Source organism: Saccopteryx bilineata, chromosome 1 (assembly GCF_036850765.1).
Source record: "Saccopteryx bilineata isolate mSacBil1 chromosome 1, mSacBil1_pri_phased_curated, whole genome shotgun sequence".
Classification (NCBI taxonomy): Eukaryota; Metazoa; Chordata; class Mammalia; order Chiroptera; family Emballonuridae; genus Saccopteryx; species Saccopteryx bilineata.
The window spans coordinates 74330008-74451903 of NC_089490.1; the positions used below are offsets into that span (position 1 = coordinate 74330008).

General features: G+C 40.4%; 1 protein-coding gene and 1 non-coding gene across 4 annotated transcripts; both read right to left on the minus strand.

Annotated features, from left to right (window-relative positions):
• Nucleotides 1-1136: 1136 nt before the first annotated feature.
• TRNAP-GGG (transfer RNA proline (anticodon GGG)) lies at nt 1137-1212 on the minus strand. The gene has a single exon. It is a non-coding gene; the product is annotated as a tRNA-Pro (tRNA).
• Nucleotides 1213-45540: 44328 nt separating this feature from the next.
• On the minus strand, nt 45541-118536 carry SIM1 (SIM bHLH transcription factor 1). Of its 3 annotated transcripts, XM_066254461.1 has the most exons (12): nt 118245-118536; nt 116976-117587; nt 107800-107882; nt 104385-104478; nt 103788-103892; nt 103563-103648; nt 102658-102857; nt 102336-102442; nt 101472-101619; nt 78215-78383; nt 53374-53776; nt 45541-51350 (listed from the first exon to the last, which is right to left on the minus strand). In XM_066254461.1, exons 2-12 carry the CDS (start codon nt 117148-117150, stop codon nt 50620-50622), a joined length of 2301 nt encoding a protein of 766 aa, XP_066110558.1. In that variant the 5' UTR covers nt 117151-117587; nt 118245-118536; the 3' UTR covers nt 45541-50619. The 3 variants fall into 3 exon arrangements, with proteins under 3 accessions (XP_066110558.1, XP_066110559.1, XP_066110560.1); XM_066254462.1 differs by lacking the exon at nt 107800-107882 and having other exon boundaries at nt 104389-104478; XM_066254463.1 differs by lacking the exons at nt 107800-107882; nt 118245-118536 and having other exon boundaries at nt 116976-117106.
• Nucleotides 118537-121896: the final 3360 nt, after the last annotated feature.

Genomic DNA, 121896 nt, shown 5'->3' on the forward strand with positions numbered 1-121896 from the left:
ATATAACATTAAATTTTATATGTGCCCAATAACAGAGCATCAAGACATGTAAAGCGAAAACTAACATTAAATAAAAAAGGCCCTGGCGGATTAAGTCAGTCAGTTAAAGCATCATCCCAAGATAACATGTTCGATCCCCAGTCAGGGCATGCATAGGAAGCAATCAATAAATACACAACTAAGTGAGACAACAAATGGATCCTTCCTTCTTCTCTTTCCTTTCTCTCCCTTCCTCTTTCTGTCTCTCTAAATTAAGCCCTGGCTGGTTAGCTCGTTTGCTTGGAACATTGTCAGGAACCACGAGGTTGTCCATTCGATCCCTGGTCAAGGCACATAAAGGAACAGCTCAATTCTTCTGTCTCTCTGTGTCTCTTTCCCTGATTATCTCAAAAAATAAAAGGGAAAAATAAATCCATATTATTATAAGGTCGTTTATGTTTCTCAGTGATTTATAGAAAGAAATACTAAAGTTATAGAAGATTTGAACATGGTTAGCCAAATAGACCTCGTTGACTTGTAAAATGCACAAGAAATATTTACTGGAATAAGCCATATATTAAGCCATAAAACAAGTACAATGACTTTTAAAGTATTAAACTATATAAGTCATACTATCAGACTAGAGTATAATTAAGCAAGAAACTAATAACATGTTTAGAATTTAAACCATATTCTTCTATATAACAATAGCCAAAGGAAAAATCACAATGAAATTAGAAAATATTTTAACTTGAATATAATAAAAAATGTAGCATATTTTAAAAGAACTTAAAAAGAAGCAGTTAAAGCTGTGCCCACATCAGTGATTTTTTTTTTTTTTGTATTTTTTGTATTTTTCTGAAGCTAGAAACGGGGAGAGACAGTCAGACAGACTCCTGCATGCGCCCCACCGGGATCCACCCGGCACGCCCACCAGGGGCGACGCTCTGCCCACCAGGGGGCGATGCTCTGCCCCTCCGGGGCGTCACTCTGTCGCGACCAGAGCCACTCTAGCGCCTGGGGCAGAGGCCAAGGAGCCATCCCCAGCGCCCGGGCCATCTTTGCTCCAGTGGAGCCTCGGCTGCGGGAGGGGAAGAGAGAGACAGAGAGGAAGGAGAGGGGGAGGGGTGGAGAAGCAGATGGGCGCTTCTCCTGTGTGCCCTGGCCGGGAATCAAACCCGGGACTTCTGCACCCCAGGCCGACGCTCTACCACTGAGCCAACCGGCCAGGGCCTACACATCAGTGATTCTTAATTAGAGACTAGAATTCAAGACATTTATGAAACTGGAAGGGAAAAGGTACAACTTTACTTCTACCAATCTCAAACTGAAAAGAGCAGCTATTTCCATTATGAATAGGCAACAAGCTATATTAGTGATAACAGCTTCGGGAAAACATACAAGATGATTACAAAATTAATATGGAAATGCATATCCAGAGAAAATGACTAAAAGGAAAAAATTTTGGAGGACATACATAATTAGACATCATAAATCTACAATGATAAAATAATGAAATATTGGAACAAAGATACAGAAATAGATTAGTGAAACAAAATAGTCAAGAAACAGATCTATACATGTATGGTTATTTGATTATGATAAAGGTGACGCAGCTGTGTGATAAGGAAAAGATAGTATATTCAATAAATGCTGCTGAGTCTACTAGATATACACGTGTGAGAAAAAAAAAATGAAACTTGACCCCCACCTTACAATACAGAGAAAAATTTTCTAGAATATTTTAGATTAAGTTTATAGAAGAAAAGATAGGAAAATGTCTTCTAACTTGAGATAGGCAAATCTTTTTTAAACAGACACAAGCATTAACTACAAAGGAAAAGTTTAATAAAGAAGTTCTGTTATTCAAAAGACATTAAGAGAATGAAAGGCAAGACACATATCAGAATATATTCCCAAACATAGTTCCAATAAAGTATTTTTCAATAAGAGACTTGAATCTAGAACATAAAATCAATTCTAGAAATCAATGAGCAAAAGACAGACAACACGATTTAAAAAAAAATAGACAAGAGATTGAACAGGATACAAAAGAGGATATCCAAATGGCCAACAAACATATAAAAAGGTAGTCAGCATCATTAGTCATCACTAAAATGCAAAATAAAACTACAAAATACCACAACACAACCATCAGACTGGCTAAAATTAAAGACTGATATGTCAGCTATTGGTGTGAATATGGAGAACCTGAATCTATTGATCAGTGTGGATAGGACTAAACTGATGTAACCACTTTGGAAAACTATTTGAGGTAACTACTAATGCTGAACACACTTATAACCCATGGGCCAACATTTCTAATGAAATGCATATATATACACATAAAAAATATATGAGAATATTTATGCACCTTTAATTAAATTAACACAAAAATAAAGACAACCCAAAGGTCAATCAATAATAGATGGACTAAATAGTGATATATATACAATACACAAGGGAATGCAATTTTTGCAATGAATAAAGAACAGCTTACTGCTCTATGTAATTATATACATATTGAGTAAAAAAAGACAGAACAAAATAAATAGTTATATAATTTAATATAAAATTTAAAACAAACCAAAATTAACCTATAGTAACAGAAATCAGAAGAGGGTTGCCTTTGGGAGATACCTAACTGTTCATTTAGTCATCTCCTAAGTAGCTTTAAACCTATCTATCCTCTCTTCTCCGTTTCCACTTCCATTGCTATAATTCAAGTTCTAATTATATCTCACCAGGATTATCACAATCATACAACGATCTCCTAACTCCAGTCTTGCCTTATTGCATTAAAACTTTCATAATATGGCTGAAACAATCTTTCTAAAACACAAATCTAATTATGTTTTTCTCCTGCTTAAAATCTCTAAATGATTCTCCATAACCTTCGAGATAAAATCTTAGGTCTTTAGAATAGTACAATACATACAAGGCAGTTTTTTTACCAGGCTCTGATTATTTCTACAGCTCTATTTCCTATTCTTGTTTTCTCCCCTACTCTAGCCGTGATGTTTCCAAATCACACTCTGCTATTCGTCTCTTGTATCTTTGAATGTGGTGTTCCTTTGCCTGCAAGGTCTTCCTCTTCACCCCATCTCTGCCTGGAAAACTTTTACACACCCTTCAAAATGTACGCGGCTCAAGGTTCACCTCCTTTAAGAAGACTTTCCACTCTCCCTCAATAAGGAAGGTAGGTGGGTGATCCTTTTCTGTAAAACTTAGATTTGCCTCTGATCTAGTCCTGCTCATACTGCATTTAATTATCTATAATATTTACTCAACAGATTCCCCAACCAAATTGTAAGGAACTAAGAGCAAAAGCTATGCCCTTTACTTCTAGAGATCACAGACAAAGCCAGCAATAAATAAACAACAAAAAAACCTGACCTCTGTTTGCTCACTGTGCCCCATTTAGCTACCTGCAGCTTCTTTCCTGAATATAAAGAAGCCACACAATTTATTTTTTTCTGAAAATTTAAAGCCTGTCTATAGATAGAGAAATATTTTAACTAAAATTGTTTCTTAGGATTTTATATCATTTTCTCTCACAAGTGTTTATATTCTGTTACTATATAAACCAAACATAAAATGGAACTTCAAATTCTCAAATAGATTTGAATCCCATGTCTATGGAAGTGGAGGCATGGGCTCTGGTGTGGACTGCCTGGGTTCCCAACTGCAACACCATTATTAGCTAGTTATGAAACAGAGAGTGAGTTTCTTCTCTGTACCTCAGTTCCTTCATCTGTAAAATAGGGTATCTCTGTCTCATACAGTTGTAAAGATGAAATAAGATAATGCAGGTAATGCATTAAGCAATAGGTTTTAGAAAAATTTGGTGTTTGATAGTGTCTACCGGTAATAATAATAGTAACAGTGGTAGTAATAACTTAGAATGTCTGTTTACAAAATGGAACTAAAATTTTTATGAGAAAAATTTGAGGCTATAAGGCAAAAAAAATGATTCTATTGCTGCACTACCTAGGAAAAATATTTGTGTAAAAAGTGTAGAATCACTGTCATAATATTATGCAAAACAAGCTAGTGATAACTCAGAAATACTAATTTATGTTTAAAAAAGAAAAATATGAAGGAAGGCCCTGGCCAGTTGGCTCAGTGGTAGAGTATCAGCCCAGTGGGTGGAAGTCCTGGGTTCAATTCCCAGTCAGGGCACACAAGAGAAGCTACTATCTGTTTCTCCATGCTTCCCCTCCTCCCAACCCCCCTTTCTCTCTCTCTTCCCTTCCCCCAGTCATGGCTTGAATGGTTCAAGCAAGTTGGCCCTGGGTGTTGAGGATGGCTCTATGACCTTGCCTTAGGCACTAATTTGACTCTGTTGCCGAGCAATGGAGCAGCGACCTCAAATGGGCAGAGCATCGTCCCCTAGTGGGCTTGCTGGGTGAATCCCCATCAGGGAATATGCAAGAGTCTGTCTCTCTGCCTCTCTGCCTCTCACTTAATATTAAAAGAAAAAGAAAAAGGTAAATTGATCCCATAATTTTTTACTATTGCTATCATGTTTTCAAACAATAAGTCAGTAAATTGCTTTCTCAGTATAATATCAAAGTGGAAAATATAAAACCTATTTGTGATTTAAAATTAAGAGAATACTGAAGATACTGCTTCAAGAGTTTGACTTTGTTTTTAGTAATAAAAACCATTATTATACTTTAATTAATTAACTAGTTTATTTATTTTGAGGTGGGAGGAGGGTAGATAGTGAAGCAGACTCCCGCATGCACCCTGACTGACATCCACCCAGAAACCCTATCTAGGGTCAATGTTCCAGTGCCAAGCTATTTTTAGTGCCTGAGGCTGATATGCTCCAACAGAGCTATCCTCAGCACCCACGGCCACACTCGAACCAACTGAACCACTGGCTGTGGGAAAGAAAGAGGGAGAGAAGAGGAGGAGAAGCAGATGGTCTCTTCTCCTGAGTGCTCTGACCAGAAATCTAAACTGGGACATCTACATGCCAGGCAGTCACTCTATCCACTGAACAACCAGCCAGGGCTTAATTGATTTTTTAATTTATTGTGCTGACGTGATTTCAAGTGCCCCACTAAATATAACACCATCGACACACCTCATCATGACCCCCCCATGCACTATACAAAGTCTCTTTCCACTCCTATTTCCCCCTTTTGCCCTCCCTCCACATCCACCCCCATTTTTCCTCAGGTTATTGCTACACTATTGTCTATACATATATATATGTGTGTTATGTATATATGTTTTTTGGCTAACACTTTAAAAATTAATTCACATAGCACTTGATTAAAATGATGTGCAAATAAAATAACTTTCTAAACCTTGAATTATAAATACCTTCTCCCACCCCTGCATTTAATACTAATCTTTGTGTCTCTGGGTCGAATAAAATTTTCAAAGACCAATAATCTGATTATATTTTTTATCAATTGAGGAACTAGACTTCATTTAGGATTATGAATGCATAATAGTAAAAAACAATCTTGGCAACATAGTGCCTTCTTAGTGGTAAATGACCTTCATTTTTTTTCACTTTTGAAGATAAGATTTTTGAATCTGTTACAATATTATCTGTTAGATGTATAAGGAACACAGTGACATATTGTTCTGAAGGAAGCAGAAAGACTTCATATAATTTTTAACAAGAATACATAGCAAAATAAACCTGAACTTAAATATGATGTTTATTATTTCCCCACAGAGCTTTTTATGACAATATAAAAAGTTGAGTGTAAGATATATATTTAATCTTGGAAGTGTGCATGATATCTATAAATTTAAAAATAAAACTTCTGCCTTAAAATCCAAGTAACAATTTTATGACACCCTCATTATCTATATTGTGTGGAATTCTTCCACCAATTATTTTCTACATTTTGATTGAAACAGAAATAAACTCAATAATAATTTTATTTTTGTTTTATTTATTTATTATATTTAATATTAAAACTTATTTATTTATTTTATTATTGATTCAATATAATATAGAAAAACATCTTTAAAATTGCAATATTCAACTGGTCAATGCTTTGCTAAAAATTTTCTGACAGTTGTTTCAAATGATTTTGTAACTACGTTTATTACTTTGGCATCTTTTAGAGACAAGCTTGAACTGCATAATTCTGTCTTCTTTTTCAGAAGCAGAATATATCTTGCAAGTAACTAAATTATTACCATATATATACATTATATATATATAGCTATAGTTGTATATAGAAGTTGATGAGGATTATTTTTGTAAGTTGACATTGCTTTTAATTTTCAAAAGTCCTATTTCAATGTTTGGCAAAATTAAACAATATTTCTTCCAGATACTAAAAGTGAAACTGTGAAATGGAGAAGATAGAAAATCATAGTAGACAATATTTAATTGAACTATTCACAAAAATTAAGGGATATTTCAAAATGAATATGAAGTGATAAAATGTCCCCTAATTTTTGTGGGCAGTATACATCCAAATGAATGTTTAGAATCAAAAGAAGGTTGATTATCTACCGCAGACCTATCACTTTACTTCAGTAAAGTCAGAGCAAAATGATATTCCAACCAAACATAAAATTCCGAAAGAAACAAGGTTAATGGAGAAAACCCTATCTCTTTAAAGAGCACTGAATACACAGACCATTCCTACAGACTCACACGTGACAGTCCACTTTCCTCCTAGCAGCGTGCTCCAAATCCCGTGAGTGGCAACCAGGCAATGTCACAGACAGATCTCAGTATAAATTACGTATTTTCCATAGAAAGTCGACAGAAAAGCAACTATCTCTCAGTCATGTAAAGCTCTGATCATCAAAACATCTAGCTAGGAAACTTGAACGCAAAGTAGCACTAAAGCAAAAACACAATAACTTAAACAACATTTTTGATCGTGTGTAACTGCTCTTCAGCCTGTTTCTAAAGCCAAGGAATAAGGTTGCTTACTTTCAAGCTTTTTAAAAATGTATTTAAATCTTTTATTTTAAAAATATTACTCACAAAACTTTAAAACAGAACGTGAAGAAAAAGGAAATAGCACATAATTCTCTCTAATGTATTTATTTTAATCATTATATTTTCAAAAAGTAGAAGCAGAACACATGTAGTTAGAAAATTCTAACTGTTCAGAAGGGCATAAAGTGAAAAGCAAAAAATTTCCTCCTCCCTATACCACCAGCTACCCCAGTTTTTATCGAAAATTGTTTACAACTTTTAAATACATCTATCCACAAATGCATGTTTATATTTGTACCCACATTTACATATATTTACCTATCATTGCACAACAGTTTTCTAATGTCCGTCCATTTCAAAACACAAAGGCAAAAACTGTTCTACTCTAACCATTTGAATACTAGTGGAGAGTAATAGAAGTATTATCTTTATGATTACTGTGCTACATTTTGTAAGAAGTATATTTTTGAAAGAATTTATCAATTGTATATAGTTTGCTTCATGTTTTTGTGAGTCTCTGTAACTAATTCTAATGACTCATAATATGCAATACACCCAAATCACCCCTAAAAGTGATAGGGAGAATTATTCACAGGACCCTACATAAGCCCAAAGGAAAATGGAACCAAAGAAAACTTCAAATACTTATATTTTTAAAAAAGAAAAACCTTAAAAGAGAAGCCAGAAAGAAACCTATGTTGATTGTAAGATTTAAATTTTCCTTTATAAATATTATGTAAAGCAATTCCAAAAAACCTGACTTCATCTATCACTATTCAAAGAGAACATAAAAAGATACATAAATTAGATGAGAGATGCAAATATTTTTAAAATTTATATTCTAGCATTTACATTTATTTTATATTGTAAATACATAAAAAGAAATAACCTTTTCCAAAAAGTTTTATTTCGATTTTTAAAAAGCAACTGTAATTAGAAAAATGTTTCAATTTTATAACTTGTTTTGAAATTTCATCAAATTGAAACTTTAACATCTGCCTACTATAACTGAAATATTTTTAAATATTTTTATTCAATTTAATTTTATTTGATTCAATCTGTTATTTAGTTTTCAGTCCTTAGAAATCCCAATTCTGTTCATTTACATGAATTAGAAAGTACTCCTTTCTCTCCACATATTCTGGCCTGAAATAACAGTTTTATCTATCAAACGTCTCATTTTTATTAGATATAAATCATAAAATACCAATTTTAATGTTTCTTCAACACAATTCATCTCATAGGAGAAAAAAATGCTTTCCAGGTAAATCTGTAATTTTTTTTTAATTCAGATTTATTAATCAAGGTATCTCATAACCTTGTCACAAATCTTGTCAATATCAGCAACATGACTTAACAATGGAGTGAAAAATCAAACCTCTCAATTGGCACTTATATATATTAAGAAACACTTGGGGAGGAAATTACAATTCAAACTGATCATCAAACAGATGAGGCAACTTCTGTCAGAGGGGGATGCAACTCTTCAGTTGGAAGAGATCCTCAGAAATTTATAATAAACAGACAATTAAAAGTGAAAACACTGCGTGGCTGAGTAGTTTTTAAAAGCAGTTTATGTGCATTTGGTCTGCAGAGTTCAGAAAGAGATTCTGAAATCTCTTTCATGGTTAGTAACGACTGCCTTCTGTCAAAATGCCCTCGCTGTCTGAATACAGTGCATTTGAAAGTAGAACACTTGCTTTTAACAGAGCTAACTTTTTCTCTCCTTGCTTTGTCTCTGGTAGCCAGATCCAGCAGCCCCCTCTCATCTTTCCCACTGCTGCCAGGGAAGACCACGACGATGAAGGGAACTACAATAAGCAAATTATTCTACCAACTCGACTCCTCTACACACATTCACCGTTATGATTCCTGACAACCTCTTATGATTAATATTGCCATTTGCAGTCAATGAAATCGATTCTTTCACCACTTTCAAAGCTCCACAAAATAAGAAGACCAAGGGATGTCAGGACAGCAGGAGGTGATTTGTCTTTTACGATTTATGAAATGATTTTAAAAATTTAGTGGAAGTAAGGAAATATTTAACAGTAAATCAGGGAGCGTCTGTCATAGAATAAATTGAATCGCTGGGTTTACAACAAGTCCACACTAATTCTGCCTAATTACATGACAAAAATGTTTCCCGTTTGGACCCAAGCTCATACAGAATCCCTGCTGCACCTTAACTGGTCACATTCCTGAGCAACTTAGAGACTATTTGCTCAGTATTTGCCGTGAACCATATGTTGTGGGCAATTTGTCATCATAGTTTAAAACACCAATCTCCTTGGTATCTCCCCAGTAGAATTGTGAGTTGATAGAAAATCTCTAACACCATAAACCAACATTGTTTACTGATAACCTGAATGTCTTTGTTAATTTAAATAATAGCAATAAGCACAGTGACCCCAAAAATGAATACTTTTACATTTATTTCCCCTTTCACCTCTTGTTTTTTATTCACACATAAAAATCTCTGATTTAGAGTTGTTTTCAAAAATCAGCCTTTAGCTCCATTCCTTTGCCTTTTCTTCTTTTTTTTTTATCCGGAGTGAAAAATTCCTCTGGAAAATGACATTTTCTGTCAGAATTGATAGGTCAATCTTTTAATTCTAACATTTCAATACAAGGACTAAGGGAGATTATATATGTGTCTTGTGTTTCATGGACTTAGGGTTGTGATAATTTAGATCTAGTTTGTTGATAATATTGGGGCATTATACAATATATAGTTTGACAGTAGCCATAAAACGGACATTTGTTACTGCACTATGCTTCGTGTTGCTTAATGGTGTCCACAAATATTTGCAAAACATAAAGAATACTGATATTTTAATGATGCAGTAGGATTACATCAAATAAAAAGTACTTTAGACATAGCTGTGTGAAATAAAATTTACTGCACAGAAATGGCAACAGAATTTAAATGAAAACTTCTATGGAAAAAAATTGTCTCCTTTTTCAAGGTTTATACGTGTGCGTATTTTTATTGGTGTGCTAAATTGATTCTATACAGTAAATGGCATCATTGCCTTTACATAGCATTTTAATAATTTCCAGATGGTCCGTGTTTTCATTTTACATTGGAAATTATGAACATAAAAATCATTTTCCAAAGTTTTAAAATGTGACATTCTTGCAAATCTCAAACCTAGGTAAACACCATGACTGTGTGAAACCATTTTTTCCATATAAATGTAGCATTAACTGACATATTCTAGATTAACAGTGCAAAACCACTTTGAGCCTAAACCTAACATTCCTGTCGGTGATGACCATACTGAAGACCGTCATTGCTAGGCAGACTATTTTATACCTTATCCATTGACTAATAATATTCCTTTAGTTAAAGCTAAAACTTCAAAATATTTTCCCTCTCATTTATTATTCTCTTCCTTTTCCCCACAGTGAGACTCGGCCTGAAAGGAATTTCTCCATTGCATCTGATTTCCCAGAAGTCCACCTCCTCAGCCTATCATTTGATATTAAATCGCAGTGTTTCTTCTGCCCACCCTGCTCGTGGCGATCCCGTTTCAGCTTGGTGCACCGCCTGCATCGCCATCCATTCTCCACACACGTCCTCCCCAAAGAGCTTGTGTTGCAGACAGCTTGGTCACACACCCGGTAGACAGCCTGGCTGAGGTCCAGGAGCACGTTGTGGGAGATCCTGCTCCGCGTTTCATGTTAAGGACGGCTGGTGGATGATGCTGTAGGAATGGCTCAGGAAGCCATGTGCGGCATCTAGTGAAGGTTGGACACTGCCTTCAGGCCGGAGAATTTCCATTTGGCACGGAGCTGGATGCCACGTCGGTTTCTCGCCGGCCTCTGTTTCGCAAACCACTTGCAGCTAGTGCTCTTGATGTGATTATCTTTGCTGGGGAAATGGAATTAATCCAGGTAGTGAAATTCATACTGTTTCTAATATGCTAAGTAATATCATTTGTTCCATTTTAAATCTCAAAAGGTATATGCTTCCAACAAACCAAAAACATTCAACTAATATTTAAAGAACACCTGCTTTATGGGGGGGGGGGGCTTTGCTAAGCATGAAAAGTAGGGTAGAGAGTGCGACAGCCTGAAGAGTATATCACTTAACACTAGATTATGTTTGTATACATGTCCTTCTTCAATTAATTGTTTTGACATTATAGAGCTGATTCCAAAACAGTCTTCATTTTTGTTCTCTGTGGAAATGTTACAGATTTGGGTATATACCAGTACCATATTATATATACCCTTGAGCTAGCTAAAGATGCATCGAATTTAAAAAAATTTTTTTTCTTGTTTGGGGTAATTGTCATTTACTTAAATATAATCTTGTAAAATATTCAAACAAAAAAGAATCATATAGAACAAAACATGTTCATTTCTGGTTTACCGCCTCTCATGCCACCTGCAAAACACACATGCACATTCATACACACAAATGAGCCCACACAGACTTGTTTACTCCCCTCCTCGAAGTGATCTCTATCGATAGTTCGGTATTCATGTCGGGCATTCACATACAGATATGTTCATATCACAATTATACTTTGCCTTTTTTGTACGAACAAGATTATACAATATTATTGTTCCATGCATTTTTCACTCTAAAATACATCTCACAGATCTTGCCAAGTCAATATGTGTAAGACTACCTCTTTCTTTTCAACAGCTGAATGGTATTCTTTACTAAGGATGGCCCATATTGGATTTCACCCAGGTCCCTATTGATGCTTCATGGCGCCATTTCTCAGCTTGAAGGAATAGCACTTCATTGCCAATTTTTTTTCTATTTTAAGGAATTTCTGAAGAAAAGCTACACCATACATATGATCCCCATTTTCAATATGCCATTCTTTTTCATTTGTAGTGTTTGAAATGTATCAAAGCTCCATAAGAGAATTCTGGGTCTAATTCTCTCTGGAGTCTTCTCTGAAGTACTCATTGCTTGGAGGCATAAGTTTCAAGTTATATATTTGGTGGCAACAATAACTTCACAATAACTTCACACTTTCAATAATTTTTAAGACTATTATTTAGTTTATAGTATCACCAGCCCAGCACTGAAATTTAAAAATGATACTTTGAGCAAAAAAAAAAAAAAATTAAAGTGAACTTTAAGTCTTTGTTTAGATGACTTGAAAAAGACATATCTCAAAAAACTGAGAATAATAGTACAATGCATTATTCATTTGACTGAATTTTGAAAATGTGGTCTCAATAGGAACAGAGGCTAAATCAGAATTAAATCTGTGTGCTTTATTTATAACCACCACATAGACCAAGACACATAATTTGTCCCTTCAAATTTTTTTTCAGTAAAGATATAAACAAATGTATATAAATGAAAAAATATACTAGTGTATAGTAATAATGATGTAGTTCCAAATAATGATGAGCAACAATTTCATCCACCATGGCTGTTACTGGTTGACCTTTGTCCCCCATCACAGATGACAAGTTGCTCAGATCAGTGTTCTGTTAGAATCTCTTTCAGGCTGTGAACTTTATGATACTGCATTAGGACAAAAATCTCAGAACATACATCAGCACTGGCGATGTTTCAGAGAAAGGAAGTATAACTGGTTTTGTGACAATTTCTAAATTAAATACTGTCATTTTTATCATTTTTTTGGTTCATCTTTAAAAGATCACCTGATTAAAATTATGTCTACCACATGTCTCTACATATTTTACCAAGTTTTACATAAAGCAATAAATTTAATTTCCATGGTAGGGGACTTGCTTCACAAAGGTTTTTGAATAGGCAATAAGCTCCCGACCCTCTATGAAACACATTAGGGACTGAGACCTTTGGGCATGATTATTGCTGACTCAGTGAAAAAAATCACTCTATTTTTTTTCCCCCTTAACTTCGGCTCAGGTTAGCCAATAGACTGGAGTTGTCCTTTCTACTTCCACAGACCTAATCCAAATGTTATCCCAGTACACCAAAGCCTGAGTAGAAATTGAAAGGGAGATCATTGTCCAACAATGGTAAATATTCAATTCTCTCCCCTTTGTTCCTGGGTTTAGGAGGTGAAAGAGTGAATCAATCTGAGAAGCAGCATTTTATATTTATTAGCGCAACCTCTATCAGCACGATGAGAAAAGCAATCATTCAGCTACAGTGCACTTTCTCAGGAACGTCTGCCTACTCTGCCTGTCTCAAGCTTTCTCAAGCAGCTCACAGTGCTGATGCTGCCATCATGGCCCCATCTGATGATGTCTGGAGGGTGAGGGAGGTCTGTTTATTTCAAACAAATCAAAATATTTATACTTTGTGAAATTATCTTATGTAATAAAGTCTATTTTAATTTCTTTTCATTTTTTCTGCAAAATGTGGTTTCTTTTCAGCTTCTTTAATTCCCCTTATTTTCATTACAATAATAGAAATTAAATTTCTTCTGTGTGATTATTCCATTTATCCTTATTTTTGATATAATAATAGAAATTATATTTTGTGACTTGGTTTTTACCCCACAACTCTATGTAATGATTACATTGAAATTAAATGACCAACCACAATGAGATACCAACTCACATCCACTAGAATCATTAAAATTAAAAGGCTTAACCATACCAAGTGTTGACAAAGATATGGAGCAGTCGGGACTCCCATTCATGGCTAATGGCAATGGAAATTGGTAAAATCACTTTGGAAAATAGTTTGGCAATTTTCTACAAAGTTCCATATGTGGCTTTTTTTTTTTTTTTTTTCATATGTGCCTTTCATTTGATTCAAAAATCCTGGCCCTGGCCGGTTGGCTCAGCGGTAGAGCGTCGGCCTGGCGTGCGGGGGACCCGGGTTTGATTCCCGGCCAGGGCACATAGGAGAAGCGCCCATTTGCTTCTCCACCCCCACCTCCTTCCTCTCTGTCTCTCTTCCCCTCCCGCAGCCGAGGCTCCATTGGAGCAAAGATGGCCCGGGCGCTGGGGATGGCTCCTTGGCCTCTGCCCCAGGCGCTAGAGTGGCTCTGGTCGCGGCAGAGCGACGCCCCGGAGGGGCAGAGCATCGCCCCCTGGTGGGCAGAGCATCGCCCCTGGTGGGCGTGCCAGGTGGATCCCGGTCGGGCACATGCGGGAGTCTGTCTGTCTTTCCCCGTTTCCAGCTTCAGAAAAATACAAAAAAAAAAATCCTACTTTTAGATATTTACTCGAGAGAAGTGAAAATCTATCCTGTATACAAATGTTTAGATCAGCTTTATTATAATATCCCAAAACTAGACAACTCCATGTTGAAAACAAGTAAGTCAATTAATAAACATATTGTGGCATATCCATGCTATGGAATTCTATTCAATGATAAAAAGAACCAAACTACTGATACAACCACATGGGCACATCTGAACTCCACTAAGCATATTAATACATGAGGAGCATGGAGTTCTTATGATGGTTTTAAGACATGTAAAAGGTACTCTGAATCATCTAGCAATACCTTCTAACTTGTTCTAAGAACAGCATAGTAACATTAACAGAAATAAGTAAATAGCCCCTAATGATATTGCTGTCTCTACAAAGACAACAACAGTGGGCTCTGCATATTTGGTGGTTCCACACCCATATGTGTACTATGGTAAGCCTACAGTGGTTGCTTCTGCATTGAACAAGTATAAACATTTTTTTCTTGTTATTATTCTCTAAACAACACAGTATGACTATTTACATAGCAATTACACTGTATTAGGTCTTATAAATAATCTAGAGGAGTTAAAGTACACAGGAGGATGTTCATTTTACATAAGGACTTGAGCATCTGCGGATTTTGATATCCATGGAGGGTTCTGGAACCAATCCCTGTGAATACTGAAGAATGATTGTATTTACTTTCCATGTTTCCCTTTGATTCATGTCCACATATAAACAAAATATTTTAAATGTGTATTGCATAGTCAAAATATATTTTTGTATTTTTATATTATATTTATAAAACTCAGTAAAAAAATGATTCTTAGAGAGATTAAACCTAACCTAATTTAGAATCCCTCTTAGCACAAATCTTCAGGAATATACAGCAGTCAGTAGAAGGCGGTGTATGAGATTAAACCTATTTACCACCACTGGAATAAAGTAATGTTTTCAGAAAGTGCCAAATAAAATTTAAAACATGAAAACAAAGAACAAAACCAAAACAAACTCATAGAAATCAAGAAAAAAACTGATGATTGCCAAAGGGGAGGTGGGTGAGGTTAGGTGTAAAAAAAAGGTGACCAGGAAATAAGAGGTACAGACTTCCAATTATAAATAAATAAGCCACAAAGATGTGGTATACAGCATGTGGAAAGAGTGATAGTAATAATTTAGTACAATGAAAGATAGTTACTAGCTTACTGTGGCAATCACATCATAAGGTATATAAATGTCAAATCACTATGTTGTACACCTTAAACTACTATACTACTGTATGACAACTATAGTTTAATTTAAACTTTTAATTAATTAACTTAAAAATCAAAAAACAAATTTGGGTCTTAGACGTGGTTGAGTCACTTTAAAGAGCTTACACTCTAGTTCAGGAAAAATAAAAATATTTATAATCCATGTGGCTTTTGTTTTCATTTAAATGAACATTTATTGAGTCTCTTGAAGAAAAATACATATTCCCTACCACTGAGATCACAAACTTAATTTGACAGAAGAATATATATGGCAAAAGTGACATTTTCTTGTTAGCTACTAAAAGTATAGTTTAGTAGAAGTAGCAAAGGGAAGATAGTATTCTTATTTCTCATTTTGTACTTCTTTTCTGCTTCAGAATTTCCAAAATGAGTTTATGACTATGCTCATTAAATTCTTGAAATAATGCTGCAATATAGACATGTAATCTTCCCTTTAAGTCCCATCTCTTTCTTAGGAGGAGAGTATTATTAGCAAATATAAGTCAGTTTCTTCTAGTTAAAACCACATATACTGTCAACCAAGAAAGATATGAGACAAAGACTCAAACAAGAGTATTTAAGAGACTAATTCTGACTGCTAGTAACAGCCAACTCTAACAACCTTTGAATAATAAAGTACTTCACATAGAAGTCCAGGATGTTATGTCAGTTATGTTATCAAGAACTCATCTTCTTCCATCCATCTGTTCTGTCCACAGTGACAGCTTCCATCTAAAATGAGTTTTTCGGCTCTGGCCGGTTGGCTTAGTGGTAGAGCATCGGCCTGGCATGCAGGAGTCCAGGGTTTGATTCCCAGCCAGGGCACACAGAAGAAGCGCCCATCTGCTTCTCCACCCCTCCCCCTCTCCTTCCTCTCTGTCTCTCTCTTCCCCTCCCGCAGCCAAGGCTCCATTGGAGCAAAGTTGGCCTGGGCACTGAGGATGGCTCTATGACCTCTGCCTCAGGCGCTAGAATGGCTCTGGTCGCAACAGAGCAATGCCCCAGATGGGCAGAGCATCGCCCCCTGGTGGGCATGCCGGGTGGATCCCGGTCGGGCACATGTGGGAGTCTGACTGCCTCCCCATTTCCAACTTCAGAAAAAATTTTAAAAATATAATAATAAATAAATAAAATAAAATGAGTTTTTCTTTGTGATGAAAAGATGGTTTCCAATAATAGGGCTGTGCTTTCTTGTTCACAAAAGAGAGTAAAGCTCTTCTCTATGTGTAGAACAGACCCTTTGATTCATTCCTTCTGGGCTTCTAGGGTCATGTGTCTGTCCTTGAACTAATGGTAGTCATCAGGAAATGTCATGTGCTAAATGGCTTTGTCATCAGTACTCACTGGAATACAGTAGGTGCTCAATAAATGTTTTTTATTGTGAGAATAATAGTCTTGAAGGTACAATTCAATAATATGTGTGGTCCTAGGGCCCATCTTCTGGTGTGTTAATTTTTTTTAAGTATAATTTGAAATTAAGGTTTTCAGAAAATACATGTGGCAGGTAGGGGAGGAAGAAGAGACAATGTTGTGCAAGAAAACATCTTAAAAATCTTCTTCTCCTTATTTCTTCTACTCTCTATGGACTACACACAGGAAACCACATGCTCCCCTCACACCCTCTATGATTCTTTCTCAACCACCATCCATGCTCCTGCCTGAAATATGCCATTCTCCTTTTTCCTCCTCACCATCTTGCACACAACTCACTCTTTCCATTGGAAACAAGATCAGTCCCTTTCTGCTGCTGCTTGAATGAAGTTGAATTTAAAGGAACCAACGCACTATCTACTCTGAGCTCTTGAGATAAACAACACATTGATATATTGAATGCATTGAGATAGTGGAGCTATTTATACTGTCCAGCTACCTGCAGAATACAAATTTTCCAGAACTTAAGTACAAGTTTTCGAAAAGCGGGTACAAATTTTCCAGAGCCTAATTTTTTTCTCTTTAACAAATTCCCTAGATTTGGCTTTGAACACATATCTAATAATAATTTGGATGTATATAGAACTAGTTCATACTTTCTAAACTATTATTATGTAGAATAATGATTTGAGCCTTATAGCAGTTCTACAGGGCTGTATTATTACCACAGTTACATATGGGTTAGCCTTGGCTCTTACAGAGTTATAAGCATAAAAAGCAGAGTGTCATTGACTGCCCTGTAAATTATAGCTGTGTGCATTGAAAGCTTGTATGCGCCAGGCACAATTGACTGATTATATTCAAGAATGTATGCTATATATTAATATGAGATTCAATTTAATGAGATGCATATGATATATTATATATAACAAATGGGTATATTGTACATAGCACATCTAAAGAGATTTATGCTTTAAGACACACCTTTACATCTATGCTTCCATGGGGAAGGCTCCATGTTTGCTTTATCACCTATGACCCTGACACCTGGCCAGCCCTGGTTGAATCCAGAGCCCTGGACCCCATCCAATGCTATGGTAAGAGGGACAATGCTCACAGCTGTCCACCACACTGGATGGAACCTCACTAACTAAGAGCCTAAGAGATAAATCATAAGAGGAGTTATTGGTGAAGAAGAAAGTAAACATATAGAAAACTAAAGGAGGAAGGTCAAGTTACAGGAAAGTTGAACTGCTAGAGTTGCCATTTTATTCTGAAAAATGTCCCAGTCCTGTTTGAGGTTCCGCTCCTCAATCCAGCCTCCTAGCCTCCTTACTTTCTCTGGACCCTTGGGACAAACCCCACCTTCTGAGCTTCCAGAACATGTTATTGTTCCTTGCAAACTGAAAAAGCCAACACACTGATTTTATAAAGAGTGAAATGGTATTAAACTGTCTCTGGATTAATCAGAAATATTCCATTTTTTATAGCTGAGAAGGAGACTATAAAATAATAAACATCAAATGCTTTAATATTGGGAGAAAATGGTTTTACTTCCCTAAACAGAATTCTGTTTCCAATTATTGGAGAAGAGGAAAATCCTTCAAACTAGGAAAAGAAAGTGCTTTCAACTTCCCCTCCCTCCCCACCCTAATTCCATCAAATGTGTGCTCAGCGAAGAGAGCAACCCGGTGTTTGCCATGCATGAACCAAGCACACGAGTCTGTGCATTTTAATAGAGTGTTCAGATCCACTTAGGTCACTTCAGATTTTTATTTAAAACATACTACCTTCTATTTATTATTTATAATTATACTCAAGGCTGCTAAATTTACTGAGTCTACAGGTTGCCTGTAGTGAGCAAGGATCTGGGGCCAGACACTTGTTTCAAGTAGACCGGGAAGTGTGCCTTGAAACCCAGTGGCTTACAGGGTGTTTCTTTTCCAACATGACCCATTGTCTGAAATTTTGTTAAGAAAATAGTGTCAGGTCCTGTTTTGTGAAACCAGGTTTCATGGGAATTGTATATATGTAAAATATATAAATATTTTAAAACAAATAAGGAATAGACTCATTCTTGTAGCTAAAAAGTGTATGACATGTACATGTTTTTCTTCTGCTCCAACTGGTTGCTTGTGTATTTGGAGTGTGTGAATAACCAATCAGGAAGCAATGGTTCTTCCCTTAAAGGAAGCAAAACATCACTCCTTATAGGTGCCAGTTTCTAACAGGTTATGAATGCATAAATGTTGCTACCACTTAATAGTCTGATCCAGCTGCTTCCTCTCGCCCACCTGCACTCATACCTGCTCACACCTGCGTATAGGAAGATTATAAGTGCCATTAGAAGCAAACACAGTCTCTGTTTAAAAGATGATAACTCAGTTATTACAAGATAAGAAGCTCTCTCTTCCCCTCACCACTTGCATGAAAGTGTCAGAGATATTTAAAACAAGTGGTCTGGTATTTATTTCCAAATACCAACAGTATTACTGCTATAGCTAGCTAAATATCATGTGTCATGAGAAATAACAAACATTCTGGCATGGCCTTCGATAGACCTGAGTTTACAGAGATTAAGGCAGACAACAGTGAAAACCTCAGGCAAGCAAGGAACCTAACAATAAGACTTCTTCCCAACAGTGTGAAAAGCAGTGGGAAATTAAAAAAAAAAATACGAATCTCAATAGCTTTGTCAAAATAACTTGAAGAAAATACTAATATGATTATTGGTATTTAAATTAAATATCTTTTGAGGTGGATTTTGACTTAGACAATAAGAAGTGGATTTTGAAACTGAACCATTGAGACCAGTCTTTAAGAGGATATGAGTCTGTCGGTAACAGGTACGGGGCTGGTGAGATTTCAAGGACATCACTGGTTCAAAGGGCCTCCCTTATTTGAGGATAAGTATACTGCTCACAAAAAAATTAGGGGATATTTCAAAATGAGTATGAAGCTATTAAAAAATAAATATTTGATTTTGATTTTTTTATTAAATAAGAACATCAGAAAAACAAACAAGTCAAAGAAAGTTGTTCAATTATGCAAATGAGATGCAAAACCAACTATTATTTCATTGGTGAAAATGCACTATTTAAAAGGCTGAAAGTACTGGAGTATTTGCATATTCCCTGATCCCCTAATTTTTGTGAACAGTGTAGAATCCTCTATCACAGCTTTATTTCTGTGGCTTATAATTTGTCACTTATCAAAAGACCTATATCCATGAGGAAAGCATTATTTACATTCTGTTGAAAATTATATTGTTATTTCTTCAGAATAACTTCTGATTGGAATATGAGGAAAAAAATAAAAGAATTTGAGAGCTATTGTTTAAGTAAGAAAAAAATATATGCCTATTTTTATGTTGGAATTCCCAAAATCACCATCAAAGTATGACTATGGTAATCCATTTTCACCAAAATTTCCATTCTTACTGTATACATCCACAATTTCTGTTGACCCCCCCCCAGAATATATTCCAGTTAATGGAGTATAAGTACATAATAAAATGAGGAAAAGAGAAGAATACATTTGCTAGAGTTCTGAGATTGTCAGAGTATGGCACCATAAATTAAGAGACAAAAATCCAAGATTAGGAGTCAGGGCCCCAGAGTTCCAGTTTCAGCTTTGCCTCAAAATGACTGTGAGACCACAAGCAAGTTTTCTGATTACTTTGAAGCAGAACTCTCTCTCCTGTTTAAAAGAGAGAAAGAGAGAATTGTATGTCATATCTGCTCTACCTCCTTCACAGTTTGCTGTGAGAATGAAATTTAATACAGGGCCTCAAACTTTGAAAAGTTAAAAATACTATCCTCATGCAAAGTGATTTTTGCTAACGTCCAAAAAGTACAACTTGCACTCCCCCCTACACACACTATTCCAGTGTGTAAGGTGCTTTTTTTTTTTTTTTTTTGCTTTCCTTGTTGTCGCAAAGATGACATAGCTTCTGTGCCAATGAGTTGTCATCTACTTGCATTAAAAAACACACACACACACACAACTGATACAGAACAACATTTTTAGAACACTTAGAAGTGGTTCTGTTTTCAGTCTATATGATCAAGAACGCTAAAATATTAACTTGACTCTAAATCTTGTAATGTTTGAGTTTATATCTAAAAGCTACATAAAACATAGCTTTCAGTCTTTCAACAAATGTTTTCTGAATTCCCGTCATGTACCAGGCTCAATGCTGGGCACTGGAAACCGAAGACAATAGAGGATGCATTCAGTAAGTATTTGTTTCCAATTATTGGAACCAAAGGGGAATGAAGTGCGGGCAGGAGATGTGAATTAGTAAAAGCCTTCACTGCAAACTATTTAGGAAAAATATTTTTATTATTTTCAAATATGATAGTAACTCAGACTGAGCTAAAAAAAAAAAAACTTAACTATCAGCAGAACTAAACAGATATTGCACATAATTAGGGATTCTACTTTTACATGTATGTAAATGCTTATAAAATATTTAAAAAACATTTTTCTCAACTACATTACTCCTCTACCATTTTTTCACACCCTTATTAACTTTTACTGTCTTATAACTGAGTAAAGAAAATGTTCAACTGTTTCTATCTAAATAATCGAAATTTCTACATAGGTGGAGAACAAACCCATGTGTCTGGTGGGACTTCTGTGCCCTGCCACATTCTGCTCTACAGTCGTGCTCACGCCACATACAGAACCTTCTCAGGTGCCTCTTGGTGATTAACTCTGAAGCTCGCTGGACACACTGGAAGTGGGAGGAGATTCAGTGCTCCCACTGGAAGATGTCTTCACTGCTCCAAATATAAACATCAACGTTCTCACTTTGAAACACAGAAGAGGATAAGTGGGAATGAATTAAAAATAATGTAAAGCCTTCAGAACTTTTTTAATGTTCAGTACTTTTAATCATTATATGAACAGAGAAAATCCTGCCCTAAAACATCATCATCTTATTATTAATAAACTTTTTTTTAATAGGATTGTTGGAACTGCTTTGTGTAAAAGTAATTGAGACACAGCAGGCTATTGGTGATTTTAACAGATATTATTCTATGGTGGAAGATGTTATCCACACAGAAACCATAAATGCATTTTTTGTTACTAGAGGAAGTAGAACAACAGAGTATTAGGATTTATCTTCTCGCTGAGCCTAAATAAAGAGAAAAGATTTCTGTTGCCTTAGCAGTTTGAAAGCAAGCGAAACAAGCTTTCCACTTCCCAGAGCAGTCTTCTTGTTTAGAACAACTATGCAATTCAAATGTACTTCCCAGAATATAAAACCAGATCATTTAAGAGGACAGGGGAAACAATACAAGGAAAAAGAACTGAGGAAGCCATGTGTCGTTAATTCAGTTATAAATTATTAGCCGAAAGCAGCCTCTCAGCATTTGTATTTGATGAACAAAAATTGATTGCTTCAAGGGCATTTCAGTCCTTTTGATGTTCCCATCTTTTAGCCTACCACAAATCTGAATCCTTAACAGAATGATTATAACATTACAGTAATCCTAAGAGCCAATACCAAAGGATTTGCCAGAGAAACGGAGATCAATAGTTTGAAAAAAGAATGTCTTTTTTGAATTGACAGTGCTGTCTCGCCTGATCGTGAACCTGAACAAAATAAGTGGAGCTTAAGTACACAAGCAACCGCCCGGGCCTGGCGGAAGGCTGCCAGGGGCCGAGGCTCCGGCGTTTGAACAGGCCTGAGCGCTGAATATTTCTAAAGGATTAAACCTCAACTAATGGCAACCCAAAGATATTTTGCAAACAATCAGCCTCTCCCCCAAATAGATAAGATAATACATTATGGGTCCTGGTTTGTTACTCAAAAGACTGGGTTCAGCTACAGGTTCAGCGTTTGCTTTTGCATAGTGTTTGAGATTATGGGAAATTGGATTAGAAGTAACGTTGTTTTAATGGCTATCTCCTTTGGGCAACTTTGAAATGGAGAATCCCCTCTCAGTGTTTCAGGATGGACTGCAGAGAACCATGTCCCTAACACACAACATAGTAGAAAACCAAATGGGCCAGAATTGTTTAAAGACACAATTGCCCGCATCTATGGGATTTCCAAGTTGTAACATCATTTGATACCTCAAAAGACAGCAAAAGGCAGCTGACTGTTTGAGGCTCTTTGAACAATTCGAGGATTAGCATAAAATTATACATAAAGAAGGGTAAGTACAGCCTTGGCACTTGCTCACCACAGTAGAGGCTTTGTTAGGAAACGCAAATGGACTTGGTGAAAGTGTGAAGGCATCTGAACATTGTCTGAGGACCTGCATGTTTTAACATTGATGTATATATTTTCTAGTTCTTTGTTTCCTCAACAAGAGGCCAGCTTAGTCCACCGGAGAGAGGCGTCAGGAGACTTCAGATGGCACACATCTGGAGAACATCCCATGGAAATTGTGAATGGCTAAGTAATCTCTTTCAGTACCAAGACAAGGAGTGGTAATTTATGGTTTAACCCAAATGGCAGACTACAAAACCTGCCATTAACTCTAACTTTACCAACTTTAAACCAAATGATTTGGAAGAGTAAAATACGCAATAGCAATTCACAGAGGGACAGCCGCTACTCCGAAAGACACAAGTTTCAGATTGTCTTTCAAAGATGAAAACAGCCTTTCCCTGACAGAGCGCATGCTTTCGGCCACTCCGTGGAACAGCCTTGCTGGCATTGCACGGCTTCCATGGCGTCGATTCTCACGTTTCTGGCATGCTAAAGAGTGGCTCAAATTAAAAGCACATTAAAGTCACAATCCCTGAGAGTTGTGCTGGAGCAAATTAAACATTTTATTTGGAGGCTATGCATGATAATACTTGATCCTTAAAGTTAACCTTTTTCTCGAGCTGTTTAAAATGTTTTGTAGCTGTTCTTGTCGAAACGAATCAAAAGAAGGTTAAGCAGGAACTGGCATAAATAATAGCTGCCTTAAAAGGGGCAGCAAAATTGATAGCTCTACAAATGGCAGCCACCTGCACCAGGAAAACTCAAAGAAAGAAAGTAAGTATTTGAAGAGAAAGAATAATTGGAGATGTGACAGCAAAGAATAGAAATCACTCCCCAGAAGGTGTTTAAAAAGCTCTTCTATCTCCTACTTAATCACTGTTCCTTTAAGCCCATAAATTAAAATGAAATGCATATGTTATATGCATTATAAGTATGAATACTCATGTAATCTAAAGCATCTTAACTCTGCCCAGCTTGTTTTCATACTGCCAGAGTCAGTGCCATTACTGATATAAGAACAACAAAATCTTAAAGTGAACTGTTCTTTATCACATCCTCTTACAATTTTATTAAATTATCAAATTAATGGTCTGTTACTTAAGGCCCTCTTTTAGTATCTAAACAAAATCTTGATTTCTGTAACCAATAAAGATTTATTGTTCTTTCCTTTAGCAAATGTATAATAGATATTTCATCAAATTTGAAGGAAACTTGTAAAAGAGTAAAGCACTTGCTGACAATGTACCCCCGAGAATTAAAATGGTGCCACTTAATGGAGCCAGTTCAGTTATAGCTTTGTGACATAGAAAGCCATGTTTCAAAGGATTCTACTGTTGGGGGTAGGGGGGAGGAGAAACAGTTTCTTACTTATTTAAAGAATAAAAGATATTTAATTCTAACTCTTCAGCAAATTAATAATTCAATTCAACTAATATGATTGCCATCAATGGGCCCTGTCATAGAGATCTGGAGACGAATGAGATACTTCAAAAATTCTGTGATGTAGTAGGAATAATCTCTGTGCCCCCAAGTGTGTTATTATAAATATTAAATTGGTTTGTTTCATTATTGCCAATGTCAATTAAAAGCTTGTATTGATTTAAAAAATAAAGCCTATAATTCTGAAGAGATTTGGGCATCATTTATAAATGAAAGCCATAGGTGAGCAACAAGAGAGCTGGGGACACTTGTACCTACCCTTCTTCTCTAAAGAAAAAAAGGATCCATGGTCAATTAGTTTATAAATTACCTTAGGTACCATACCATTTGAGGAATCACAGTGTGCATCATTAACTATATAACATCTTCAAAAACCATTCAATAAATAAAAGAATTTACTATGTTTAAATTCAGTATTTCACAGCATATTTGAACATGAAACCCTTTATTCATTACATTACATCATACTGACCAGAACCGAGAATCTTTAAGGTATTTGGTTGCTACTCAGCTATCTTAAGTAAAACAGAGAATTAATTATGTAGACAGAGAATGCTTCATGAAGCTGAAGGGCAAAAGTGCAGCTGGAACTGCTGAGCCACCAGGAATCCTATCCATCCTCTGTCTTCAAATCTTCCCCAACTGCATCTCGCTTCTCTCGCATCTCCATTCCTCTGTCTACCTGCAGACAGCCTTTCTCTACATCTCTGCAACAATGGCCCAAAATGACAGCCCCATGGTTTCCAGGTTTACATGTTAATAACAGCCACGTGCAGTGCCTAGAAGTGTCAGTTCCAAAGCCAAATGACACTTCAAGATATCCATTAAGATAAAGAATTTGATTAGCCCATTTTAGGTCAGGTGTCCTGACAGTCTTGGCTAAAGAGACAGGGAACAGTACACAAATATGACTGGCAAGGGCCCACCCTGTGGAGCACAGAGGTGTCCCCCCAAAAGCCATGGGCAGCACAGGGGTTAAGGCAAGTCTCAAAGTGTACACTGGTGGCATTGTGACTGTGGTTTCCCAATTTTTGTCTTGAGAAAGCAACAGGCTTTACAGTCCCACAGAGGTAGGAACACTGATAGATGTTCTATCGTACTAACGCTAAGGCCTGAGGAATAAATTAATGGTCAGAGCAGAATTGCAGTTGATTGTAAAAATATTATAATCTCACTTCAGGGAACGAGGTTCAGTGAGACTTTTTCCCTCTCATCTGACCGCATAAGCTATTTTATTTTTAATAAGGAAAAAAACACTTTTAAGAATATCTTTTAGATATGGGCCCTCTTAATTAATTGCTAACATTTTCTGTTGTTCTAGATATTTTTTAGGTACATTAATTTAATTAGTAATCTTAACAATCCTTCAGTCAGGCACTAGTTTCATCCCCCCTTTATAAACCGTGAGACTGAGGCTTAGAAAAGTTAAGGAAATTGTCAAAGATCGCACAGCTAGTAAATAGCAGAGCCAGGTTTTCAACCAGAGAAGTCACAGTGGAACCCTCTGACTGATCAGTCTGTCTAAGCTGCACAGTCACGGGACGGAATGCCTCCTCAGCTTGGTCTAGATATCACCCACCTTCTTTGTGAGATAAAATCAATATATTCAAACTTAAAAATGTAGTTTAGATCAGTAAACAAAGGCTGGGAAACATATAAAATTCACTAGCAACACAAGATAAAAAATTTAAAAAAATCGTGCCTCCGAGGGCAGTCAGACACACATCCTGTTCACCATATGTAGAGAGACACTCAGTCCACAGGCCCTGGGAATTCAACTTTTTTCTGGGTTCATAAGAATTGAAGAAGAATTAAAAGACTTTCTGTTGGGGTGAAATGCTTTCTAACCAGGTTTGTTCACTGAAGTTAAAGGACAGTTAATTTTAAAATATGTGCACTTAAGAAGAGCGTTTGATCTGCCAACAAGTAAACCAAAATTTTTCAATAAAACAAAAAAAAAAGTTTTCAAGTCTGGAAGTGATATAAAATTGTCATGAAAAATAAAATGTTTCAGTTGTGTGATAGCAGCTTGGTGCCAGGTCTGAGCGACACTGCAGGATCCAGAGATTTCCCAAACCAGAGGCATATGGTGAAGGATGTTATGTATGCCAGTCAGGCCTGGGACTGTACCTGACAGAGTATTCTGCAGTCAGTAGGTACTTGAGTATCAGTTTTTATCTAGCATTATTTGGAAGAGAGAGAAGTTCAAGCAGTCCCAGAGTGGTACCAGTGGGTCCCTCATGTTGTTCATAGTCATTGTTGCAACCTCTGCTCCCATGGCCAGGTGACTCGGGACTGCCCTCCCGTGGATGGCTTCACGTGGCTCTCCTCACGTGGCTCACCAACAGCACAGCGCTGTCAGTTCACACACTTTTGCAAAGAGGGTCGTCTGCTTATCACTATTCAGTTCTGTTTATGAAACTTCAAAAGCAAGAAAAGCTTCGGCAGCTGGGATGGGAAAACAGAAGTTGAAAGATTGGGAGAAACTAGCACGGGAAACAAATTCAAGGAGAGGTCTGTAAGATTGAGCAGAAGCATCCGGGGTGAGCAGAAACCTGAGCACGATTATCCCAGGCTTCCTGGGGGAAGTGTGGACTGAGAGGTGGGGGCGGAGGAAGCACCTTGGGAAGCCCGAGAACGCGCTTGTCCTCTCTGGGCCTCAGCAAAGGAGCCTCAACATCAGCCCCAGAGACACAGCCACGTATCCTGAAAAGCTGCACTTCAAAACGGGAAGGAGCATGAGGTAGGGAAACTCGGTATTCATTGAATAAAAACTCTTCACAGCTTTATTGGAAATGAAATGTCCTGGTTAATAAAATTCTCCAGTTATCATACATGCTACATATGGATTATCAGATTTTGAAGGAATGAACCCAAAACATGAGGCATGCTGCATTCAATGGGGTGAGCTTTTCCCTTCACGCTGTGGGAGGCCCTGGAGGTGCTCCTTCTGCTTCAGGCGCACCACCATTTAACACCACGTATCAGTCTGCTGAAGATGTGTAAACTTACTAGTTAACACAATTCCCTTTGACGGTCTGTCAGATTAAGAATTAGATTTCACTGTTTGCAATATGTGTTCCATATATAAATTAATATATTATCACTGGAGTCAAAACCACAGCTAATACTGACATTGCCGTGTTCTCAGGCGAAGGTCCGTTCCGCATTCAGCAGCTCCATGCTTCAGCCTCACGCAGCTAACATTCCCGCTAACTAGCTCCACGTTTCCCACCCTCTCCAGCTCCTCTCTCCCCTCTCTCTCCCTTCCTCTTCTCTAGTAACCCTTCCAGGGCTTTTCATTTTACCTCTCTTTAACTAGGCCTGCTTTCCTTAGACTGCTTTTCTTATGTCCCTATGGATTGGCACATACACGCTCCAAATTTGAATGTAAAATACTGTAGTCCAGAAAGGGTCGTCTAATAGAATTTGATAGAACTACTACTGGAAAGACCTAGGGGGGTGGGGACGGGAATGATTTAATGCTTTGCAGAAAAATCATCCTTCTCTGCAAGCAGAAAGCATAACCCATTAGCATTCCAAACAGGCTGTTCAAAGCTTTCAAATGGTGAGCTGGCCTTGCCCTCTCCTCATGCACACACATCCCAGGGGTGCCTCCAACCTGGGGCCTCTGCACATGCGGCTGGCACAGCATCTGGGATTTTATCACCACTGTGGACAGGGAGTCCGCATGGACCCACTGCTGCTTACTCCAAATTTTTTTCGTGACTGAATGGCTTGATATGCATTAGCTCGCATGGTATTCTTTATAGTTGATTTTTGCAGATATTTGCTCTTTCGACACATTTGTATTACAAAGAGGAACATATGGCCCCCAAAAAACTATTTCTATATGTATAGGTTCCAGAGTTTTCAGATCTTTTTGTTTCTAATTTAACTTTTAAAAAAGAAAACTTTTTTCCTTTTTACACTTTAAAGGTGGTTTTTCTACAAGGTCTACATACAATCATATTTAAAATTCTTAAGGTCAGTGGAGTTTGAATGTGTACATTTTACTTAGGAGATAAATAATGATCTTCAGGAGGCTTAACAAGCAAGAAATACAAAGAATGGATTCCCACAGAACAAAAATGTAGAGGGTAGTGTAGACCCATCCTGCCCCTCCCGGGCATCTCTCCTAGTCCCCACCCACTCAGACTCACACAGACCACTGCCACAATCACAACTAAGAGCTTGGTCACTAGGATTCAAAGATCATACTTATTTGGCCTGGCCTGTGTTGGCGCAGTGGATAAAGCCTTCACCTGAAATGCTGAGGTCACCAGTTCGAAACCCTGGGCTTACCTGGTCAAGGCACATATGGGAGTTGATGCTTCCTGCTCCACCCTCCTTTCTCTGTCTCTCTCTCTCTCTCTTTCTTTCTCTCTCCCTCCTCTCTAAAATGGATAAATAAAATCTTAACAACAAAAAATAAATAAATAAAAACACAAAGACCATACTCCTTTGACAGTTGTAGTACCGAGAATAATGTGGAAGATGTAGAGTTAATAAGAATAAAAAAATAATCCTGCCAAATCAAAAACAGAAAAGTGGGCAGACTTGTTGTATTATATCTAAGCTGAGCTATATGGCCCAGCTGAAAAATAAAACTATAAAGATGATGCATATCTATTTATATTGTTATAAATGCTGACATAGTACCCAATGACCTAAGAATTCAAATTTCCAGCTACGAAAATTATAGTTACTTATAGCTACTTATTACAAGATTTTTATAATGATTAAGGCAAAAGGTTAGTTGAAGCTCACTTTATCCCATGGTTTACATCTATAATGCAAAAATAATTTTAGTAAATGCTGTATTTCATAGACAAATATCCAAACATAATAGTTAAGCATGTAAGCTTCAAAGTCATTCTGCCCAGCTTCAGTCCTGGTCCTATCACTCATTAACTTGTGTCCTTGGTGTCCTTGGTCTAGTAACTTACCTGCTCTGAGCTCCAGTCCTTGAATTTAATTAATATTCAATAGATGTTCACTACTCTTATTGTATTATTTTGAGTCATTTCTACATTAGTAAAGAAACATTATTACTAACTGTTTTAGCCTGACCAGGTGGTGGCGCAATAGATAAAGCACTAACCTTTGGGAGCTGAGGAACCAGGTTCAAAACCCTAAGATCTCCAGCTTGAGTGCGGGCTCATCTGGCTTAAGCATGGGTTCACCAGATGAGCATGAGATCATAGATATGACCCCACGGTCACTGGCTTGAAGCCCAAGGTTACTGGCTTAAAGCCCAAGGTTGCTGGCTTGAGCCCAAGGTCCCTGGCCTGAGCAAGGGGTCACTGGCTCAGCTAGAGCCCCCGAGTCAAGGCACATATGAGAAAGTAGTCAATGAACAACTAAAGTGCCACAACTATGAATTGACGTTTCTCATTTGTCTGTCTCTCTCTCTCTCTGAAAAAAATAATAATAACTGTTTTCATCACACTAAGCAATGTTAGCTGGCCTGATGAACAATTCCAAAATTTCAGTGAGCTTAACATAACAAAAGTGTTTTTATTCATGTCACAGGACAAGGTGTAGAAGTAGTTCTGCTCACCAGTATGGAACCCAGACTCCTCCTATCTGTAGCTTTTCCATATTCTTTGGTCTTGAAGCCTGTCACTGGATCCTCTCCATCCAGCCTGCAGAAAGCTCAGAAGATTTCAGGAGGTTTAAAGCCCAAGCCTAGAAGGAGCCTATGTCATTTCCATTACTTTTTATTGACCAGCTTTTGAACATATGGCTTCACCTATATGCAAAGAGGCTAGAAGATACAGTCTAAGCAGCATGCTTGGAGGAGAGGAGAATATAGTTCTGTAGCAACAAAATATTCTCATTTTTACTGGCTGTCCTTGACAGAAAGGGCATTGGTAGGAGTGCTACTTGAGAGGTAAAGATGAAAAGAGAAAGCAATGTCTTTAGAGTCTATCCAAGCAATGGTAAATATATGATGTAACATTCTGTGAGCACTAGATGAAAGTGTATATATAAATGGCTTGGCCCATAATAAGTGCTCAATAATTCTTAGCTGTTTCATTAATTTTGTATATGATTTTACAGACTAAGCATTTAATACACTAAATGCCTTTTGTGAGGCTATAAAACATATTTATCAAATATCTGTGTGTATATTTCATACTCTTCCTTTTCTCTCTGAGAGAAAAACATATTATCTTTTGCAGTAAGAAGATAAAATTAAAGCCCCAAAGCAAAATCAAGTTTTATATTTTCTAATAATACTACTATTTATTTCTTCTGGACCTTATCTCAGCTTCTGTTATTATTCTGAGAGTCCTGATAATGAAAAAAAGGAATAGTGTGAGAGCATTTTATGTAACCTGATAATGCTATTGTATTATCAATTAAGAACATGTTCTTCCTCACAATTTTTTAACTTCATAGTTTACATTTTAAAATAATCTAGATTTATACATATTTTACAGAAGCTCCTGAAAACCAATTAAAATTAAATTTTAAAAAGTAATGAACTTTATATACCAACCAACCTTCTTAAAATACAGACTTACTAAATAGGGAGAAAATATTTTGTGATTTAAATCTAAAGGTGATGTGTATCCCTTAAGCCATTGAAATACACCAGCAAATTATTTTTTCCATGGTGGTACCCAGTAAGAATTAACTCAGAAATATATCAGGAATTATGTTTATTTTATAGATGCTATAGTTATCAATGGGGAAAAATTCCTTCCAATAGAGATCACAAATTAGGTTTTATAGAAAAATTTACTTTTTGATTTTAAAAGAATTTATTTCAATCTCTTTCCAGCAAGAATAAGTTATCCATAGAATGTTGACAGAATAGAATCATAAAACAAAATTGAATTACACTTCCTAATATCTATGATTAAAAAAATACCAATAACACATTCTGAGGATTTACTGCATACCAGATGATGTTCTAGATTTGTTGAGATAGGTTCTATTATTCATTCCATTTTATGGATGGGAAAATAGAGAACCAGAGAAGTTACTTAACCAGACTAAGATCATGTTCCTAGTTTGGAGCAAAGCTAGAATTTGAAAAGGGAACCCGGCTCCAGGGTCCAAGTTCTGGACCACTACCAGTCCCTAACAACTAAGGGGTGACTAACTCTCTGAAACTGATAACCAATGCAATATGTCAAATTTTTCTCATACCATTTCTGTGTATAAAAATACCTACTTGGTATTCCAAACCAATAGTTCGTCCCTAGTTCTGAACATAAAAAAAGGGGGTAATGAAACTAAGGAAACTGTTTACTACTTATTTCCTGCCTCCTCTCCTCACCAAACAGGCCTCCTTCTGAAAGTGACTGTGTGCTCCTAGCATGAATGGTATGGAAAGCTGATAAGAGCAAGGAGAAACGTGATGGTATAATAACCCAAGTGGGCCCCAGCTGGTTGGCTCAGTGGTAGAGCATCGGTCTGATGTGTGGATATCCTGGGGTCAATTCCCATTCAGGGCACACAGGAGAAGTGACCATCTCATTCTCTACCCTTCCCCTTCTCCTTTCTCCCTTCTCCTTTCTCCCTCTCTCTTCCCCTCTCACAGCCAAGGCTCCACTAGAACAAGTTGGCCTGAGCGCTGAGGATGACTCCATGGCCTCGCCTCAGGTGCTAGAATGGCTCTGGTTGCAGTGGAGCAATGCCCCAGATGGGCAGAGCATCAACCCCTGGTGGGCTTGCCAGGTGGATCCCCATCGAGGAACATGCGGGAGTCTCTCTACCTCCCTGCTTCTTCCTTAAGAAAAATACAAATAAACCTGACCAGGTGGTGGCGCAGTGGATAGAGCGTCGGACTGGGATGCGGAAGGACCCAGGTTCGAGACCCCGAGGTCACCAGCTTGAGCGTGGACTTATCTGGTTTGAGCAAAGCTCACCAGCTTGGACCTAAGGTTGCTGGCTCCAGCAAGGGGTTACTTGGTCTGCTGAAGGCCCGCGGTCAAGGCACATATGAGAAAGCAATCAATGAACAACTAAGAAGTCGCAACGCGCAACGAAAAACTAATAATTGATGCTTCTCATCTCTCTCCGTTCCTGTCTGTCTGTCCCTGTCTATCTCTGCCTCTGTAAAAAAAAGAAAGAAAAATACAAATAATAATAATAATAATAATAACCCAAGTGGGATTTGTCAGGGTAGAATGACAGTGCTGCAGGCTCTTCAGAAGTTCATTTTCATGTACATCTTGAAAACAGCATCTCCTCTCCCAGATCCCTGATCTGAATTCTGAATTCCAGTTGGGGGGTAGGGGGGTGGGTTTGATGTGAAGTTGCAGAGCAAACACCCAGAAGCAGGAGCTCCCGTGGCCAGCCTCTTGCGGAGGGCCAGGGTGCTGCTCCAGGAAGGATTCCGTCCCTTCTTCCCCCCTCCCAAGTGCAAGCAAAGCTCAAGCTGACAGGCAAGCCGCAGAAAGGATGAGCATACTTTCTCCAACTCTCACAATGTGGGATAAATGGCTAATGAACAGCTTGCAAAGGAGTATATTCAAATGTTTTTGGTCCTTTTTGCTTTTTCAGTTGGTGTTTGCCATGCAAAGAGTGAAAGCTTCTTTTTTTTGTACATTGAAGGGTATTAACGTTTTATGGAGAGGAGATGGATTGGTCTTTTTGAAGTGCTTGCTCTGCTATTACTGCTCAAAGAAAGAAATCAGTTCCACATTAAGCGGAGGCTCTCATACCAGCCTGGGAGGCCAGAGGGACATCATGTTTCCCTTTCTGAAATCACAACACACAGCTAAGAGAAAGTCATAAGATATCTCAGGTCCGCTTAGAGCCGCTTGCAAATTAGTAGCTATAATTGGATCAAAACTACCCAGCTGTTGTTTGTCACTAAATGGGCGCAGCCGGGAGAAGCCCCTCTTGTCCCCAGTGGGAAAAATGTCTCAGTCTGACTGCAGATTAGAGAAGGGTGAGGCCATCTCTTAGGCCTTAGAGAGCGTGCAGCTTTTGCTCAAACTTTCCGAATTGTTGTGTAATGAGAAAACTTGGAAAACCACTTCAAAAATGCACCAGCCACTCAGAGTAAATGAGGCAAGTGCCGCCCTCGACTAGGCTTCTCCCCATCGCTTTCAGCGCTGCAGCTGCGCTAATGAACTTCCGCGATGAGACACGAGCTCTTCCTAGGCTCTCCCGCCCCGTCCTCTCCCACCCAGCCCACTCCCCCGGGGTTGGTCTTCTCACCATCGCAGTGTTACAGCGCACATTCGCTCCTGGGCTCACAGCTGCTTGGCAGTCTAGGTTTTCCCAGGGCATTCAAGAGGCAGAAGCCCACTGCCCTGATATGCGTTCACAGTTTACCCTTAACCAAATTACGGTATTTCATCTTTATTACAAAATGAAGTCTGACTCGTGACCCAAGTGACCTAGAGTACGTCATTTAAAAATCTTCGAGTCCCAGGTTCCTCATCTGTCAAATGAGAATAATGATAATAAGGTTTAGGGGAAGAGCAAACATGAGAATCTATGATAAGGTTCCAGGCTGGTGATAGACCCTCCTCCCTTCATCTGTCACCATGGTGATTAACTTCATGCTTGGAGCACAGTGGTGTTCTTTGTATATGCTGAGAAATTTATCCACCCAGAAACGCTTAGAGCTATGAAGGACACCCTAACAGACTGCACATACTTACATAAATTTAATTTTTCAATCGCTGTTACACTTATTAAAGTTGATAATTTCAGAAATAAAAGAACAACAACAACAAAAAAACCATGAGGATGGAAAATGGCTTGAAGACATCATTACCCTCAAACTCTACCCCCTCAAAGAGTTTTATTCATTGATGACATCTTTCTTCAGAGCACTAAAGAGCAGAGGAAACAATGGCAAGCAAGTCCCACTTTTTCTTTATTTCCCTCACTTTTCTTTCAGGATGGCTTCCTGTCCACCACTGGTGGGAGGCTACCTCGGGACTTCATGCCAAATGATATCAGGACAGTTAGAAAATAGGAAATTTCTGTTTCCACTCTAGGCATCAGAACAGCCTATTTTATAGGGGGCTACAGATGCTAAATTATTTGAATCTTCTTTCAGATGTTCCTAATTTACATTGTCTGTGGCAAATAAAAAGATAAGTACAATCCATATTGCAAATGCATCTTACTATAATAAATCTATAGCCTTCTTTCCCTGGGTCTTCTCCATCTCATGGAATTTATATTGCCATCATAATAATGTCAGAACCACACTATGAATATCTTCCTGCTAATTATGCCTAGTTTTTAAAACAGTGCCCATTTATGAAGACAGTATTATGGTATTCTTGATTATACCCTAAATAATTCTGTAAACATAAAACATGCTGAATAATATTGGAATTCCACTAAAGAACTGCAATAAAAATAAAACTACCACATACATTCCAACATTTTTTCTTTTTACAAAGAATGCCTTTGATGAGACACAATGTCCTTTAAAACCCTCTGAACTAGAAAATCCATAAATATTAATTCTGATTGTCAGTTTAATACTAGAAACAGAAATTATAGAATGTAGCTCAAAGAATAATACCAAAATAATAATGATGATGATAATCATAGTACTAATCATAACAATATTTAATGAGTACTAATTATTGAGTACTAATTATGTCCTAGGTACTATGCTTCCATGCTTTGAAGACTTGAAAAAATTGACATGTCAGGTGTAAAGCCAGAAGCCACGGCCAGGGCCACCATCACAGCAGCCTGGACCATGCAGGTTCGCATTGGATTCGGACAGTCGGTAAAGAAACAATGGAGCCAAAAGCTGATGGGCCATAGTCTTTAATCCTAGCTTGCACCCGGCGGGCAAGCAAAAAACACACACTGGGCTCCAAAACCCACTCACATTCAGTGCTCACAAAGCCACTGACTTATCCGAGTTTCCTAGAATCAAAGGTTTCTAGCTCACCAGCCTTATTCTCCTCAGTTCCCCATCTCCTTCCTTCTCCAACATCAAACTGCACAAACTGGCCTCTCACTCAATACTCCGCCATCTTGGCTGCTTCTCCTGGCCACATGGCCTCTTCTCTGCTCTCTGCTCTGCTCCCTCTGCTCTCTCATGCTAATCATCCCAGGAACCAAGAGTGCAAGCTCTCATTCTGCCCCCATTTTATAGTGTAGATTCCAAACCTTTAATCCAATATACAAAATAGGGAAATCTCTAATACAAAGACACTTCTCTGAGGCATGATTGGATTGTACCGCCCCACATCAAAACAGGTGGGAAAGGCTTAATCCCAAAACCAAGCACCAGGCTACAAGGATTCTACCTGCCCCCAGAGACACACATTAATATCACCTGGGCAACGGCCTCCTCATGGGCAGTGTCATATTTAACAAAGTGAGCATAATATACTCTATCTGCCCAACATCAGGGTCACCACTTGTAGCACTCCAGCCTGCTGGGAATTACCATTGTCCTGTGGAAAAAACCTACTCAACACACAAACTTGTGTCAAGAGGAACAGGGGGAGGCCTGCCAAGGGAGGCTAAGAAGACTCCTGAATTTCATTCTTCCTTAGCTTTTACTGATCAGAAGCAGAACAGAGGTAACAAGATTACAAGGGAGGGAGACCAGGTGATAAGGGGAAAGAATGACTAATGGCCATTTTGCTGACATGGAGAAAGGGCTGATTTGGATCAGTGCGTTCTTTTTCTTTTGCTAATTAACAAAAGAGACAATCTAAAACCTCTAGGCTAATTTTCTAAAGCCCTTTCACATGCATTCCTTTGTATCTGCACAAAGGTCACTCACTCACACAGCTTCTTGGGTGTTTATATCCAAGAGACATTCACTCAGGTCTTTTAACTAAAGTTCCCCAATCCAAGTCATAGAACGTTCAAAGTTAGATGGGTGATTACTTACAGAAGACATGACTTTTTTCATACTTATGCCAATTCTTTAAAACAGGAATCCTTCTTTTCCTCCATTTCATGGTTGAGGACACTGAGACTTGGACAGATCAAGTACTTTGGTCAAGGTTGCATTGCTAGTGTGATAGAGTATGGATTAGCAAGACTGACTTTGAGGTCACATTTAAATTGTTTTATTTATTTTTAGATTTTAAAAAAGAAGAAAAAAGCAAAAACAGAAGTAGAAATAGCAGAAAATTTCTTTAATTAGGCTTCCAGCCTATCTTATCAACTCTTCTTTTGTTGTTGTATTGGTTTGGTTTGATTTGATTTTTTGGCATACATGAAAAGACAAAGAAGGCAAACTTAACGTTGGTGGTAAGCAGAATCTCTATAGCTAGAATACATAATCACGTGATGTAAAGGTCCAAGAAATGGGCTCTGATTCAAGGTCAGATGTGTCAGCACACGGGAGAAGCATAAAACTCTGCTGATTGTCTTCCTCATAATGCTCCTAATAATCCAGCCCCATCTTACTTCACACCCTGTCACTGTGTTCACAGCTTCCCCAGCGGAAGAGTTTCTCAGAAAAGTGGCAGCACCTTCGAAATATAATTTTACAGACCAAAGCAACTGATTGGGCTGTGTGGCATTCTACACTGTTCTTCTGACATTTGAAAACTTTGATTCAGTTTCCAAAGCTTAATATGCATTCAGTTTGGGCAAGTTTATGGTTATGAAGGGTATATCCACACCTGCAGCATGTCTGGGCTGGAGGTGGAGACTGTTACTTCTGTATCTGTGATGGTCAGCTATACCTGTGACATATCTGTGGATCTGGGACAGTCCCACGGTGACGGGAAAGTAGAGGGCTAGATTTAGGATACTGAACCTAAAAAAGTATTCAATTTCATTTAAATGAACAATCTTAAACATAGTGAACAAAATTAATGATTCAGATACACACATGCTAAGGACACAGAAACATGAATTTACTCACTTTGACATACAAAAAGACAAATCAAATTTGCCTATAATTTAAGTTTTAAAATCAAATGCTATAAAAAACTGAAAGCCTAATACATTCATTAAAAACTACATTTTCCCCTACACAATTACCTCAAATGATGATTATACATATATCATATTATATGTTTATAAATAAGTGATCTGGCAACTTCTATATAAAGCAATTTGAAATTGCATGAATAGTCTCTGTGTTACCTCACCCCTCCCCAGACATTAACGCAGACAAAATCTTACACCTGACAAAAAGAAAATGACTGCATGTGCCTCAAAGACAATGGGAGACACTAGCAGAGATCTGTACAAAATCATTTTCTGATCAATTATAACTTATTAAATAAGACTTGGTCTGAAATGAATACAATTGGGGTACACTATTTTTTTTTAACATTGAAAATGTTTGTATTTTCCCATTCTTCACAGATTCTTTTCTCCAGGGAATAAATAAAAAAGGAAATCCAGTTCAATTTATTTCCTCCAATATAGCACACTAGGACTTCCTCATTTAAACTGCAGATGATGTCCCCTCTAGTCTCCTCCTCCCCTGAGCCTGCGTCGAGGAAGACTCTCAATGTATGCTCAGCCACCAGCTACCACAAGTCACTTAAGTAAACACAGAGGCACCTTGGTGAAAGCAATTGCATGGTCTGAATACCATCAACTGACACTTCTATTCAGTGACCCTCTCAGGTCTCAGAAATGGTCTTTTCAAATTCCGGGTCTTGAGGTATTGATTTCAATCAGCAGCTTTTCCTAAGAGCATCATTTCAAAAATAGCCCTGTCACAATTTCTACTATCTCATCTTAGTTTCATCTGGGCTTTGTATTCCTATTTGAAACCATCCAGTGAGATGACACCAGAGGGTTTTACTGAGACATCGATTCAACTTCATGCATAGGCAATAGAATATATTTTCCTGTATATGAGAAAACATTAATATTTAAGTTGATGGTGGAAGGTTTCAGGTTTAAATGGTCCAGTTACTTTTTTTCCTTTTCCAGTAGAAAGAAAAATCCCAAATTAGACCACTCTTATCATTAAAATTCTCAAGCTTATTGCTAAACTGAACTGGCAACTCAACTGATTAGCATCAAGTCTACCCTTTCAGGACACCTTTGGAATAAGTTTAAAAGAAAAAAAAGTCCAAAAAGATGTGTGGCATGTGTGCCTCTGACAATCTAGATGATGCTAAGTTTTTCTCAAGTTGTCATAAGGTATCTAACAAATGTTTATTTAATGACAGTGATCTAAAGAAGGATGACATCCATCATGTAACTTTACAGTAAGAATGTGGAGGTTCTGAATCACCCATAATCTTACCTGTTAAAAATTTCTTGGACTGCTCTGATAACCTTCCCATAGCATAAGATAAAGTGAGGTTATTTTTCTATTTCAAAGGAAATAGCAAAGAACCTAATCTTAATTACTTTCTATGCTCTAGTCACTGTAATAAATATGTCCTTTCATTTCATCTTTACATAGGCCCTTTGAGAAAGTAATATCACATTGCACAAACAAAGGAACAACTGATACGAGGGACCTATCCACATCATCAGGGATTTGAATCAAATTGGGATTTGAATCCAGGTCTTCGGAGCACAAATACAGGCATTCAGATATGGTTTTAGAATTTACTATGTACCAGGTGCTATGTGAGGTAAGGGGTACTTACAACTGAACAGTATATGTATGGGTCCTGCTCTCAAAGAACCCCTATTCAAATAGAAACCAACCAGACAAAAAGATCACAACTGAAAATATGGAAGAAAAAGTCCAAAGTTAAACACTAGCACACTGAACACAGAGTATATTAAACAATATTTGATTGAATAGGTTTTGGCCAGGAATATAAGGATGCTTTAACCGTAAGAAAGAATGTTTCAAATTAGGAAATCAGGAAAGAAATGTATTATCATCTTGAATGCCAAAAGGCATTTAATAAAAATGAATATCTGTTATTGATATTTAGAAACTTACTAATATAGAAAAAATAAAAGGAATAATTACAAATACTGGAATATAAATATTATCATCTACCCAGAAAACCCAAAGGAATCAACTAAAAACTATTAGAAATAGCAAAAGTTAAATCAAAGATAATTAAAATGATATAAGTGTACAAAAAGTTAGCATTTTCCTAAACACTATAAATTCCAAATTAGAAAAAAAGTTTTTTTTTAAAGATCCACATGTTGGCAGTTCATAAAATTATTGAGTACCTAGGAATAAAGTCAAGAAATACAAAAGACCCATATATAAAACTTTATTAAAAAACAAGAATATAATCTTATAATCTTATATACTATTGGGGGAGAGTCCACTTTTACAATGTCTTTGGAGGGCAATTTGATAGTATTTATAAAAATTGAAGATACCCTTTGAGGCCCTGGCCTGTTGGCTCAGTGGTAGAGTGTCGGCCTGGTGTGCAGAAGTCCCGGGTTCGATTCCTGGGCAGGGCACACAGGAGAAGCGCCCATCTGCTTCTCCACCCCTCCCCCTCTCCTTCCTCTCTGTCTCTTCCCGCCCTGCAGCCAAGGCTCCACTGGAGCAGAGATGGCCCAGGCACTATGGATGGCTCCATGGCTTCTGCCTCAGGCGCTAGAATGGGTCTGGTTGCAACAAAGCAACACCCCGGATGGGCAGAGCATTGCCCCCTGGTGGGCGTGCCGGGTGGAATCCGGTCGGGCGCATGTGGGAATCTGTCTGACTGCCTCCCCGTTTCCAGCTTCAGAAAAATACAAAAATAAAAAATAAAAAAAGAAGATACTCTTTGACCCAGCAATTTTACTTCCAGGAAACTGCTCTGCTGAAATTCAGTCACAGATTCAAAATTATTTACTTGTGAAGATGTTTATTTTATGTATATATGTATATAAAACATATACATGTATTTAATGTAAAATAATAAGAATTGGAAAATAATAGGTGGCTATCAAAACAGGGAATAGATAAGTAAGCCAAAGCACATTTATACTATAAAACATCATATATCCTGTAAGTAGAATAAAAGAAATATATAGAAACTAACTTAGAAAGATGTCTATCACACATTGTTGAATAAAAAAAAGTTGAAAAATTATAAATATTCTCTTTATTGCTGTACACGTTTCTATTATGTGCCAATTTTTATCCAGCCTATTGTTTCTATAGTTTAATAAAGATCCTACAACTCACAGTACACTCCCTAAATTTTATAACAGAAATATACACCAAGTACTGTGAGAGCCCAGAAAGGAGGTGCAAAACTTTCCCAAATGGAATCCGTCTTAGGCATCACGGGAGAGCTCTGTGCGTTGGAGGGTGAAGAAGAATTTTTTCAATAAAATGGCTGTGAAAGCATTTCAAAGAGAGAATAGCCCCTAGTGCCAAGCCCCAGGATAGCGAAAAGTCATGGCACATTCCAGGGAGACTGAAAAAACCCACGCAGCAGAAACCTGGGAGGTAGTTTGGGGCTCAGTTGGGAAGCACCTGATGTGACAAGCTAAGGGATTACAATTTCATTCAACCTCACTAGGGATACAGAAGGGCTTTTAAAGTAGATAAATGGCATAAATTCTTCAGGAAAAGAAAATACCCTGTCGACAGTGTGGGAGATGTATAGCATAGAAATTTGAGGGGAAGAGAGGGATTTGGGAAAGAAAATAAGCAAGTTGAATTTGTGGTGGCATCTCACACAATGACAAGATAAGGTTTAGAGAAAACGCTGTTCTTAATGGGTCTGTGTCATATAAGACAACTTGGAAATATGGAATATGCACCAAAAATGCAAAAGAAGCATTGGGGCAAGTGAGAGGAAAAGGTGGGTTTGAGAGGGGAGAAGAGACAGGACAGGGGGGCTCACACTCACCATCAGTCAGAACTGCCCCAGGGTGTCACATAGATATCACCCTTTCAGGGTACAAGTAATAGGGGGAAATCGTTAAGATGAATGAACCTGGTCAAGTCTCAAAATCAGAATGTGGAAAGCAAGTTGCTCGCCAGGAAAACAAACAAACAAACAAACAAACAAACAGAAACAAAAACATGTTTATTGAATCCAGAATATTATTTTGGGTAACAGAAGCCCCAGGAAGTTTTTTGATACTGACTATAGACCAAGATAAAATAGTCTGAAATCATCATCATTTGTGAGGGAGCACTTCTTCACTCATTGGAAACATATCTGCCATGTTTGCATCATCTGTCAGGCAGTGTTCTGGGGGCCAGAGCTAGAGGGAACAGAAGGAGAGGGAACAATCCCAGCATTGAGGGTCTTTGCTGCTGATGAAAGAACCCAAACACATGAGAGAACCTGAGGGAGAATCTGCCAAGTTAGCTAAGAACATCAATATGGAGAGTCAAAGAAAGGGGAGTTCCCAGCCATTGGGACAGCAGCAAGGAAAGTGGCAAAGGCGCGGAAGGGCCTCTGGTTCTCCCTCTCCTCCTTCCCCCAGCTGTGAGCCTCTTGAGTGTGGGGCGGCACTTCCCTTCGGTTTGCCAACGACTGGCTGCATGTCAGCACATGCCGGCACTCGGTGAGTTTCAGTGAATTAATTGAGCTCTGACCGGATGATGAATGAGAGGGAAGTGGGAAACAGCCCGACTCTATTCTCTGAGGCTCTTTTCTCTGACACCAACGCCAACATCTAGTGAGCATTTTGCTGTCCGCTGAGGGCTCCCCAGGCGTGGCTCCGCTGCATGCTCACAACTGCTTTCTGAGATGCAAAGCCTTAGCATCCTCATTGGAAAGAGGAAGTCACTGGTTCATAAGAGAAGCAGGCAGAAATAAAAGGGCAAAGAGACAGATATATATTGAGATGCTGGGAAGAGGTAACTAGGTAAAGCAGCGCACTCTGGCTTCAACTCAGTGGGATTCAGGTTGCTCTCAGCGTTTACAACAGCAGCCATGCTGACTGAGTGGAGAATATCTGAGCAGGGAGTGTTTGTGTGCCTGTGTGTGTGTGTGTGTGTGTTTACCTGTGTGTGTGTGTCAAATGAACACCAGTGTATGTAAAAAATCAGAGAGGAGCTGAGTCAAGTCAAAAAGAGAGAGAGAGAGAGAGAGAGAGAGAGAGAAGGGAGGAGGGTAAGCAGGTGAACAGAGCTGTGAAAGGTTTTAAGACAGGGAATGGCCAGAGGCATCAGGACTTGGACACATAAAGACAAAATTTGACACCTAATCTCAATCTCTTCCTTATAAAAAAAAAATGCCATAGATTTGATGGCAAGAGTTGTTAATTCTTGTAACTGTGAGGGTGGCACAATGGTTATATTGTATATATTTCTTTGTTAAAGTCCTCATTTAGGGATGGTTACTGAAGTAACATGACATGATGTCTGCAGGATGGTATGAGCTTGAAAAAACAAGTAAAAATTTGCAGCAAGGCATTATGTCATAAAATCTCTAAAGGAGACCTGGAGACCTGGCCATAGACCAACCCAGGGGTTATGAAAGAGTGGTAGAATTCTCTAGCCATCTTATTTCCTTCTGGGGACATTAAATGGACCAATAGCAGTATTCATGAAAGAAAAATGAATTTCAAGTATAAAATATACTGTCTTAAATTAAAAGATATCTCCTATATATGTTAATTTTATTCAGAAAAAAAATCAGTCAATTATATAGCAGATGTAGTATTTAAGCAAAGTACACTGGTGATTGCAAGATGTATTTAAGTTGTGCCAAAATTTGCTAGCCTTTCCACCTCTTCTCCTCCTCAACCTGAAAAAAATTTTCTTACCTATTGATGACCTTCAATTATGACCTTGCAAATTCTGATTAAAAATGTGTCTCTAACCTTATAAATTAAAAAAAAATAGGTTTAGCATGGCACCAAGATAAACTCTGTCTAGCCCGACTAATGGGGCATGTGACTAACACAAGGGCTAATATTAGAAATCAGAAATGTGGAAAGCCCTGAATAATGAACCACAATTATTGTCTGGATGATTCTTTTCACATTAGATCCCAATTACCTATTTCCAAGTGAACTCTGGAGATCTCACCCATAAAAAGACTTTTTGGGTTGCATTCAGTTTATTTTAAATACACACACACACACACACAAAGACACAAAACAAAGCTATCAGAAAATCCTCCCCAGAAACTGAGAATGACTTCCTTATGTCTCGGGAGATACTGCCAAGATTCCCTTTAAGGTTTACTTCGATGGCACTCGAGTAAGATTCCCATATGGAATTACTCCCCACACAGGAGCCTGACCTGGGGGAAGCTGAACAAAGCAGAGATTATTTACAAACTCTCAAAGCAGGGGCTGTCTTACATTTCCCCCATCCTGGATCTGATTCCATCAGTAAATGCAGTACATATTAAGTTATAAGGCATAATTATAGAAAAGCCGAGAAGTGCTACAGAAGATCAACCCTCCTTACACCATGAGGCAGAGGCCAAGGCAGCCGAATGCTGGATGGGCTGCCTGGATGGCTGGCACCCATGAGTTACCACCACCACTGAGGCAGCCAGAGATGATTGATCCCAGCAGGCTCATGCCAATTCCTAAAGACATCTTATAGGAATCAGCTGTGTTCTGAGGGCGGGCAGCCTTCCTGTCAAATAACGTTCAGGCAGTTGCAATAGCCCCAGAAGCTCAACCCACAAAGTACCCTCAAACCCAGGGCCTTAACTAATGCAAGCAATACCAACATACCAGTTATTGGTGGAGTGGGATTTGGTTGGTTTTTATCCAAAGAGGGGAAAAAAAAAAAAAGATTTCCATGACACAAAAGAGTATTTAAGGACTATCATGAAAAAGGTAATACTTTGTTTTGGCCATCCTAAAAATGGTAGGTAAAAACATTGTATAGTTGTATTTTGTTAATTGAGAAAGCCTCAAAAATTTTTTCAAATATGATGGGAATTGTTTTAGGTTAATTTGCCTATAGCTTTTCATGCCTTAGACTTTTCTTGGTTTCATGGGCATACAAAAGAGACATCAGACCGCTCATTCAGTAGGAGGGCGAAATACTGTGTAAGGGAGCAGCAGGCTTGGCCTCAGCATCCTGGGGCTGGTCATCCATGTCTGTGTGATGGGGAGAAATAGCAACCCAGCCCTGAAACCACTCATGGGGCTCCTGGAGCCTCCATCAATTGGATTAAGTGATCTCTTGCTACAGCCACTATTTAGACAATGTTAATTTTTAAATTATTATTATAGAAAGAAGGCAGAATGAAGTAAAGTAAAGCTTTGGAGTAAATCTGCCTGGATTCAAACTTCATCTTCACCACTTACTAGCTGTGCCACTAAGTCCCTTAACCACTGACCTCACTTTTCCTCATTATTGAGATGGAGCATATTGGTATGTCCTCCGTGATGCCCTCTACTGAGACTTCAGTGACAGCCTGAGCTTGGTTTAGTGCCTGGCACAGTCTGACTCAATAAGGGCTTGTCATTTTTATGACTATCTAAAGAATTTACACTTTCAAAGCATATAAAGAAAATCAAAGACCCTTTGTTTGTGCTTTCCTATAACATCCTACAATAAGAGTCTTGGTATCTTTCCCATTGGGGGCATGTAAAAGATATTCCATAAAGTTTATGGATTAAACTGAAAGTACAGTTATTCTGGAGTATAAAGTAGGTGAAAATTTTATTTTTAGAAGCAAAAGCACTAATATAAATATTTAAAGAATCATGTTAGAAAAAATCTGAAAAATGCTGTGATATTAATGGCAATGATATTTTTATGCAGCTTTGTCAAAAACATTATGAAACATAAACAATATTTCTGATGAACAAAAAATATATCGTGTTGGTTGAATTGACCATATTGACCATTTCTAGAGTATATCAAGGTAAGTCAGAAGTTTCTGGAGAAAAAAAAGGTGGGTGCTATGAAAATGCTTAAGAGAAAACCATCTGATAATCTATTTTTGTTTGACCCTAATTCATCATTTTAAATGTAAAAAAATACTTTAAGTTATAAAATAAAAATTATTCAAGATGTGTTTTTAATTTGCTTTTGAATGACAGCAAAGTAAATAACCTCAATATTATGTTTTTGTTTCCCTTGGGCATTAAAAATTTCTTGCTTTATTTTAGCAAAGTGCCGACCAAAAAAGTACTGCTTAAGATGTTCCAATGAAAAACTGAGAAAATCTCCAGTGTCTAGTAAAAATTAGACTCATCATTTAATTGTTACTGTGCATATATGTGACATTCGATTGTTAGGTCTCTTAACGCGCGCGGGTGTGTTTGTGTGTGTGTGTGTGTGTGTTAACCATTCCAACAGAATCTGGCAGAAAAACAGTCCTATTTCTTTGCTGTTCTAAATCTGCTGGTTGACATTGTGTTTTGTCTTACAAAGATTTTTTTCTCAATGAATAATTCAGACTCAAAGTGCATATCGGTAACTATATTTAAAACCAAAAAATTCGTCACATAATAAATACATTTTATGCACATGTTAACTTCGAATTTACTTCAGAAAGCTATTTACAATATAAATAATTATAAATGGAAACACTTTGCAAGATATCATTGACATAGCTAATATTTTCTACTTTACATTCCAAAGTAAAAGTTCAAATTACAGATTTATACTACGATGTCACTAAAAACTTTACATTGCAAGATGGTATTTGAAATATTGGCAATCAGTATCTTCTTTCACAAATATAATCCTTTTTATACCATGTCAGTCAAAAAACAAACATAAAATATTTTATCTTTTTTGAAGTGCCTACTCATATGTTTCATTTTTTTTGAAATATGTCCCCTTTGGAAAATAAAGAAAAAAGTTACAGTACTTCTAAAATCTTCACGCCATTTCATTTCTTTTGAAATGTAAACACTCCAGGGTTGTTGGGTATAAATTCAATTGTGATTAAATGTGTTCCAGATCAGCAAATTAGGACAAATTTTCTACTATATAGGTTTATGAAAGCAAAGCCCCATGCAGCAAAATTATAATAATTAAAACTATAAATGTTTGGTTTAAAATTATTCATTAGGATTTCTTATATGAACCATCAGTTTTTAAGGAGCACAGCAGAATACAGTCTTGTTTCTCGCTTTACCATTGCATGTGTGTGTTTGTGTGTTAATACATATATGTAAATATATGTAATACACACATACAGCCTTTCTGCACACAACTTAGAGAAGGAACTCTGAACAGACCCCTATTTGGATGTGAGCACAATCTCACTTTTTGAGTTAAGGACTACCCGTACAATTCTTGTGCATAAGAAATGCGTACCCCACATGGATATTCCCCCCAAGAACGTTTTTTATGTAAGATATCCTTTCCATATGTTCATAGCTATTCTGTCATTCATTTAAAGTTTAGAATGATAATGAATGTTTTATCCACAATGCATTTCCCAGTAAGAACTAACCAATAAATTTAACTGTATTAGAGTCAAATTCCTATTTGAAAATACTGACATTTACATAAAATTTGAACCACTTACTTAGAAACCATAGGATTTACATTCTTCATTAAGTCATTTAGAAAACAGAATGTATGTCTATGTGATTTGCGTGAACTGGGGAGTCAGATCTGGGCATTCAAAATCCTTAAATTAAAGAAAGTGTATTTACAGGGTAAGCTATCCACTGGGCCAGGTAAGTGACCCGAAAATGGTGAAGTTCTCAGTTTTTCAAATATCACTCCGTCACTTCCAAATTCTACTAGTACCAAGAGAATTTCATTGAACACCTTAATAATGTCCTTCTCTTGAAAAAGAGAGAGAGCTATAAAATATTATACCTGTATACAGAATGTCTCTTTAGCTGTAGTGTCTTCTATCAAACTTAGTTGGTCTAGGTCTTGGATGGGTGGGTAGGTGGGTGGGGAAACCTTTATTTTTATTTTAAAGTATCTATGCATATTTTCCAAATGATTTTTTATTGAATCAATCTCCACCACCACCCCCCATTTGAAAAGAAAAGAAAAAAATACGAGAATATTATCCTTTTCAGGAAGATCCCATTAAAGCTTATTTTAAGTGGATTCTCTGCCCAGAAGCATCATGTGGCAGCTGGGTATAGAGAAAAATTAAGAATACTACACAATAGAAATAGTCTAACTCCCATAAAATAAAATCAGAAAAGAATGAGTGGGTTTACTGAAGGCAAATCATTTATTGCATCCTGTTCTTTTCTGAATGTCCCATCAGCACTGTTTCCTCTTATCCTATTGAATATATAAGGCAGTTACAGTTGAGAAAAGCTGGTCTGTTATATTCAACATAGGATGTCAAAAGATGGAGCTGAAGCACACCTATGTGTCTGACCTGTGGTGACTGTGACAAGAATATTTTGCATCCAAAAATAAAATGTCAAATCTGTATGTTCTCAATAGCAGTGTTCACAAAATTTTCCAGAGAAAGACAGGGTATATATTGATTTCTTTGGTCACTTTTTAAAGTTAGGTAGGGCAGGCAAGTAAAATGGGCAGTAAAGATACTCTTACTATTACTAGAAAGCTTGAGCTTAGTTTCACCTAATGAATTGCCTCATACTGTAAGAGCAATTGGATAGAGCACATTGCTATGACTCCCTAAGGTGATATAAAAATCATACCTCTCTCTCCATTTTAATCAAGTATTATGATTCTCAGCATTTAACAAAGTTATGGAAATCAAGGATCAAAACTAAAGCCAATATAAGTTTAATTTTAACTGATTAAGTTATTGGAAACATACATATTTTATATCCCATATTTTAAAAAGACACAGATGACATCTTCATTATGAGGCAATATGTTCCTGCACAGAACAAAAGAGTGTAGGTTGTAAATATATTTAAACATGTCTGCATGTACAGTATATTAAAAAGATACCTTGCCTTAAACTGTCTCAACTTATCTTGGAACATTTTGTAATAATCATGCCACATTGCAAAAAATATAAGCTATATAATACTGTGAGCCTGTAAGGCAGTGTAAGTAATACAATAAATATGCTACTATAAAATTATTGACTTATAAAATAAATAGTTTGTATTTAAAACTGGGTCAATCTATCAAAAATTTTAATTAAAATGTAATTTAGTTAATTCTGTCCTCACTTAAAAGATATTGGTCATACCATTTAAAAGATCATTATTCCTTCTAATTACCCCCTATTTGTAAAATTTATAATTTATTTCTTTCCTCAATTAACTATCTTCTATATTAATTTTCCACTGAAACTTCTTTATTGACATTCTTTTCTTTCCTATCAGTTCATTTTCCTTGATTCTTAAGATGCTATTTCCTTTATAGTCTGTCTCTGACCTTTTCGTAGAATGTATATCCATCAGTAAACCACATCTATATAGATTTCCTTTCCAAAACAGACCATATTCTTCAGATATTTGTGTCTGTAAACCATTTATCCATTTACAGAAGTCTGCAAAACCTTAAGCATTCCTAAAAACTTACTTCATGTTGCAAAATGATCAAAAATTTATTTTAAGTATTCCAGGAGCTTCTCATAAATATTTTTTCCCAAAATTACTGAATACTTTTGCTAGTATAGTTCAAAATTTAGTTTTCATTGTTTGAACTTTTTTGAAAATATATATAACCACTAACTTTCTCACTTACTTGCCCTTTTTTCCATTTACAGCACATTGTTTCATACCCAAGATATAATTATTTAACTTTATGTAGCCATTTCCTCATGTGCAAACAACCCAGTATTCCCCTCTCAGATTAGCATCATTCAGATTGTCACCTACCTATGGATTGCCAAATAACTGTGTCATATGATGAAAATATAGTAGTAATCCCTGAGTGTTCAATATCACGGTATCTTTAAAATTATAAGTCAATTTCTTCCAATACATTCCCTCTGAATATGGCAAGAGTTTCAGGTGTAGGACTCCTAGAAAACATTAGCTATGAAACTTCTTTAATCACCTATGTCACTTTGCTTTGATTACTAGGGAATAGTACCTTAAATAAATCTTATTTTTCTCCTCCCTTATCAGTTTCTACCATCTACATACTGGCTGAACTAGAAAGTTGTCTGTCTGTAACTATACACGCTTAAAAGAGTCCATGCACCTGCTTAAATTATAAAGTGTCTAGACCTCTATATGAGTACAGAAAAGCCAGAATGATCAGTTTCAACAACTTTATCACTTAATGATTAACAAGTTCAGTTCTGCTGCATCACCAAACTACGGAGCCATGGAACTTCAGAACTGCCATACAGACGAAGAAACTAGGGCCCAGGAAATGAGAGTGGTACATCTCTGTTCCCAAAATAAGTTATAGGCAGGGTCAGAACCAGAACCGAGAGATCTTGGCATCTAGTCTGCTGGTCTTTCTACTGTTTCACATGAACTTAAGACCAAGGTTTGTTTTTGTTGTTTACAAACAATAAAAATATGAATACTTTGCCTGTTCCTTCAGTCAAAGTACTACTCTTGCCTTTTTAATCCCTTTTCCATCAGCTTCAGCTTTTATCTTAAGACTCTCTCCTGAGGCTTTCCACATGTTGTCACATTTGCACATCTGTGCTTTGAAATGTTTTCAAACACATAACTGCTATCATGTAGCACTTCACTGGTTTCCCTTAGCTTTTGTCCTTATTAGCCTTTTTTCTTGAATTGGTTTGAAATTTTTATTTGGTTGGTTTTATGAGCCCCAAATATGTTGATTCTATATTTTGAACCTTAAATTATTTGTTTTGAGATATTATTTCATTTCTCTCTGCCTCTGACCTATCTTCACTAACTATTTCCAATTGGGCACTCCAAGTTTTTGATGTATGTCTCAACATCTCTGTACTTTCACTTAGAAAAACCCTTACTGATATGTCAATGTGATCCTGTTCCCTAACTCAAAAGTAAGGTAAAAAATCACCACTTCCTGATTGCTTATAATGGATACCAGGTGAAAACTCATTCTTATACCATATCCATAACCATTTCCCTAATTTATACCTGAACGAAATGAGCTAGCTGCTTAGAAACACAGAAAGGAAAACAGTTTACAAGACGCATCTCTCTCTTTCTTAGTTAACTTGGGAATGAAAATTTCTTTAAGAATCCTAACGTTCTAAGGTTAAGGAAAGTTACTCATTTGGGGTATATTTATGGTACATAATCTATATGTCTGCACATAAAGTATAGATAGCGGTCTGTGTTGTGTGAGGTTCACTGTTCATCACAGCACAATGTTGTCATCCATCAGTCCTTTCATGTGGTGTATATGCTCACTTAATCCACACAAGTATTTTCTATTCAAAATGTATCTATTCGGTTCCCATATAATTAGAGGGGAAATTTGTGTATTCACTTCAGCTCCATTATCTGTGAAAAACCTTGAATGCTAGTGCTGTTTTCTTTGATTTCAAAGGAACACATGTGAAACACCAAGTAACTTAAAAATTATCCTCTCTAACAATCTGTAGCATAGTAAATCCTGGTCATGGGGCACTAAACTATAAATATGTTTCAGAGATCCTTAAAGAACAAAATATTTTAGAAAAACATCAGCTTCCATTGGTTATTATAACAGATGTTCCCTTGTGTCCTTGTGCTGGGTCTGACTGCATCCTTAGATGGGAAGTTACATCAAAGTGTGAGCCATTACAGCCCAAGGAATAGTTTCTAATGGTTTCGCTGTCATATAAGTGCTCCAAGGCATATCCAGTTAATGTGTAAGCATGCTTATCAAAATACTGCCGGTGAGAGCCAAAGCAGTTTGGAGAGACGGCGGGATGGTCTCCTGCTGTCTGGTGAGGAGACATATCCGAATGGAGATAGTCTTTAGCTAGGATCAAACTGGATTTTGAAATGCGATCCGAACTGGGACTGCTTATCCGAGACAGTGCAGTGGGACTGTTGTCATAGTCATTTTCATGGGGGCTCAGCATCTTTCCCTCTCTCTGCTGGATGTGGTCACACGGTGAAGTGTTAGCAAGAGTGGAGCCAGGACAGACTTCGTTTGTCGGTGGGGGCTGTTGGTAGTTTGCAAAACAGAGGGAGTGCTTTTTCCCGGCTCCATTAATGGAAGCCAGTTGGTCTGGGGGTGCTTTCCTTAGCTGCAATCTGTTCTCTTCTTCTTTAATCATTTGCTGGGTAGCTCTTATCAGAGTTTCAATTTTGCTAGGTTCATGCGGACTATTTTGATACTGCTCAGTGCGATAGCGGTCACCTGATTCGCTGGCAGAGCCGGGGTCTGGAGAACTGACCACGCTATCTTCATCCCAATGGCCTCGCCCTGGAAAAAATAAAAAGTAAAAGGTAAGTCTTCTCAAAATTCATCCCCCAAAATGTAAGTGTATTTCTTTTTAAAACAAACATTATATTCTTCATCTTTAATACATGCAGCAATATTTGAAACAGACAGGCTCACATGATAGAGGGTCAAAGTATTGTTCTGGAATTCATCGTTCTGTGGCTTTTAAGTGTAGATGAAGTTTGTAACATGTTTTTTATAAGGTAAACCTTGTTCATAGGTTGTGAATGCCAATTAGCAAACAGGTGAAGTGTGTTTGTACTTCACATATGCATATCATTGGACCTGTCTGGCTGTAAATTATAAAAGAAAAATACATAGCTTTAGTTTATGTTATTTTCTAGAAAAGCGTCATGTTAAATTAATGCTTAGAAAATGCTTTCAATGGGTTTTGGGAAGACAATGATATAAGCTGGGTTATTTCCTCAATTCCAAATAAATCACTTGAAATGTCAATATTGCTAAATGTATCTTAAGCAGAGTTACAAAAAAACTTTAATGTAATTTTTAAAGTGAGTGTTAATACATACACATTGATATAGATGTATATGTGTAGATGTGTGCATGGATATGTGTATGTCTTGTCCCAATCAAAAATATAAATATAGCCTTCTCAAATCTAGTGGTAAAAATCTCAGTTTTACACATAATCATATAATAACTTGTATCTGAAATAAGATAAAGATAAATAAAAATTTTAAATGGTAATAAAACTCAATCTGAACCAAAGAGAGAGCTCTAATATGCAGGAATAGTGCATCCAAAATACATTTCATGAATTAAATAATTCTCAAAGAAGTCTGAAGTCAGTATAAAAGAAAAAAGAGAAACAGGAAGGGACGCATGACCATTGTGAACTGCTGAACGCAGCAGAGAAGCCCTGGATCATGTGATCCATTGCTTTCCTTTTCCCTTCTCTCCTTATTTTATTTTCAATATTTTCTTCCAAACCGTGTACGGTAAGCCAGGATTTTCACTTCGCTCCATTCTTTGGCAAGCCATTGCCCTTTGCCCTGGGCTTCTATTACCAGTCTACCAAAGTAGAGAAACTCAAAGTAAAAAGAGAAAAGTAAAAAGCAAAACCAGAAAATTAAAATCATAGAAGGCAGGCAGTGCTGGGTGGCATCTGACAAAAGCTGTTATGGGTGAGTACAACACCATCTAGAACATTGCTCACCCTAAAGACGCAGCAAGGAGAGTAATATCAGGGCCACTGGATCAATTTTAATGTCATTGACATTTAGAGAAATAAGAAGGGTTTCAAAGACCTGTCGGGACCCAAGTTTGAAATGGACAGAATGGGTTCCTTGACCAGTTTTCTTTCAAATGAATGAAGGATAGCATTAGTAGCACTGACAGCTTGCCCTTCAGTGCCCATTTCTGTGTGTTCAAACAGCCCTGTAATAGCCTCAGGTGAAAATCTCTGGGTACTCCACATCTCTCTCGGTCCTTTACTCACAGGGGTCCTTGTGGGTTGCCACAATAAGGATGAAAGGTGGCAATTAATGGCATTTAATGTCTGGAGGGCCATAAAGGTTAAATTCCTGTGATGTGAGTGATAGTCCATAAAACAAAGGCTGCCCTAGAATGCCAACAGAACCCTCGGGGAAAAACGCAGCGAGATGTGCCCCCAAACCAATTAAGCCCACATCTGAAGCATGAGAATACCAAGAAAACAATACACACAAAAATTAAATATGTACAAAACTACAAGTTGAACAGACTTAGCAATTCACTTTAACTTAATTTCTATACTTTTTTGATGTGTAAAATGGGAATAATTTTTACTCTCCTGTCCAAAAATAAATGTATTTGGCAAACTATTAGCAAAATGAATACCGTTAAAGAAAGTGGAATTGATTTTTTTAAGTCTTGGTGTGAGTTTCTGTTTTGTAAATTCAAAGGAGAAGACCTCTGGGTCAGTCACTGCAGTGTCCAACCTCGAGAACTATCAACCTGCCCAGGGACCCGCTGCTGTGAGCTCCAGCCATTTCAGCGGCCTTACCGTGGATCCTGTGGACTGAAGCGATGTGAGGCATACTGTTCTCATAGGTCTCTCGGCTCTCCGGGGACGCCTTGGTCAGGGGCAGGGCTGCCCGGGAGCCCCACCAGGGCTCCCTCCCCGCCTGCTGCGTCCCCAGGAAGTACCTGCCGGCCTCGCAGCGGCCCCCCTCACAGGCCTGGGTATGGAAGTGCCTTTCCTCCACCAGCCTGGAGTGGTCCAGCGCGAAGCCATAGCAGAGCGCGCCGCGGTCCGAGAACTGTCTGTAGGCACAGGACGCGTCGTGCTGAGAACCTGGCCTGTCAGCCGGGTCCAGGAGCTGCGGGGATGCTGTGTCTGTCAGGGGACTTCCGCCCCACTGACTGTCGTGATCAGATTCCGATCTTTCCGTGTGAAATCCCGAATACTGAAACCGAGAAGGTGAAAAACGTACACTTTTAAAAAAATAGCCTTTTTACTGAGCAAGCACCCCTACGGACGTAATGGGCTGAAGACACCAAAAGAAGACTCACTCTAGCACCAGCTGGGCACCCCCAACTCACCCAGGAAGCAATCATGCAAAACAAAATCCTTTTGGCTGCTGAAAAGAGGAGATAAAATAATAACAAACACGGGTGAAACTAAATGCCAGGCACTCTTGAAAGTGCTTAGTGTGAATTACATCCTCCTCCCCACATAGTTCTTATCTTAACCCTTTAATGGAAACATTAGTAACCCATTGTATGGATAGTGAGGCCCAAAGAGGGAACACGATTTGCCCGACACCACAGGGTTAGCAGGGGGCAATGCCAACAATCTAACTCAAATTCTCTATCACTACCCAAATGGTATTGCCAAAGGGAGAGTCCAAGAAAGCTTCAGATTTTATTTCTACAGTATTTCCTTTTCACGGGTTTTGGGGTATTTTTTTCTGAATTAGAAAACAAAAATAAGAATTAAGGAAGGCATCAATGTGCAGCACCCAAACTCCTTACTTTGGACTGTAAACTCTCTGAGGGCTGGGCTGGCTACAGGGTAAGCTAGTTAATAAATGCTTACCTAATTCAATTGCAATACAACTTTTAAAAAGTCTTGCCCGTATGAGCTGGCCCTACTCACTGGGGTTGGTTTCTTGCTTTCTAAAGTAAACTTCAAATATGCATATGCGTAGGATCATCAGGAAAACACAGCTGCAGGCCATGCTGTGCCTTGTTGGAATTAAACTGCTTACTTGTTGCCAGGGTATTTGGTCTGGTGTTGAAAGAAACGTAAAAGGCTCAGCAGACCTCCCTAGGAGATACGCTCCATTTGAAGGTCCTCATGAGCCACTAATATCAGTAACATAATTTCTGTCCATTTTTGGTTATCTAATGCCAAATACAAAGCTAGGTGCTAGAGATTTCCTGCTATGAAATTAATAAATGCCATTTATTGAGAATTTACTGTATGCCTATCAATGTGCTAATCACTGCATATATATATTATATCATTAAATCCTCATAACCACCTGGACAGTAACGTTATCTCCATTCTATCCATGAGGAAACTGCACCACTGAGAGTGTTAATAAGAGGGTATGGCCACCCCATAGTCTATCTGGTCTCAAAGCCTGAATTCCAAACCATGATTTTACACTTGAGAGAAAACACTGTTAAGGAAGAGAAGAGAGAGAAAAATAATCCGGTGTTAGAGAGATTTCCAGAAAAGTGGCATGAACTGCTTTATAGTCTCAGGAACCAAAATATAAGTCCATTTTACATTTTATTCTTAGCCAGGAGAAAAAGAGGAATGGATGTCTATGGTGGGAGGGGGAAGGAAGAGGAAAGATAAATTCCTTGGCTCCATTGTTCTTTTCTTGTCATGTGCTACTTGAGCAAATTTTACCCATGATAAGACCTACACAGCACAGGCAAACTCTCTGCTTCCCTCACCAGGCCCACCCTCAGCAGAAGGAAGAAGACTGCCTTCCACACTCAGTGCTAACAGGCAGCTCAGCCCGGGGCTCTTGGAACCAGAGCAATGAGGTACAGAAGTTCCTATGGGGTAGCTCCAAAAGATGCTAATAAATACATTGTGCTCAGGACAGAGTTCTGTACAAGGTCCAGGTTCAAGGTTTTTCCATTACCATTTCTAATTATTACTTTAATTATTTTCCAAATGTACATATGGACTATCAGCATTTTCCATCAAGGAAAAAATAAAAGTCAATCCAACTTCTTTCCCTGCAGGACTATGAGTTGGGCACATCAAGGCATCCTAAGTTCCGTGTGCCTACATCCCACACACATGGCATCAGTGTTTTCTCCCCATGAGCACCAGCCTTTCTTGTCACAAGAAACCACCTTCCCTTTCACCAAGCAAGCGGTGGCACCCCCTCTCCTTACCGAGTGAGGATCAGAGTGCTATATGCATTTGCCCTTTGCTAACACCATCCATGTGCTTGCCTAGGGAAAATTCAGATCATCGTGCTATTCCATGCCAGGAATTGCCCAGACTCTGCTTGTTTCAATAGAAGTATAAACCAGGCCTATTTCTGAAGTACTACAGTCAAGACTTTTGAGCCCTGCTGAGAAGGGTAAAAGCTTCCCCTGAGTGTATATGGGAAAGTGGTGTTGGCACAGCAAAGAAGAACATTCAGTCCTTCGCTCACAAAGAAAATTCAACACAAAGTAACCTGGGCATACATGAGATACACATTTCAAGAGCACCCAAAGCACCCAAAAAAGTTGAGAGATAAACCTCTTGTCAACAGTCAGGAAACTACAACAGCGGGTACATTGCCCTTCAAACAGGCGAAAATTGGTAGACTGAGTTAGACCAAGACCTCACCTTGCTTTAGAGGCACAGAGGAACAGCCCAATCAGAAACCTTTGTTTCTCGTGCCCTGTAAATTTGCACCTGTGTGCATCATCAAAACTCTGAGCCACATTCGTTCCTTGAAAAGGAACTGCACTAGAAGTGAACTCTGTTGAGAACAGTACAACCCCATAATTTGACCTGAACTCTTTCAGGTGTTCCGGAAGTGTTAGAGGAAAGAGAGCGAGTGAGCAGAGAGGAAAGAGGTCAGACAGCAGAAATTCGCAGCATGAGTGGCACAGTGAATGAATGCTGCTTAGCAAGGCTCCCGGTTTTCCCCACACCTACTTTTGCTCCTTACTACATGCACCATCTTGGACAAGTGATTTAATTTCTTTTGTCCCAACAGAAAAAGGGTCATGCTGATAGTTAACCTACTAATGATTGATCCAGAAAAGGGCCCATTTAATGAAACAGGCAATAGGGACAAGAAGCCAAGAGAAATTGGTTTCAGGTCAATCCCTGCTTGTAACTTTCAGGGTAACCTTGGACAAACTACTTTCTCTTTCTTAGCCTCATCTGTAGGATGATGCATTGGTTAGATTAAACTTTCTCTAACTGTTCCTTCAGCTCTCATATCCTATATGATACCATCAGTATTTGGTATACTATCCAGTGTTGAGACATATGATTCCTATGCCTTTCCTTATATTTTATTTTTTAAGGGAGAGAATTATTTAAAATTATAATTCATGTCCAAGAATTCTTATTATTATGGTTATAAGAAGAAAGTTATATAAGTTATAATTTTACTATAATGTTGATTTTCCCCCAAGTATCCAATTATAGCCCAAGTTTTAGAAGGATTTACATGATATTTTTCGGTCAATACATTATTATATTTTAGAAGCTTCTGAGTATGAAGGATAATGTTTGCCATTTGAATCTATATGTCTCTGCACATTCTACTCCAGAACCTATAAGGTCATCAAGGAGCGCAAGTTAAATCACATGTGGCCCATGCTATCGGCAGTACTAACAGGCAGAAAATATGCCAAAGTTCAGATTATTTACATGTTTTTAAAAAGTCAAACGGCAGCTTCTGTGAGCCTGTAGGTACAGAGAGAAGGATAAAAAGAAGGTCTTAGGGACTCAGAGAGAGAGAGAGAGAGAGTTGGGACATCACCATAATAGAGCACACGGTGATCCACAGCACTGGCCACAGTAAAAGGGCTCAAAATAAAGCAGAATCCAAAGTGGCAATTTCAGACAAGTGTCATTTCCATAAGAGAAGAAAGTAAGTTGAGAATGGATCAAGTCCCTTACACACAGCAGTGAAAGGAAAGAAGGAACAGGGGGAATTAAGAATCCAGCAAACAGGAAAGAAAAACAAGACAGACAAATCCTCTTTCCTCCTTCCCCTCCCTTCCACCATCATTATACACTTACGAACTATATTTCACCAAACTGACAGGAAAGAGTGCTCTTGAAATAGTAAGCCAGCCCATGAAATGCCAAAGAATAGGGGAAAAAAATTAAACTCCCTATTAAATTTCTATAGAAAAAAAATAATAAAACATGAAAATGGAAATACAAATATCCCAGCTGGATAAAAGTTCTCATCAAGTAACTAACCATGAAACAAAGGAAAATTATAAGACAACAAACTCTCTGAAATGTAATGAGTACCCTCAACAAGGATTTGAAGAAACAGACACACACACACACACACACACACACGGCACGCACACATGGGCACACAACACCTGGAATTAGAAATTTAACAGTGAGAAACTGACAAAGAAAAAAACAGCCAACAACCACAAAACAAGAAAAAAAATGCAATAAAAACTGACCAAAGTCAAAGAACTTGAATAAATCTTCAATTAAATTACAAATTATAAAATTATAAATTACAAATTGTGAAAAGGAGAATAGATATAAAAAGATAAAACAAAGAAAAGCTGGAAGATGTGTAAGAAAACAAATATTGGATAGAAAAAATAAAAGGATCAGAGAAAATAGCTAAAAGAAGGTGGAAAGTTTTCAATATATACACATTTATACAGAAGGCAAAGGAACTAAAATTGTTAAAATAATTTGAAAAAGAATAATAAAGTGAGAGACCCTGTCCACCCAACTTCAAAACGTACCATATGGCTATAGTAATCATAATTGTGTGGTACTGGTGGAGAAATAGATATGCAGAGATCAATAGAACAAAATAGGGAACCCAGAAATAGACCCATACAAATATGCCAAACTGATTTTTTTTTTTCATTTTTCTGAAGCTGGAAACGGGGAGGCAGACAGACAGACTCCCACATGGACCAGACCGGGATCCACTCGGCATGCCCACCAGGGGGTGATGCTCTGCCCCTCTGGGGTGTCGCTCTGTTGCATCCAGAGCCATTCTAGCGCCTGAGGCAGAGGCCACAGAGCCATCCTCGGCGCCTGGGCCATCTTTGCTCCAGTGGAGCCTCGGCTGTGGGAGGGGAAGAGAAAGACAGAGAGGAAGGAGAGGGGGAGAAGCAGATGGGTGCCTCTCCTGTGTGCCCTGGCCGGGAATCGAACCCAGGACTCCTGCATGCCAGGTCGACGCTCTACCGCTGAGCCAACTGGCCAGGGCCGCCAAACTGATTTTTAACACAGGTACAAAAGCAATGCAATAGAAGAAAAACAGACCTAACAAAGGATGCTGGAGTGATTGGACATAGGCAAAAATAAAATGAACCACAACCTAAGTGTCATAACTTAAATACAAATTAAATGTAAACGGTAAAATTGTAAAGCTTTTATAAAATAACATGAAAGAAAACCTTCAAGACCTGGAGCTAGATAAAAAGTTCTTAGACTTGATACCAAAAGTACAATGCATAAAAGAAAACTGATAAATTAGACTTGATTGAAATTAAAAATGTTTGCTCTGCAAATGACATTATTAGAGGGCTAAAAGGATAAGCTACAGACAGGGAGGAAATATTTACGAGCCACATTTCAAACACATTGTTGGTGGGAATGTAAAATGGTCCAGCCTCTCTAGAAACCAGTTTGGTAGTTTCTAAAAAACTAAATGTGCAAGTACCATATGCAATCTTGGACATTTTTTCCAGATAAGTGAAAATTATACAAAACCCTATACATGTGTCTACAGCAGCATTGTTACCCACTTCCTGACTCTCTTTAATTGTTCCTTTTCTTTTTGAAAATTATTTTAATTGCGGTAATGTATACATAGCATAAAACTTTCAAACTTATCCATTTTGAAGTGTGAATTTTAATGGCAGAAGCATTCACATTTCTGTGTAACCATTACCACTATCCATCTCCAGAGCCTTTTATCTTGCAAAACAAAAATTCTGTACCCCTTAAATAATAACTCCCATTACTCTCCAACCCCTGGAAACCACCATTCTACTTTCTGTCTTTCTGACAGAGGAAAATTAAAAGAAGCTCCTGGAAACCCCAACCTAGCCTTGGGTTGGGGTTCCCAGAACCCAGCCACCTCAAAGATCTTTCTGAAAGTCTTATGTAATCATGTCACTCTCTTGCTTACAAATATTTTTTCTCTCTCTTTTTTTCTACTTATCAAACAACAAAGCAATACCATGTTTATAAAGCAGAAACTATGAGTTACAAGGAGACAAACATTCAAATAATAGGAAACTAAGACACCACTGTCAGTATACAAAAAAAATAGATTTAAAAAAACAACTACAGAAGACTTAACAAAAACAATCAGTTAAAAGTTATGGCTATGTATCAAAGTCTACTCACTGATAACACAGACTGAATCTTTCTTAGTGTACATAACTAATCATCAAAATTGATTGAAATGTATTAGGCTATGAAGAAAACCAGTATATTTTATGAAGTACAAATATTATAAACAATACTCTCTAATGAAAAAATGAAGGCCCTGGCCGGTTGGCTCAGTGGTAGAGCATCGGCCTGGCGTGCGGGAGTCCTGAGTTCGATTCCCAGCCAGGGCACACAGGAGAAGCGCCCATCTGCTTCTCCACCCCTCCCCCTCTCCTTCCTCTCTGTCTCTCTCTTCTGCTCCCACAGCCGAGGCTCCATTGGAGCAAAGTTGGCCCGGGCGCTGAGGATGACTCCATGGCCTCTGCCTCAGGCACTAGAATGGCTCTGGTCGCAACAGAGCAATGCCCCAGATGGGCGGAGCATTGCCCCCTGGTGGGCGTGCCAGGTGGATCCCGGTCAGGCGCATGCCAGAGTCTGTCTGACTGCCTTCCCGTTTCCAACTTCAGAAAAATACAAAAAAAAAAAAAAAGAAAAAGAAAATTAAAATTTTAAAAACCCTTCCACTTGGGAAAAATGCTGTTAAATAACTTTGGAAGAAATAGGCAAATACAAACATAAGCTACAGAAGTTCTGGGGAAAAGTTAATAAAAGTACTACATATCTGGATCTACAGGATACACAGCTTGGACACCTAAATTAAAAAAAAAAATACAAATAAATTCAGTTCTCAATTCAAAAGCTAACAAAAGAAGCCAAAAGAAAGCACAATAAAAAATGGTCAAAAGACAAGTGGATTATTCACAAAAAATAAAGTAGCCCTTAAACATATGAAAAGGTGATTAATTTTTTAATAAGATAAATGCAAATTAAAGTAATACTGAGATACCACTTCTCAGTAATCAGATTAGCAAAAATTCCAAAGCCTGACAATATATCATCTGGCAGGGTATGGGGACGCAGTGCTTCTGCCTAGTGCTGGTGGAAATGCCAACTTTTATGCAACTTCTAAGGAGGGAAATTTGGCAACACCTCACAAAAACTGCAAGTTTGCCTTTTTAAGGAGTTAGAATTACACCAAGCAATATACACTGAAGTAGTAAGCTTTAGGTAAAGAGTCATCATATATGAAATCCACTCTAAAATGGTTGAGAAAAAATAAATAACGAGGGAAGATGGAGAGGGGAAAGAGAGAGAAAATGGCAATGCAAATATGACAAAATGTTAAGCTCTAGTAAACCTAGGTTTAATATACAGGAATACTTTACTATTCTTGCAACTTTTCTTTATGTATGAGATCATTTCAAAATAAATATTTTAAATATTTTAAAAATCCTGTATAGTAAACCTATGTTTTATTTTCATAGACTGATTAGTGACAAAGACATTTCTAAAAAAATATTTGTTTTCTAAAGAAATGGAAACTTGGCCCTGGCCGGTTGGCTCAGCGGTAGAGCGTCGGCCTAGCGTGCGGAGGACCCGGGTTCGATTCCTGGCCAGGGCACACAGGAGAAGCGCCCATTTGCTTCTCCACCCATCCGCCGCGCTTTCCTCTCTGTCTCTCTCTTCCCCTCCCGCAGCCAAGGCTCCATTGGAGCAAAGATGGCCCGGGCGCTGGGGATGGCTCTGTGGCCTCTGCCCCAGGCGCTAGAGTGGCTCTGGTCACAACATGGCGAGGCCCAGGATGGGCAGAGCATCACCCCCAGGTGGGCAGAGCGCCCCCCATGGTGGGCGTGCCGGGTGGATCCCGGTCGGGCGCATGCGGGAGTCTGTCTGACTGTCTCTCCCTGTTTCCAGCTTCAAAAAAATGAAAAAATAAAAAAATAAAAATAAATAAATAAATAAATAAAAAGAAATGGAAACTTGCTTTATAAGTGAATTATTTAAGTATCTTTGTTTTTATTACTGATTCTTAATATTTTGTTCATAAAAATGTAACTTAAAGTACCAACAAGAGATTCTAGTAAAAACAGCATTGGAATCAAATATGGAAGGACCCGACCTACTATGACCCAATATGACTTGTACAACAAAAGATCACTTTCCTTGGACCTTGATTTTCCATCTGCAGAACAGAACAGACTATGTCCATTATAGGACTGTAGAAGGTCAAATAATGTGCATCAAAGCACTCTTAAAAATGCAAACATGAGCCTTGGCCAATTGGCTCAGCAGCAGATCATCTGCCTGGCATTGGGAAGTCCAGGGTTTGATTCCCGGTCAGGGCACACAGGAAAAGAGACCATATTCTCCATCCCTCCCTATTCTCTCTTTCTCTCCTCTTTCTCTTTCTTCTCCTCCTGCACCCATGGCTCCAACCCATCTCAGGCATTGAGGATGGCTCCATGGCCTCACCTCAGGTGCTGAAATAGCTTAGTTGTTGAGCAATGGAGCAACGACTTCAGACGGACAGAGCATTGTCCAGTAGGGCACATGCCGGGTGGATCCCAGTCAGGGCACATGTGAAAGCCTGTCTCTGCCTCCTGACCTCTCACTTAATAAAAAAAAAATGCAAACATGTTACAGGTATGTATGTCGCATATACAAGTTCTTGATTAGTGACTTTCATGTGCATAAACAAGAATGGTTATCATATCGCCATCTTGTGAAAATCAGTTTTTCCCTAGACTGTATTTTCTAAAGACCATATTTTCAGTCCCTCATCCTCCAAGCCTGTTAGAGATAAAACATATGTGCAAGGATAAGATATCAACATCCCAACTGCAAAAAGAAATCAGCCCACTGTCCAATTACCTAAACACTAGGCCTTTCTTTGAAATACTTTGATTTTCAGAGCTGAAATTCTCTTTGGTAGCAATGATTCTTATTACTTAAACTTTGATTAAAAGCCCAAAGATCTTCTTTAAAGAGTAGAGAGATAGTGAGAATCATGACTAATTGGAATGTATGCAAGGCCTGCAGATGGTACTCCTAGTGCTTGTCAGTATGTATTCTCTCTTCACGTGAAACAAAATTACATTTTAGCAGCTATAGAATACCTGCTCTTCTTCCTTTGAAAAGGTACCAACACTTCTTTTTATATTTAAGGCTAAGAAACTAAATGATTTAATTTCCTATTTTGATTGGGCACAAAAAGTTCACTGAAAATTAATTTTGGGTTAATTTTGCTAAAAACCTCTGTTTTTCTTTTTTTTTTTTTAATTGTTAACTTGGAATACTCTGCACCTTAATTTACCCATATTTCTTATTTAAAACTTAATTTTCAAAGCAGGCATTAATTTTAGAAAATTAAAAAATGAAACAGATGAAGGCTGCCTTGGTTCTCATAAACATGAAACCAAATGTCATTCTCCAAAGGTGGGCTAACACTGACAGGCAAAAGTCTTGGATGACTGCCAGAAATAGATGTCAGATGACATCCAGATCCCCCGGCTCTTCTTTAGGATTTAGCTCATGAAAGAATCATTCCTTCTGGAAGAGACTCATATCTCATCCAGTTAAAGGTCTGGGCCATCATTTGAGGCTTTATATGTATCCAGTGCAAACTATTTACAATAATTCCTTCTGCAATTCATCCTAATGTTTGTGTGCCTACCATTTGCAAGGCATTGTGCCAGGTGAAATGAAAACTACAACCCCACCTTCCAGGTGCTCACATTAGCAGAAGTATAAATAACTTTATAAATAAAAGTTATGTTCACAAAACATAACTTTAATACAGGTAAGAAAATGGCAAAGACCCAAATAGAAAAACAAAACAATATAGTTTAGGAGTTCACAAAAGGAAGCTGATACTCTCCCTTCCAACACTAGTGGCTCAGGAAGAGAAAATGAACAATGACTGATTAAAAGGCAATTTGTTGTATGATCTGCATATGCTAACTACTACCTGTAATGACAATAACAATAACTACCATTATCAGATATTTGCTATGTGTCTGTCACTATGCTGAGATCCCATAGACATTACCTTGTTAAATGCTAACTGCATCTTGAAAGGACTTTTAATCCCTTTACAGATGCAACAAATGAAGCTCAAAAGAATGTTTTGCTCATGGTCACATGGTTATGAAGTTTAAGAGGAGAGATGCGATTCCAGAGCCCTGTTCCTTCCAGCACTTTATGCTCATCTAGACTTAGGTACTCAGATCACAGCAATGGCAGTGTCCTACACTCTAAGCAGGAATGGATCCTACATCCCCAAGCATGTTTTTACCAAGGTGACTTTCCCCAACCTCTACACTCCAGTAAACCACCCTCACACACCTTTGGGGACGTCCCCTCCCCACTGACATGCTCTTTAACACAGTTACACCCACAGTTATTCCTCCTCTGATACAAGTCGTGAGATTCATTCCTGCCTCAGCAGCATGGTCCAGACAGGTGCTCGGCATTCATCTGGAGGTGGCGGCAACAACCCAACTCGGGAAAGATGCCAGATGTTACAACAATAGACGTTACAGTTATCTATTTTTATTCTGGCAGATCATGGAGGTTTTTATCATTTTTAGCTGTAACATAAAGAGAGAGACCCTCTTATGGTAAAGTCCTGTTTTCCATGAAAAACTTTCACTCTCTCAAGCGTGAGCAGGTTTCTTCTTGATTTGTGTCTGAACCATGAGAAAAAAACATCACAGATGCAGACTGCATTGTACTAAGAACATATGCACGCTTTTAAATCACTTTTATCTTACTTTTTACTAATGTAACCCTGAAACATAAAATATGTTCCCTTTTTTTCATTCACTGTTATGGGAAGAACAGATGGTAAAAGGGTTAGATTAAAGTAATACAGCATGTCCATTAAAAAAAATAACCCCCACTTCTGGGCTGCTCCCTCAAACAGGAGTTGTGTTTACTATAAAGAATGGCTTTGGCTTCCACACATTGGGAATTACTGGGGGTTTTCCCAAGGATAAACATCAGTGTAAGAGAGAAACTAATGTCAGAATCAAATGCTTTTTTAAATGACAATTATGCAAGATAGTTTGCTAATCTGAAAGGCTGACTGAAAACACGTGTCTGTGATCATGTAACTAAACAGCAGTCAAATAATGCCGTCCGTTTTTAACCTGAACGAACTAGAACAGCTAGAAATCTTAACTAACCGAAACTACGAAGAGGAGATCAAATAGACATTATTTTCAACATTCCTGCCCTCCCACTAGTAGTAGGTAGAAGATTTTTGCTGCCACTTTATTTCTAATTTATTGTATTATTAATCAACAGCAAGAATAATTCTTATAGACTACACATTAAGAACGGTTAAGTATAACATGATTTCTACCTAAGTCTCAAAAATATTTCGCTTTGAACAAGAACCCTCATGAATATTTTAATGAAAGTCAGTTTAATGACATATAGCTCCAAAACATTGAAGCCTTAAAACAACTTCAAGAAAAATTGGACAATGCATTTGAAAGAAAAAAAAAAAATCAATCTTGAGTCATACTCCAGAGTTGAGGATGGTTTCACTAGAAGAACTAAGCAATAAATATTTCCACTTATACTATAAATAATTAGAAAGCAAATACTCAAAATTCAACTTTTAGGAACTTTAAATGTTTTGGTCATATCTTGCTTCATTTTAAAAAAATGGGATAGGCCCTGGCCGGTTGGCTCAGCGGTAGAGCGTCGGCCTGGCGTGGGGGGGACCCAGGTTCGATTCCCGGCCAGGGCACATAGGAGAAGCGCCCATTTGCTTCTCTACCCCTCCTCCTTCCTCTCTGTCTCTCTCTTCCCCTCCCGCAGCCAAGACTCCATTAGAGCAAAGATGGCCCGGGCGCTGGGGATGGCTCCTTGGCCTCTGCCCCAGGCGCTAGAGTGGCTCTGGTCTCGGCAGAGCGACGCCCCGGAGAGGTAGAGCATCGCCCCCTGGTGGGCAGAGCTTTGCCCCTGGTGGGCGTGCCGGGTGGATCCCGGTCGGGCGCATGCGGGAGTCTGTCTGTCTCTCCCCGTTTCCAGCTTCAGAAAAATACAAAAAAAAGGGGGGGGGATAAATTGTCAGCTTCTAAAAATCCATTTTTAAGAATGTGTTTACAAGATTTTTCACTTGTTTTCCATTTGCTCCACTTAAAGTTCAACCTACTTATTACGACATTGTTTTTAACTTTAATCCACGCTTTAGTTATTTTTAGCTCAAAGAATATTCTGGTGAGAAATCTTATATACCTGTAAAATCCCTGACATATTTCACAAAGTAGAAACATGGGAAGTTTTTTAACATGCTTTAAATGTGGTTTGAAATGTCATAAGCCTTCTCTTAATCCACCCCCCACAGCTACAAAAATGTTCCTGGGATTTGGTTCACTCATTTTTCTCACAGAAAAGTAACCATAGTCGACATCTCATTAGCTGTCAGGGTGATGTACAGCTGGAAGAGAATCAGCACTCGGACCAGAGGCCGGGTTTCCTCCAGTGAAATTCTATAAGGAATCTCCTATAGAGGTCCATATGGAGAGAGCTGTTCCCAAACCATGAAATCCACAATTCATATCCTTTTGTAAATCTAAAGGTAAAGTCCTAACAGCTTGCTGGGATTTTCATTGCACTGAAGATTTTAAACAGGTAAGAAACATAGAATAAATATTTAAAGAAGTTTTCTTAATGTCCTGGCATATACAGCTGTAAACGATCAAGAATATCCCAACTTGCATAGGTAATACAGAAATAGCTCTAGCCCTTCATTGGGTAAATCCTGGGTTTCCAGGACCAGTAGCTAGTTTGTATGGTAATCTTCTTCTATTATGAGCTTCTGGCATAAGCCAGATCCACTTCCATCCTTTACTGATATTTTCACTCCCTGATTTTTCACATAGAAGTGGCAGATTAGATGGGCTTGAATTAGATGGGTACAGGTGGTACCACCTGCTCCAATGCCTTCACTGCAGCTTTGTTTGGTCATCCACTGGTTTATTCTGAGTCTGGACAAAGGACAGGCTTCCCAAGCTGCTCTTGGCAGTGTTCTTGGAAGGAACCAACAGATTGAGTATTACTGGCCTTCTGCACACTGAAAGCGATCAATTGGATTTGTAATTTTGTGAAAAGAAATTGAAGCTCAAAGGCTCTCTACTGAGTTAATCAATTTCAAACTGTTGTCTGTAAATGGAAGAATGGATCTACCTTTCCTTCTTCTAAGCCAAACTCAGTAAAATATGAGGAAGACTATTGAAACTATCATAACTAACTATTAAACAATACACACCAGAACCTTAACTTTCAAATGCAGCAAACTGATGCATACTAATATGCTACAGGGGTTTCTGAAAAATCTGTGAAAGGTAGAAGAGTTAAAGAAATCTAGCTTTCTTAAACTATTACTGGGGGTTTTCCCAAGGATAAACATCAGTGTAAGAGAGAAACTAATGTCAGAATCAAATGCTTTTTTAAATGACAATTATGCAAGATAGTTTGCTAATCTGAAAGGCTGACTGAAAACACGTGTCTGTGATCATGTAACTGAACAGCAGTCAAATAATGCCGTCTGTTTTTAACCTGAATATGTTTCTTAAACGTATTCAAATCCATTGCTCTTAATTCTAGAAGGTTCCCATTACGAGTGGGTCAAGTCCTACCAAGAACTATCAATAAGACACTGTTCCCTTTAATTCCACTGTTTAGTTTTAACTAAGTTTGCTGTTATATATTTTGTTAAAGTAAATTTCCCTGGATACGTTTTGATGGTGGGTTCAGCCCGTCCCCTCTTTGTTCAGCTGGACAGCAGGATCGCAGCTTCCAGCCCTCACTTCCACTGAGCCGGAGCAGAGGCTTTGCATTTGTCTTAGCCCAGCTGCTTCCCCCACTGCCCAGTTTCTTTCTGACACTACATCTCCCCCAGATTCACACCATCTTATGTTATGGAATAGCATTGTGTTTAACATGAATTCTGCCATATAGCCAAGGGTCTGTGAGGACGAGGGGTGACGCTGCAGCTGAGCTTTGGGGGTGGTAGGATTTAAGCTCAACATGAAATGTGTCCTCAGGGACAGGACACAGCAGACCCTAGCTAGAGTAGAGAGCTGATGTAGGGGTCCCTAAGCGGGTAGACAGAGTTGAAGAAGTTGCCTGGGTCGGACTGAAGAGATTGGACCTCCTTCTATAACCAATAAGGAGCTTCAGTGGGTTTTTAAATAGGGGCAGGGATGAGGCATGATGAGGGGGTACATGACAAAAATGATATTTCAGAAAAGTTACCCTGGCAGGAAAGATCAGAGACCAAAAGAACAATAAGGAGAACACTAAAGATGTCTAAAGTGATGGACTCACCTGTTGAATCAGGGACCCAATACAGACAGTGGGGGTGGGGCAGAGAGGAGCCAAGGCCCAGAGGGGAGCATGACCTCATAGCTCTTTTATGCCAATAGGATCAAAAATCAAAACCAAAAAAAAAATTTAAGAGACTTTTGCCTTTCATATAGACATCTATCCCTCATAGAGCATACTACTACTAAAGGTACAGTACCCCGAAAACATACATAGCTTATTAAAAGAAGATAAGACAGTGACCTAGAAAGCATCTACTAATTATGGGAACTGAGCTCTAGAACTAAGGGATGTGCCCATAACAAAGATGTGTTCTTGAGATGGCAGAAAGAGCTTAACAGCATTTCTTGCACAGACACTTGGGTCAGTGCAATCATTTTGTAATTAAAACACACAGAACAAATATCAGCTATCATATTTTTGCATTGTTGCACTGGAGATGACAGAGGGAACACGAAGGCTAGAAAGCCCACTTCAGGACCCGATGTGGATGGCTCTCTGCCCCTAGAGTATGATCCAGAGTGTGCTTGTTCATAGTTTTACTCTTGAAAGAGCCTGGAGCTCCCACTACATCTAATTCCTCCTCAGTACCTAGGTGTTTGATCTGTACTGAAGGAGTTGGCATTTGTGAAACCATTTCTAGGTTGTTTGCATGCAGACCGTTTGCCTCTTTATATAGGCTATAGATTCCTTAATAGCAGAATATTTTCCCTCCTATGGTTTTTACACTTCTACAGACAACTAACAAAGTATTCCCACTCCTTTTGTGTGTGTGTGTGTGACGGAGACAGAGAGAGACAGAGAGAGGGACAGAGAGGGACAAGACAGGAAGGGAGAGAGATGAAAAGCATCAATTCTTTGTTGTGACACCTTAGTTGTTCATTGATTGCTTTCTCATATGTGCCTTCACCAGGAGGCTACAGAAGAGCGAGTGACCCTTTGTTCAAGCCAGCAACCTTGAGCTCAAGCCAACACCATAAGGTCATGTCTATGATTTCACACTTAAGCCAGTGACCCTGCACTCAAGCTGGTGAGCCTTGCTCAAACCAGATGAGCCTGAGCTCAAGCCAGCGACCTCGACATTTCGAACCTGGGTCCTCTACGTCCTAGTCCAACACTCTATCCACTGTGCCACCGCCTGATCAGGCTATTCCCACTCTTTTTAATGTATTTATTTACTCAATCATTCCATTACCATTTAGTGAGTAACTATGTGGAAGATACTATACTGGAAGCTGGGGCAGATGGGGAATGGAAATCAAATAAACATAATTACTACTTCCAAAGAGATTATAGCCCGACAGAGGAGACATATCAAGAAGGTGATAGAATATACATTATTCTAAATAGAGGTCAAAAGAAGAAATATAACTCAGTTATAGATCATGAAAAAAATAGCACTCAGTCTGGACCTTTCAAAATAGGCAATTTTGAAAAATTCATGAGTTCAACACGGAAGTAGGAAAGCACAAGGCATTCACCAAATAGTGAGCAGAGGAGTCTCTCTGGATCACAGGATTCAGGTAATTTAGGACTCGGTTATAGGTGACCTAGAGTGACAGCTACGGCTGTGGAAGGTCTGGAAGCACTGACACAATCAGCAGTCTTTTAAGGTCAATCTGAGAAGCAGGGCAAACTGGAAAGGGAAATTTCCAAAGAAGAAAATTAAGATATGTTGCAGTCCTCCACTGAGGACTCTGAGGACACAGGCAATAGGGAAAGAAGGGTAAACGAGTGAAGAGAGAGAAAACCACAACTGGGATATTGAGCAGGAATGAGTCTGGTCCTTAAGGGGAGACCCAGGGGTGCAGGGCTTTATTAGCTGTCCCCCCATAGCCCCACTGGTAACTCCCCATGACATGCAGGTCTCTACACCTAGAGTGCATTCACTGTCAGCCTCCAACTCCCACCTCCACAGCCTGAAAGGGCCAGCCAACCCCCAGCACACACCACCACTGCCACCACCACAGGCCTTTAGTACAGACAAACCCACTGTTTGTATTCTTCATTTACATTTTTATCTCCCCACTGAATCTGTAAGCCCTCTGAGGCAAGAACTATATCCCCAGAACTATGTCCTCTGTTTCTTTCTCTACCTACCCTATCACCTCCATGGGCTCATCCATTGCTTCATTCATGCACTCATTCAGTATCCACTAAAAGCTTTGGGGTGCCCAGGGCAATCTGGTTATCAAGAGCAACATCTCCTGTCCTAATGAACCTTAGAATCCCCATTAACTGTCCCCTCAAATTTTATTTCTTTCATCTTCTCATTTTTGCTAAGTTTCATTCCACCTTTCTCATTTAAAGCACTGTTTCTCTTTTTTCTTTTCGGTGGTCTTTTCTTAATAACATCCTGCTGCCTTACTTATAAATCTAATGTGACTAAATCTAGCCATCTTTTTATTTAAATTTTTGTGACATGTGTTGTCATTGCATTCTCACTCTTAGGAATACATTTTATGTGACATAATGTCACTATATATTGTAACAACATAGTAAAAATCAATGAAACAGTATAGTTAAGATACCTGCCCACTTGGGTAAACTAACAAAAAATCATATGGTCCTATTTCTAACCCACATACCTAGTTTGTCTACCATAAATATGGACCTTACCTTTACCAATATCTTATACTATCACGTTCCAAAGCAAGGTGAAAGACAAAGAAACTTCCTATAGTGGTTTAGGGAGACTCCACCAGAAACGATCACTTTTGCCTCTCCCCAATAGTGCCTCTCTCCTCTTCCTTCCTTCTCATTACCCATTCTATTCATTATACTTTCTAAAATGTCACCTTTGTCTGCAGACTCTCTTTATCAGACTGTTCCTTGAACCTGCACATTTCTTCAGCAAGTTTGTGTGTCCTTTATAGCAGACTTTAGTAGCCTAATTCAAATAAGGCATCGGGACCTCCTAAAACCCATGTTCTGAACGGGAGAGAGAAGCAGGGCTAGCAACAGGTAAAGTTGGGAGTCTCAGAAAGCTGAGTAAAGGAAAAGTGTGTGACCAGGGAGTGACTGTGGAGAAAACCTCTTTGTAATTAGAGAAGGATGGGCACCAGCCAACAGCCCTTGGACGCCTCTGTCGGCCCATCTATATACTATTAAACTAAATGCAACAGTTAATAAAAAGCAAAGCACAGATCTGTAACACAGAGGTCTCGCCTTATGAGCAAAACATTTTAATTTATAAAGATGATCTAGAAAGGCCATAAAGGTCCACTTTAATAATCTGATATTTCTAGAGGAAAACGGAACTAATTTCAAATTCATACATGTTCAGAAAATATAAACAAGCCTATATTTTTAGAATACTATATATTTTGTACAGTGTAGGAATTTTTGAAAAATATAATGTCACTTTTTTGCAGTATGTATTTTTTTGTTTTTAATGGCTAAGGATTACACTTTTTTATGTTACATAAAAAATATGTTTCATACAAAATATGAAATGAAGGGATATTTATCCTGGTAGTGGTGAAAGTAGTTTGTACAAGGAAAAACTCTACTTGAGAAATTCTTGGTCCTTCTTTTCTCTGTAATTTAAAAAGTCAGCACTGCAGCCAATGTATCTTTGAGGTCAGATGAACCTCTGCAGAAAGGCAGATTCTACCTTCACCAAAAGGAAGCCAGAGAGCTGGCAGTGAAAATTAAGAGGATTCTGTGAGATTATTTAAAGAAACAGATGCAGAGTAAAACCTACAAATGTTACAGTGTATCTCTGGCAAGTGATTAAATACTTTCAGATTTCAGAAGCAGACACTGTCTCAGGTGTGCACTACTGTCACAAAATTATATAGTGGATTGGTTATTAGTAACTAGGGGAAAAACAAAAGGAGGGCAGGATGAGGCAGTAAGCAGGAGGCTACATACTGTCTGTAAAAAACGTAACAACTATAACCATGTCAACTTGAGAAGTTGAAAGGGAAAATGGAATCAGGAGGCAATTGATTCATGATTGATATGGCTAAATTATGGCAAGATAACTTCAACTGTATTAGAGTAGCTATAACTAGTTCCATAAAGGTAGGTGAAAAATATTTTAGCAATTACTACTAACAATTGCTACAGATAAGGTCTGAGAAATAAGTTCTATACTCAATATTTAAAATTCAACAGAACTATAAAAAAAAAGAAGTTGCTACTTTCCTGAATATAAACCCAATAACAACGAAATACAACTGACATAATGGTAAGAGGGTCACTACACTGCAGCATCACAGTTATTTTCAGAGTCTTTGAAAATTAACTATAATATTTCTTACAACCATTTCTCCAAAATCATTTAAAACAATTCTATTTTGACCTCTCTTGTCTGAAGTAATACATAAAGGTGCAAAGGTGATTGAGTCATTCATTAAGTGACTCTAATATAATCAAGTCTAAAATTATCCCCAAGGGCAGCTCATACCAGAGGGGACCTGAAAGTTCACCTCCTACTGCAGATAAACTGGGTGGTGACAGTGAATTACAATTTGTGCATGTCTTGCATGTTCAAATAAGGGTGCCTAAATAATTCCAAAAAGCAGTGTTGCTGTTTGCCATTTATCAGACATCTGTTAGAAATTTATAGATATGTCTAATATATAATAGAGCAAGAACCTAATAAATAATATTGACAGAACCATTGAAACACCATTTTCAAAACTAATAAAAGGAATAAGCCTGTTACTCTACAAACTCAGTTTTGCTCTGGAAACTGCCTTTAAAAATTTGATGCAGCTTTGCATGCTAAAAATATGTGAACATGGAAATAACAAAAAAAAATTCTCTTTGTTTTTGAGAAAAGAGAAAGAAGTATTTAAAATTAAATACCATTAAAAGCTTAATTATTCAGCCCTGGCCAGTTTGCTCTGTGGTAGAGCATCTGCCCTGCGTGTGGAAGTCCCAGGTTTGATTCCCGGTCAGGGCACACAGGAGAAGCAACCACCTGCTTCTCCACCCCTCCACCCCTTCCTCTCCTGCAGCCAAGTCTTGATGGTTTCAGTGAGTTGGCCACGGGTGCTGAGGATGGCTCTGTGGCCTCCACCTCAATGCTAAAAATAGCTAGGTTGCTAAGCAATGAAGCAACCACCCAGATAGGCAGGGCACCACCCTTAGGGGCCTTGCTGGATGGATCCTGTTTGGGGAGCATGCAGGAGTTTATTTCTCTGCCTCTCTTCCTCTCACTTAAAAAAAATAAAATTAAAAAAAATCTTAATTATTCAGTAATAAAGATGCATTTATTATGTGTCTTTTAATAATATGTAAACGGAAATTCAGTACAAGTGTGTCATTAGCTACTAAATGTAAGCTTTATTTTTTATTAAACTATGGTTGACACACAATATTATATTAGCTTTAGGTATACACCACAGTGATTCAATATTTCTATTCCTTACAGTGTGAACACAACAGTATTTAGTCTAGTAACCATTGGTTACCATATAAAGTTATTACAATAATATTGGCTGTTTTTCCCATGCTGTATATTACATCCCTGTGACTTCTTCAAATGTAACTGGAGGCTTGAGCCTCTTAGTCCCCTTTACCTTTTTTGCCCATTCTCTCACCACCCTTTCCTCTGGCACCCATCAGTTTGTTCTCTGTATTTATGAGTCTGTTTCTGTTTTATTTTTGTTTTGTTTTGTTTTGTTTTAGATTCCGCAAGTACATGAGCCTATATAGTACTGTGTTCCTCAGTCTGACTTATTTCACATAGCATTATACCCTCTAGGTTCATCCGTATCACTTTTTTATTTTTTTTTTTAGATTCATCCATATTATTGCAAATAACAAGATTTTCTTCTTTTTATGGCTGAGTAATATCCTACTGTATACAGGTACCACATTTTTTTATCCATTTATCTATCAATTGACACCTAAGTTACTTCTGTATCTTGCTTTGGTTAATAAAAGTGCATGTATCTTTCAAAAAGGCAGCCTACTAAATGGGAGAAGATATTTGCAAATGATACATCCCATAAGGGGTTAATATCCAAATATACATAAAGAATTCATATAACCCAACACCAAAATAACAATCTTATTAAAAAATAGAGAAGCCTGACCAGGCAGTGGTGCAGTAGATAAAGTGTTGGGCTAGGGTGCAGAGGACCCAGGTTTGCGACCCTGAGGTCGCCAGCTTGAGCACGGGGTCTCTGACTTGAGCCTGGGATCACTGGCTTGAGCCCAAAGGTCACTGGCTTAAATCCCAAGGTCACTGGTTTGAGCCCAAGGTCGCTGGCTTGAGCCTAGAGTCACTGGGTTGAGCAAGGGTTCACTCAGTCTGCTGCAGTCCCCCATTCAAGGCACATGTGAGAAAGCAATCAATGAACAACTAAGGAGACTAAGGAGCTGCAATGAAGAATTGATGCTTCTCATCTCTCTCTCTTCCTGTCTGTCTGTCCCTATTCGTCCTTCTCTCTGTCTCTTTCTGTCTCTGTCACACAAAAATAAATAAAATGGAGGACATGCTCAGGTATCTTCTTCAAGAAGGACTTACAAATGACCAACAGACATAAAAAGATGTTCAACATCACTAATCATCTGGGAAACGCAAATCAAAAACCACAATTAGCTATCACTTCAGACCTGTCAGAATGACTCTTATCAATAAATCAACAAACAGCAAATATTGGTGAGGATGTGGAGAAAAGGGAACCCTCATGAACTGCTGGTGGGAATGCAGATTGGTGCAGCCACTGTGAAAACAGTAAGGAGTTAGCTCAAAAGATTAAAAATGGAATGGCCTTATGCCCCAGTGATTCTATGTTTGGGTATTTATCTGAAGAAAAAGTAAGTTTTAAAATATAATTTCAAAATAAATCTATAATGATCAAAATATATCTATAACAAGAAGAGGTGCAGGCAAGTCAAAGATAGAAATTTACCCATTTTCCCTGTACAATGCCTTTTACTTCAGTAGAAAGTTTTGTTCAGACCCACACAGACTCACACCAGGATTATCCAAATGAGTCTCCTAAGTAGTTTGCTTTGCTTCAACCCCATTAATACTCTCATTTTTTATTCAAAACCTTTACTGATTCACCACAAAACAAACTCTAAACTCCTTGGCTTAGCCGATAGCACCATTCAATGATTCCAAACATATCATCCCTTGTCCATATCCTCAGGGACTTCCCCTCCCCCACTCCACCTCCAAATCCAGTCTCACAAACAATGCATTCCTGCATTTATTCATAATCTTTCATAATCCTGGTCATCCTGAAATGTCCCCTCCTTTCCCTTATGCCCTTCTATCTACCTGAATTGTACCTTCAAAACCAAATCTCCTACAATACCTTCCCCAGGTTAGAGTTCCTGTATCTGATACTCCACTCAGAAAGCCTTTTGTATACACCATCTATACGCTATGTATTCAAATATATAACTTATTCCAACTGCCAACTGTACTACAAAACTGATGGATATTTCTTGTACCGCTTCTTCATACTCTAGCACTTTTTGCCCAAACCCTGACCTCATTCACAATGGGCAGCACAGCAACTTTCCAATGCTGATGCTCAGCTAGCATCAATGGAGTCAAAGACATAAGGCATGAAAATTAAAAATTAAATAGTCCTAAATAGTAGGAGAATAGTTTGAACCAAATACGATTTTTGAGAAGCTAAATTATCTTTTCATTAAAATTCCCAAGAATTTGGAATTCCAGATGATGGTATTAAGCTGTTTCCTTTCATCAGAAACAGTAATGAGTTGGCCCTGGATGTCACGCTCCTCCAATGTGTCCTCAGAGGATCTCTGCTCGCCCCATGACAATTCACTACAAATGCCTGCTCCCTGGTCTATTAGCAGCCCATGTAGTAGGAACTCAGTCAATGATTGACCCAGCACCATGATTATCTAAAGTAAACACAATTAAAGAATAACCTTTACTAGACACATAAATGTCAAATAAATTTAATTCATGACTGTGCAATTTCAAATGAGACATATGGCCAAAATTCTAAAGACCGGATTTATATACATATTAACCACAAAAATGGACACACAAACGTCAAGAAAAATACTATGTAGACAAATGTGTGTGTTTGCACATGATTTTTATACTTCAGAGAACATATCTAGAAAAAAAGCACAATTTTGGAGAAGAAAAATGAGGAAATAAAAGGGCCTTTATTTCTTTTTCTTTTTTTAATTTTACTTTCCACTATTCTGTATTGTTTTTTTAAAAGCTTTGAAACATGTCTAACTTTCAATGAACTCATCTCCCCCCACAAGAAGCAGCCTAGTGGCAGTTAAAACATTTGTTTAAGTGAGTCATTACAGCTAGAGTAAAATAATAAAAATTTTAGACATTAAGAGCTGAGCATGAAAGAAAACAGACTTAGTGAGATTCTGGAAGTTGAATGGGGAGATTTTGCTTTTGTGGCTTAATTTCTGTATAATGGACAAACTCCCTTTTAACCTAATACTCCTAATTTCAATTCTTTCATCGATGTGTCCAACACTCTTATATAGTTAAGGATAGAATTACCAAAAGATATAATCCAGACTTTCAGGTAGTAAAAGAGACAGTAAAACTTTTCCCAAAGTATGAGATGCTAATAAAAAAAAAAGTCTCTCAGATGTTCAATAAAAATTCCTCCTTTGCCTAACCTGTGGTGGCACAGTAGATAAAGCATCAACCTGCAACACTGAGGTGGCCGGTTTGAAACCATGGCCGCCCAGTCAAGGCTCATGTTGGAGTTGATGTTTCCTGCTCCTCCCCCTTCTCTCTCTCTCCTCTCTAAAATAAATAGTCTTAAAAAATAATACTAAAATAAAAAAAAATTCCTCCTTCACAGTGACTTCAACTCAAATGTACTTGAAAAGTAAACTGCTCAGTCCTCATAACAGAAGCTGTCCACTGAAAAACGTCTAGGCATTAATTACACTCTATTTCTCCCTTTTTTGTCAAAGCAAAGAAATCGGGTCTTCTGTGGGAGAGTTTAAACCCTGTGACATAAATCTCTTCATATACTAAGCCACTAAAATAATATAGAAAGAGTAGCTTCTTAGTGACCATTAGGTCAATGAATGATATTTCTTCAAACAGTATACACTTGTAGAAATCAACAAAATAATATGCTCTGGCTGACAAGTAAGAAAATAATCATTTTTCTTCACCCTAGATTGACATTATTTTATTCAAAATACATATTAAAAACATAAATGATGAAGACCACCTTGATGAAATTACTCTAAATCCAGTTTGCTTTTATACTAGCCCAGAAATCCTCTCCTAAGTTACTCTAATAAATCACAGGAAATTTGATGTGATGCCCTTAAAGAGCAGGATGGAAGTGAGGTGGTCACAGGACACTGGCAGTGGGGAATCCCCCCTTCTGTCCTGCCCCCTTCAGGCTAGGAGAGAGGTGTGTACACACCTTGACACAGTCTAGTTTCTACATCTGAGTAACGGATCAGAAAAATAATGGTTTTCCTTCCAAGCATCAGGACTTGTCTTTGTACCTTGCAGTGTTTCTGGAATGCCTCCTCTGGGTCTCATCCGCTCGCCACCTTGCAAAGATGAGAGGAGTTGCTTTTCCCACCACTCCTGCCATCTGGAAGGCCCTCTCTGTTTCACTCTTCCCCATAAACAGTCCATCTGTGCTCCGCTCTCATAATGAAATGCATCCTTGATCCTTTGCCTCCACTTCTTAATTTCCTCCAACTTCAGTTCCAGTACGAAGATTCAATCCTTCTCCATCAAGCTCTTGTTTTCCCTATTTTGCTATGCTGGCTACATCTTTCTGGCTAATCATCGTGAAGGGAAAAAAATTGGATCAACTCTTTGAGATAACAAAGTTAGGATTCTGACTGCAAACAGAGGCTCTCACAACCTTTATATAAAAGCAGTAAACCACAATCATTTCAAATCTTTACTAGTATGCTTATTGTGAAGAAAGAACAGGAGAGAGAAAATAGTTTTCAAAAGCTTTCCAGATTTATAGAAGCTTTACATTTAGTAAAACCAGGTAAATCATTCCAAACAGTTTTCATACTTCTTCCACAAGGAGACCAAACCAGGACACACACACACAGAGAGAGAGAGAGAGAGAGAGAGAGAGAGAAATCTGCAGAATGACAATGCACATACCTGAGGGTATGGTGAAGTCCTGGATTTTGACTTCGAACTGGAGAGTCTCGACTTGGCCCCCTTTCTGTTGTCAGGCATGGTAGGAGTGGAGCTGCTCGCATAGGAGAAGGTTGGTTTGGAGGCTGAGATCTGATCCAGGGAGAGTTGCAGCCCTTTGTATTCTGTGTCTCTGCAAGGCGGGAGGACAAAGCCCTTAATTAGCCACCACATGCAATGAAGTTCATACCTTCTCTCACTAGGAATGACAGTAATCCATATTTGGATTACTTATACCACAACCAAATTATAGTATATGCTTATGAAAATGTCTTAATTCTTTTTTCTTTTTATAAATAGAAAAAAAAAAAACCCTATTCACCTTCTCAGATCTTATGTGTCTTCATTGGTGAGGTATGGATTATAAAACCTACGCTAAAGATTTCCTGTGTGGGGTCAACTCAACAGACATCTTCTATCAGCGGTTCCAGATCAATAATTCTGATAAACACTCCAAATATTCTTATAGCCAGCAAACTAATGTAACCTGGTTTATCAGTAAGTTAAAAATCCCTAACTAATTCAGTTACCTTCAGGTACATTTTATCACCAGTTCTTTGCATTCTTCCCTTCACTCAATAAATATTCATTAAGCTTCTAATATATACCGGATTTTGTGCTATATGGTGATGAAAGGATAGTAAGACAGGTAAAGCCCCCCTGCCCTTGTGCAGATTACAATCCCTTTGGGAGAAGAAACAGTAAACAAATAAATAAGCATAACTGCAGATTGATATGAAGGGGATAAAGAGTGTATCTCAGAGAGTTTATTGCAATTCTATGGCTTGAGGTACCAAGGGGCTGAAGATAGGAGCCTTGGCCCTGCCCGTAACTCCCACTTCAGTCCAGTTCTAGGAAGCAGGGCATCTCCTCTGACGCCTCAGTTTTCTAAGAGGGTGTCAACCCTTCCCACTGGCAGCCTAAGTAAAATGCTTCACAGTCTTCTTTGTGAGGACTCATGGGAAAAGTTCCTCTCAGGTTCCAGAACTAGTGGGGTTGCTCCTGGGCATTTGATTTCCTTTTCTTTCGTGAACACTGTGGATCATAGAACTCATCATGTTTTGCTCTCTGCATCAGGAGTTAAAAAGTTTCAAGCCACGAGTCCAATTTGTAACCACCTCTGGCAAGTGTACAGGTCCTCATGGCAGGGATTTTGTGTAACAGACACCACTGGCGGCCATTATTTTTATCTTACTTTTCCTTTTCTCTAATGGGTTCATCTTTTCAAAAATGTTATATTCATTTTAATACTCTTTGGATTAAGGTGGATATATGTAGTGTAATAAATTAATAATATTATAGTAGTATATGAAAAAGTGACTGGCAGATTTCCATGGGTCAGCAAACATTCATTTACCTTTTTTTATTTGCCTTTATTTGTTCTTCTACAGAGATCACACAAAAGCAAAGTATAATTCAGGCAAAGGGTCCTTCAAGTACCTAGGAATAGACACTAAAACAGGTTCAACAATATCACTGCCACAAACTAGTCTAGTGATCTATGTCAACAAATTACAGCAGATTCATATAAAATCGTCCATCTACTCAGTGCAAGAAGAAAGAAACCTCCTACAGGAGCAACAGAAATTTAGAAGGTGGGCATGCAGGCTTGGGAAGTCTGATTACATCTCTGGTCTGCCTTACTGCTCTAATCAACTGCTTCTAAGGACTACACACAACATAGATGCTAAGCACTCCTCTGACAGACATGCAATGCCCTCCAAAATGTGGAAATGTGACTCCCACCTATTTTTCTGACAATATCTCAAAATTTTCCTCACATTATCCAAAATAATTTTCCTCAAACTGATATTTTCTTTTCCTGACTCTCTCTTCCCTAATATATATTTATAAAACTCCTTTTACAAAGAAATATCTTAAGTTCCATTTGCCTCTATGAAGCCCTTTCTGATCGCTAACCCCATTAATTCCTTCAATACGTGTGTACTGAGTGTCTGTGTGTGGGCTCTGATCTAGGGGCTACAGACCTATCAATGAAAAGAAGTACTAAGTCACTACCACATGAAGAAGACATCAGGGCCAGTCCCTAAAGGAAGTAGAGAGGGGACCAGAAATTACCTTTTTTCTCCCTTAAACTTTATTTTTAAAGTGACTATGTGCTATTTTTCCCAGTAGATTCTAAGTTCTTAGAGGACAAGAACCAAGAGATATTTTGTGGTATCCCAATGCCATTTGCACATTTCACATAGATGGAAGAGGGAAAAGATACAGTTGCAACCAAGAAAATATTATTTCCCCCAGTGACTACTAATAACTTGCAACCCAACAGCCTTTCTCTGTGAGAAAAGCCCCTAGTGGCTGTAAGTGCTCCTCACCCACCTGCCCTGAGATCACATATGTGGGACAGTGAGCCAGGCAGGCTGGGCTCTAAAATAAGGTCTCCGCCAGCACTTGGGCATCTTCTGCGTCAAATGGAATCTGCTCCACTGAACAGCAGAGTATCCAGCCTGTCCCTGCCAGAGAGGACCTACACTGACATCAAACACCATGCACCCCTGAAAACATGGCTAAAGAATTCTGACCACTCCTTCTTAATGCAACACTTTAGCACAGGGACTTCATGGTTACAAACAGAGAGTAAATATTTTTCTCTTGCACACTTTCAGACTCCACAAGTATGCATCTCAACTAATTAGAAAAGTTCTTTCTAAATTCTTGCATTGCTTCCAATGACAGAAGTACTCCAAATCAAATAGGCTTAAATAACATTTAAAACCAATAAATGATTTGAAATTCTAAATATTCACATGAAAATGCATATATATATACATATATATACATATATATATAAGATTCATACAAATATTCTTGATGAATTAATAAAAATTCTTAATGTTCTGGTGCACATCAAAAAATACAAAAGAGGGCCCTGGCCGGTTGGCTCAGTGGTAGAGCGTCGGCCTGGCGTGCAGAAGTCCCGGGTTCGATTCCCGGCCAGGGCACACAGGAGAAGCACCCATCTGCTTCTCCACCCCTCCCTCTCTCCTTCCTCTCTGTCTCTCTCTTCCCTTCCTACAGCGAGGCTCCATTGGAACAAAGATGGCCCAGGTGCTGGGGATGGCTCCTTGGCCTCTGCCCCAGGCGCTAGAGTGGCTCTGGTCGCAATGGAGCGACGCCCCAGAGAGCATCGCCCACTGGTGGGCAGAGCGTGGCCCCTGGTGGGTATGCTGGGTGGATCCCGGTCGGGTGCATGCAGGAGTCTGTCTGACTGTCTCTCCCCATTTCCAGCTTCAGAAAAATACAAAAAAAAAATACAAAAGAGAATCCACCAAATTGAGAGAAGACTATGAAGTAGGTAGACCAGGGTTTGGTCACACTGTCTATGTGACAACCCACCTAGACCTCAATTCATAGGGATGTGGTGAGGTTTAGATGAAATAGTATATGAAAAACTCATAACACAGTAAATGTTCAATAAATAGAATGTATTATTTCTTAATGCCCACACTCTGTGGCACTTTTTCACACCCAGTTTTCCCAGAACAAGTTTCATTTTGATTGCAATTATAATCCATTTCATTGCAAACACCTCCTTACACTGTATTTCTTTCTATCCCAAACTCATTTTAATTTGCTCTATTAGTTTTAAGCTTATAAGGTAAATTCTTTATTGCTAAGTCATCAAACGGGGACCTTATAGCAGCACAGACCAAAACTCTGAGAATAGTTTAGCCTCTTCAAAACTCTTAACAGCTCAAAAGATGTGTTCGGATGAAAAGCACAATAAAAAAATATCCACTTAAAGACATTTCAAGTATGGTTGATGTGCTGCCAAGAGGAGCTCTGAATGGCAGATTCACTAAGAACAAAGCATTTGTTTTATTTTTAGAATTCTATTAAATTGAGTATTTCATTTGTATAGATTAAAGGGCTGGCTGCTGATGGGAATCACATTATGAGTTCCATTTCCCTCCTCCAAACTCAGACACAAAGAGGAGTCTGGCCCTACCTCTCTCTCCCCTCCCACAGTGAGGCATGTTCTTGTATCACACACATCCTCAAAGTTAGGCACATGCGTAGCCATGTTAGGTGTGTGCGTAGCAATGCTTCCCTGTGGAGAAGGACAAAATAACTTACTTGGGCACAAAGGACTTAGGCTCTAAAATGAATATGGTGAGGAACTTGACTTAGCTGACTTTAATAAAGGAAGGACACAGCCTGCTCTACTTCTGCTGCTTTCCTGAAAGTGCCACATTGACCCTGTTTGGGACTCCATAGGTAACCATCCCAAGAACAGCTCCTGCAGTTCCCCCAAACATGATTGGCATATCAAAAGAAGAACGGTAGCATTCACCTTTTGCCATATATTTTTAAATAGCTATTAAAACCAATTTACATTTGTTTTCTTTTCCTCCCTTTAATGCCTTCTACCAGAGCGGCAGACATCTTCAGCTGCCTCGGCTCAGAAAGCAGTGTGCAGTGGGTAATTTGTAATCACTAGTACATGCAGCTTGTCAATCTCACCCATATTTGCACAGACCAAAGTAATCCTCTTATTTTATTATGGACAGTCAGAAATCATTCAATTTGCAGGATTAACCATCGGAGTCTACTCTAAATTTTATAATAGTCCTGTATATATTTGGAATTACTCAAATTCTAATAAATTAATAGGAGCCATTTTTGCATCATTGGCCTTCCAGCCTTCCCTTAAGCAATACGCATACCCACTCACAAGGTAAATGCTGCCTCGCCCGCATGGGAAGCTCAGTGTGACACCCTTGCAAAGCAAATAGAAGGTGTCTTCACCACTACAAGGTACTCTCAGCTTCAGAGAAATGGATTAATATTTCTATCATGTCAACTGGGAGACACGCCCCCATGATGCCAACAGCAGCACTAACATATTTAAAACCTTCAGGTGAGTTGGAATGAATGCACAGAGAAAAGGTAACAACTATATTTTATCAGTTCATGTTGAGTAATGAGTCTTTGCGAGTATTTCCCTCTTGATCTCGCCACATCGTACTCCACTTCCATTTGGGACAACTGGATTTTGCTTCTTGTCAGGTCAGCTGTGTAGCTGGCCATTCTGGAGCTTCTTTGTTGACTTTATGTTATGTGGCAATTCTTAAAAGATGTTGCCAGATTTCCCAATTGAGCTTTTTTTTTTTTTTTAAACAGCTGAAGGTGATCAAATTACTGAGGAAAACGTGAAAACAAAGACATACAATTGATTTGGCTCCAAAGGCGCTGACTGAAATAAGCAGAGGATTGCATTAAACCGTGATCGGATTAAGTGGGAATGACTGTGCCTTATACTAAACTTTTTAACTGGATTCTAGAGTCACTGTTACACGAAGTGCATGACCTTCTTTACATTCTGGCAGAGTTCCTGCCTGGCCACCGGGCAAACCTCCACAGCGGCGAGACCTACTTTATGCTTCGTAGTCAGGCTCCCAGGAAGCCCAGCAGAGAGAGCTGATAAAGAGGATTCCATACTGTGAGAGGCTTGCAGACTAGGATAGTCTGCTGGGAAATTACACTAAAGCGCCCTTGGAAATGTAATAGTGTCATACTAATAAGTGGATTTGTGTTTGCTCCTTGTGGTTTTCCCCGTTTGATTTGGCGGTTTTAGTAGTTCTCAGAAAGTCTTGGGTGTTACATAAATATTGCCTCTGCCTAGAAACATCTTTCTGCTCCATTTTGTAAGTTTCACCCAACATGCTCTGGAGTGGATGGTGCCACAAAGGTAAGGAATGGCTTAGGCACAAAGTCTACTATCACATTGTGATTTCAAGAAGGAAAGACCTGGGTACAAGCAATAACAACCAAAAAGTCAATCAAAAACTGTAATGTGTCAGTAAGATGTGGCAAAGTCACCATCCTCACAACAGGGATTGTGAAATACCTTTGCATCACCCCATGATACAAGTTGAAATATTAGCTAAATCCAGACCTGCTAACCACAATGCATCTGAATTTGTTTCCTTACCCCCATGGGTCACAGTGAGTTCTCCTGCTTTCCCTCTGAGCCCCTACACCATTCACTGCCTCTCTTACACATTTGGCACTTCTAGTTCTATCTCACAGTGTGATGAACGGTATATCTTGAAAACAAACTCCAAAATTCCATCTGTTAGGACAATCTCTGCTTGTTCTCTAGCACAATATCTTACAGAGAGCAGATACTTACTTCCAAGTGATTAACAAAATAATTCTTATTGCAATAAACTTATTCATCTCAAACCCACATGACTTGAAAAAAACAAGAACTATAAATGAGATATCTGCTAAACAAGCAAACTTATGTGAGGAGTTTTTTTTTAAACTAGTATATGGGAATGATCATTCTGAAATTCTGTGAGGTCCTAAACCAAAGAAATGGATTCTATGTTATTGTTTTCTTATTATGTTTATTAATACAATGCAGTTAATTTTCATGAAGGTATAATTCAGGCATGTCCTATGTGATATTAATCTCATCCTCAACCATTGATTTGGAATTATTACAACTGTACTAAAGGAATGAGGAAGAATAGTACTTTAAATGCCCAGAGGAATCACTCTACAAATTGATAATCAATACAGTATCTCAATAGAAAAATAAGAAAAAGGTATAAACAATGCACAGATTGCTAAAACACAATTTTTTAAAAGGCTTAGTTAGCCCCACTAGTAATAACCTACATGAATTAAGGCAGCTATCAGGTGTCATTTTTGCCTTTCAAATTAGCAAAGATTTTTTAATGACAATAAATCCCAATGAAAATAAGCTGAGATAAATATAAATATATATATATATGTGTGTGTGTGTATATATATATATATTAGCGAGAGAGAGACAGACAGGAAGGGAGAGAGATGAGCAGGAACTTGTACTTGCGTCACTTTTTAGTGTTCATCGATTGCTTCGCATATGTGCCTTAACCAGCGGGCTCAAGCTAAGCCAGTGACCCCTTGCTCAAGCTGGTGAGCCTGCCCTCAAGCCAGTCACATCAAGGTTTCCAATCTGGGACCTCAGCATCCCAGGTCAATGCTCTATCCACTGCACCACCACTGCTCAGGTAAATGGGCATTCTTATATACAGCTGGTAAGGGAGTATACTGAAGGTAATACTAAGAGTCTTAAGAATGTTTATACTTTAAATCCAGTAACTGCACTTCTAAAAATATATCTTATAAAAATAGTGAAAGAAAGGCATCAAAAATCTATATACAAGGGTGTTTTGTTTATCAGTACAACTTCTTATATTTCATTGTAAATAATCAAATATAAATAAAACTAAATAACCAATATAAAGATTAATTATGATATACACAAGTGATAAAATATTATGCAGTCATTAAATTCTGTTACTCTAATGACATAAAATATTAATTACATGAAAAATTATCTTTTAAAATTAACATGTATAGTATATGCACATATATGTAACATAACATATATGCATGTACATGTAGTTAAAGGCAAAAACTAAATGTCAACAGTAGATATCTAGAAAATAATTTAAAATGTTCTGTGTCTTTCCTTTATACCTCTCTGCATTATCTTAACTTGTTCTATAGTAAACATGTATTACTTTCATAATCAGAAAAATATTTCCTTAAAAAAAAACACTGAGGCAAATTATATTAAAATAGTTCCTGAATTTCTTTTTAAAATATTTTCAGGATTTATTCTTTGTGAATAATATAAAATGGCAAAAGAGAAAGCACTATTAAACTTCTTTCCTGTAGGTCCAACTTTTCAGGCACACCACTGATCGTTTTTAAATGTCCATATGCTCTATCAGCGCCTACACATTTCACTGACTTTCTAATCTATTTCCCACCCCTCCCTCCTTACAGAATTACCAGTCTCTGAAGGCTTTTATGGGTACTGTATGGCTTCGTAGTTCCTTCTTTGGAGAATTTAACTTAAATCATTCATTATAATTGAAAGAAAAGAAACTCTTCTTTTTTAAAAAAAAAAATTATGTAGCTTTTTAAAATAATTTGGCTTCATGTGAGCAAAAAGATGGCATATCCATCACTGTTTAAATGGAGTGAACCCTATTTGGGGCCAAGTTCCTTGTTCTAAGGAACCTCACTTCTTTATACCTGGGAATTTGTTCTATACTTAGCTACCAACGTTGTAGGCACATTTACGAATCCTCCTGGTCTACATTCCAAATTCTGTTGTTGTTATCACTTTCTCATTTCTTATTTCCTTGAGTAGGGGAAGTCTCCTCTCCTACAATTAGAACTCTTGATTTTAGCCCCTTTTTGGGTGGGGGAAAGCCAAATAAAAAAAAAGAAAAAGTGATACTAATATGAACCAAGTTTTTTTTTTTTTTAGATTTTTCAACAAATAAAAAATACAGTGCACACCTTATTCCAGCCCCTCTTTTCCATCCCCTTCTATTCTTTCCTACCTCCCACCCTCGGGGTCCATCCCCCTCTCTTTCCTCACCACTTATTAAGCTGAAGTTTTCCAAATGTCTGTCCCCTTTTAAACTTTTCCAATGCCTAAGATCAATAAGTTATGGGGAGCCTGCCTCCTACAATCTTGTATGAGATTGAAGTTTAATTCTCATAGGAACAGCTTTCTTACCTAGTTCTTCTCACCCTTAAAAGCTGATTCCGGCCTTGGCCGGTTGGCTCAGTAGTGGAGCGTCGGCCTGGCGTGCAGGGGACCCGGGTTCGATTCCCAGCCAGGGCACACAGGAGAAGCGCCCATCTGCTTCTCCACCCCTCCCCCTCTCCTTCCTCTCTGTCTCTCTCTTCCCCTCCTACAGCTAGGCTCAATTGGAGCAAAAGATGGCCCAAGGCGCTGGGGATGGCTCCTTGGCCTCTGCCTCAGGCGCTAGAGTGACTCTGGTCACAATGGAGCGACGCCCCCTGGCGGGCAGAGCATTGCCCCCTGGTGGGCGTGCTGGGTGGATCCCGGTCTGGCACATGCGGGAGTCTGTCTGTCTCTCCCTGTTTCCAGCTTCAGAAAAATACAAAAAAAAAAAAAAAAATCTGATTCCTAAACTCTAAAAATGTCCCCTAGCAGAAATGGTGGTAGAACCACAGCTCCAATTTTTAAGTCCACACAAACTCCAAAAACAGAAAAGGTACCTGTGGTCATAAGGAAATAACCTTCCTGTAACACTGGAAAATCTGGATCCCAAACTCAAAGCCACAGGGTCCCCAAATTCCCCACAGGGCCTTACAAGGGCAAGTCTCAAGGCACTGTTGGAAGCTCTGCTCTTTTCTTTTTTTTTTTTTTTTCTTTTTTTTTTTTTTTTTATTATAGAGAGGGGGAGAGAGAGAGAGAGAGAGAGAGAGAAGGGGGGAGGAGCAGAAAGCATCAACTCCCATATGTGCCTTGACCAGGCAAGCCCAGGGTTTTGAACCAGCAACCTCAGCGTTTCCAGGTTGATGCTTTATCCACTGCGCCACCACAGGTCAGTCTTTTCTACACAGTACAAAGATACTGGCATTTCTGCAGATAATAGAGAAGTAGACCCTCAGACTTTGAACTCCCTAGGAAAAGATGCAGGAAAAATGATGTCATGCTTTGTTTTCAAATGTATGAATCTTCATTTGTTTAACTTAAATATTTTAAAAGATGTCCTATATCATTTATTCTTGATTAAACCTCTTTTAGATAGTCAATCATTAATGGTTTCTTTACAGTTGCTGTGCAAACACTTCGTTCACACCTATAACATATCAAATCTCACAGATGTTCTTTAATTGGATTCATTTATTTCTAATCTCCTTAAGCCCTTACTACTATAATGCTTGACTAAATATATATTAAACTCCATTATTTAAACAGCTAAAATAAATTTGAGTTGTATTTTATGAACAAAAATTAACAATTCAACAAATGTTCTACCATTATTATTACGTGCCTCAGTATTCGGACACTATTTAAAATTGCCTGGTAGATATGCTGTGTTTAACCAAAATAATTTCTAAATTGTTGCTCGAGGTTTTGGACTGCCCACTAAAATGCCAGAATTTTCATTGTCTCTATTTAAAGTCAGAGAGCTGTATAATTCTTTACAAGTTATATATTTTCCAACGGAACCCATTACCAAAGATAGAAGAGGCAGCTGCCCGCTTTCGTGATTTGTAGGATTTAAGGAGATTTCTTGTCCCTCAGTCCCCATGAAGATGGTAATGGTCTACTAGCTGATACTTAAAATACACTATTAGGGTTTTTTGGGTTTTTGTTTTTGGGGGTTTTTTTTGGCTTTTGACAGATGGCTCAAAAGGGAAAGCCTCGTCTATTATCTTTCATTGATTCACTTTAACTGCTCTTTTTCCTACAGCAGTGGTTCTCAAACATCAGGGCGCATCAGAAGCACCTGGAAAGTTTATTAAGAAACAGCTTGCTGGGCCCACCCCCTGGAGTTTCTCATTTGTAAGTCTAGGGTGCAACCTACAATTTTCATTTTCAATAATCCTTCCACCATAGGTGGTGCTGATGCTGCCAATCAGGAGACATTGTTAACTAGAGCAGTGGTTATCTGGGGTGAGAAAGCTAAAGGGATTTGGTGAAAGGGCACCATAGACAAGATGGAAAAACCACTAAAAATGGAGGAAACATCCCAAAGATAAAATGTACACTTACCCGCCCCCTGACCTCATTGCATATCCTTCACCAAACTTCTTCCGTTCCCACCCACCACCGCACGGCCTGCTTCCCCCAGCCTCCTCCTGGGCACCTCCTGTTCTTCAGATCCAGTAACGCTAGAGGGCTTGGTCTTCGGGCTGCTTCTCAGTTAACGCCCACACTCCAGTGATCACATGCATTCTACCAGCTTTAAATTCCATAAACTGATGACCTCCAATCTCCACGGACACCCACATCCAGCCACTTACCTGAAATATCCACTCTGATGAAAGACAGCCATCACAAACTAAACATTGCAAATTGCCGCCCTTACCTGCAAATCTGTTCTTTCCTGCCATTCACCTAAGTTGCTCAGCCTAAAAACCTAAGTGTTATTCTTGACTCTCCATTTTTCACAAATACAATCTAATCCATCTCCAAACCCCAACTGTCTACCTTCAAAACATATCCTCAATCTGATCTTTCATCACCTCCCTCTTTCAAGCCATTATCTTCTATCACTTAGGCAATGACAATCATTTCCCAACTGGTTTTTCTGCCTCTACCTTCCATCCTACCCAAAGCCCATATTTCACACCAAACAGAATGATCTTTTTATAGCTTAAATTAGCTTTGCCATGCCTTTAGTGATAACTTTCTAATAGCTTCCCAAAGCCTTCAAGACCCAACATGGCCTGACTTCCCTATCCAAACATCACTTTCCATTCTCTCCCTGTCTTTCTTTTCTCCAGCCACAGTGACCTGGTGCCATCAACCTGCCAAGCTGGATTCTACCTCAGGGCCTTTGCATTTGCTTTCCACTGCCAGGAATGCTCTCCCTGCACGTTTCAACATAGCTGTCTCCCTCCCTTTATTCAGGGGTCTTCAGAGAGGCCTTCTCTAACTCTCCTCTCTTTGTCCTGCTCATTTTTTCCTTTCATTCCCTAACATTATATATTTGTTTATAAATACTATCTATATACTGCTCACAAAAATTAGAGGATATCTTAAAATGAATATGAAGCATTGAAATATTCCCTAATTTTTGTGAACAAGTATATTTCTTCCCACTAAAATTTATGCTCCATGAGGGAAGGGGTCTCGTCTGTCTTGGTCATACCACAGCCCTAGCACGGAGAAAGCACTGGGAAAACAGTTGCTGAGCAAACACAAGAACCATCCTCTTTGCCATGGAGAGAAATACACTCTGCAACATTCCTTACCATCCCCTGAATTATAGCAACAGAAATTAAGCTGATTCTAATGATAGAAAATTATTTATAACGAAGGTCCTATTGAGTTGACAAGACACACAAATAGAAAAGAAATTATAATGTAAAATGCCATGTAGCGTCTCTAAATATTTTCCTCTTGTTTTCAATTAGCCTTCACAAGAAAATGCTACCCTGCACTTTGCTATTCTTTAATTGCTCTAATTGAAGGAATATAAATTGGCACCCACCCTGCCCTCCTCCTCATGAGCTTCAGCCTTCCAGCATTCCTGAGCTGGAACCCTGCAGGGGTCCATTACCCAAATTCAGTACAACAAATACTTCACTTTGCCAGAACTGTAGTAACATTTCAACAACTAACAGAAATGCTGTGACTTCCAACACTATTAGTCTCTTAACAGCTTACAAAAATTAAAATGAAAAGCCTTGTGTTGCATTTGGTTAGTTTTGAACAGAAAAAGCTGCTCTTTTCCTGTCGTGTGTTTAGACAACGGTATCAATTAATGAGAGTGTTAAAAGAAGTAAATCTCACGGGTTCTTACCTTCAGCAACCAGTACACATCACAGTCATCACAAGCACAGAGAGTGAAATGAATGACTGAACAGCAACAGCAAGGCACAAACCCCTGAAAATGTTCAGAACCAAGGAATCTGTTTCGTAATGGTTTTAGTAAGAGGAGGGAGAGACAGCACACTCTCAGATTGCATTGCCAGAGAATGTCGCTATTCTCTGAGAGATGTGAAAAGTGGCAAAGAACTTGGATTTAAAAGAACAAACACAGAGAGAATCCCACCTTAATGGATACCATTATGACATCCAGTTCAATATAATGAGGCCATTTTCACAATCTGGCCAGCAGCGTATATTAGCACGGCTTTACTGATGTGGATACAACAAATTCTGTTTGAACAAGAAATCCCCAGGGGAAAAAAGAGCCTTTCACAGGCTCTATCCATTTAGCAATCAATCAAAGGGAAAAGATCCTTCTAGTCAAGACAGCAGCTCCTATTTGAATCCTAGTAAAATATTAGATGTTCTAAATAAAATAATGTTCTGTGTGTGGTGCTTACTAATTGCTGTTTTGTGGAAGTGTCATAACTGTTGAGGACTAAGGTAATGAAGAGGAGATAGGGTCGGGTCTGGGGTCTACTATATGCTACTGACTAGGTTCTGAGTACACCCAAACTGTGAAGCAACTGAGGCGCCTAGTGGAGACCCACATATTAGACAAGAGAGTAAACTTTCTATAGACTTCTGCAAAATCTCTGTAAAATGTCACATTACATCTTAAACATTTGGTGAAATTACATGAAATTGTTGATATTGGGCTGTTTTAATATACAGAAATGGTGATTTCATATGGTTCACACTAGTGCAATGTTACCAGTTTAAAGAGAGGGTACTAAGAAGGAAATCCGATGGATGCTGCAGTCCTGGCGCTGGGCTGTGTCCCCACTCATTAGCTGTGCCATACAGGCTCAGTCCCTGGGACTCGCTGAGCCTCTGGCACAAAGCGGCAGCCCTCACTGTGAGTCCTTCTTACTCCCCAACCTAAGCACGGGGCAAACCGGGCATCGTCCCCCACCCTCCTTCAGCTTGGAGCTGACCAGCATCTTGCAGTCTCTCCAGCAGAGCAGCAAAGTCTGGGAAATACCCCTTACAAAGGAAAAGGTTTTTTAAAAAATTAAAAAGCTTAAAATAATTAGCAACATTTTTAAATGTAATAAATCTACAAAGATTTTTGAACCTAGAGTGATTCTTCAATTTAAAAATTTACTGAAATTCCTAATCCCATTAGAAGTCAACCCCCAAAATATTTAAAAATCTCATTCAAAGCATTAAAAAAGAAAAAAAAAATCACCTCTCCATCACTCTAAGCCCAGTTCTCTCTGGCCAGGTAATGAGATACCCAGAACCTGCCCTGAACAAAGTTGTCCTTGTGAGAATTAAAGATGGACTCTTTAGCCTGCAGCCAAGTACTTTGCTGCCAATCATGGTCTCTGTCAACACACTCACACACACACACACACACACACACACACACACACGCACATGCTGAGCTCTTCACACTGCCTCCTCACCCGCCCCCACCATCTAACCAGAGGGCAGTCTGACCATATCTGCAAGCTGATTCCCCAGGCAGTGCCAGCCACCCCATGCCCTCTTCTTTCTAATTGTAGATGGAAACTCTTCCTCCAAGAAAGACTATCAGTCCTGAGGAAGCCTACTTAGGTGTCTTTCATTTTCCTATAAACACTTCCTTATTCATTTTGACATCCCCAGAACTTGGCACATGGCCTGACACATGATAGGCGCTCGATAAACCATTTGTGAATGCTGAAGGACCTACTAGTCGTACCGACTACAGGAGGATCTCGCAATCCTTTCTAGATGTAGTAGAAGCATTGCTGATTTCTCTTTCATGGGAAACCCTCTGCCTTCCTAAGGCTCCCACATTCCCTCCTTCAGTCCAAGGACTCACAGACACTCATTTTTTTATGCTTACTGGCAAGCTTAAAATTATTTGATTTAGTTTCACTGAAATAACCACCCTAATTCACATTTACTTTATATTACTTTGTTGTAGGTACAGTGCCAAGGACCTCACACATCATCCTATTTAACGTTCTCAATGACACAGTGAAGTGGATGTTATCATTACCTACATTTCAGGGATTAAAAAAAAAAAAAGCAAGAGAGACAATGAAGTTCAGCAATTTGCCAAGTTAGAGTCAGTGAGTGACAGCAATGGGATTTGAACAAACAATAGACACAGAGCTCAAGCTCTTAACTAATATGATATGTTGCCTAATCAAATGTAGTAAGATCTCATTTCATAACACATTTTTTCAAATACTTTGTAATACCGCCTTATGTTTATCAGGGTTTCAAATTTCTCACTAAGAGTCTAGGCTGCATCATATTCTAATAACAGTGGGCTTCTGATGTCAAACACAGCACTGGGGAGACCTCCCGGTCCTGCAGGTCTGGAACCAGCTGCACGGGTGCTTTGTCCCTCCCTCCCCTCCAGTCCGCCGGTGTCTGTGGTCCTCATGTATACCTCACATTTGCTTTCCAGAAATAATTTTTAAAATACAACTACCGTTGTCACTGGATAGTCATTTCAATAGATTTTTACATTCAATTCAGAATTACGACATCCCTTAAAACTTTAAAAACTGTGTTCTATGCCTAGATGCTAAAAATACTAATTTATTCCTAGAGCAGGGTGACCATGTAGAAGATGTACCGGTACTAATTTAGGAAAGGTGATAACCCTAAGAAAAATAGTGACCAATCCTGATGGAACATGTCTAGTTCCAACAACAAAATTCGAGGTAAAGAAGGAAGGAAATCCTAGCTTAGACAAGAGCAGTGAGACAAGCACTGTTAAATCTCATTTGAAGAGTGATCACTGCGTTTCAAGGATAACTTATGGGGAAAGAACAATGGGACAAATAGTTATATCACTATTCCATCTTAAAAAGACCCCACCTCTGCTTCCCTAAAATTCGACTCCTTCCCTGACAACTCCACCCTCCCTTCAAGCTCCTTCGCATTTTGTGCCCTCAGCACATCGTGGAAGTGTACCAAATCATTTCAAACTGTGTTCATCTGAGTTCTTAAAAATATAAATGGCACAAACTTCTATTTTGCCAACTAAATGATAAACTATTCCAGAGATTCCAAGACTTCTGCTTCACGCATTCAGGCCCTCAGCCGCATGATCCGCCACACTCTCTGCGCTGGTGTGGGGGGGCAGCCACACCCAGCCCGGACAGCGGGACAGCGCATGCTCCCAAGGCTCCCCTGGACACTGCCCAAAACACCACTGTTGTACATTTTATTCACTTTATACTATAATTACTGACACTGGTCAAGTTGACAAAATACTGATTCCAACTAAATTAACCTTAGAAATTTGACAGAAGCTTTGTTTCTTATAACTGTCTTTTTTCCTGTGAAGCAGCTCTCCACCAGGTAAAGGGCTTCCATCTTGTCTGGCATAAGGGAGGCATTCGGTGAAGGCTGCTTGCCTCCCTCCCCGCAGAAATCTCAGCTGGCTTAGAGTATACAGTGACAGCAGTGAGGAGCAGGCTGAGCTTAACCCAGCTGTAGAAACCACCACACACAAAAAACACATGCTTGCAGGTGTATGTGTTGAGGGTCTGAGGAGGAGGGAGAAAATAAACATTTCAATTTTTGGATTTGAGGATTTAGAATTCAACTAAAAGAGGGAATTATTCATCCTCTTCCAAAGAATTTCAGTTGATATCACATAATTGGCAATTACTAACAGTTAATAAATTTTGATACTGCACTATTTATACATTATCTCATTTAATCCCCCTCGGTCCTTAAAAATTGGACACAAATGTCCCCATTTGATAGATGGGAAAACAGAGGGTTAAAGGGGTAGAGCTGTGCTCATAGTCTCACAGCTATTATACAGCAAATCATATTCAAACACAGATCCAAAGTCCATGCCTTTTCTTTGAAAGTTTTTTTGCATGATAATATAGAACTTTATAAAAATAAAATCTTGATCCAAAGGCACTGTAACTTCTCAGAATAAAAATCACAGATGGTAAACATATGGCCCAGACTCAGCCAGACCCCACAAAGGTAAGTTTCCTCCTCATCCCCCTCGGCCTTGCCATCACCACAGATCACCTCCCTGCCACCTCCCTGGGCCTTGGGACACCTGAAGCAGGGAAAGGAAGTAGTGAAAGTTACTCCTCAGACTAGGCAGAGTGTTAAATTCCTCCATTGGCATGCACTCAGGTGTTTCCAGATTTCACCTAAACTCCAGCCTATCCTTTCGGCCACCAATCCTTTTGGCTGAAGCACAGACACCAGCACTTCAACCCAAATGAATTTTCTTTTACCACATGCTCATCTGGAAAGATGTCACAAGGCCAAAAGAACAGAAGAGGGAAGAGAGAGGAAAGCACTGGATAAGGAGAAAGAAGTAGCAGCCTTTTACTAAATTAACAAAATAGGCATAATCCAACACACACACACATATCTTTTACCAAACATAAGAGAGTATTTGCCCATGAACAGACTAAATCAGAAGACAAAACCATGCTTTTTCTGGGGTTCAAGTAAAGCCACATTGGAATTTGTCCGTCCAGGCACAACAACATATATGAATCCCTGCCTTTGAATAAGGTAATCATCCATATGATTTCCATGATGTGACTCATGATCAGAGAAGCCTTTCACTCCCAACAGCTGGGCCAAGAGAAGGCCAGAGGTGAGTGGTCAGGCTGGCCGTTTAGCACACACCAAGTGGTCTCTACCCAGGAACTATAGGAGATGTCCTGTGTCAGTGCCCTCCATGTCAGGACAACAGCAAAGGAAGAAGTGGAGGCCAGAGACACTTGGGGAGGGAGAAGTGGCTGAGCAGCAATCTTGCCAAAGGACCAAAGAATGACACCCCTGACAGAGCACCGCCCAGAGTCTTCTATCTCCAGGCCCTGAACAGAGTCCCCAGGGGACATTTCCTGCCATTCTCCAACAAAGGAAAAAGGGGCCAATTCTGCATCTCCACCACCACCACCACTCCCCACCCACAAACACACACACACACACACACACACACACACACACAGGCATGCACGCGTGGCCATACACATCATCTTGGAAATAATCCACTGCAACAGGAGGTAACTTGTGACTCATCCATCAAAAAGGATGACATGGTTCCCAATCCATTAACATTCATTTTAACACTTTTGTTTAAAAGGAACATAAAGTATTAAATCTGGTTGCAAAATTGAAACAATTAGCAATAATATGTCTGTGTAGTCTAAAGCAAACAATTCAGTAAAAAATTAAAATGTCTGCAGGCCACATTTTTTTTTAAGAAAAATGAAAGATTTAGTCTTAATTGAATATCACTGAAAAGATGCCTTAGCTAAATTTAATCCATTAAATCATCAATATCTGAATACACTGGTGAAGCAGCAACACAGAGGCAGCTTTTTAATCTTCCATTATGAGATCAGAGGAAAGCCTATCCAGATGTTGGGTGGGCTGAACCCTATAGGCCTTAATCATTTAAATCCTTCCTTCTCTCCCAGATATTCTCTCCCCTATATCCACCCCTGACTCCTACCCCAAGAGAGAGAATTTCATGATGCAACAGCAGTTTGTCACCCTACTCTTTAATCTGGGCTTCATGAATGACTTGGCATTTCTGACCTCAGTTTCCTCACCTAGAAAATGGAGAGTGTAATCCCTTCCCAAACCACCCTTGAGAGTTGTCAAAGGTGCAAATTAGGTAACAAATATGACAGTACTTTGAAAGAAATATGTATTTGGTATTGGGGGAAAAAAAGTACAAAGTTTGAGATTAAATAATGAATTTAAAACTAAATACAGATCATTTTGATTAAAAAATTATAAGTGAAAGTTTATGAGAATAAGGATAAGATTATTTAAATGAGTACTAGTATTAAGTACTGTAAAACAGACTAAATCTCCCAGTTCTTCCTTTTAATAGAGTGTTTGGTAGTTATAAAATTAATATTAATTATTACTTAAGAGTTTGGGTTGTTAAAAACTACTGCTAATATGAATGTGTCTTCAATTTGTTTCTATAATGATTCAGTTATGTAGAAGATCATTTGAAAAGAACAACTGCAGCTTTGATGTTCAATATGATCATAATAAAGATCAAACACAATGAAGAATCAAATCTAATTTATGAGTATACACTAGTGCATGATTATTATAATCAAAAATTAAATTTATGCAACATGTGTTCCATAGATTTGAAGGATAAGAGTGAATTATTTTATATTTTGCTGTAGCTTGCTAAGGCAAAGGGTACTTTACTTGACATTATAATATAAAACAGTAATTTTGCTAACCAGGAAAATAAAATCTATTTCTGTAACTATACATACTATTGGTCAAAGTATTAAAAAATATTTTCTAAAACATCCTAGTTGTAATAACAATATCATTGGGTTTTTTAATTAATTTAAAATTTTAATGCCCAAATCAACTCAGCACTATTATATTTGAAAGAGCAAACTAACATGAGTATATTTTAATGTTTGCTGGTTTATGGTAAGGATACATAAGGTTTTATATTTACAGAATATGTTGATATTAAAATACCCTTTTGATTGTCAGAACTGCAATGCTCTTGTGCAAAATTTAAAAAAAATATATGGGACCTGCAATGATTACAATGTAGAGATCTTTTTTTTTTCTTTTACATGAAGGAACTAGGGCATTTGACCTAACTTTTCAAAATCAAAAGGGTTACTTAGTAAATAGCAAATAACACTAATGTAAATTGTCTCTTCTGTTCTTTGCAACATTAAAATAGTATTTTTAACATAAACAATTACTTCCTCATCTGTGATTAGCAAATTACTCTAAAACAGTATGTGAGATTTTCCACTATCATTACATCCTAAACTTCAGAAGTAAATAAGCAGAGAAGTCTTTTTTACCAACAAAAAATGATTGAAGATATTAAATCTGTCTGATTCCAAAATTACCAAATCACCCTTGAAATCTTCTCTCTCTCTCTCTTTTACATTTCAGAGAAAATATCTGAATTGTATTAGCTTATAATTCTCATTAGAAGTCCAGTTTAAAATACACTAACATTTACCACATTCTACCACTACAGAAGACCCCTCACAAAATATCATCGATCAATCAGCCTAATTGAGGTCATATACATCAGTGAGTACTTGATGAATTTCAGTGGCAGATTGTTTTTAATGGCATCAATAAACTAGCTCTTGTGTATATTTTTCAACCTTTTACACACAGTAATTTTGAACATTTTAAATGTGCCATCATAAACAGTACAGTGATTATGTAGGGGAATATTATTTAAGAATGAAGTATCATGATGTTTGTAGCTTACATTGGAATGAGTCTATGGAGGAAATAAATGCACATACAAATAGATACATATAAGAATAATTTGATACATAAATAAAACATGGCTTATATTATAGATAACATGTATACAAACATTCATTGTACTATTTCAACTTGCATGTTTGAATAAATTGTTTTAAAATATTTTAAAATGGGGTTTTCACACTTTTACACTTGGTTTCTATTCTTATAAGTAGATTTTTAAGTTTTATTTTTAAAATATATAAAGTTTAAAAACACTAAGAGAAGACTTCATTTCTCAACAAATTCTTTTTCATAGTTTTATATTTTCAATTTTTTTCACCCTAAATATATGCTAATGTTTCCTATCTGAACTGGCAATTAATAATTAATACTCTAAATATTACTACAGGTTAAATTAATACTACTAATTAAACAACATCAAAAAATATGAATTAAGAAAATTCCTTAGGTTTTTATAGATATGCTTTCCTCTCCATATTTTTCTAGACTTTTCCCCACATTCACTGTTACTAGACACTAGCTCCATTAACTTATTTCTTGGAAATAATTAGGGAACACAGCCTATCATACTTAACACTTACTTCAAAGCCCGTAAGCACCAAAATTTGTAAGGGAATCTTTTTTTTTAATATGGCACATAAAATTAACAGGACATGTTTGTCTTGTAGAAAATCATGAAGTGACTAGGTTTTTGGTTTGGGGTTTTTAATGGGTTTGGGGGTGGGAGTAGTTGGTTTGGCAGGGAGAGGGTAAGTTTTAATAAAGAACTATGGAAGCCTCAGGAAAACCTATAACTAATAGAATTTAAAATTTTAATCATAGTGCCCTATTGCTCTCTCCAGAATTTCAGAACATAAACATTCTGTATGGTGCTCATACAAAAGCCAATAATGCATTAGGGCATACACCACCTACCTCTGTAATTCCTCTAATTCACTGTTGTAGCTGATAAAAGCAAGGTTACTAAATATTTCTATTCATTATTGCTTCTGTTAGATAATGATGACTGATTTTTCTAGGCATATTTTAACTTCATCAATAAATTTACCATCAAAAATTTTAGAAATGTGCATTGAATAAATGTAGCTTCCACCAAAATGTCACACCTTCATTTGATGAATGCTTATTTACAATTCTCTCTACTTTTATAACATGAAAAATCCCATCAAACTGTATCTATTAAAATGTGTAAATTTGGGAAACATCTGGCCTGTCAAATTACTGGGAGGGGGCTGTGGTTCTTTAAGTACATTGTTTGAGGGAGTATATTTGGAAAGAACTCACTTATCAGGAATTCTCAGGCTACATGAAGAATTAGTCCTGAAAACAAATGTATGTGGTAGTTCACTGCTACCATAGAGAATCAATAGCCATCTATTTAATTTGCTAAGACAATGTAAATTAGTAACTTCCAGCCAGATGTGTGATATACACATCAAACAAACTGCAACCTGTTCGTTATGAAAATCCTGTCAACACACACAGAACCACTTGATGGCATTTCATCTAAGGCAGTTTCCACATTTGTAGCTATAAAAATTGTCCTAAGAATTTTTATACAAAGATTTGGAACTGAGTCTCATAAAAGGGTAATCAATTTCAGCTTTTCATCTTGTATGCTTCTGTGTTTATTTCTATTTTTATTTAGAGTCATAAAACATTCTGAAAAACGTATGCCATGCTATTTTTTTTCTGTAAATCATTTATCCTCATTACATCTTTTTAATCTGATGTAAAGTTGGTAGCCTAATCCAGCAGCTCTGAAGTGTGTAAAGTGAAGAATGGCAGAGTCAACCGAAGAAAGAAAATACACTTATGCACTGGAAAACAAAACAGAATATTTCAAAATGACTTCAAACATAAATTAAGTTTACCCATTGGGAGGTCTAACTTGCATTCTGATCATTTATATGGGTCTGTGTGACTATATACCCTGCTGTTTGATAAAAAATGATTACTAACCACAGGAACTCACCAGAGAACAGAGTGTATGTATAATGCCTGTGATGTCTCAGACATACAAAGCACCTTCTTAAAGAATGTCCATTTCCTTTCCATGGTAAGCAGACATAATTTTTCACTCTTTAATACTTATGCTTCACAGAGTGTCTTGTTTTATGAATTATAATTTGCCATTTTCTTTTATGTTTATTTTTAATAATATGAAAAACTGCATTCATAAAATAGATGATTTTGTTTCATGAAATCCAAAATATTGCTGTTTTCTGCTCTGTTACACAGACTTTGTGCTATTACAAAAATCTAATAGTTTTTATTTTAGCACCGCTTATTAAAATGAAAAAAATAAAAATAAAACAATTGTTCTTAGTAACCAGCCATTATTCTTGAGTACTGAATTCTCATCGAAACTAATTTTCCAAATCTATTGAATTAAATTTTTTTATTAAGCAGGGCACAAAGTAAATAGTCTAATTGCCTAGCAAAATATTTTCAACTACTACATTTTTTAATTTGGCAACTTAAGAGAACATGAAATGAATCCAAACCTCATCTCCCATAGTATACTCTAATTCAAAAAGCACCCCTTAACCTACTTCCTAATGTAAAGCTAGCATTTCTACTAAGTGCTTGGTGGGTCAATTCTTCCAAAGTAAACAATAACTCCTGAGGTCCCCTAAAATCACAAGAATTTCAACCTACACACACACACACACACACACACACACACACACACACACACGAACCGCAACTGCGCACACAAAAGAGTTCTTCATGAAGTCTTCAACCTTTCAACTTTCACAAACAGTATACAGGACAGTGCTTTCTTCGTCAGCCACACACGGGGCCACGTGATCAGCCTGCAGGGCCACAGGATTATTGTTTCTAGAAAGAATAAAGCTCACAAGCGACTGCCACTGCCGCCCAGCCAGCCACACCCGCAGGTGGCACGGCCGGTGGGCTCCCCACCCCATGACGCCGTCACACCTCGGGCGCGAGGCCTGGGCGCCCGCCAAGACTTGCAGCATCAGCCGGTTCCCTTTGCTTTATGGATGTTCAAGTTAGACCCTCTTGGTCACTTAAACTCCCTTTGTGGTTCAGGGGGAAAATCACTCTCTCAGAACTCTTAACTTTGATTGGAGACTCTGGTTAAAATTAAGAACTTCAAACCCAGATTTGAAAAAGTGAAACAGATGTCCTGTTTGTTATCCATAAATGGCTCCGTACGTCAGACCCTTTTCTCTCTCTCCTTTCTTTCCTTTATGCTGCATTAAGTTTTATTTAATGCAGAGTTCGCTTAAAAGGTTAAAAGAGAGAGAGAGAGTAGAGAGCAAATATGGACTGTGGATGGAAAAACTCCTAAATCTTTCTCTATAATATAACGAAGGAAGTCTCTTCATAAAGATGAAAGTGTTCAAGCTGCCGCCTCCCAATGCAAGCAGCACTCTAGTGAAAGCCGGCGTCTCCAGGGGACCCCAGTCTCACATACAATCCGGCGGTGAGCACCACCTGCACCCTCGTGGAGACCACGGTCGCCTGAAGTGGGAGAAGAGGCCCTAGATTTGCACTCACGTAAGAACATAGTTGACGCTGACGATACAGTGCGGCCTGGACGAGCGGCTGTTGTGCACAATGGTCGCGTAGCTCTGCACCCACACCCAGCCGCCGTGCTTCGCCAGGAACCGGTAGTACTTGGTGGTCACCTGCCCCTTCACCAGCACTGATGGAGAGATAGAAGGCAGCTGGTGGTGAATAAGCCCGTTTCTCAACGGCCCCAAAATGCAACCCGTGGCAGTGAGAGCAGGGTCCCCAGCGGGTCCTGATTAAAGTGCGCCGGGGCAGGAGGAAGAGGAGCACGCACCTTCCCAAACGCATGGATTGTCCTATTAATTTACTTTGAGTCCTTGGTCCTTCGTGATCAGCAAAGAGGGGTAACATTTAAAATTGGGAGATTCCACTCCCCTCGCCCCCATTCGATTTTCTAGCTACGTAAGGTCAGGTCGGGTCTGGGCCGCTCACTCCCTCGCTCACGTTCCCTGTGCGGGGAGATGAAGCTCAAAGCAAAGCAGAATCCGAAGCCAAGCGAGTGACAGGATCAACGCGAGTGAGCCAAGCGGGCTAGCCTGGGCTTCTCCTCCCACCTTTAGTGAGTTTGTGGGAGAGGGGGAAGGGGAACAGCATATCAATAGAATAAAACCCCTGGGGAAATTTTCGCCTAGAAACTCGGAAATGCTCCCTCCCCCGTGTTAAAGAAACAAGGTGGAGCTTATGGAGCCCAGCGTTGGCGCTGCGGCTGGCAGGACCCCACCTATCACCGTCACTGGCTCCCGGGGCTCCCAGCTGCCTTCTGCCTGGAGACTTAAGGTCTTCTCCCCTCCCCCACCCTTACTCCAGGGACTCGCTGGGTCGTGTGGGTGCCGCAGGGTGGCGCCTTACGCAGGTGGTGGGCGCAGCGCAGGTGGAAGGTGTCGCAGCCGTGCACGTGATGGTACAGGGTCTTCTCAATCAGGTCCTGTGGTTCATACCCCGTCAGTTCTGCCACTCTGAGGAAAGCAATCCCCGCGGGATGAGCGCGGGGGGCGGGGGTGTGCCCATCCCAGAGAGCCACGTAAGGCCCGGGCGCCCACCCTCACTTTGCAGGGCCTGATCAGTTACCTCATCTGCAAAATGAGCTCCTAAAGTCGGGAAGGCGCTGTCAGCCACTGAGCAGGGAAGAATCCTTCCTTCTAACAGGGGCGATTCTTCCCCCGCCACCCACCTGGAATCCAGAAAGATGAGCTTCATGTCCAGGCTGGCGCGGAACATGAACATGTTGCTGTGCAGCTTGATCTCGGTGACAGCGCTGGGCGGCAGCGAGTGGCCCACGGCCACCAGGCCCACGTTCTGGTAGCAGCCGTCGAAGGGGGACATGTCCAGGCTGTACTGGCGGATCTTCAAGTAGCCGCTGCAATGAATGACCTGCGGTGGAAAGTGACAAGGAGAGGCTCAGCCACTCAGTCAGGAACCCACCCAAAAAGATGGGGAAGTGATTAAAACCTTGAGCCTCAACCCGACCACAAACGCCCTGTGGGCCACGCCCCTGCGCTCGTGTCCATTGTCACTGGCGCTCCAAGGTGTCTCAAGGAAATGACTGCCACACTGAACTTACCTGGGGACTTTTAAAATGCAGAGGCCCGGGCCCTGCCCATCCTAACGCACCTGTATCGCGAAGCCGTGCCCTGGAGCCTACATGTTTAATCTCTTAAACAGGATAATCATGGATTTGACCTGAACTTCTGGTTCTTAACCTCTCTCGGGGTCAGAATCTGACGCCATGAATAAACTCTACGAATCCACCAAAGCGATCGACCATTTCAGACGCTTAGCGCATCCCTAAGGCCCATTATGGTCCCCAGGTTTGAGAGCGCCAAAGGCGGCACAGTAACCGGACCCAGTGAGACTGTCTTAAAACAAAGTTCCAGGTGTTCACAAAGTTCAACGAACCTCGTGCTGCTTCCCCTCCGAGGGCTCTTGACTCGTGCGGGGAACGCCCTCCTTGGCGGTCCTGGCCACAGGAAAGCCCCTCCCATGCAGCACGTGTCTCTTGCCCTGCCCCCTTCGCCTACACCTGGCTAAGTGGCCGGGGCGGCCAGGAGACAAGGATCTTTCCTCTCAGCCACGCACCTTGTAGCCGCCGCAGGTGAGGCCCGCATTCCTCTTGGCCAAGACGCACTTCATCCTCAGGAAGAAGGAGCGCTCGATCTCGTACTCTGGGAGCGAGAAGCGGAGGCAGACGCAGGATGTGAGACGAGCGGCACAGTGCCACCGTCCCAGCCGTGGATAATTGGGGAAAAGCCACAAGCGAACTGCGCGATGGGACCGAGGGTCGCGGGCGCCCTTCTGCCTTACCCTGGACAAAGTGAGAGTGGTAGGGCTGATGGGCCGTGAGCACCGCTGTCATCTCGTCGTGGTCTGCGGGGTGGATGTATTCGTAAATGCTATTCCCGGTGAGTTCTACCTGTAAAGAGGACGGTATCACCATCTCCCAGTGGTGGGTGCCACATGGAAGGACTGGCAGGTTGGGCCAGGGGGTCCACAGCATTGTGAGCACAGGAGCCACAACTCTAGAGGCGGCCCTGACTTCTAATTCCAGTTCTGCTGTTGCAACCTATCTAAGCCTCAGTTTCCTTACCTGTGAAAGGAAATAGTAGTAGTAGCTCCCTGGCAATATTCTGGTGAAGACATCATGACTTAAGTATGTAACCCATCTCCCATGTTGTTTGACCTCTGGTAGGGACTCAAAAATGTAGCCATTGTTTGGGCTTGGGATGGAAGCTAAAGAATAAGGGAAGTGGAGAGAGGGAGAGATCCAACCCTCTTACTAGTTGAGATGTTTCAAGTCCCAGAAATGCACATATCAAGCCTTTAGGAAAGCCCTCCCACCCTTCCCCTCCTGCCTCCAGCTCCAGTTCTAAACACTGAAGGCTGGAGGTGTGGACCACTCACCTACCTGAGAGAGACCCAGGTGGACTGAGGCTGTTTCTGAGATGTACATGATCTTCCCATCTGGGGCCACCACAAAGATGAAACCGTCCAGGGTCTGGGGAGATAGGAACGGAGTTGAATGGAGAGCCCTCGGAACACTGGGACACACTGGGTTGAGGGGGACAGGAGTTAGATGCCCAGCCAGAAGTACAGAGAGGCAAAGTAGAGAAGGGCCAGCAGGAAAGAGGGCATAGAAAACCAGCCACAAGAGTCCTCCTTTTGGGGTTTTTTTTTATAAATTTGTAAGTGTCTTGGAAATGCAGCCCCCAGGAAGAGACCCAAAGGAAGTGATGGATAAGGCTACTACCCTCCAGAAATTCACAAATTCAGTGGATTCACAATCCACTGAAATAGACAAAGCAGTCATATCTGTAACACACACACACACACACACACACAAATGTTCTGGGGTGGGGGGAAACACAGCCTGTTGTAAGAGGTGAGTTAGGCTCTTGAGATGATGACCAGAGGTTCCCTCTGTCAGTCTTGAAGGACTCCATAGTGACAGCATGTTTTAATGGAAAGAGGGGGTAGCAAGGTTTGGGAAACAGCAGGCACTGGGTGATGTGGAAGGGCTGGCAGTCTGAAAAGCTGTAGACAAAAGGCAGCTGGCCAGTCGCTCTGAAAAGAGTCTGGGAGAGGGGGATTTAGATGAGAGGCTTTCCAGGCAGCAAGTTCACAAAGTAGTGCTGTACTGTGATATGTGTCTGTTTACACTGATGTATCAAACTGACAGGCTCTCCATGATGCAAGTCTTAGACTTTCACTGTCCCTTTATTTCTGTGAATGAATCTTCAGTTCAGGCAGTGGAGACATAAAAATGAGTCAGATCCTACTTCTAAGGAGCTGGAAGTCCAATGGAGACCTAGAGATGAGTCTAAATACAGATATAATGACCACACAGATGAATAGATAATGCTGTGGGAGCTCAGGGGCTGAGTGGCCAGAGGCCTGGGGAAGAATCAGAGGCAGTAGAGGTGCTGTTTGAGCACATCCCTGGAAAAGAGGCTTGAACTGGAGTAAACAGGGAGGTCATCCTAGGCAGAAGGATTGATGTGGCAAAGGCAGGAACTGACAGGAGGGTAGATCTGATTACTTCCATGCACCAGAGACAGGGATGACAGAGTACACCAGTGCTGGATTTTTGGAGAGTTTGAGAAGTCAATCTGAGGAATGTGAAGATGCTCTTATAGGCGTTAGGGTTCCAACAGAGGTTTCTAAACAGAGGAATAACATGCTTAGACTTTTTTTCCTGGCAAAATGTGGGTAGTCACCTATAGGAGGAAAGACGGGGGAGGAAGAAATCAGAAAACGGAATCCATGTCAAAGATGGTTTTGGCTGTGAAATTAATGGTGGCAGAAAGAGAAGCTGAGACTGACTTCTGTCAGTTACACTGAGTACAGGGTAACACCGTTGACGAAGATTAGAAATTTAGAGAGGCATAGTGAGTTTTTATAGGCTGGAAGTCTGGAAGAGGACAATAATAAATTCTTGACTTGGAGATACTAAACTTCAGGTGTATGCAGATTTCCATTTGGATGTGCCCAGTTGGCAGTAGAAAATAAAGGTCTGGAGCTAAGGAAGGGTGTCTAGACTGGAGGAACCAGCTGGAGTCAGGTAAATGTGGGAAAAGGAGTTGAGGTGATAATGTTGGCTGAGATCGCCCAGGAGGCCTTGAAGCTGTGAGATGAGAAACAGAGCTGGAACCTTGGGGGAATGCCAGCATTTATAGCCAGACAGTGATGGGAAAACCAGAGGCGCAAGCAGAGAGGGAGAAGAATCCAGGAAAGTGTGCTACTTCAGAAAAAGGGAGAATGTCAAGTATCAGTGTCACCTCCATTGAACCCAAGCGTCACTTTCTCAATGATGCCCTCTTCCACTCAAACACAGTCCTACTCCTTCCCCTTCTTCTTTTCCATAGCACCCACACCACCTGTTACACTACACAGTGCACCTAGATTTGCAAGGCTGATCTCCTTAGAATGTAAACTCCATGAAGGCAGGGTTTTCTGTCTGGCACATACTTGGCCCTGTATTTGTGGCATTAATGGATGGGGCAGGATAAGAAGCCAGCATCTTATGCTGCATATCAAAATGTGGTGGAGCCTGGGCAGAGCACAATGGCTGCGAGAGGTGCCAGACCGCAGGGGCTTGGGAGTGAGGAAGGCGAGGTGAGCGATGGAAATGGAAAGTGTAATTCAGTCCTGTGAGAAGTTTGGGATGAAGAGAGGGAAAGACTGGGCAAGAGCCAGAGGGGCTGAGAGATTTGGGGGGTTTGTTCTCTTGTTTATATTGATGAGGAAAATTGACTGGTGATATGTCAAATTTGGGTAAGTGGTCAGTTGTTGAGAGGCAACTGATGGAAGTTATATCCTGAGAAAGGGGGGGACAGTGCCTTTGTAGTTGAATTCTGAGCTGTAGTGGCCAGGCCTATGAGGGAATGCTTGAACGATGCCTTTCCATACTCTGTAAAACTAAAATCTCTGACCTCTGGTACTGAGGGAGGGATAGGGGAGCTCCGGGCCTGGCACTCCTGCTGGGAGATGCTGCTCGGGCCCTGCCCACCTCGGAGAATGGGCTCACATTCTCTTCTGATGCCTGCTTAGGTTTGAGGAACCCCCCAGTGAAGCTCGTGGTAGACTTGAATAATAATAAAGGGGTAAAGGGTGGGAAACATATTTCAAGCCTAAAAATGCCACTGGGAGTTATACTATTTTAAATATTTGCTAGGCGACTTAAGCAGGCTACCAGCAGTTTAAAACGGTGTACACTGCAAACAACACGGCAATGGGCACGTCCACATTGGATAAACTCGCTGCCTGGGGAGGTGTACGGGTTATGTGCCAGGCTCCATCTATACAGGGCCCCAGGCCTAGGGTAAGGGCCGTGGAGAGAGAGGAGAGAGCCCTGGAACTACAGGGAGGAGATGAAACGAGTTGCAGGCACAGCTGGATCCGGAATGTGTGGGCTTAAAAGCATTGACTAGCATTTCTACCAGATTCCCCTTATTTCCTGTGTAAATCCTTTATTTCTGAGGGTTTTGCAGCCCAGCCTCGGCAGCTTAGCCTGGAGGCACTCAGGTTCCCTCAGCCCAAAGGTGTCAAATGGCGTCCCCTCCCTGGCTTCATCCATCCCGATTGGGGCCTTGCAGGTCTTCCTTTCAAACCCAAAACGTGCCCATTGTCACCTTGTCTCCTTCTCAGCCTCTGGAGGCACCACCCGCTTTCAGCGAGCTTGAGAGCTAAACATTTTTAACTTTGGAGAAATTGTAGGGGCTGCAGTAGGGCCAAGTCTGGGCAGGATCCCATTTTTCTGGGAAACAAGAAGCCAAGAGCCGAGCATATACGCTGGCTGCCGAACGGCCCGCGCCAGTACCTGGAGCAGATGGGAGCCCAGTTCACGGCCAACGTTGTCCAGGGGGCTGGTCCTACTCGAGTGGCCCCATGCTTCACCAAGCCCTGTGGAGACACAGAGACACTCTTTAGCAACGGGACTCCAACCCCGGTGGCAGTTTGAGACTAGTCTCGCAATTCTGTCATATACTCAAGTTTGCACTCAGGCCCAGATACCATCAGGGCTCCTCCCTACTCACTGACCTGGACAGCGGGGGATGGGGGCAGGTAAATCTCAACCCTGCCCTCTCAGCTTCTAGAGGGTTGGACAGAGGTCAGACTCATTCTCCTAGACAAGCCTGGGCTTCTCAGGGCAGGTGGGGTCTGACTGAGCATCCCCCTTCAGCCTGGCCTATAAGGAGTACTCTACACTGCATCCCAGCGATAGATAACTATGCAATAGATAGAGAGATGAGGGACACTGACACAATTTCTCACCCAAAGTTTCATCATCATTCTTATCACGAGGCCGAGGATGTCCACACATCCAGCGAATGTCAAATGTCACTGCTGTCCCAGAGTGGCCTGAGGCAGCTGGCCAGGCCCAGCTTGTCCCTGGTGGGCTTTCTGATTGGCTGCAGGGCTCTGCAGCAATTTTCTCCCCTGGGCCTTTGACTTTAATTCCCTTCGGAAAAATCTATTTTCTTGCAGATGACTTCCAGCAGCAACATACCCTTGCAATCCTTTTCCCTCTGCCTTTTCCTTCCCCACCTCTGCCTTACACATCCTAATCTCACCTGCCATCCCATGCCCTCCAAGATCGCAGTTTCTTTGAAGTCGGCTACTTACAGGTTCTAACACTATTTTAGCAACATTTTAGGACATAGACAATTATTCACATCCTCTACTTTCCAGGTAACATTTTAATAAAGACTGCCCCTTTATCTCCTTGATGCCACCACATTAAGATCTCTCCAGTCATTGCCTCAAATAATTTTTCCAGTGATGCCTAAAAAATAAAATTCTCAGGATGCCTGTGACTGATTTTTAAAAAATTAACATGGAGCCATTCTAGCACTTGTTTGCCAAAAGAAAATTAAAAATAAGATAGAAGAAACTTGCCCAGACCAAGGTTAAACTTCTTATGGGTATTATATTTTAACAGTGTTGCTGCTAAAATTAATTTAACTAGGTAAACTTTTTTATGGTCACACCATTAAACAAGATTTACCGTGACCGAAAAAGAGGGACAATTTACTGATTTATGGGGGTACAGGGCAAATCACTATGAAATACACAACGACAAACACACTCACTTTGTAATATGGGGTTGGATCTTTCAGAATAAAACATGGAGTTGGACTTTTAAGTGTGTTGGCCAGGAACTGCTTCTTAAGCAAACGATCAAAATCCTAATAACGAGTAACCGTGAGCGCCCCTTAACGGGTCTTTCTGGGTGTTTGCACATCTAAATAAATCTAACGATTTCCGCACCGCTCTGCAAACACCGATGCTCCCGGAACTCCTCTCCCTCTCTCCCCAGCCTGCCTGCCACTTTAGCCCGCCCCTGTGTCGCTCCCCAGAGTCACCCCACTGCCCTGATCCCTGCGGTCCTCCCGGGACACTCTGGTGGGCCACCGGCACGACAGCCTGCACACACCCCTTGCCCTGTCACCTTCTCTTCACTCCTCCCGTCTTAGCCAAACTATCCTCCTCGGTTTCTGGCATAATGTGTTCATTTTTTCATCCCCGCCTGTAACCTGTAGACACCCACCCAGTCTAAGTGGCGGGCAGGATGGCTAGGGAGGCTGCCCACGGGAAAGGACACTGCTGGGAGAGCCCGGGACGCAGGGGGCGCTGGCCCTTGGACACCGCGGGCCCAGTCAAAGCCGGAAAGCCCAGCTTTGCCGAGGCTGGGGGCTGGGCCACTGGGACGCGCGGAGCTTGCTGAGGCCCAGTCGAGTCTGGAACTGGGTCTTCTGCAGCCCTCCGAAGGGTAAAGCATGTGCTTTGGACCCGCAAAAGCCTTTATTCTAAATTTATGCAAGGCCCCCAAAGCGGCTGGAACACATCCGGGGTCGGCCTCCCAACCCGACTCATCTGAAAATCCCCCAAGCTGGGCTGAGGTTAAGTACTGGTTCCGAACTCCCGGTGCCCGCCTCGGCTGCTCGTGGCCTCGGGTTGCGGCCTCATTAGCGTGAGCCTGGGGGTGGGGGCGGGAAATGAGACTACCCCGCAGGTTAATGAACAGCTGGCCGGCGCAGGTTAACAGGGGCCTCCCGCGCCCTCCCCGGCCCCACCCCCCACCTTTTAAGGAACCTTTTCCTTTCACGGAGCGTTGCCTTTTCTTTATGTTCCCGGTCGAAATCTCCGTCACAAGGTTATAGTCTGGGTTAATGTTTTATAAGGAACTGGCTGCCCACGTCTACCTGCCTGGCTTTCTTGACCTAACACGAGAGCTGAACTCGCCCTTCAGCCTACCCAGGACGCCTCTGAACCCGGTCACGGGTTCCGCCTCGGAGAACTGGGGAGTGGGCCCGAGACGCCGCTCCCGGACCCCTTCGCTTCCCGCCTGCGGGGACGCGCTCCCGCACCCAGTTTCACTTGGCAAGGGGGGTAAGCTGAGATTTCGTTTCTGCACTTGACCTACCGCAGAAAATTCGCAAATCCTTTGATTGTCTGTTTAAAATGAGGAGGAAACCAGCTCCCTTTGCGGCAGGATTACAGTGGGAACAAGATCTAAAGATTCTCTTGTAATTCGGTGAGGCCGAGGGAACGGGGTTTTGCAAAGGAGAAAGGGAGCTCTGTGAGGGAGGCGATAACTAAATCGGGTTTTAGACAAAAGGATTTTCTCCAGCTAAAGTGGCCAAAGACAAAAGAAAACATAATCTATTTTGGAAGATTTCCAAGATATGCTACATTAACCTTAGCAGATAAATTTGGTTTCTCCCCGCCCCCCTCTTCCCTTCAGGTCTGGTTTATCATATTTACATAAGTAGTATTACAAGGAATGTATCTATTATGTATCTAAAGGGCTAGCTCACATTTCCTGTGAAAACCCGGGCGAAGTTTCACTGTTGCTTTACCCTCCGTGCGCAGTGAAGCCATTTCCATTTAAATACCCCCTGACCCAAGGATTACCTCAATGGACTGACTGCACGGGTTTTGTAATTTCCTGAAAATGAGATTTCGATTTATAAAACAAGAAACCAATTAGTAACCAAATGAGGCGAAGTAGATCCACTAAAATTGACCTAATCCCACAGGCACAATTTAGGCCCGTTCTTGGCGAATGAATGATGAGCCGCAGTCTAGCGTGAGCTCAAAACATCATCCAGCTGTGTTATTGCAAGCAGCAAAAATAAATTGATCGAGCTTTTCCTTCGGAATGAATTTCATACCCTTGACAAAATATAGATAACAGACCTGGCATCATTGCCTCCTTCACTCAGACACAAATGAGAGGAGGAGAAGAGCTTCTTCTGTCGTTTGGGTTCTTTTTTTTTTTTTTTTTTTTTAAATAAACAAGCACTATATCTCTATAACAACCTGCCTTTCTTGTGGTCGTTCCTGGAAACCTTCATCTACGGAATAATGGGGTCTAACGGAGCTCTCCCATGGCCTGATCACAGCTCGGAGACTGAGACCAGAAAAGTCCTCCGGGGCCGCGCCCCTAACTTCGGGTCCCCAGTGGGCTTGTCTCGGGGGGCTGGGTGTTCCCCGGGGCCTGCGCGTCCTCATCGAGTGCGCACTGGCCAAGCCTCTCCCCGGGCCCAGCGACCAAGCGGCCTCAGGGCTGCGGAAGTCTCGTGGCCCGATTCTCCGGGGAACAGGAGGATGGGGATTGTGTGCCCTTAGCAGAGACCCAAATCCAGGAGCCGACCCCGGGTGGGAGGCTGCTTCACGCACCTGGGCACACCACCCTCACCTCCGGCGCGGGAAGCCTGGGCCTCGCCCGCTGCCTGGCGGGTGTGGCTGATCGTCCGAGGGTGTCCACGGCCGCGCAGGGCCAGGTTAGTCCTGCGAAGCAGCCTGGACTCCGCCGTGTCTGTCTGCACTCGGTGGCGGAACTGAGTGCCCTGCCTTCCCCTGTCCGCCTCAAGTGTTTCTCCCCGCGCCTGTGGAATCCACTAGAAGTAGCGTAAATCTGGACTGGAGACTTTCTGCGCCCTCCTCGTGCTCCGGCCCTGGACCTGGGGGCTTCCCGGCCGGGGTCAAGCCGAGGGCCGAGCCGCAGAGAACGCGCGCTGCAGGCTCCGGGCCGGCGCGCTGCGGCCAGGTCCTAATGAACCGCGGACGGGAACGCGCGCAGGTCTGACTCCAGTGCCTGCCCGGCAGCTGAACAGGGTCCAGCGTTGTCCCCGGGCCTCCGGGCCTCCTGAGCATGGCCGGCGGGACGATGCCACCGTCCCAAAGGCGGTCTCTGCGAGGCGATGGGACTGGGACCGCCCGCGGCGCTGGGGATCCCGCGGGACTCCCACGGCTGCACAGCAGCCGCTCCAGCGGGACCGAGGCTCAGGGTCAGACGATAGGCAGCACGAGGCTGGGGGCGCGCCGGGCAGCGGTGGAGACACGGTCCGTCCAGAGGCCTCGAGCCCCGAGCCTGCGCAACCTCGGCTGCGGCCACCCGAGCGCAGGCGGACAGGGCAGCGGGGAGGGGACCAGCCGTCGCCCAGCATAGCCAGCCGGCCCCACAGCGTGCTTCCTCCCGCCGCTGCGGCCTGTGCGGGAGGCGAGGCAGAGGCCTCGGCAAGGGCGCCGTCCACGATTTTGTCCGAGACACCGAGGTCCAGAGACTCCGTGGAGGAGCCGCCTGCCCGGTGGCGCTGCCTACGGAAGAGGCTTTGCCCCACACTTCTCAGACACTGTTAGCACTTTATGATTAAGCAGGCCCATTGCTAAACAGTTGAAGGATCTCCCCATCTCCATAAAACAATTAATCCGTGGGTCAGAGATACAATGAGTGGACAGAGAAGATCATAAGCATTCTCATGAGAAACACCTGGGCCGACAGATAGGGACACGAGGCAAGAATCCGTGGGCTGGATCGTGTTTACATTTGTGTCTGCAAAAAGCTCGAAGCAGCTAAGATTGCCCAGAATTGAAAAGTGACTCCTTAAAAATTACGTTTGTCCTCTGGAAAGTTGACTTGATTTTCGCTTCAGGTGCTTAAAAGCCTCCTACCATGGCTAATGATACTCTATGGTTTTTGTTGTTGTTGTGTTATTGTTTTTATTAAGGACACTTCGTTTGTAGGAAAAAAATCTTTTTCATTGATCTAATCTACAGTTTTTAGCACATAAATATCCCTTGCAAATGCTCTGCATGGAGTTTAGTTCTGCATGCTACATTTTAACATCAAAACTGGAATTAAACAGAGAAGACCAGCGTGGAGCATAAACTGTACTTAAAGGCTGTTAAATGAGAAAAACTGATGTAAGAAAATAAACATGGAAACCTAATGCTCAATCACTTCCCCAAGCAGCAAGAAAAACAGCCTTAAATCACCCATCCACGTGGGAAATGGAGCCTCTTTTTCTCTTTCAGTTCTCTGCTTCAAGAAATCCAAGGTGATTAAAGATTTCAGTCTTGAGGTGAATATTACAGAAAGGGTCTGTGAAGGTTTGTTTAATCACCCCGGTACTTCAAGCCTTTCAGAAGATTCTCTTTCCTGTACAGCCACTAATTTAAAATCTTAATTGTTTTTATTTTCCCAAGACACCTTGCGAATGAAATAGTATGATGCTACTAAGATTCTGAATGGCTATAGACGGGAAACCAAGGCTGATCCTTTTGAAGTTTATTTTGTAAGCCACTTCACCCCCATCCAAAACTGTATTCTATCTGGACAAATACATATTTGTTTTTAGTGAAACTTGCCCTATTTTACATACAAATAAAGTCACATCATGTTTCTTTATCTTGCCTTTCTGTCTTGATAACACCAAAGATACATTTCTAGATGCCTCAATTTTTCCTTGCAAGCCTATTTTAAAATAGGATACATTGCCAACTGGGAGATATGCAGTTTTAATGATTTCACAGTAATCTTCCCTGAGTTTTTTTTATTTTTACTGTGAAATGTCCAATCTAATGATTTATTCTTAATTATTCCAGGCATCCATATTATGTTTCTCTATTCTCTGTCCCCCTCTCATTTTCCCCTCAATAGCTCAAATTTATCTGTTCAAATAAGAGCTGAAATTTGCCCCTAGACAAGGAATCTAACAGACACTGGAGGTGGTGGGGGAACGTATTCAGTAATTGGGGGTGGGATTAACAGTATTTTAGGATTTAGAACATTTTTCAAGTATAAGTATGAAAGAATTTTTGTTTATTGATTTAAGCCTTTTAGCATTACAGGGTAATATACTATAGATGAAATGTATATGAACTAAAACAATGGAGTCTTACAGTCATTGTTATGCCTATGTTACCAGATTTATAATTATTTTAGATTATATGTCATGAAAAATCTATGTTACATCTGATAGAATGCTTGCCATTTTGAAATAAATATCTCCCATCCTTAAAATAAAATTAAATTGAAGACCTACTATGTTCCAAGATGGTGTCAAGACATGTAAAAACAAACTTTATTTTTCTTTTTTTTTTTCATCTTTTCATCACTAAAAAAAAGTACCCCCATGTAAAGTGCTCAGTCTCCCCCACTGCGACGGACACGGTCTCGCCCAAGCCCTGCCTTCAGGCAGCAGCTGAACACAAATCTGGCACCCTCTGCAGGTTGTGCCTGGTTCTTCCGCCTGTGATTATTTCACTCCCTTAACACTATTTGGGTTATTTTGTTTGTTGCTCTTGTTTAATATTTTTAAGGGCTTTGGTTGGGTTTTGAATTTTTGAAGCTAATCTATCCTTAAAATTAAAACCTCATCCCTAGCAGCCAGCTGTTCGGACTGTCTAACTCACCGTGTGGAGGCTGCAGGGTGAGTTATGAGCTCAACAGTAGCTGGAGAAATAAATGATGTGCCCAGAGTTCACACATCCTCCATCCCCTCCTCCCCATAAACTCACACTCACCCGCTGAGGGAGAGAAGGGAGGAGGAGCCGGGGCCTAGGGCTCAGGGAGGAAGGTGAGGGGCAAGGCGGAAAGCACAGTCTCTTGTTAAGGTAGCCACAGGAGACTGGCCTGGCCAACAACCAGACTCTGGCCAGCGGACTCTTTAAAAATAACAAGAAGTTGGCTAACACAGTTTACTTTTTGTTCTTCCTTTTTATTTATCGCGCCATTTATAATTTGTGGCGTTAGCACTTAAGAAAGCTTGCTCTCTTAAAAACAAAAACAAAATGACAAAAACCAGCCCGATCTCCTGGGCGCGCCTGCCCAGGGTCTGCACGACACAGATGAACGCCCTGTCCCCGGGACTGGCCAAACTCTCGGATCCCACTCTGTGTCCACTCAGGAACACCGACCTGCTATTATCTCCCTCCCGCGATTACTCGCAGCCCCACAAGCAGGACCATATGCTTCTTCTGATCAAACAGCAAGCGACATTGGCACTGATAATTGACGAGACCCGCTAGAAATCACGCCGAAAGGTAGCCCACTGAGACCGCAGGGGCTGACAAATCACTGCTAATAATCCTGTTAGGGACAGCGCCATCAGCGGAGTTCGCAATAGCTTTATTTTTATAAAGTTGGCGCTGACAGTATAAAAGACAACGAGGTCTCTTTTTTAAACACAAGGCAGTGTAGCATCATAGTAATTTTCCCACCAGCAATGCTCAGCAGAATTTTTAATGGGAAATAGAATTTTAAATCTATGTCCACATCCCTGTCCCCCTGCCACACACACTTTTCGGGTACTTTGGGTTTGATCCCTTTTCTCCTGTGGTTTCCAGTGTCAGCTGAGACTGTGCAAGAAACTGCTTTAAGACAAAACAACTGTAACACTACTTAAAGTTTGAGGATAAATTTAAATTATAATCTGAAACTTTCCCTTTAGTGCCCCTAATTTGGGCATGTTTTTGCAAGATTTTGATTCAGATAATAACTTCTAGTCAAGACCAAGCAAAGTGAAACGCCAAGTCAAATAATGACTCTTTCCTTTCCCCTAATTCCTTAAAAGAAAACAAACCCCAAACATCCAAAATCAACAATAACATAAACCTTTCTGGGTCACATAAGTTCTGGTTTGTAAACGAAACAGGGCTCTTTCTCTTGGATTTTTGTTTATTTGGTATTTTCTCCTTTACCTTTCTAAATCTCCTTGCCCAGAAAGACATATCTAAAAAATATATAAATATTTTAAATTCCATTCGTGTTATTTGAATGTGGATCAAGGAAAAAATGGACGTAGAAGAGAGAAGTGTTCTTTTCCCAGTGATTATAAATGGTTTTCTGCAGGAGAATGTTTTGTGAAGGCTGCTCTGTTCTCACAGTGACTCTTAATAACCTACATACACATTTGAAAGCATGTCAACAACTCAGCTATTCTAACATCTAGGTCTTACAAGACAATTTCCCCATTATCCAACTGCCAACTCATTACCTAGGAGGTATTTTCTATGTGGGCTAGCGATCTTAATTCAATCTTATGTATTTGGGGGCCAGCCTATTATCTCAGCGATAATATCAAGCCTAAAGTTGCAAATCGCATGTCCCAGAGTTAATTTCAGAATCTGTGAGTATTTCAAAATTTTGAAATAAATTTGCTATCAGCAGTCAAGAGATTTGTTAAATTCAGGACATATTTGTTCATGAATATGCTGCTCCTCATTTTCAGAATTATAAACATATAGAAAAATTATTATCTAGTTGAGCTAGCTTCGTGTTCAGGTCTATCTATACAGAGCAAAAATCCAAGAATTTGGCAGCGTTCCTGCTTTCTACCAGATACAATTCTTAAGAGAGGAACAACAACAACAAAAAAAGTCATGTTTGGATTAGTAGTACTTTCAATTGAGCCCAGTATCTGAAGTGTTGACAAAAGCAGCTCTGGGCTGCTTCCCAACCAAACGTATTTGATGGACTGAAGAGAAAGTATTCATGGGGAAGTAGAAAGAGCCACAAAAAAGGCAACAGGATCTCTAAGTTCAGAGAGAGCCTTAGTCAAGAAGCCATGCTAACCTTCCCTGTGCGGAGTGTGTATGAAAGTATGAATGTACTTCTCTGCCCAGCGGGACAGGGTCACACACTGGCTGGCAAATCCTCGACTCCCTTCTCTGTCTTTGAAATTCCATCCGGGCAAAGTTACTTACCTTCTGGGAACACTACTCTCATTTTGAGATAGCTGGTCGTGAGTCTGATTATGGATGCTTTGTCCAGCTGCGAGGTGATAGCCGAGGGCAGAGGCAGTAATTTAGCCAGTTCATAAAATTCACTGTTTTCCTTCTCCCTCCTAGTCCGCGCAGCATTTTTGGACTTCTCTTTCATGGTGTCTCGCTCCCCCTTTCTTCTTACAACATAAGCTCCACAGATTCATCCAAAACCAAAATCAACTTTAAATTAGAGATCATATCTGGCAAATAAATAAAGCATGTTGTGAATGAAGAGACGAAAGTCTTTGCTTCGTTGTCTTGGTAGTAGTAACAGACCAACGCCGCTAACAGAAAATACTTTCTTTAAAAATACGGGATGCACCATAGAAAAGTTGCTGCTCCAGGGCAGTCCAGGCAATCCTAGGCGTCTCTGGATATCAGACGCCGGCGGGACCCGTGGGGAGCCGACCTTTTCTTCTGTCCCGCGCTGCAAAGCCCGGCCCTCGGAACACCGACATAATAATCCCCGACGTCCGGTCGTCAGTCCTGCGGCAGGTGAGGCTCCGAGTCCCCTGGGGGAGAACGGGAAAGCTGGGCGCCTCTTTCAGGCCACTGTGAAGACAACAGCATCAGAGCGTCAGAGACCTGCGGCTCCACACTCACTCCTGCCCTCGCCCGCGCTCCGGGAAGGGCCTCAGCGCGCCCCAGCTTTCCGCGGTGTTTTTGTTTGTTTGTTTTTTAAATATGGACAAATGAACAGGGATTGAGCCCCTTGCACATACTCCTCGCTCGCGTTCCCTCGCCCGTGCCAGCCACCTTCTCCAGCCCCCTGGGAAGCTGCCCCAACAACAAAACGCCTATTTTGAGGAGCCCGGGCGGACCGCAGCCCGGTGCCCGCGCGGGGCAGGCGCGCGTCCTGGGCGAGCAGGTTCCGCCCGTCCGGATTCCTCCGCAGCGTCCGGCTGCCTCCAGTCCCCCCGCGTCGGCGGGTCTGGAACTTGGCTACCTACTCACTTGGATCTTACGTCTCAGAGATTCCTCCCAGAGCGGCGCTCACACACCAAGTCCCTCGGGACTCCCGAGCGCCCCAGCGCTCTCCCTGCCCAGCGGGGGCGGCGGCGCTCGGGCACGGCCGCGCCAGGTTAACAGGTGGCGCCTTCACCGCTGCCCCGCGCGGGCACCGCGGGTGGGAGGCGGCCCGGCCTCTCCCGCAGCCGCAGCGCTGCGGGTGCCCCTAGGCGGGCGCAGGGCGTCTTCGGCTTCACCTACCTTCAGTCCCCGCTGGCCGCGCAGGGTGCGGAGGCGCCCGCCTCTTAATTGCACTCATGTCTACCGTCCAACCAGGCGGCCCCGCGGGCCTCTCCGCGTCCCACCGGCAGAGAGGAGCAGAGAGCGCCCGGGCTGCCTTTTCTCTCTCGGTCATGAATTGGGGGCAGGGTGCGTGGGAGAAGGAGGGGGCTGCGGGCTTTGGGACGGGTGAGGCGGTTTGAGAATCCTCCTCCTCGGTAGTGGCTACGAAGCCAGTACTATTCCTAATTGGAAACCGAAAACGCCCCCCTGTAACTTCTTTCTACCTTATGGGGTTTAGCTTCAACTTCACTACGGGGCTCGCTCTCTCCCGCCCTCCCTTAATGCCACTCACAAACCTCCTCGCTTGCGATTGGTCCGGCGCGCCCCAGGGCCGGGCGCTCATTGGCCAGCCGTGGTGAATGACGCGAGCACGCCTCGCGCGGCTCTCCGTGCTCCCCAGCGTTCGCCTTGCAGCCTGGGACCCGCGTGGCCGCCGCGCTCCTAACGAGCCGGGAGCGCCGGGGTTCTGCGCTGCGCGCAGCCACGGCCGCTCCGGGCCTCCGGGGCTTTGTGGGAGGTGCAGGGCCGCGCGCCGCGCGATCCCGGGGTCGAGCGGCTGCAGCACTCGGCCCCGAGCGCCCGCGGCACCGGGCGGGGGGCGAGGCCCTTGGCCGCGGAGGTCAGGCGAGGCGGGGGTGAGCCTGGGGCTCCCGGCCGGCGACGTAGCGAGTCGCCCCGACTGCCGGCGAGGTTCCTCCAAGAGCCGGCGTGCTCGGGCCGGTGCTGAGCTTTATTTTCTCTTTCACGTTTCTCTGAATCCACGGCGACACCGAATGCATCGCCAGAGGAGATAAATAGATCTATTGATATTTCCCAATTAATGCCAAAGAGGGGCGTCTCTTTGAAATGGGCAGAGTCTGGTGGCTGATGCGTTCACCGTGGAAAGCTCATTGCTGGAGTTTTCCTCTGGGGAGCAGGTAGGGGACACAACAGAAAAAGCGGCTCTATTTCAGGCCAAAACTGAGATATATATCTCACATATCTGTTGTCTTCAGTGTGAACGAAGACTTTCTGTTGGATTTTGTTTCAGAAAACAAAAGTCCAACACGAGTGTTCCTTACAGAAAGGATACGGTCTTCGTGAATGAAGTTAAAGCATTCACGTTCCCCGACAGGAGCCGTTTACACAAACGCCTTGTAAGTATTCTTGCTGACAGTTTTTTCCTTAGAGACCTAGCTTGAATCGCCTTCTCTCTATCACCTGAGGAAAGACAGCAACGGGGGCAAGTTGGCCAGTCCCCCAGACAGTGTTGGCTGCTGGCGAATCACTCCCTGCAGACGCGGTTCCCCGCCTGGGTCTGATGCTGCCTGTGACCGCGATTCCCTCAGCTGCCGGAGGTGCACTGGCGGCAGTTGTTTCCGCGGCCATAAAAGAGACCGAGACCGCCTGTTCCGTTGCATTCATCCTCTCCTTCGCGGCGCTAATTGCCGCTGAGAAAACATAGACTCTGAAGAGGGCCGTGAGCCATTCTGCTGAGGTTCGGAACAACTTTAAGAGTGTTTGTTCAGAAATACAGACATCTGCCACATCCTTGCCTCCCGATGGCAGTAAGCTGTCAGAACGACAACTGGAGCTTTCTAGGGGTATTTTCACATCTGGGAAACACCTGGCAAGGGGAGGTAAACATTCAGGATAGAAAGAAAGAATAAGAAGAAAAAAAAAACAACTAAACATGGAGATTTTGTTGGGGTTTCAAAACTGGAATATAATCGCTAAGCAGAGGTTTAGAGAACTGGTTCTGGGCGGTTCCGTCCACCAAGAGATGCACTTTTTTAATAAGAGAGAGGGAGAAATACAGATTAGTACCGTGGCTTCCATATAGACAAGATTCCAGAAAGACCAGATAAGATCAAGAAACTACCACATGTAAAGAGAGGGGTTGTGTGTAAAGAGAGGGGATGTGTGTTTGCAGAAAGTGGAAAGATCTTCCGTGACCCTTTCTTCCTCCACTTCCAACCGGGACAGATCTTAGGGGGCAAAATGGAGTTGCCAGGAGATGCAATGACACTTAAGGGGTAAGAAGTGGTTTTCTATTCCGACTGTGCTCTAGAAAGGATTTCAGTTAAGTCTGCGGTTGCTTTAAACCCTATCTCTACTTCAAACAACATGCAGGTGTGTTCGTGCTTTTTCTGGAGTCTGAAACCCTCGTCCACGGCAGGAACTCCCTGAGGGATTAGGCGATACTGGGCTCCCCAGAAGGGGCGCTTTTCACCTGGAAGAAATGCATTATTTTGCCTTGACAAGCAAGATGAGCAGAATGAGTATGGACGTCTTCACACGGAAAGCGGTAGCCTGGGGGCCCGGCGGTCTGCTCCATCGTCCCATAAAGCTCAGTTGTTGATGAACCGGGTAGACGTCGTTTAATAAACAAAGCGAATGCACGGCCATGTGGTGACGGCCCCCCGCGCTAAGTCCTCCGCACACAAATGTCTGAGCCGCGTTTACCCAGAGAGTGAATTAGCCTGGCGACGTAACACCTGTTTTTCTAATCTTTGAACCTCGACTGTAGCCTGTACCAATCTCCTTCGCTCCCCACCGCCCGGGAGCAGGAACCGGGCTCGCACCCTCCCGGCGACCCCGCCCTTCGGCCCCTCCCATGCCCCTGGCCAGTCTCGCGCTGGAGCCGGAATCTTAGGTGCCTTCCAAGCGTTCTGAGGATTTGTGTTGGCCTATAGCGTGAGAAATTTTAAATAAGTTTCCTGAGGCTAAGAAGCGAACCCTACCCCCTCTCTGTCAATATAAGGGGAAAACCTCCAGAAAAGAAAAAGACAGGCACAGGCAACCCGCTAACACCAGAGAGGAATCCTCAGGGCGTCTAGGCCGCCCCTTCCTTGCACGGGTTCTTCAGCAGGTAGCCTCTGGCCCTGGAAAGCACTGTCCACGCAGTCCCTGAAGCCATCCTAATGTGGGATGAACCGATCTATAAACAAACGCCGTCCTCATCCATCGCCGCCCCCTCCTCCCCTCGCACACAAGGAGGGCAAACAGCACGGGGTGGCCGTGACTTCTTGCCTCTAGGAGTCTCTTCCACCTTCAAGGCAATTTCGTATGTCTGCATAGAGCCCGCCTGTAGCCCTCCGGGACGCCAACACTTGCAGGCGCCTAAGGTGTAAGGCGTGTCCACCTGGGATCATAGACCCAAATTACTTGTGCGCACCCTGAGCCAAGAGGAGGAGGCCTCCTAGGGCCGCCTGACCTCTCCCAACATCAGGCAAAGTCCAGACTAGAAAAGCTGAACCCTTGGGTTATAAAAGACCCAGTGAACGCCTCGTGGAATTCCGGTGCAAACCGCTGAATCGCAGCTCAGCGGCCCCGACCCGGGCACGTGGTGGTGCCGAACCCTACTTGGGCACAGTCCTCTATTCTGCCTTCTGGCAACTCCTCTCTGCGCTCTGACGCTTGAGCCTCTTATCAAGCCTAGAATGATTTCTATGTTCTCTCTCAACCCCCCACCCATTAACATAGTTTTTTGTTGTTTTTTTTTAACAGACCGCTAGGGACGCACACATGCAATTCTATACGCTTGCACATCACAGATTATATATATATATATATATATATATATATATAT

Excerpts from the sequence above, each read along its gene's own strand:
- SIM1 (XM_066254461.1), bottom strand. The coding sequence starts at position 117,150 with ATGAAAGAGAAGTCCAAAAATGCTGCGCGGACTAGGAGGGAGAAGGAA. Across the intron at positions 104,479-107,799 it reads TGGGCTCCCATCTGCTCCAG|ACCCTGGACGGTTTCATCTT; the intron begins GTACTGGCGCGG and ends CTATCTCCCCAG. Across the intron at positions 101,620-102,335 it reads GCGCTGCGCCCACCACCTGC|TGCTGGTGAAGGGGCAGGTG; the intron begins GTAAGGCGCCAC and ends TCTCTCCATCAG.